We start from the raw sequence: 113,119 nt of genomic DNA, 5'->3' as shown, positions 1-113,119 counted from the left end.
GAGGGCAATTTTGTATAAGCATTAATATAAGAAAAATGATTATTTCTGGAGCAAGCATTGGGCAGGTTTACTTCCAACCCATTGCAGAAAGAGTCAGGTTTCCTAAGCTTCAGGTTCCTGAGCTGTACCACACACACCACGTACAGCATCAACCTGGACTGCTCCACCTGGGACTTGGGAGGCATGAAGACCCAATGTGTGTACGAAGACAATTAATACTTGGCTATGCCAAGTTTTCTTTCTTTCTTTTTTTTTAAGATTTATCTGTTTATTTGAAAGGCAGAGATGCACACAGAGAGAGACATCTTTATTATAGAGATATCTTTCGTCTGCTGGTTCATTCCCCAAATAGCCACAACAGCTAGGGCTGGGCCAGACTGAAGCCAGGAGCCAAGATCATCTTCCAGGTCTCCCACATGGGTGAAGGGGCCCAAGAACTTGGGTCATCTTCCGCTGTTTTCCCAGGCACATTAGCAGGGAGCTGGATCAGAAGTGGAGTAGCCAGGATTCGAACTGGCGCTCATATGGGATGCTAGTATTGTTGCAGTGGCTTAACCTGCTATGCCACAGCACTGGGCCCCAAGTAGTAATGTTCTTAGTCTCTGACCCAAGAGTCTCATATCTTTGGTCACTACCCATGAAACTATGGGAGACTCACTTCTTAGCTTTTATGTAGAGCAAAATTTCAGCCACAGTTATTGCAAACATTTTATGAGTGAAGCAGCAGATGGAACCTTGTTCTGCTGCCTCTCTGTGTGTCTGTCTTGCAAATAATTTTTTAAAAAGGGCCAGTGTTATGGCACAGTGGGATAAGCTGCTGCACCCATACTGGTGCACTAGTTCGAGTTCCTGTTGCTTGGATTCTGATCCAGCTCCCTGCTAATGCGCCTGGGAAGTGCTCAAGTGCATGGGAGCCTGTCACCCACATGGGAGATCCTGGCTCCTGGCTTTGGTCTGGCCCAGCCCTGGCCTTTGTGGTCATTTGTCAAGTGAACCAGCAGATGGAAGATCTCTCTTCTGTCTCCATGCCTGTCCCCTCTCTCTGTCACTCTTTCAAATAAATAGTTTTTTTTTTTTAAATCCCTTCCTTTCTTCAAATAATTAATTCACTGTTTATCATTCTTCAAATTTCCTACTACAAAATGACCCCATAGACTTAGAAACAGTAGGAGACTCCACTGCAGCCAGGGCAGGGGATCCAGACCACCTGCTGTGTCTTCCAGCATATGGAGGTCACTGGAAATGTGTGTTCCTGCACAGCAATGAAGAGAGGAACAGGAAGTAAAAACAGCTTTCATAGACCCACATGTATAGGTCAATCATGCGCCATTTCATTGCAGTTCCCCAAATACTTTTCAATAATAATTTTCAGAAGTGATTTTTAATAGCCGCTAGACTACTTTCATATTAGTACATGAAATTACATTTCCTCTAGTTCTTGTCTTCTTAAATATTTAAAAGTACAATATATTTCACAGCATCTGATGGTTTCCTCACCACAAAGAACTAACCCTCTTCTTTAGTAGTTTCCTTTATGCAAAAATGTTATATATAAAGAATAATGAGCCTTAAGAGGAAGCTTTCATAAAATTCTTCTTCTCTAACTATATTAAGCATAAATTTATCTCAGGGTAGAATTGTAGTTAACATATGCTTATTTTTGTGACTTTCTTAATGTGCAGAAACCCAAACAGAAAATAGTAATAAAAATGTCCAAGTAATTTCTTTTTTACATTTAAAATTTAAAGTACACAAAAACCTAAGGGAAAAATTCACATGCATAGAAAAATATTTATTTCAACTGCTGAGCATCCTTGATTTTTATCTATAGAGCTTAACGATTGCAATTTATGAGGTTCTCAATGACTACTTAATAAAACTATGAAATTAAAGAACACCAGAGAAATAAGAATATATGAATGCATATGAATAGGATTCTACATTTACCCATGTTGCACAAATAGGAAAAATTTTAATTAATTTTTCACAAAGTCATTCTGACACCCTTAAATCACTTATTTTAAATAAAAAAGATTAGAAACATTCTGGTAGCCATGTACAATGTATATATCTGTACATTCTGCTTAACATTCCAAGTAAAGGTATCTTTGAAACTTTACACAGTATTAGTACCACACAAGGAATACAAGAATTCTTCTGCTCAGATTAAAAAATCATGTTCAAACACTATACATATTTTACCTAGAAGGATTTGAAAAATCTTTTAATGATTTCTTAAGTCACTGGACTGATTTAAAAAACTTTAAAAAGGATATTTTAATATATGGCTCATTTAGCAAACAATCCAATTAGCAAACAGGCAAAAGATATAAACAGAAATTTCACAGAAGAGGATAAATAAATGGCAAAAAGATATATGAAAAGATGTTCAATATCATCATATTACAGTAATACAATTAAAACCACAATGAGATATCACTGTCAGATGACTAAAATAAAAGACAGTGACATCAATGCTGGTGAGGAAGTGGAGAAAGTTGACCATCATACACTGCTGCGGAGAAAATGATACAAGCCACTTGGAAAACCAGTTTGGCAGTTTCTTATAAAGATAAGGCTCATTTAAATTGGAGTTCCTGTATCATTTTTTTCCCCCTAAACAACACCGATATCTGTCTAGACACAGCCATTTTATAATAGACTAAATTTAGGAAAGCGTCAAAGGAGGGGAAACAGAGTAGCAGGGAATTTCATAAATAAGTGATTCTGCAGGCTCCTGTCTCCTGTTCCCATTCCTGCATTCCTCCAGGGACAAGCATCTCACCAGAACGTAGAGACAACATAGCCAGTGAATTACAATAGACGCTGGTGCCAAAATATTTATGGCTATGAAGCCCCCAAACTTACAAAAACAACATGATTCTGGATCACCTGTCGGATGTTTTGGCATCACCTATTTTGAATGGTTTGAACAGATGACCTGGCTTTTGCTATTTTGAGATAATTCTGGAACCAAGTAGGTCTCAGAGGTCTGAGGTGGGTTTGGGGTCTTTAACTTCAATGGAGAAACGTGATCCAGGTTTCCCAAAGGGATTCAGAATCCATTATGGTATATTTAAACTGTCTAGGCTGTCTGTAGATGACTCTTGACTCCAAGTCTAAGAATGCCAGGAGATGGCTCTATCTCCCCTCGGAACTATAAAATTGCTGCCAGTTGGGGTTAAAGCTTGGTCTCCCGCATATACGTCCCCCACAGAAGGGGCTCCTTCTGCCTTTTCCTTCCTATAGTACCAGCCTGTTTGGCATCCGGAAGATTCAATCTCTTGTTTGTTACCCACAGTCAAACACATAAACTAAGCGATTTGTGGATGTGTCTCTCTGAGAAATGCACTTGCAGACATATAAACACATGAAAAATTTTTAAATAAGTAACACAAGGATTCTAGCTGTCATAGCAAAGTAGTCCTCAATCAGTCACTGACCTAGTTCACTTCCAACAAACGACCAGGAACGTCAGGAACAAAACGTGTATGCAAACAAAGTTGCACTTACAAAGCAAAAACGGATCCCACAGACAGGAAGGCACAGTGTTTGGTTCTGGGGATGCAGACACGATTTCTGCTTTCAAGGAGCTTCCAGTCTGGTGAGGGTTTATACAGAAGGCAGATGAAAGAGAGTGATCACCCTCTTTATTCCCAGTTAAAAATGAAGTAAAAAAGCAGATCAAGTCAAAGACAATCTGCAGAATACATTAACCCCTAACCCTAACCCTAAACCCTAAATACTATACTGAAGTCATGAACCTACTAAGTAAGATCACAGTTTGCAAAGGTAGGGCTGGGGGTGGGTAGATAAAACATCAGAAGACATAACTGCAACATCAGATTTTTTTTTCCTTATTAACTAGCAAAGCAGAAACCCTATTTATTTTAACATACTGCTACCACCTCTTAAACCATTTCCTAAGGTAAAATAAAACAGAGAAAAAGAATGTGACTCTATATTCACTGTGTCTTCCATTTTCTTCTATCACTGGCTCTCATCTGGGGGTGATCTTGTATCCCAGGGTGGCAATGCTTAGAGGCCTTTTTGGTTATAACTAGGGGGAGCTGGAGGGCAGAGGTCATGGATACTGCTAAACATCCTATAATGCCCTCCAGAACAAAGAATTATTCAACTGAATGTCAGTGCTGAAATTGGAAAATCTTATGTTGGTCAGATAGAAAAGATTTAAAAATCAGTTAAATCTATAGTGCAAACAAAATTTTAGTCCATTTTAAGATGGATTATACAGGAACATTCTCCTCCAGGGTGAGATATCTGGAGACTTCCTAAAACTATCTGATATTTTCATACAGGGAAAATAGAACATGCTAAGAAATATTAGCATACATTGTTTGAAACTTCCAATAGTAGTGCACAAATAAAAAATAAACTTGAAAATGATAAGGATAATTTTTCTCCTTAGCTGATTTTGATTACAATGTTTTCTGGAACCAGAAAAGCAAATGTGATGATGTTTTTGATCATGGTTAAATCTGAAAAAAGGATTTGCTGAACTGTCACTAATATTGGCTAGAAATATTAAAAGTAAAAGATTAGTTTATAGGTTCACAGAAGACAAGAAATTAGCCACAGATTTTTGAGGGGCTGCTTAAGTCCAGTGAGAGACACTCAAAGTTATTTTCTCACACTGTCTGAAAAGTATCTATCAGGGCTAGCGCTGTGGTAGAGTAGGTTAAGCCTCTGCCTGCAGCGCCAACATCCCATATGGGTACCACTTCAAGTACTGGCTGCTCCACTTCTGATCCAGCTCCCTGCTGATGGCCTGGGAAAGCAGTGGAAGATGACCCAAGTGCTTGGGCCCCTGCACCCACGTGGGAGACCTGGAGGAAGTTCCTGGCTCCTGGCTTCGGATCAGCCCAGCTCCAGCCATTACAGCCATCTGGGGAGTGAATCAGCAGATGGAGGAGCTCTCTCTCTGTCTCTCCCTGTCTTTAACTATTCTTCTCAAATAAATATATAAATAAATAAATCTTTTTAAAATAAAGTATTTATCCTTTATGTTGTGGTTATATGTTGAGAAAGAAGAATATGGAAAAGAAATAAACTAGCACACTTTTAGGCACTATCAATGTTATAAATTGGTACATTCTAACAAAAAGAATTTTTCCTATGAAATCACACTCAATGAGAAGCAGAATCTGTAAGAAAGAGCAAAGCAAAAGAGCAGCCTTCATACAATTTTGAAAAGAAAGCCTTTAATTAGTCATTAGTCTTTGCAAAGATGTAAAAAAAACAGAAAGAATGAAAAGAATATTATCTGACTTATCAAATACTCTGATTTAATAAAATAATTCCAAATCTTAATTCATGGGAGTTACTAATACCATACATTTGCTAAAATGCCTCCATCAGAAAAATTCAGTAATTTAAGAAAAGAATTGAGGTTCTCTGAAGTGGAATTTGCAGAAAATTTTACTATTAGTTCTGTCATACTTGTTTGACATTGTCATATATGACAACAACAAAATTCTCTGCAAGAATCCCTCCCTTAGTTACATATTATGTAATAGCTAGTTTCATAACTGTAGAACTTTATGTGATGGCTCTTGACCAAATCTTGACTGCAAATCCAAATAGAACCCATGGCAGATGTAGGGAAGGGAAGAGGGCAGTAGAACACATTGGAAGGTGTCACCCTGCCTTGTGACAACTTCACCCCCAGCCTGGAGCTACTCATAACTCTCGCTTCTCTATGTTATTTCTAGCAAGAGAGCTTGAGGATGTTGGACTGTCCAACAGTCCAACTGTCCAACAGCTAGCTCCCCGCTGTGGATCTCTGGGTGGGCGGCCAGAGGGCAGTCATTAACGTGGACACATTCCCCTCACCTCTCATCTGCTATCCTCTACACACATCTCAGAGAGATGAGCAGACTGAACAACAACAGAAGATACTCAGACAAGTCAAATTCTCCAATGAAGGCAATTCTTAAGTCACTAATAAATTAGGGCACTTTCTTCAAAGTAAGCTCTGTCAGTTAGGCACTTAATAAAAAGGACATTTATGCCAGCATTTTAACGACTAACAATAAGAAAGAAAAAAGACAAGAGGAGACTAAATTTGTGTTAACTACTTACATTCTGTTAAAAAAAAAAAAACAGAATTTTGTGCCTCACAGTTTTTGAAAGAATTAATATTTCAGAAGGAAAATAAGCATATTTTTCTATTCCTTAAGAATCAATAACTAAAATTAGTTTTTTAACATATAAAGAATGCAAAGATTTTGGCTGAACAAGGAAAAATTAAGGCAGTGACTTCAAGTGCAGTAAAGGAAAGCACTGACTGACACATTTATCTGAGAGGGACATGCTGGGCTCATATTTGGATATGACATTAAAAAATTATGGCTTTAAACATAAAATATTAATATTCCAAAATTCTACATTTTCTCAGTTCTTTCTTTTTTTACCTATATGGACTTCAAATAGCCCACTTAATTTTAAATAATTGAAGAAATACTTTTCACATTAATTTCGGAACAAAATGTGAATGGTGCTTGATCCACTGTTCAGAGGGTAAACAATTATGTTTCTATGTACAGTGGCCCCCTTTTCCAAAGTTTTACTTTTCATGGTTTCAGTTACTTGCAGTCAATTATAGTCCAAAAATATAACATGGAAAATTCCAGAAATAAACAATTCTTAAGTTTTAAATTGCGTGCCATTCTGAGTAGCATGATGAAATCCCATACTGTTGTGCCAATCATCCCGTTGTCCGGTGTATCCACACGGTATATGCTACCCGCTTGTCAGTCACTTATTATCTGTCTTGGTTATCACATCACTGTCACTTTACTGCAGATCTTGTGTTCAAGTATTTTACTCAGTAACGGTCCCAACACGCAAGAGCAGTGATGCTGGCCTTTCAGATATACCAAAGAAAAGCTGTAAAATGCTCCTTTAAAGTGGAAAAAAAAAAAAAAAGGTGAAAGTCCTTTGCTTAGGAAAGAACAAAAATAAGGAAAGGAAAAAAACCACATGCTGAGATTGCTAAGATCTATGGTGAGAACAAATCTTCTATCTGGGAAATTGTGAAGGAAAAAGAAATTTGTGCTACTTTTGCTATTGCACTTCAGACTGTAAAGGTCAGAGCCAGGAAGCATAAGTGTGTACTTATTCAGCTCACTTCACCTCATTGCTCGCGCACTGTACATCTCACATCCACACCAACAGGGAGGTCAGTAGTGCACAATGAGATATTTTAGACGAGAGACCTCCCTTATGTAATTTTGTGACAATATATTGTTATATTGTTCTATTTTATTACCAGTGTTAATCCCTTATCACACTTAATTTATTAGCTGAATTTTATCACGTGTGTAGAGGAAAAACCATAGCAATATAGGTTTTGGTGCTATCCATGGTTTCAGCATCCACCAAAGTCTTGGAACACATCCCCCACAGGCAAGGCAAACAAGGAGGAGGACCTATAACTATCAAAATATGGCTGGAAATGGCTAATGTCCTTTGGAATTTGAGAAAAAAAAAATCCGAAGTTTTGAGGTATTGTTGCCATATAATTTTATCAAGCTTTGGATAAAAACAAAAGTTTTTTTGTTTTGTTTTGTTTTGTTTGGAAAGCAATTCTTTTTCCTCTGAAGCTGTGAAGCTTGCTTGGCATCTCTTCCAGGTCACTGTTAATTTCTGGTTATCCCTGAGCTTTGCCTCGTGTGCACAGCATGGATATCAGCCAGCTGCGGTTTCCACAGCATCAGTGGATTACATCTTGTTGTACCAATTCATGGAGCGTTTCACGGCTTTGAGCCAGTTTTCCATATTCATTTCATAGTCTTGCCATTTCTTCTGTGGCTTGAAAACCATTTCACTTTGCCTCAGTTTCTTTAGCTCCTCCTTGTCGGTCCAAAACCCTTTGGATTAAAAAAAAAAAAAAAAGCATTCTCAAATTTTAAGGCAAATAATGAGTCTATAAAGTTTATCCACAGACCTGTGTGAGTGGGTGAAAGTTAACAATTTTTGTTTTAAAATACAGTCCAAAATATTTTGTTGTTTTTGAATTTTAGATGGATCATTCCCAGGAATAAATAAATACACTAAGATTTTAAAATCTCTTGGTTTCTAACTTTCAACTTTATTTCTGAGTCGTAGGCATCAAGTCCCTTTCAGAGCTGCCACATCCTGTCATTACTTAATTTTGTGATTTGCTATTTTTTCAAAAATCCCAAGTATTAGTATATTTTCTTTTTATACAATTTTAATATAAATTAAATTTAAGATAAATTAAGACTCTGTCACATATCTGGAGGTATGTGGCAACTCCCTGGAATATGAATAAAATTCACAGTCTGGGAATTAACATAGTTAATTTGCCTTTAATATAAGGCTATTTGAATTAACAATCACCTTTAATATAAGCTACTTAAATTCCACTTCAAGATAATATTGTAGTTCTAGCACATGCTGTTCTTTGCAAAGAGGATCATGTGACTTATAACAACAGCAAGAGAACACATTTATAACAAGGATCACACGCAGTTTGAAAAGAGGCAGCCATCTTGTTAATAAGCCTGAACCACCTCACCTCGCGGAGCCCAGCTCACCTACTCAGAGGCATCCACAGTCTACAGGTCCCCTCGGAGGGTGATTTCTCTTACCAATGCAGCTGACACACAAAACTCTTTTTCCTGAAATTTCTTATCAGGTCACATTCTTTATATTTACAAAGTCAGCATTTTAGATAATCTATACTTAAAGACATTAATTTATAGAAGTTTTAGAAAGATTAAAAACAGTTTTCACTGGCACTACAATTAGATAAATCCAATGATAAAATAAATGTTTCTTAAAATCTTTCTTTTCATAATTTCTTAATTACATTTTTGGGCATAGGTATCCTCAAAAGTCATTTTATTAAATGTGCATAGGACACTGGCTGGCGCCACAACTCACCTGGCTAATCTTCTCTCTGCCTCCCGGGTTCTAGTCCCGGTTGGGCTGCTGGATTCTGTCCCAGTTGCTCCTCTTCCAGTCCAGCTCTCTACTGTGGCCCCCAGGAAGGCAGTGGAGGATGGCCCAAGTGCTTGGGCCCTACACCTGCATGGGAGACCAGGATACGCACCTGGCTTCAGATCAGCGCAATGTGCTGGCCATAGCGGCCATTTGGGGGGTGAAGCAACGGAAGGAAGACCTTTCTCTCTTTCTCTCTCTCTCTCTCTCTCTCTCTCTCTCACTGTCTAACTCTATCTGTCAAATAAATAAAAAAAATGTGCATAGGACAGACCCAGTGTCTGGGTAAATTTAGGAAATACAGATGATGTACACTGTCTTCAGGTCTCACATTTCTGAGAGAAAAACCAAGATCTGAATTGAGACTTTAGGTATACTGAAGCAGCCAAAATTCATGCCACTGTAGTATGTGCAAGAATTGTTTAAGTATCTGAGAAGATCTTTACTATAGTTCTGAGTTTGTTCATTTGGGCATTTGAAATTAAGAAGAAAATCAGCTAAATTAGATTTATAGGAATTGGAATGTATAAAGCAATCTAAATTTGCAACTAGGCTGATTATTTAAGGAAAAGTTATTTTCTTCTACTTGACTTAATCAAACATCATGAGTGAACAAATAAAGGTGACTGTTTTAATTTTATTTAGAATTATTAAAATTTTAGCAGAAGAAAGTTGTTTGTTTGTTTGTTTGTTTTTTGACAGGCAGAGTGGACAGTGAGAGAGAGAAAGACAGAGAGAAAGGTCTTCCTTTGCCGTTGGTTCACCCTCCAATGGCCGCCGCAGCCAGCATGCTGCGGCCGGCACACCGCGCTGATCCGATGGCAGGAGCCAGGTGCTTCTCCTGGTCTCCCATGGGGTGCAGGGCCAAGCACTTGGGCCATCCTCCACTGCACTCCCTGCCCACAGCAGAGAGCTGGCCTGGAAGAGGGGCAACCGGAACAGAATCCGGCGCCCTGACCGGGACTAGAACCCGGTGTGCCGGCGCCGCAAGGTGGAGGATTAGCCTAGTGAGCCGCGGCGCCGGCCCAGAAGAAAGTTTAAGCTGAATTTTCCAAAGATTTCATATTTTTTGGACCTGTAACTTTAAATTGTAAAAAAAAAAAAAAAAAAAGATTTATTTATTTGAAAGACACAGTTAGAGAGAGGGAGAGATAGAGATCATTTGCTGGTTCATTCCCCAAATAGTTGCAATGGTCAGGACTGGGCTAGACCTGAGCCAGAGCCAGAGCCAGGAACTTCGTCCAGGTCTCCCACAACAGTGGCAGGGGCCCAAGAATATAAACCATCCTCTGCTGCTTTCCAGGCACATTAGCAGGGAGCTGGATTGGCAGTGGAGCAGTCAGGATTCGAACCATTGCCCATATGAGATGCTGGTTTTGCAGGCAGCAGCTTAATCTGCTATGCCACAATGCCAGCCCCTAAATATTAAAAAAAATATTTCAGGGGCTGGCACTGTGGCTTAGTAGGTTAACCCTCTGCCTGTGGTGCCAGCTTCCCATATGGGCAATGATTTGTGTCCTAGAAGATGCTCCTGGCTCCTAGCTTCAGATAGGCCCAGCTCCAGCTGTTTCAGCCATTTGTGGAGTGAAACAGTGGACGGTAGATCTTTCTCTGTTTCTCCCTCTGTCTAACTCTACCTCTCAAATAAATAAGTAAAATCTTTTTTAAAAAATATTTATTTATTTATTTGAAAGTCAGAGTTACACAGAGAGAGGAGAGGCAGAGAGAGAGAGAGAGAGAAGGGTCTTCCATCTGATGGTACACTCTCCAATTGGCCGCAATGGCTGGAGCTGTGCCTATCTGAAGCCAAGAGCCAGGAACTTCTTCCTGGCCTTCCATGCAGGTGCAGGGGCCCAAGGACTTGGGCCATCTTCCACTGCTTTCCCAAGCCATAGCAGAGAGCTGGATTGGAAGTGGGGCAGCTGGATCTCAAACTGATGCCCATATGGGATGCTGGCACTCCAGGCCAGGGCATTAACCTGCTGTGCCACAGCACCAGTCCCATAAAATCTTTAAAAAAAATTACTTGAGAGGCAGAAAGACCACTCCGGTTCACTGATTCACTCCCTAAATGCCTCCAAGGGCCGAGAGGGTAGAATCCAGGTCTCCCACGTGGTTGGCAGGAACCCAATTATTTGAGCCATCACTGCTGCCTCCTAGGCTTTACAGTAACAGGAAGCTGGAGTCGGGGGCCAGGCTAGGGATCAAAGCCAGGCACCCTATGTAGGACCCTGATGTCTCAACTGCTAGGCTAAATGGCTGCTTCCTACCTCACTAACCTGTTCACTAATGATTAAAGTCATCTGTTCAAGTGCAGATCTACCATGTCCCTCCCCTGCTTAAAATTCTTCAGTGCCTTCAGGATCAAATCCAAATTCCTCTTAGGGGTCTACACTACCTACTTAATACTACTGCTGCTCACTGGGCTTGTCACACAAATTTACTAGTCCCTTGACTTACCTGTCTGCTCCCATAAGAGATCAGAAACCATAGATTTTAATCCCTTTTTTTTTCTCAGCAGTGAATAAAGAGGTAGCAGGTGCTCCATAAATACGGATCAATAAGTCAAAGAATGAAGTGGTTTCTAATCTCAAAGACAATCCAACTGACAAAGATTCTCTCCTTGACCAAACACTGCTTTGGCTCCTCTGAACTCTTTTCCAAGTAGGAGTCAACGTTTGGATTTCCACATTTTTCTCTTCATTATCTAGTTTCATCAAGAATCCTGCTCAGTCAGTTTAGCCAGAATTCCCCATCTCCAATCATCCTTGATAGTTCATCTTCTACCATCGCCAGCTGATCACCTCAGCCTGCATTCAGAAAGAATCCTGTTGGGTTGGCTTAGCCAGAATTCCCCTTCACCCCACTGTTGGGGCTCAGAAAATAATGTTTCAAAAGAGGCTGCTTTGGACTTCAATCTGAGAGCACCTGGTGAGCAACAGTTGCAGGGAAGGGCTTTCTCTGGAAGTTTCTCTGTCAACCCTAAAGGCCAGATTCTCCAGAAGATATTCAATTACTGTGAACCTCTGCCCCAGATATTTCATCAGCCAGGAAAGACAGATGCTGAATCTAAGAAGGAAGACTAGAGTTGACACCATACCCAGAGCCAAAAAGAACTTTGTCCTGGGTTATTAACTGTTCTTCAGGCCCATTTGTTGTCCCTAAATATCATTTACTCTCCCTTTAGACTGCCTACCTCCCCTACTTCATCTCCACTATGAAGAGGGTATATAAGCTTTTTTTTTTTTTTTTTTTTTTTTTTTTTTGACAGGCAGAGTGGATAGTAAGAGAGACAGAGAGAAAGGTCTTCCTTTGCTGTTGGTTCACCCTCCAATGGCTGCCACGGCCAGCACGCTGCGGCCGGCGCACCGCGCTGATCCGAACGCAGGAGCCAGGTGCTTCTTCTGGTCTCCTATGGGGTGCAGGGCCCAAGCACTTGGGCCATCCTCCACTGCACTCCCGGGCCACAGCAGAGAGCTGGCCTGGAAGAGGGGCAACCGGGAAAGAATCCGGCGCCCCGACTGGGACTAGAACCCGGTGTGCCGGCGCCACAGGCAGAGGATTAGCCTAGTGAGCCGCGGCGCCGGCCTATATGCTTTTGACTCGCACTGGATTACTGGCAACTCACTATCCTGTGATGCATCCATGCACATAATGAATTTGTATGCCTGTCTTCCTGTTAATCTGTCTGCTGACAGTATTTTTTTTTCAGACTCAAATATCGAACCTCCAAAGGGAAAAGGGAAAGTTCTCTCACTCCTACACCACCTACCAACCTCCTCGTTGGATATAAGTTCCCAACTTTCCTTGTTGCGCTCAAAGTTATGCCTCCCTCCCCACTACATCCCACTGCAGCAGTCCCTCTACTTGTCTTGATAGTCCCCTTGGACAAAGTTCATCTTACCATCCTTTAACAAGCGCCACTGATACTTTTTTTGCTTTAGGACTCCCCAAAGACCCTCCCTCCCTGGACCCCAAAGCAGCTGCAGATTGCTCTTGCCTCGTACTTCTTCTGACTGAAGGAGTGAAGTGAGGCTGGACGAGGAACAACTGGACCAAGCAGCAGAGCAGGCCACAGGATATTTTGTGAGCAGTGTGCATAGGTGTTGGAGCCCAGTGGAGACCTGCAAGAGCCTCTCCACCACTTAGTGATTTATATACATATATAAGAAAGAGTTTGCAGGAAAGCCCTTGTTTTTATAAAATTCAGACATACCAACAGCAAGGCCTGCTAGAGATGCCGCACCTAGGCAGGACATGTCAAAGTGGTCAGGTCTCTCTATGTTCTCATTGATCAAGTCTGAAGTCATCTGCATGACAAAATTGTTCTTACAGACTCCTCCGTCTGCCCTGCAGGGAGCAAGACATGTGAGACAAAAACATCATGAATTCTTCTTAATTGGGTCATATAATTTTCTTAAATATTTGATTTGGCTTTATGTTTAACTTTTTTAAAAGATTTATTTATTTACTTGAGAGGCAGAGTTAGAGAGAGATGGAGAGACAGAGAGAATGGTCTTCCATCTGCTGGTTCACTCCCTAAATGACCGCAATGGCTGGAGTTCCGCCGATCTGAAGCTAGGAGCCAGGACATTCTTCCACGTCTCCTACATGGGTGTCAGGGCCCAAGCACTTGGGCCATCTTCTGTTGCTTTCTCAGGCCATCAGCAGGGAGCTAGATTGGTGTGGAGCAGCCAGGAATTGAATTGGCACCCATGTAGGATGCCGGCATCACAGGCGGATGCTTAACCTACTACACTACAGCACAGGCCCCTATGTTTAACTTTTTAATTGCAAATTATATCCCCTGTCATTGACCTAACTACAGAGGACCCATCTAGGTCATCTAGAATCTGTTTTCCTTATTCCTCCCATTATTTTTCCACCTGTCCTGTTTGTCTTGGTACTAACTTAAAATAGGCTAAGTGTAACAAACTAATCTAACATAAAAGTGCATTTGGACATACAGAAAAGAAAGCCAAGAAATTTAATGTTTCCATGTCAAAAGGATACCTACACACTCAAAAAAGATTTTTATAACACTAATATGGGTACTGAGAGCCTTCCAAATTTCATATTGTGTTTTATTCTCCATAAATCTGAAATTAAATTTCCTTTCTCTTCAAATTCCTTATATGCAAGAATTATATTGCAAAGGAGCTGGGTACAAGTTCTTTTTGAAATTCTGAGTAATTATAATGAGGAAAATATTAATAGCAGCTATCACTTACTTCTTTTTTTATTTTTTTTTATTTAATAAATGTGAATTTACAAAGTGCAACTTTACTGTATTGTTGTGGCTCCCTTCCCCCAACCTCCCTCCCTCCCAAGGCCCTCCCCTCTCCCACACCCTCTCCCATCCCGCCCTTCATCGAGTTTCATTTTCAATTACCTTCGTATACAGAAGATCAACTTAGTATACACTAAGCAAGGATTTCAACAGGCTGTACTCACACAACCTCACAAGGTATATGGCATTGTTCGACTAGTAGTGTTGTCTTTAAGTTTCATAGTAAAACACATTAAGGACAGAGATCCTACGTGGGGAGCATGTACCCAGTGACTCCCGTTGTTGATTTAACAATTGGCACTCTTATTTATGACGTCAGCAATCATCTGAGGCTCTTGCCATGAGCTGTCTAGGCTATGGAAGCCCCTTGAGTTCACCGACTCTGAACTTGTTTGGTCAAGGCCATATCACAGTGGAGGTTCCTTCCTCCCTTCGGAGAAAGGCGCCTCCCTCCTTGATGGCCTGTTCCTTCTGCTGGGGTCTTATTCACCAGGCTCTTTCATTTAGGTTGTTTTTGCCACCGTGTCATGGCTTTCCATGCCTGTATCACTCACTTCTAATTTCTAGTTAAGTCTGGTAGAAATAAAGTTTACATACCGGATTTTTGTTACAGGAATATGAATCTCTTTCTGCATCGTCTCATATAATTGTTTGTTTCTAATTAAGGAACAAGATAGTATTTAGAAGAAATTCATAGCACAATAATCTATTCTAGCCTCAAAATATAAAACTATGCTTTATTTATTTGATATTTATAAAACACATAAAAGAAAATATTAAAGAAATGTATTATACTAACTAGAAAATACCTAGCAATTGCTCAACTATGCAAGAAGCTCAATTCATTGTGATTTTGCTTTCATACAATACAGCATAACTTCTACATCACAACTGAATTTACTCTATTACTATTTTAAAAAAGAAAAATTTAAAGAAAGCACCTACTTAGTAGATAGCTATTAAGATTATATACAATAAACACCTAAGAATATACCAAATATAAAAATTATTTTGTAGTCAGAAAATTGTAAACATTACAAACATTCCATATTCATGAAAACTGCATTCTTAATTTTAATAAGCTATACTTGTCCCATAATTTAAAAAAACACAGAGAAATATATATAAAGAATAATTCTGAAGAATCAATCTTTGGTATAACAGAAGAATTATTGGTTTGAATTATCCTTCATGAATAAAGTCATGAAACCCTTGAAAGTCCAAATTTTGAATTTTTAGGCTTAAGAAATTGGATTTTTTAATGATTCAATTTTCATAAAACAAACTTAAGTGGTTCTTGTACTACATATGAAAAAATAAGAGATAACAAGGACATTAACAACAATAATCAATTATATAATTTACAGTATATAGGAAACCAAAAGTATAAATCTAAAAATTTTAATATTATCACTTTTTTCAATTTTAGTAACAAATTAATAAAGGAAAGAGCAATACAGCGAGGAGGGGCAGTTTGGGGTAGGTTTTGGTACCTGAAAGCTATTGACTCCAATATTGCTCGAACGAGGTGGTATTTACTGGTGGAAGGCTTCAAACCCATGAAGGAGGCACATGCACAGGGGTCGTTCAGTGGAGCCTAGGGAAGAGAGTACAGGAATAGCACAGGTTCTAAAATCCACCTATTTGGGTGGGAGGCAGGGTAGGAGGGGAAATATCACTATGTTCTTAAATCTCTATATATGAAATATGTGAAACTTGTATAACAAATCAATTCTTTAAAAAAAGTTACACCTATTGACTTGAGGAAACATATACCATTAAAACATATATAGCCATGGTAGGAAGAAAAGAATGCTTAGAGTCAAATAATTTAAAAATAAATGGTAGCTCAATGCTGAATATTGGGAAGACTGTCTTTTTTTTTTTTTAAGATTTATTTATTTACTTGAAAGTCAGAATTACAGAGAGGCAGAGGCAGAGAGGGAGGGAGGACATGAGGGAGAGAGGGAGAGATGGGGAGAGAGAGAGGTTCTCCATCCTTTGCTTCACTCCCCAAATGGCCACAATAGCTGGAGCTGGGCTGATCGGAAGCCAGGAGCCAGGAACTTCCTCCAGATCTCCCACGGGGGTGCAGGGGCCCAAGCACTTGGGCCAACTTCCACTGCTTTCCCAGGCCAAAGAGAACATCTGGGACTCGAACTGGTGCCCACATGGGATGCCAGCACTGCAGGCAGCAACTTTACTTGCTACACCATGGTACAGGCCCCAGGAAGAGTTCTCAACAGTGTTTAAACAAGGTTGAATCACAGTTAGAGGTTTAAGCTAGACCTTCTGCTTCAGCTCATACCAAGGAAAGAGACTGCAGCATACAGCCACAAATTATTAAATGCCTAGCTTTATCAATGTGGAAAATGAAGATTACTACAGAAATCATCCTTGCAAATAAAGGGTTTTTTAAAAATTTTTTGCTTTTTTTTTAATTAAAAAGGCAGAGTTACAGAGAGAGAGAGAGAGAGAGAGAGAGAGAGAGAGATCTTCCATCTGCTGGTTCATTCCCCAAATGGCCGCAATGGCTGGGGTTAGGCTAGGTTGAAGCCAGGAGCCAGGACTTTCTTCCAGGTCTCCCATGTGGGTGCAGGGGCCCAAACACCTGAATCATCCTCCACTGCTTCCCCAGCACATTAGCAGGGAGCTGGATCAGAAGTAGAGCAGGCAGGACCCGAAGTGGCACCAAAAGGGAAGCCAGCATCTCAGGCAGCAGCTTTCCCTGCTATGCCACAATGCCAGCCCCCTCATGCAATTTTTATATTCAAACTCTTTACTAGGTAGAGTGGCTGTTTGATGATATAAATTATAGACTTAAGATTTAAAAAATCATAATGCAGAAAATGTGCTTCTCAGTGTGCACAAAATATGCTGTCGGTCATACTGCATTCTTTTATGCTAGCTTAATAGTCTGGCTGTCTGGTACCGGCAATCACTCAGTCTCTATGTGTCCATTGGAAAGGCCAACCTCTTGAGCTGGAAGTGTGTGTTCATCAGATGTAGTTTGTATTCATGTCTGTATTCCCAGAAATGCAAGACTATTCTGGGACAGGAAGATGAGGAACAAACCCCTGCTGGAGCTCACAGTCTCACAAAGACCGGGCAGCAGGATAGATCCGGTCCCGACAGAGGGACACGCTCGTGCTGTCAGGAGACGATGGGCCCCGCCACAAGCACCTCCTTGCTTTGAGACCTTTGCACGTGATAGCTACACCTGGAAGACCTCCCACGCCCTACCCCTGGTTAATTCCACTCTTCCTCAGCTTCCTCAGGGAAGATGCCTGACTCCAGAGACTAGATCAGGTCTCTCATTGCAAGTTTTTATGAAACACTATGATTTCCCATTATACCAGGCCTCAGTGTGCAATCGCATTGGTCTGTACGATTGCTGGTTGACGCTCCATCTTCCCTGCTATACTGCCCAAGGTCTCACAGAAAGAACCCTGTCTGATGTACCTGAGCTGTGTCCCCAGGGTCTAGCCCCACAGGCGGCCTTTATGGGAGATGAATAACCATTTGAAGAATGAAAGAACAATATTTTTCCTAATTGATTAAGAAATTCTACATTCCATCTTCTCTACTATAGCTATGTTTTTCCTCCTACTATGATTTCATTTCGGTAATTCTTTAATTTATTAAAATTTTTTGGTGACTTTAGTAAAAGCTGATTTATGTAGTATATATAAATACTATACTGTAAAACTAAGATTAGTCAAATTCGGCCAGTTCAAATTTATAATGGGAATTTATTATATTTTTCTTGTACAAAAATGACCTATTCTAATATATTACATAAAATCCTGTTACGACTGGCCTTAAGTCACTTTTGTACAAATAGCTATGAACATAATTTACTATTAGCAATAGGTCAATTTGAAGGGAAATAAATTCTATAGAGATTTAAAACTTTCTCTACAAGTTAGAACATTCCTATACTAGAACAAGTGAGTCTCTGTTTCGATGGAATGGTAGAAAAAACTGTGAAGGGTGCCAGCATTGTGGTGCAGAGAGTTAAGTCACGACCTGTGATGCCTAAATCCCATATATACACTAGTTTGAGTCCTGGTTGCTCAACTTCCAATCCAACTCCCTGCTAATGTGCCTGGAACCAGCAGATGGAAGATTTTTCTCTGTCTCTCATTCTCTCTTTCTTTGTAACTATGCCTTTTAAATAAATAAATAAATCCTTTTTTAAGATTTATTACTTTTTTTTTAAAGATTTATTTATTTACTTGAAAGTCAGAGTTACACAGAGAGAGAAGGAGAGGCAGAGAGAGAGGTCTTCCACCTGCTGGCTCACTCTCCAGATGGCCGCACTGGCTGGAGCTGTACCGATCCGAAGCCAGGAGCCAGGAGCTTCTTCCGGGTCTCCCACATGGGTGCATGGACCCAAGGACTTGGGCCATCCTCCACTGCTTTCCCAGGCCGTAGCAGAGAGCTGGATCAGAAGTGGAGCAGCCGGGACTCGAACTGGTGCCCATATGGGATGCCGGCACTGCAAGCGCGACCTTACCCACTACACCACAGCACCAGCCCAAAGATTTATTACTTTTTAAAGATTTATTTATTTATTTATTTGAGAGGCAGAGTTACAGACAGAAAGAGGAAGAGACAGAAAGAGGTCTTCCATCTGCTGGCTCACTCCCCAAATGACCACAACGGCTGGAGTTGGGCTGATCTGAAGCCAGGAGCCAAGAGCTTCTTCTTGGTCTCCCACGTGGGTGCAGGGATCCAAGCACCTTGGCCAACTTCCACTGCTTTCTCAGGCCATAAGCAGAGAGCTGGATCAGAAGTGGGGCAGCCAGGACACTAACCAGTGTCCTGGGATTCTGGTACCAGAGGTGGAGGTTTAACCTACTACACCATAGTGCTGGCTCCAATATGTAAATCTTAAAAAGAAAGAAAAAGATAAGACAAGACTGGGAAGGTCCTTCTAGGGGCCTAGACACACTTCATCAGGCGGATACCTCCAGCCATACCTTCAATGTATCACTGCCTACTCCATTGAGTGAGGTCCTCCCCACCTTGCCCCAAACCATCAACCAAGTTCTGTCTGTGCCTTGGGCAAACGTAGCAATAACCTGCCCAAGGCACAAACTACCTGTCCTGAACCCTTGTCACCATGGAGAACTCAGCCATATCTGAGGAGGATCAGCAGGATGGTTAAGGCCAATGTGCCTCTTGTCTCTGTCAACCTAGACTCTAGATGCAAGCTCCTCAAGCACCACTGTGTATTCCCAGGGCCGTTACATCTTGTGTTGCCTGGGAGGCAGCACAGCAGAGAGGTTAAGGGCCTGGAACCAGGACACCTGGTTGTTTTTTTTTTTTTTTTTTTTTTTTTTTTTTTGACAGGCAGAGTGGACAGTGAGAGAGAGACAGAGAGAAAGGTCTTCCTTTGCCGCTGGCTCACCCTCCAATGGCCTCTGCGGCCGGCGCACCACGCTGATCCGATGGCAGGAGCCGGGTACTTATCCTGGTCTCCCATGGGGTGCAGGGCCCAAGCACTTGGGCCATCCTCCACTGCACTCCTTGGCCACAGCAGGGAGCTGGCCTGGAAGAGGGGCAACCGGGACAGAATCCGGCACCCCGACCGGGACTAGAACCCGGTGTGCCGGCGCTGCAAGGCGGAGGATTAGCCTAGTGAGCTGCGGCGCCAGCCACACCTGGGTTCTAAAACCAGATCTGCCACTCACTAGCCGAGTGAGACCGGGGAAGGGATGTAACAGCGCCAGTCTCCATCTCTTCATCTTCAGAATGTCATGAGAGGAGTTATCTCCTACCTTGCTGAGGTACCAAGAATTAAGTGAGAGAACGCATGTGAAGAACTCAGGACAGCGTCTGACACGCACTCAGAACTCATAGGTTAGTTGCCACTGCCATTTTAACTGTATTATCGCTCCTTACTCAAACCCTTCTCTCTAATCCTGACTTTCTTCACAATCCTTCCACTGTGCCTTCCCAACTCTTTGAGGCAGTTGCGCTCACCCCCTACAGCTGTGGTGGCAGCGGCGGGCTAAGGCCTGGAGCACGGCTGCTGTAGACACCAGAGTCTATGGATTCAAGCAGTTTCCTTACAGGGTGAGGCCAGCAGGTGCTGTGATTGGTATCTCTAGCTCTGTGAGTGACTGGGATGTCTGAATAGTGGAAATGTTAGGGAGATTGGGCAAGATGCTGATGTGAACCTAGAGCAAGCCTGAGGCAGGGAGGTGTCTGCTGAGACTAGAATTACAGCGGCCCAGGGTGGCAGCGTCCCTGTGGTCTCTGGTCTGGGAGCAGGAAAAGCCTCTGCCAAATAGCTCCAACTGAAGCCACTGACCTGGTGGACAGCCAAATTTGCTACAGCAACCACAGCACAAGTGGAGGGATGCCTTGGAAAAAAGTGAAAGGTTAGGGGAGTTTATTTATAATAGAATTAGAGTTGCCATTTCCTGAAGTGCTTGGCCCAGACTTTCCCATTCTCCTCAGAGCTCATCCAGTGTCGCTTTCTCCGCTGGCTCCCCTGAGAAACTGAGACTAGTAGGAGCCTTCGATATGCTGCCTCCCCATTAGCTAAGGCTGTCACGACATTCTGAGATTAAAGGCAGGATCAGACACTTGAGCCTTCCTTCCATTTCCCATCCTCATTCCCTAGTTGCTGACATAGGCAACATATAGGTGATCTTCCCCTTACTTTCCAAATGGCTTAATATCAACTAATTAGTTTCAATTTCTAGTTAACAGTTTCAGGGTTGGCATTGTGGTATAGCAGGTTAGGTCACTGCCTGCAATGCCAACATCCCATATGAGCACCAGTTTGAGTTGCAGCTGCTCCATTTCCCATCCAGGTCCCTGCTAATGCACCTGGGAAAGCAGCAGAAGATGGCCCAAGTGCTTGGGTCCCTGCACTCATGTGGAAGACCTGGAAGAAGCCCCAGGCTCCTGGCTTTCAGTTGGCCCAGCTCTGGCCATTGCAGCTATTTGGGGAGTGAACCAGCAGATGGAAGACCTCTCTCTTTGTCTTCCCCCACCCCCAACTCTGCTTCTCAAAATAAATAAATAAATAAATAAATCTTAAAAAAAAGAGTTTTCATTTCCCACTGGGACCTAAGTGACCTGCAGTCATCTCACACACAATGCTGCCCTCCCAAATGCACCCACTCACACTCATGTAGCAGTCATGGCAGGACAGGAACTTTTTCCAAGATGAAATTAAGAATCAATTCTATGAATCTTTGGTCTAAATCTTTTGGGCTTAGCCACACCTTTTTTCTTCATATACCTTATATCATTTTTAGAGCTATGTGAGATGATGGAGACGTTTAAGATAGAGTTGCCAGGACAAAGTCACTAAGTCCCCACAGCACATTAAAACCTAACCAAACTCGATCTTGGCTAATGATAATTACTTACCTAAAGTTTTCCCTGAAACTTCAATTAGATATTTTTCACCTTCTGACCTGAGAGCTGAATGGTAGTTATCTCATACCCTAAGAGGATGTCATGTAATCTCTATGAGTGTATGATTTATAAACTTTCAGTCCTTTAAGGATAAAGTATGTAGATGGAAAATCTTACATATTGTAAGAATGCTCATTTTTAAATCTAATATTGAAAGTATGGTACTTTAAAACATTTACAACATCTGGCCTGCTTTTTTTTTTTTTTTAAATCAGCTTCTATATTATATTACCCAAACTTTCAAATGTTGAATTTGGAACTGATTGCCTGAATATGGAATAGATTAGAATGAAAATTTTGTTTTTTGAAGGGGAAAATATAGAGAGGAAGATTAAAAGAACAAACATAAGTGTTCTCAGAAAATATTATTTTGTTCACAACAATATACTGGAAAAGATTTTTCAGTGTTTGTAACAATATTCTCAATTTAAAGGCAGTATCATAGTCTTTTCAATTAAGTACAAAGTTAAACACAAAGTTAAATGCTACAAAATCAGCTATTTTACCAGACACACTTTTTGATTAGGCAAAGTAACCAATATTCAACCACAACAAGTTTGAAAAAAAAAAGAAATTTTTAAAAAGTTAATGAGGGTAATGTCAGCCAGATGGCTGACCAGTGCCTGGCACACCTCCCTCCACCACAAAGGACCACAGCAAGGGGAAAACAGCAGCAGCAGCCCTGGGGTGTCTGACACAGAGCACTGGCGTGTGTGTGGGTGTGTGTGTCTGTGGAGGGGGGAAGATGTGGCAAAGCATCAGACACATGATGGCTTTATAAAGAGAACGAAGCACAGCGTCTACCATTTCACTCTCAAAATCAACCTTGAATCAAGAGGGACTCTGCCCTGCGCCCAGCTGGGAGCTGCCAGGTCACCACACTGGTGCATTTCCCTGGAGAACGGTCTTGTCCTCAACCCAGGCTCGCACTGCACAGCGCCATCCTGAGACCCGCCCACCTGGGGAACTGGCCAACTCAGTCCAGGAAACCAGGCAGGTGGCACCGCCCAGCTTCCTACCCCTGAGAAGCAGTCATACAAATGGGTCTACACAAAACCCTCAACCCCACAAAGCAGCTGAGAGCACCCTACCCTGAGCAGCTCAGCCCTGGGCACTGGGAAGCATTGTCCATTCTCCTGCAGTCCCAAGAAGTGGGTGAGTAGCCCAGTAAAAGTTCAACCAACTGAGGCCAGAGAAGCAGTCAAGTAACCCACCCACCCACTCACCTTCAGCCTGGTTATCAGGTGGGCGGCTTGACCTGAGAAAGTTAGTCAAGCGGCCTTTGACATTGACAGGTGCCCCATCTAAAGCCCACTGGTGTAGCCTGTGCCCACGAAGACCTCAGACACTGACAGGTAGCCCACCTGGCTACCATGGGCTGCACAGGTGGTAGCCCACAGGGGTAGCCCCCTCTCACATGATCTGGAGAAACTACCAGGTGCCTCACAGCTAGGTGCACCCATGTGAGAGGAGCCAGTGGAACACTCCCCCTCCACCACTACCTAAGATAGTTAGAGCCCAGGGCACAAAGTAATCTCACAACCCTTGAAGCCTAGGGCACTGACAAATCCACAGATATGACCAGTGTTGTAATCAACAACAAAAGAAGCTACAACAATGCTACATTAAAGCCCTCACCTGGAACCAAAGTCAGTACAGTACATCCAACCAACACCAAAAAGACACAAAAGCCACCCTATAAAACTGGGAGAGGCAAGCAACCATGATCAAGTGGAATTTATCATAGTGATGCAAGAATGGTGTAATATAGGCAAACTAATAAATATCATACACTTCAACCGAATGAAGAGTAAAAACCATATGATCAATTCAATAGATGCAGAAAAAGCATTTGGTGAAATTCAACATCCCTTCCTGATATACACTTAAAAAGCCTAGAGGGGCTGGCACTGTGGCATAGCAGGTAAAACCATCACCTGCAGTGCCAGCATCCCATATGGGTGCTGATTCAAGACCTGGCTGCCCCACTTCCAATCCAGCTCTCTGCTATGGCCTGTGAAATCAAAGGAAGATGGCCCAAGTGCTTGGGCCCCTGTACCCACGTGGGAGACCCAGAAGAAGCTCCTGGCTCCTGGCTCCTGGCTTCGGATCAGCAAAGCTCTGCCCATTGTGGTCATCTGGGGAGTGAACCAGCATATGGAAGACTCTCTCTCTCTCTCTCTCTCTCTGCTTGTGCCTCTCTGTAACTCTGCCTTTCAAATAAAATAAAAATAAAGGGCCTTGAAAAATAAGATCAGAAGGAATGAATCACAACAAAGACTATATATGACAAACCCCCAGCCTATCTGACATTAAGAGGGGGAAGCAGAAATAGTTTCCTCCAAGATTAGGAACAAGACAGGGATACCATGCTTAATGTAGAACCAGGGTCTTAGCTAAAGCAAAGAGGCAAGAGAAAGAAGTAAACAGCATTCGGGGTCAGCTCTGTGGTGCAATGAGTTAAAGCCCTGGCCTGAAGCGCCGGCATCCCATATGGGCGCCAGTTCCAGTCCCGGCTGCTCCCCTTCCAATCCAGCTCTCTGCTATGGCCTGGGAAATTCGTAGAAGATGTCCCAAGTCCTTGCGCCCCTGCACCCACGTGGGAGAAACTCCCTGCATCCACCAGGAAGAAGCTCCTGACTCCTGGCTTTGGATGGGCACAGCTCAGGCCGTTGTGGTCATTTGGGGAGTGAACCAGCAGATGGAAGTCCTCTCTCTCTGCCTCTACCTCTCTCTGTAACTCTGTCTTTCAAATAAATAAATCTTTTTTTTTTTAAAAAGAAGTAAACAGCATTCAAATAAGAAAGGAGGAGGTCAAATTACCCCTCTTTGCAGACAACATGATTTTATATATAGAAAACTAACGATTTCATCCAAAAAACCTGTTAGAATTGATAAATAAATCCAGTAACACTGCAGGACATAAAATCAACATAGAAGCTTTTTCATATATCAACAATGAAATCGGTGAGAAAGAAGTCAAGAAAGCAGTCCCATTCACAATAAATAGAACAAAATATTAAAATACCTAGGGATAAATTTAACAGAAGTGAATGACCTCTACAATGAAAATCATAAAATATTGATGAAAGAAATTGAAGAAATGGAAAAACATCATGTATGTGGGTTAGAAGACTGATACTGTTTAAATGTCTATAAAATTTAAAGAAATTTACAGATTCAACACAGTCCTTACTAAAATTCTAATGGCATTCTCCACAGAAATATAAAAAATACTTCGAAAATTTATATGGAACCACAAAAGACCCCAAATAGCCAAACCAATCCTGAGGAGAAAGCAAAGCTGGGGGCATTACAACACCTGGCTTTAAAAAATACTACAAAGCTACAATAACCAAAATGGTATGGCACTGGCATTAAAAACAGACCCATGGAACAAAACAGAGAACCCAGAAATGAATCCACATAGTTATAGCCAACTGATTTTTTAAAAAGATTTATTTATTAATTTGAAAAGCAAAGCAACACATAGAGGGGCAGAGACAGCTCTGGTCAGGAACTCTCCTGGTCTCCTATATGAGTGGAGGAGGCCAAGCACTTGGGCCATCCTCTGCTGCCTCCCCAGGCACAATCCAGGAGCTGGATTGAAAACAGAGTAGTCAGGACTAGAACCAGCATTCAGATATAGAATATGGCTCATCAAGCAGCAGCTTAGCACGTTGTGCCACAATACCAGCCACCAGTCAACAGACTTTTGATAAAGACAGCAAGAACATACATTGGAGAAAGGACAGTCTCCTGAATCAACAGTGCTGGGAGAACTGGGTATCCACAGGCAGAAGAAAGGAACTAGTTCCTTTATCTCTCATCATGTATGAAAATCAACTCAAAATGGGTCAAAGACTTAAATGTGAGACCTGAAATTATGAAACCATCAATAGAAAACAGAAGAAATACTTTATGACACCGTCTCAGCAATAATTTGGGGGTGGGGCTTATGATCCCCAAAGCACAGGCCACATCGAAGCAAAAATACAAATGAGATTACTTCAGACTAAAATCCTTTTGGACAGGGAAGAAAATAATCAGCCGAATGAACAGACAACCTACAGAATGAGAGAAGCTACTCACAAACTACTCTGCTGACAAGGGATTAATTTCCAGAATATTTAAATAAATATTTAAATATTTAAAGAAAGCAAAACAAAACAAACAAAATAAAGAGAATGTAAAAATCTCCAGCAAGTGTATGAAAAAATGCTCAACATCACTAATCATCAGAGAAATGAAATCCAAACCACAAGGAGATGCCATCTCACCCCAGTTACTATGGCTGTTATCAAAAGAAAATGGATCAGATGCTGCTGAGGATGAAGGGAAAGGGGATCTTTCATATCCTACAGGTGGGAATAATCAGCACAGCCTGTTTGGAAAACAGGACGGCGGCTGTTTGTAAAACTACAAAATAAAACTATTGTAAAATATAGCAATCTCAGTACTGCATATATAAACTAAAGGAACTGAAATTGGTACGCCAAAGACATCTGAACTTGCTGTTAAATGCAGCGCCATTCACACTAGCCAAAATATACAATCAACCTGGGTGTGTATCAACAGCTGAATGGGTAAAGAAAATGTGGTATGTACACATAAGGGAATATCACTTAGCCATAAAAAGAATGAAACTCTATTATTGGGAGCAACGTGGATAAAACTAGAATACATTAAGTGACGTAAGTCAGGCACAGAAAGACAAATACTACATGTTCCCACTTATACACATTTTGAGCTAAAAAGCTGATCCTGAAGAAGTAAAGACTAGAAGAGTGGTTACCAGAGTCTGGAGAGGGTGTGGGGAAGAGGGACGCAGAAAGGATGGCTAACGGGTACAGGGGTGCAGCTGGAACAGGAGTAGTCAAGTCTAATGTCGTATAGCACAGGAGGACAACTGTACTTGTCAACAATTAGTTGAGTATTTCTTTTTGTAAAGAGTTATTTATTTACTTATTTATTTATTTTATAGGCATGGTGACAGAGACAGAGGGGGCAGGAGGAGACAGACAGACATGGGTGGCAGGGGCCCAAGAATATGGGCCATCTCCCATTGCTTTCCCAGGCACATTAGCAGGGAGCTGGATCGGAAGCAAAGCCGCTGGGCCGAGAGCCAGGTCTCAGTATGGGATGCTGTTGTGCCACAATCCTGGCTCCAATTGAAAATTTCGAAATAGCTAGCAGAGAGAATTTTCAGTGCTCCCAACACAAAGAAATGATCTATGCCTGAGGTGATATGCCAGTTACCCTGATCTTATCATTAAACTTTGTAAATAAATATGCATAATTACTAGGAATCAATTAAAAACCAAATTACATTTTTAGAAAGTTAATAGAACTTAAAAAATACATAGCCATGGGGCTGGCGCTGTGACTCAGCGGGCTAAGCCATGGCTTGTGGTACCAGCATCCCCTATGTGCCCCAGTTCGAGTTCTAGCTCCTCCACTTCCAATCCAGCTTCCTGCTAATGTGCCTGGGAAAGCAGTGGAGGATGACTCAGGTACTTGGGCCCCAGCACCCACGTGGAAAATCTGGAGGAGGCTCCTGGTTCCTGGCTTCGGCCTAGCCCAGACCCAGTTATTGCAGCCATTTGGGGAGTGAAACAGCAAATGGAAGACCTCTCTGTCTCTGTTCTCTCTCTGTAACTATGCCTTTCCAACAGATAAAACAAAAATTTAAAAAAATAAAAAGTTAAAAATTTTTAAAAACAGATAGTTGTAAAGTATGCACGTATCATGATGTTATTTCTTCATCTTCTTTTTTAAAAAGATTTATTTATTTATTTGAAAGAGTTACACAGAGAGAGGAGAGGCAAAAAGAGAGAGAGGTATCTTCCATTCACTGGCTTATTCCCCAACTGCCTGCAATGACCGGAGCTGCACTGATCTAAAGCCAGGAACTAGGAGCCAGGAGTTTCTTCCGGGTCTCACACACAGGTGCAGGGGCCCAAAGACTTGGGCCATCTTTACTGCTTTCCTAGGCCATAGCAGAGAGCTGGATCGGAAGTGGAACAGCCGGGAACAGAACCACTGCCCATGTGGGAAGCCGGCACTGCAGGCAGTGGTTTAACCTGCTATGTCACAGCGCAGGCACCCATGTTATTTCTCTAATTCTCAATGGCACACTCCTCAAAGAATGCCAATTTACTGATCTATTTTCCTCACATGGGAAATGGCTATCCTTAGTCATGCTAAAGTAATCCTAGGTCGTATGTCATGGTTCTACGATAAATCTGTCAACTTGTGGACCCCACGGTGATAGAGCTCTAAGCAGAAGCCAGCTGAAGTTTGTCAAAACAGCAGGACACACTCATGGGACCTCTGCTTCCTCTCCAAGTTCATTCCAGGTCAAAGCACCACTTCTCAGCCCTGGGAATGCACCTCTCACCTCAGCTGTGTCCAATGCCTAAACTGCCAGGTAACAGAAAGACAGGTCTATAATTTGGGGTGTGAGAAGAGGAGAAAAATATTTGTCACTGCCATTGACTTTTTTCTTTAATACCTGTAATCCATTAAAAGATGGAACAAAATAAACTCCTTCAGAATCTTCCAAACTTTTGGCCATTTTTTCAGTTTCAGCAGCATCTGTGAAAAGATCTGCAAAAACAAACAACAACAACAACAAAACCCTAAAACAAAATGAAAGGGTTGGGGAAGGAAAATAGAACTATGCCGTATGACTACTATTATCTGCATACACATTTATTACGAATATAACATCAACTGCAACTCAACCAAGGGTTAACACAAAGGCCCTTCTGTTCTGGTATGAAGTCCTCAGACTACAGAGGCTCGCAAGCCCACAGAAGGCCCTGTGAATATGTAGCAGCCGTTATTTTTCCTTTAAAGATATTGGGGCTACATAAAGAATTAATCATATGTATGTTTTGGGGGATTAAGGAATTATTCTCACAAAGATAAGAGTCATCCTACTTTTCTGATGAAAGGACTTGTCATCTTATAACACCCAAGAGAATCAGATGAAAAACCTCTCCATGTTATGAGTTCAGCAAGAGCCAGTAACACATATACTAAAAGTCAATCTTTTAAAAACAAGTAAACAAACAACAACAAGAAGCAATTCATTCATAACTTTTTACTGATGTAAATATTTCAAAATGCATAAGTCCTAAATGTACAGCTGGATGAATTTTCAGTGTGGCTGCACCTGGGTAACTCACCAGGTAACACGCATTTCAAAATGTGAACATCTTTTGCTCAACATTATGCTTATGATGTTCATATCGCTTTTTTAATGATTTGTTTATTTATTTGAAAGACTGAGTTACAGAAAAAGAGGGAGAAACAGAGAGAGAAACCTTCCATCAGCTGGTTTACTTCCCAGATAGCCACATGGCAGGGGCTGCTGGGCCAAGCCCAAACCAGGAGACTGGATCTCCATCTGGACCTCCCACATAGGTGGCAGGGGCCCAAGCACTTGGGCCATCATCTGCTGCTTTCCCAAGAGCATCAGCGGGCAGCTGGATCAGAAGTGGAGCAGCTGGGACTTAAATCGACACTTCTATGGGATACTGGAGTCACAGGCAGTGGCTTACTCCACTGTGCCACAACACCAGCCATGACAACCATTCCTATTGTACATGCGGTTGAACTCCATTCATTCTCACCCTTACACAGAGTTTTGCATTATATGACTCTAATGCTATTTATTAATCTATTCTGCTGATATGCATTTGGGTAGTTTCCAGGGGTTGGCTAATAAAAATAAGCCACGTTGAATATTTGTGTGCATTTTTTTGGTGGACATATGTACTTGTTTCTTTTTTCTTTTTTAATTAATTAATTAATTTAAGAGGCAGAGTTACAGACAGAGAGAAGGAGAGGCAGAGCAGAGAGAGATCTTCCATCCACTGGTTCACTTCCCAAATGGCTGCAACAGCTGGAGCTGTGCCCATCCGAAGCCAGGAGCCAGAAGCTTCTTCCTGGTCTCCCATGTGGGTGCAGGGGCCCAAGCACCTGGGCCATCTTCCACTGCTTTCCCAGGCCACAGCAGAGAGCTGGATCAGAAGAGGATCAGCTGGGACACGAACCAGCACCCATATGGGATGCTGTGCCACAGGTGGAGGCTTAACCTACTATGCCACAGCACTGGCCCCATATTTCTTTATTAATACTGGACAGAATTGCTAGTTGTAATATCTTTTGTTTAAATAAACTTATTATTTCATTCCAGTCTTCCACAACCTTTTAAATTTTATTTTAAAAAAGATTTATTATTTATTTGAAGGCAAGAGACAGAGTGATCTTCCATCCACTCATTCACTCCCCAAATGGCCACCATAGCAGGGTCTGGTCCAGGCTGAAGCTAGGAACCAGAAATTCCATCCAGGTCTCCCATATGGGTGGCAGGGGGCCAAGCACTGGGGCCATCCTCTGCTGCTTCCCCAGGTGCATTAGCAGGGAACTAGATTGGAAGTGGAGCAGCCAGAACTTGAACTGGCACTTTGACTTGGGATGCCAGCATTGCAGGGAGCAGCTTACCCCACTGTGTGTGCTACAATGCCAGCCTCGTAGTTGTAAGGCCTTCGCATTTGTGACTACCTTTAGCAGATACTGCCAAGCAGTTTCCCGAAGTGGCTCCTCTCAGAAGCATAAGAATTCCAGTTCCCCCACATTCTTACCAATGATTGGTGTTGCCTGTGTTTTTCATGTTAGTTATCTGGCAACGTTGCATGCTGATTGGCTTCACTCATCCCTGTTGATAAGTGAAGCTGAATACCCTTTAACTGGCCTTGGGGATATCCTCTCTGTGAAGTGACACCTGAATGAGCATAGCAGGACTGACAGCACCGAGCAGAGAAAAAAGCTCAGGAATGAGTCCTAATATTGCTGACTTTGCAGTGTCTGTTAAGTAGGTTCTATTTCATAATGTGATTTGTTAAACTTATGATAAACAATTGGCTAAAAAATACATTTAAGGAGCAACTACATTAAAACTGAAGTTAATGAGGAGCATTCAACAAGATTACAAATTTTCCTTAAAACCCATACATTTCAAGCATTTGGCAAAAACATCCCAGATAATAAATCAAAATGTCTCTAATGCTTCAAAAAGTAATGTTAAAAAGAAAGCAGTGGTTTTAAAATCTATTCTTAAAAAAAAATCATGTCCAAACATCTACATTTTTAAATTCAGACAAGACATAGAAAAAATACTGGACAGCTGCTTTGAGGAAAGTTTCTGGTAAGAGCCAGAGAAACCAAGAGACAGGGAAAGAGGGACGGATAGAGAGAGTTAGCTTATTCCTGTTCTTCACTGTTTGTTCCTTCCCTTGCGTGAATAATCTCTCACGGAAACAGCTCTCAAATGAGCTTCCTGACAGCAAGCCTTCTGTAGTGAGCACACCGCACATGGCCTCTCCCACTGAAGGCACCAAGAATCCCGGGTGGAATGCGTGGAAAGGCTAGGTGAGGCCTCCTATCCGAGGCCGGCAGGCAGACGGGAGAACGTAAAGTACCACCAAACTGCATTGAGCTTCCTGATGGAGTTTCTCTGCTATCTTCTGGCCTAGACTTACCAGCCTGAGACCCAAAACCTAGGTCTGCGCACTGCGGGGCAAAGATGAAAGCTTTAGCCATAGGAGAAGCCCACTTTTGCTGGTCTGATGAGCAGGACGTGGGACTGCTACAGGACGGAGTGGGCAAACAGGCTGTTTTTTTTTTTTTTAAACAATCTCATTCTTTTTTTAACATATAAACTTTTTTTTAAGATTTATTTTTTTTTATTGAAAGACAGTTACAGAGAGAGGTAGAGACAGAGCGAGGTCTTCCATCCGCTGGTTTACTCTCCAGACGGCTGCAACAGCTGGAGCTGCACCAGTCCGAAGCCAGGGCCAGGAGCTTCTTCCAGGTCTCCCAAATGGGTACTTGGGCCATCTTCTACTGCTTTCCCAGGCCAAAGCAGAGAGCTGGATCAGAAGAGGAGCAGCCAGGACTAGAACCGGCGCCCATGTGGGATGCTGGCACCTCAGGCCAGGGCGTTAACCTGTTGCATCACAGCGCCGAAACAGGCCATTTTTGATGTTTAAATTTTTGCTCCCCATTCTTTCGGGCCGAACTCCTAGGCAATCCCATGGTAGCAGCCGCTGCAGCCCAGCAGCACTGGCATATAAAACTTACAAGAGAGCACAGGGGGCTTGCTTCTCTTTCTTTCTTCTTGTCTCCCTGCCCCAGGCCCCAGGAATTCTGTGCCTAGAGTGACAACAGAGCAGCACAGGCAAGCAAAACTCCAAGGCAAGAGCATTAAGGAAGCTCCTTTTGCTTTCCTTCCTTCCTATCCTCCTCCTTCCCTCCCTCCCCCCTTCCTCCCTTCCTCCCTTCTTCTTTTCCCCTCCATCTCTGTCTCTGTCAACCCTCTTGCTATGTGGCTAGGGAGGTAGCAGTAGTAGCAAAAAGTGTATTCAATATAGTAGAGAAACAGACGTAGCTTTCTAGCCAGAACATCACAGCAAGGCCTGCTCTGAGAGTCAGAAGTGCCACAGAGGTCACGGAGAGAAAGGAGCTCAAGAAAGCTGCCTGATCAAGTTCTTCATGAATTCCTGGTCTTCCTCCTGAGCCGGCCCCAAACAGCACACCAAAGGCTTTAACTGATCTCCAGGTAGACCATTACCCAGACCCGCCACTGGGTGGCGCAAATGAGAAACAGATCCAAAGAGCAAGGCTAAAGTTTTGGAAACTGAACTGACACGGGAACCACAGCCCAAAGAAAGCAGCAACCTCAACATAGCTGAATTTCTTGTCTGTGAGAACAACTGGAAATATCAGGAGTGGGCGTGCGGTCTGCGGTGAAGACTTCAGCTGAGACGTCTGCGTTCCGTAGCAGACGGCCTGGATTCCAGTCCTGGCTCTAGGCCCGATTCCAGCTTCCTGCTTATGCACACTCGCAAGGAAGCAGGTGACGGCTCAAGCCCTTGGGTCCCTGCCACCCTTGTAGGAGACTAAGATTGAGTTCTGGGCTCCTGGCTTACGCCTGGTCCATACCCAGCTGCTGCAGCCATCTGGGGAGTAAGCCAGCAGATGGAAGGGACTTCTCTCTCTCTCTCTCTCTCTTGCTCGGCCTTTCAATTAATAATAAAATTTTTAAAACTGTTAAAAAATTATTTTAAAAATCTGCAAACAACTCTGAATAAATATTATTTGTTGTGCTGGTAAAGGTCTATAAATTCTGAAATTTAGGGGGTCTACGTGTGGCACAGAATGGTTAAGCTGCTGTCTTCGAAGAAGGATCAGAGTGCCAGTTTGGGTCCCAGTTACTGTTTCTGATCCAGGTCGCTGCTCATGTGCCTGGGAAGGCAGTGAAAGATGGTCCAAGTGCTTGGGCCCTACCGTGCATATGGGAGACACAGATGGAGTTCCTGGATCCTGGCTTCGGCCTGGCCCAGACCCATTTGGAGGGTGAACCAGAGGATGGAAGATCTCTTTTTCTCTGTGACTCTCCTCCCTCTCTGCCTTTCAAATAATAAAATAAACCTTAAAAAAGGAAGATAAAAATATAGGACAGGGAAAGACAAGCAAGGGCCCTTTAGAGCTAGATTGCAGTTGAAGGCACAACATAAACTTGGGATTTTTAATAGACTTATACACACATGTACATATCATCTCTACGTCTGTTGAAAGAGCCTGGACACAAGGACACTTCAAGCCACTGCTTTTAACCACTATTTGCCACTAAAATAAATCAGGGCTCAATGGTCAAGGGGCTAATTCCAGAGCAAGAGTAGAGAAAACAAGCTATGTTGAAAACATCTTGGGGTAGAAACTAAGAAAATGTACAAAAAACAATATAGATATTTAAAAGATGTAGAAGCTGGCCAGCGCCACGGCTCACTTGGCTAAAACTCCACCTGTGGAGCTGGCACCCCGGGTTCTAGTCCCAGTTGGGGCGCCTGATTCTGCCTGGTTGCTCCTCTTTCAGTCCAGCTCTCTCTGAGGCCCAGGTGTGCAGTGGAAAATGGCCCAAGTGCTTGGGCCCTATACCACACGGGAGACCAGGAAGAAGCACCTGGCTCCTGGCTTCGGATCAGCGCAGTGCACCAGCTGTAGCGGCCATTTGGGGGGTGAACCAGCGGAAAAGGAAGACCTTTCTCTCTGTCTCTCTCTCTCTCACTGTCTAACTCTGCCTGTCAAAAAAAAAAAAAAAAAAAAAAAAAAGTAGAAGCCAGTTAAAAGGCATTCTCAGTGGTCAAACCTGGGAATGTTTGGTCATGGAGATAAAGAAGAACTACAAAAACCATAATCTGTCAAATAAAATAAAAAGTGAATCTATGTGGATAATAAGTAAACAAATTGAAGATAAGAAAAGCACTTCCTTATACAACAAACACAGTAAATAACGAATCTAGGAAACTGTTTTGTAAATGTAAAGTGACTCAGGCGGGAATCACCAGTGAATGCTGATCTAGCTCATCTCAAAGGATCTGCTCACAAATTATTTATTTCAAAAGGAAAAAAAAAACATAATTACATAACAGAGAAACCAGAAAACATCTTATGCATGTAAACAAAATTAACGGAATGAAAATAGGACTCAGGACAGCTTGCATCTCCAGATACATATTCTGAGATGGAGATGGTATTATCTATATATTATTTCAGCTAAGACTTTGTAATCTGGATCTAGCAATGGGAAACCTGAATTAAGGGACATCCTATAAAATAACTGGCCTGTATTCTTCAAAAATGTCATTGTTACAAAAGACAAAGAATGGCTAAAGGAGCTGTCCCAGACCAAAGGATGCTATATAATAAATGATCTTAGACTGGAAAAAAAAATTCCATGAAGGGTAGCACTGACACACGTGAAGAAATTGGAACATGGTTTAAAAACTTGATAAAAATATTATGTCCAATGTGAACTGTCCTAAAATTAATAACTATACTGTAAATATGTCATAGAATATTCTCATCTTAGGAAATACACAGTGAAATACTACAGCATAAGGGGTAAGATGTGCACAGTTTACTCTTGGAAAACTGGATATTTATCTATCCTCTAACATGGGATGAATAAGTAGAAGACAGATAAATAGATAATAGAACAGGCCAGCGCCGCGGCTCAATAGGCTAATCCTCCGCCTTGCGGCGCTGGCACACCAGGTTCTAGTCCCGGTCGGGGTGCCGGATTCTGTCCCAGTTGCCCCTCTTCCAGGCCAGCTCTCTGCTGTGGCCAGGGAGTGCAGTGGAGGATGGCCCAAGTGCTTGGGCCCTGCACTCACATGGGAGACCAGGAGAAGCATCTGGCTCCTGGCTTGGGATCAGTGCGGTGCACCAGCCGCAGTGCACTAGCCGCAGAGACCATTGGAGGGTGAACCAATGGCAAAGGAAGACCTTTCTCTCTCTCTCTCTCCCTGTCCACTCTGCCTGTCAAAAAAAAAAAAAAAAAAAAAAAATAGAATCATGATAAAATGTTAGAAAGTGTCCAATCTGGGTAAAGGGTCTATAAGAGTTTTTATCCCATTTTTACAACTTTGAGAAACTATTTCAAAATTCAAAGTTAAGGCCGGCGCCGTGGCTCAATAGGCTAATCCTCCGCCTTGAGGCGCCGGCACACTGGGTTCTAGTCCTGGTCGGGGTGCCGGATTCTGTCCCGGTTGCTCCTCTTCCAGGCCAGCTCTCTGCTGTGGCCCGGGAAGGCAGTGGAGGATGGCCCAAGTGCTTGGGCCCTGCACCTGTATGGGAGACCAGGAAAAACACTTGGCTCCTTGCTTCGGATCGGCACAGTGTGCCAGCCGTGGTGGCCACTGAAGGGTGAACCAACGGTAAAGGAAGACCTTTCTCTCTGTCTCTCTCTCTCTCACTGTCCACTCTGCCTGTCAAAAATAAAATAAATTAATTAAAAAAATTCAAAGTTAAAATACTTTTCATTTTCTTCCCTCTCTCACTATATATTAATGTATGCATATACTGAGTGAAAAATACTCAAGGTATCAATCCTCAGGTATTTCAAAAAGAGATTTACTTTATTAATTTTACTTTTTTTATCATTTCTCAGTTCCATGATTTGTACATCTCATCTTTTTTAGCTTGGAAGTTTATTATGCATTCCTTTTTATTCTTATTAACAAGATCCATCGTTTTCTAACCTACTGTTTTTATGGAATTACATCCTTTTTTTCTCCATTTCGTGGAGACTATTAAATTATGTTTCAGTATTTCCCTTGGCCCCCATAATAATTAGGAAAACATAGTTCATATGAATTACTACAGAATTCTTCTCTTACTGTTTAATTCTAACTGTGTTGCATAATAGGCTGAGATAGTCCACCCTTTTTCTTTTCTAAGGCATTGAGAACAGGAACTCTGTGTGTGTGTGCGTGTGTGTGTACACGTGAGCATGTGAGTGCACACACACACGTGTGTTGAAAGATATCTTTACAGACCTAAGAACATAAATTAACAAAAAGAAGAATGAAGGACAGAAAAAATGTATACTCTGTTGTCTATTCCTGACCAACAACTTGCCCCATAAGTCATACCATGAAATTGAAGCATTTATAGGGAGAAAAAAATACTATTTTGAAATAATTAACAGAAACATTGTTTTGTTTTGAACAACAACCATCCTTACACATAAAGTTCTTAAAGCCTGCAAATTTTAGTGTCAAGATAATCTTAGTGGGGCCGGCACTGTGGCATAGTAGGTTAAGCCTCCACCTGTGGCACCAGCATCCCAAATGGGTGCCAGTTCTAGTCCAGGCTGCTCCTATTCCGATCCAGCTCTCTGCTATTGCCTGTGAAGGCAGTGGAGGATGGCTCAAGTCCTTGGGCACTTGTATCTGCTAGGGAGACCTGGAAGAAGCTCCAGGTTCCTGGTTTCAGATCAGCTCAGCTCTAGCTGTTGCAGCCATTTGGGGAGTGAACCAGTGGATGGAAGACCTCTCTTTCTCTCTCTCTCTTTTTTTTTTGACAGGCAGAGGACAGTGAGAGAGAGAGACAGAGAGAAAGGTCTTCCTTTGCTGTTGGTTCACCCTCCAATGGCCGCCGCAGCCGGCGCGCTGCGGCCGGCGCACCGCACTGATCCGATGGCAGGAGCCAGGTGCTTTTCCTGGTCTCCCGTGGGGTGCAGGGCCCAAGCACTTGGGCCATCCTCCACTGCACTCCTGGGCCATAGCAGAGAGCTGGCCTGGAAGAGGGGCAACTGGGACAGAATCCGGCACCCCGACCGGGACTAGAACCCAGTGTGCCGGCGCCGCAAGGTGGAGGATTAGCCTAGTGAGCCGCGGCGCCGGCCCTCTTTCTCTCTTCATCCCTCTCTAATTCTGCTTTCCAAATAGATAAATAGATAGATAGATAAACAAATCTTTTAAAAAAAAATAAAAGATAATCTCAGTCTCTGTAAAGGATATCAAATGTTCTCAGTGTATAGAAATGGTATTTATATTAGTATAAGAAAACTTTTATCAGTTTGGTATATGACTAATTCCAAAACAATAGAACAAACAGAACTATCAGCAAAGTGGGAGGTAGGGTGGGAGAAATCCTTTAAAAAGCTATTTGAAAATCACCTTCTTTGTACACTTCCTACCTGTTGATATCTTTGTCCTATTTCCTTTTGGCTGGAGTATTTGCTGATAATTTTCTCAGAAAGTATATTATGCACTACCAAGAAATGTCCCTTTTTCACTTACTATGAGTATCTTAAGTAGGCACCAGAATACTGACTCACATCTTTTTTGTCTGCATTGTGTAGATATTATTCTGCTTCCCAAATGTTATAATTAACTTCCAGAAGTCCAATTCTTTTTCCTTTATAAATAGACTATACTCTTGTCTTTAAAATTTACTTTATCCTTGGAATTCATACAATTCATTCACATACACGAGAATTTCAAAGAGTTAACAGAAAATGGAATTAAGTGCTAAAAATTAAAAATAGAAGCTTTGTTTCTAAACATAATGTCCTTCAAGTTCAAGACACTTTGTAAGTAAGGACACCAGCCACTTAATCCATCCCTAAATAACTGGGTGTCCTGGCAATTTAACCAGTTCAGTCTTCTTTTACATTATTTACTGAAGAAAAATGGGTGCTCTTACAAGAATTTCAAGTAGATTAGGAAACAAAACAAAGTCAAAAAGAGCCAGATCAGAACTGTAAGATGGATTCTTGGTGATCTTCCATCGAAAGTCTCAAACATTGCCCTCGTTGGATCAGAAGAGGGAAGAGGAGCACTGCTGCAGTGGAGAAGGACTCTCTGGTGAAGCTTCCTGGGAGATTTCCTGCTAACGCTTTGGCTGTCTCAGAACACTCTCCTAGTAAGCACTTGCTATTGTTCTTTGGTTCTCCAGAAAGACAACAAGCAAAAATGTCTTGAGCATTCCAAAGCTATTGCCATGACCTTTGCTATTGACCCAGACCACTTCTACCTCTTTGTAGCCATTGCTTTGATCGTGCTTTGTCTTGAGGAGCTAACTGGTCAGGCTGTTTCAGCTGCTGTTACAATTCTTCATAGAAATGCTTCAGGGTCTTGATCTCACTTAAAGCTCTGTGCTTATCTGCAACTGATCCAGGTGCAACAGTTTTGGTACCCAATGAACAGAAGGCTTGCTCCACTTTAAACTTTCAGTCAGAATTGTGTAAGCCAAACCAAATGAGACATTTATGGTGTTGGCTGTTTTCTTTCTTTTCTTGACAGGCAGTGTTAGACAGTGAGAGAGAGAGACAGAGAGAAAGGTCTTCCTTCCGTTGCTTCACCTCCCAAATGGCCGCTACGGCTGGAGCTATGCCAATCCGAAGCCAGGAGCCAGGTGCTTCCTCCTGGTCTCCCATGCAGGTGCAGTGCACTTGGGCCATCCTCCACTGCCCTCCTGGGCTACAGCAGAGAGCTGGACTGGAAGAGGAGCAACCGGGACTAGAACTGGCGCCCATATGGGATGCCGGTGCCGCAGGTGGAGAATTAACCAAGTGAGCCACAGCGCTGGCCCCCGGCTGTTGTTTCTGCTGTTAATCATTGGCCCTTTTCAACTATGGCATAAAGAAGTTAATGTTTTCCTCACATTTTCATGTGGATAGCCCTCCACTGTGGGCTTCATCTTCAACATTGTGTCATCCCTCTTGAAAAAGAAGTTATTTGGGGGTGAGCATTGTGGTGCAGTGGACTAAGCCACCACTTAGGATGCCTGTATCCCATGGTGGAGAGCCTGGTGGAGTCCTGCTTTGCTTCCAACCCAGCTTCCTGCCAATGTGCCTAAGAATTTTCAGATGATGGCTCAAGTACTTGGGTCCCTGCCACCTATGTGGGACCCCAAATGTAGTTTCTGCCTCCTGGATTTGGTGGGGCCCATATCACTCTGACTTTCAAATAAAAGAAAGAGAATCTTTAGAGAGAAAAAGGAGAGTTTTTCAGGGGTGGGAATTAAGTATAATAGTTAAGACACTGCTTGGGAGGCCTGCATCCCATGCTGGAGTTTCTGAGTTCTAGTTCTGCCTCTGTTCCTGACTGCAGCTTCTTGCTGATGTACATCCCAGGAGGTAGCAGCTGATGGTTCGAGTGGTTGGGACCCTGATACCAAATGAGAGACTTGGATTGAGTTCTTGGCTCCTGGCTTTGGGAAGTGAACCAACCAGCCAATAGAAGACCTCCGTCTGGCTCTGTCTCTCTGCTCTTTAAATAAATAAAACAACTAAATAAAAAACATTTTAAAAATAAGTTACCCATTTGTAAACTGCTGGTTTCTTCTGGGGGCATTGTCCCTATAAACTTTTTTTAAAGGATCAATGATTGCACCATTCTTCTACCCAAGCTTCACCATACATTAGATGTTTGTTTTTGCTTCGATTTTAGCTGCTTTGAGAGAGGCTCTTTCAAAGCAGATGTCTTAATCTTCTTAGTGCCTCAAACTAGATCCTGTTCAGACATGTTATAACCAGTTAGTATGCCTTTATTTTGGTGCCAAAACACTTTGAAATCCATGCCTAATGTTTTCATAATATGCATTTTCCAGGAGCCTTTGGAGGACCCACTTACAAGCTGTCCAGATTTGTGTCAATTTATTTATTTATTTACTTAGCTTAGCTTAGCTTAGTAAACTATTTCAGCCTGAAAACAGGTATCTCTTCAGTTCAAGGGAAGTTTTCTTTCAATCACTATAATTTATTACTTTTCCTCTTTTTGAAAAAGTAGTATTTCATAAAAGAGACTATTATCTACACTTTTTTTCTCCATCCTTTCTCCTATATCCCTTACCTTTAGTTTTATATTTTTTTCCCTTTTTTAATTTAAAATTTATTTGGGAGGCACAGAGACAGAAATAGAAACAGAACTCTCATCTGCTGGTTCACTCCCAAAATGCTTGCAACAGCTGGGACCAGATCCAGGAGCTGGGAATGCAATCCAGTCTCCCATATGAGTGGCAGGAATCCAATTATTCGAGCCATCACCACTGCTTCCCAGGGTTTGTATTGGTGGGAAGCTGGAGTCAGGGGTGGAACTGGAAATTGAACCCACCCTGATACGGGATGCAGGCATCTTAAGTGTTTTAACTACTAGTCAAATGCCCACTTCTTCTTTTTTTTTTTTTAATTCTGATTTATTTATTTTCCTTTTATATTTGAAAGGCACAGAGAGAGACTTCCCATCTACTCCCCTAATGCTCACAACAGCCTGGGCTGGGCCAGATTGAAGCCAGGAGCCAGGAACTCCATCTAGGTCTCTCACATGGGCAACAGGGACCCAGGTAGAGCCATCCTCTGCCCCCTCCCAGGTGCATTAGCAGGAAGCTAGATCAGAAGTGGAGTAGCTGGAACTCAAATCAGGCACTCTGATATAGGATACGGGTGTCCCAAGCAGCAACCTAACCCCCTGAGCTGCAATGCCCACCCCTAGAAGGGACAGTTTTAAAACAGCATTAAAGAGTGGGCATTTGGTGCAGTGGTTAAGAGGCTGATTGTGACTCCTGCATCCCATATCAAAGTACCTGGGTTCAAGTCCCACTCCTCTTTGAATTCTAGTTTCCTCCTAGTACATAGCCTGGGAGGCAGCAGGTGATGGCTCAAATACTTGGGTCTCTCACCAATGCAGAAGATCTGGATGGAGCTTCTTGCTCCTGGCTTCAGTCTGGCACACCCCCAGTGTGGGGAGCAATCAAGACTAGACTAAATTACTGGAACTGCTAGGACTAATTCTATGCATCTGATCTCCCATCATATGGCGCTGAGAGAGAGTAAACAGCTTCTACACAGCTGCCTCACCAATTCGACTGATAAGCTGCAGGAGCTGATCCTGCTCCTGGTTGGAGGAGAGCAGCATGCTCAGTGCGTGGGAAGAGAACGCCAGGAGAGTTGGGATTGGTGGAAGAGGACTATAAAGGAGGAGAGAGACAATATGCACCAAGAACATCTGAGGAACATCTGAGCAACCCCCGAGAGAGCCGGCCGGCGGTGTGCCGCTCCTCCGCGGAAGCAGGGAAAGCGGCGGGGGGTGCCGCCCCTCTGTGGAGGTGGCGGGGGGGCGGGGGGGGGACTGGCAGCAAACCTGGGAAGGGCCGGCAGCAAACCCGGGAAGGGCCGGGGAAAAAGAACAGCACAAGGTCCGGTGTCTTTCCTCCACAAGTGGGGGAGCGACACCCCAGCTGTTGTGGGTATTGGAGAGTGAACCAGCCAATAGGATATCTCTCTCTCTGTGTGTCTTTGCCTTTCAAATAAATAAACAAAATACATATAGAAATTTGTTCAAACAACAACAAAAACCAAACAGCTTTTACCCCTGAGCCTGAATTGTTCAATTCACTAAAAAGACAGAAAAGTCACCATTCAGAGTGGAATAGCCCAGCAGGCCACACATACACCTGAGGCTCAGAGCTGACAGGGTTCCATGTGCTCTGATGTACTGTGCTGCTCCCGAATGAAACATGATTATTTTTTCAATACATGCATTAAAGTGAGTTTTCACAAGGGGATATATTCAAATACATGTCAATGTTTTGTGTGAATTTCACACAAATACTAGTAATATATAACTATGTCAGTGCCTAAAATTTTAAAGTAAAGAACTCAGCTCTGAAGTCTCTCTTCCTCCAGTTACAGCAATGGCCTCCTTTTCCTGCCAGGCATGGGACAGGCCTTCCGGAAGGGCTTGTGCTTCTGTGAGAAATCACATCACTTTTCAGAGTCAAGGCCATCTGGCCCCATTTCCCAGAAGAGTTTTCACCACGTGAGACTCACAATGAATGAGCCTCATCCCACCCAGGTGGTGGGAGTAATTCCGGGGATAACGTGTACCTGGGGGCATGCGAGCTCAGGAATGATCAGGTTTGGAACTGTCAAATGTGAATGAGCTGCTCTGCTTTCTCCCTGCATCTTCTTGAGACACAAAAACAAACTAAGGAGAGGTCTGAGACAGAAGAAACATGGAACTTAAATACAGTTATCTGAAGAAATGTGTCCGGAATACTACAAGTAAAAGAAACACATGAAGAAGGAAGAGTCCTATAAACGATAAAGAACTCTGCAGTAACCTTTTTTAGTTAATAAATAATCTTACACTTCTAATGCAGGTGCAGGCTAAAGGGAAAAGGGAGAAAAAGAAAGAAAGGAAGAAACCGACTGGCTTTCTTCTCCTCAAGTGTTTTCTGCCAGCAGAATTATCTTTGTCTTTAAATCAGCTCAGTTCAGGGGCTGGTGCCATGGCTCACTTGGTTAATCCTCCGCCTGCGGTGCCAGCATCCCATATGAGCGCTGGGTTCTAGTCCCGGCTGCTCCTCTTCCAGTCCAGCTTTCTGTTGTGGCCCAGGAGGGCAGTGGACGATGGCCCAATTGCTTAGGCCCCTGCACCCTCATGGGAGACCAGGAGGAAGCACCTGGCTCCTGGCTTCTGATTGGCATAGCGCCGGCCATAGTGGCCATTTGGGGGCAGAAGGAAGACTTTTCTCTCTGTCTCTCTCTCTGTCTATAACTCTACCTGTTAAATAAATTTTAAAAAATCAGCTCAGTTCAAATAAGCTACATACAAAGTCATAGCCTGCCCCATAATGTAAGCATCAGAGACACCACCGTTAATATTTTGAAATATACCATTTCATACTTTCTTCATTGTTTATAAAAATCAGGATGTTCATTATTCACAACAGCTAAAGAAGCAGAAACATCCCCATGCTCCTTAACTGAATAATGTATTAATTATGGTACATCTATCTAATGGAATATTATACAGCAATAAAAAGGGAAGAGGTACTGACATATACTACACAATGTGTAAACCTTGAAAACATTACGCTGAATAAAAAAGTTTACAAAAATACTTCAGTTGCTTCTAAAAAAAAAGAGAAAACATTATACTGAGTCAAAGAATCATGTCACAAATGACCATATATTATATAATTCTATTCATATGATATGTCTAGAAGAGGCAAAAATCCATAGAGACAGGAAATGGAGTAGGAGCAGAGGGAAGCAAGAAGTCATTGCTAATGTGTACGGATTTTTTTAGTGGGAACAAAAGTATTCTAAAATTAGATTGTACTGATGGATGCTTAACTCTGTGAAAATGTTAAAAGAAAAATTGAAAGAGGTGAATTATATTTCAACAAATAAAGAAAAGGCAAAAAAATTATACAGGTTATTCTGTAATTGCTTCTTCTCATCTTTAATGTATCACAGACAATATTCCCTGTCAGCAAAATATGCAACTGCGTTGTTATTTTTAAGCAATTGTACAATGTTCCATTGTATGAATATACTGATTTTTAATTAATGATTGATTAATAAACAGAACTTACTCCCAGTTGCTATATTGAACCCATGTATGGGCACATATCTTTGTACATCAATCTGGTTGTTTTCATAGAAAATAAAGAACAGAAATGAGGGCAAAGTGTCTAGACTCCATAAAATGATACGTATTGCCTGACTGGCCTCCACAAAGGCCAAATGAACACTCATCCCGGTGGACACAAAACACCATTTTCCTGGGGTGAGCATTTGGTGTGCAGTTAAGATGAAGCTTGGGATGCCTGCATCCCCCTCAGAGGGCCTGAGTTCAAGTCCCAGATCCTCTTCCTATTCCAGCTTCCTGCTGATGTACACCTGGGAAGGCAGGGATGATGGCTCAAGTGTTTGGGTTCCTGCCACCCACACATGAGACCTGAATTGAGTTCTGGGCTCCTGGCTTTGATTTGGCCCAGGCCCAGCTGTTGCAGGCATTTGAGAAGTGAACCTACTTCTCAAATAAGGGGAAAATAAACAATAAAAATTTATTTAAAAAATAATTTTTTCTCTACATTTCCACCAATGCCAAACATCATCAAACTTATTAATTTATGACAACAGGTTGACACGACAATAATGAACAGTATCATTTCTTAAACATGTATTTGATTATTGAAAATAAATGGCATTTCATAAGTCATTTGATTATGAGATGCCTATACTTTTGTCCTTTCTCCCTTTGGTTGTTTTAATTTTTCTTTTTTGGTTGTTTTAATTTTTCTGTCATTTGCTACAAATTATTTTTATTAATGTATCTCAATGTTGCTTATAATATCTCTATACATTCTAATATTTTATATGCTTAAATCTATTACTTTTTCTTTATGATTCCTGGCTTCAATATCTAGCCTTTACCCATCTCGATATCATAAAAATATCCCATGCTTTCTTCTAGTACAAGTTATTTTACTTTAATATTTTATTTGAACAATCCATTTGTTCCCTGCTGATCTGCAATCCTGTTTTGTTTTTACATTACTTAAATGTGGCCTATGACATCTGTTTAAAAGATGACTCACCTAACTGCTGAGCCCACTTTATGGCAATACCAGTGTCTCCTGCATTGCTTTCAGCCAAGCACACAACTTCTTGCCCAATCTTCCACCCAATTAATGGGTAAAATCCTTAAAAAGCAAATAAACAAACAAAAAAAAAAACGTAAGTCACATAATAAAAACATAACTCATCATAGGTTTCTACAATGGAACAATTTTATTAGCTCAAAAGAAAAAGAGCAGAGATCCTCTGAAGTCAGACTGCCTGGGTTCAAACCCAGCCCTCTCACATTTACTAGCTGTGGGTTTACAGGTTTCAAACCTCTTGCCCGCAGTTTCCTTGGCTGTAAAACGACCTGCCTCCTAAAGCTGCCATAGGAATAAATGGATAAATTTAATAATAATTTAATAAATAAATGTTAATAAATATAATTAATAATAAATAGTTAACACATAAAAGGAACTGAGTACAGGGCCTAGCATATAATCTGAAGAATAAATGTTAGCTTTTACTGGTCAGAGGCATGTCTCTATCTCTAGAAATATGGCAGTAAATACTACAATTGAGAAGTAGAAGGTGACCATGAGATTAGCTGGCTAGAGAATTAACTATGCTGCTGAGTTTATCCTTGGTTTCCAAAGATGTCTCCATAGAAATGACTTAATACAGTGATCAATGTTTTCTAGCTTTTAATTTCCCAGTTAGGGGAAAAAGCAGATATTGGGCAGGAAAAGAAGGTAGAAAATGATTTTAAAAAAACCCTGTAGTAACTGACTGAGAGGACCCGAGCTCAAACTCAGAGCCCCAGCCTTCCAGCGTACAGCTCTACAGCCCAAAGTTCTTTGGCTTGCACATTCCAGGATTTCCTCCATTAGGAAGAACACATTCTCAGCAACTGTTATTTAAAAAACAAAAACAAAAACAAAAAGATTTACTTATTTATTTGAAAGTCAGAGGTACACAGAGATAGAAGGAGAGGCGGAGAGGCAGAGAGAGAGAGAGTTTTCCATCCGTTGGTTCATTCCACAATTGGCTGCAATGGCTGGTGCTGTGCCGATCCAAAGCCAGGAGCCAGGAGTTTCCTCAGGGTCTCCCACGTGGGTGCAGGGGCCCAAGGACTTGGGCCATCTTCTATTACTTTCCTAGGCCACAGCAGAGGGCTGAATTGGAAGTGGAGTAGCCGGGGCCTGAACTAGTGCCCATTTGGGATGCTGGTACCCACTATGCCACAGTAAGAGCTCCAGCAACTGTTATTAAAACCCTAAACATGCATGGATTACTATTTAAGAACTATTCCCCTAAAAAATTCGCAAAAGAAGAATTTTCTAACACACACATAATTTTAGAGCCCTAGTAAGACACTGGAAATAAATAATAGCATGTGTCACAGATTAATATTTGGAAAACTGACCAAAATACCTGAATCCTTCTGAATTTTTTCCATAACATCTTTCTTATCTTTTTTTTTAACTTAAAGGGGAAAAAAGGAAATGGAAATTAACTTTAAGAATAATAATAAAAAATATATTAGAAGATATCCTTACCATAAAATGGAAAAACAGTGTATCACAAAAATTAAACAAAAATAGAAGTGTTATTTTATTAATGAACGGGTTAAATTCTAAGTATTTACCTCCCACAGTGTGTTGTAGGTTATTTCCAGTATTAATATCCAAAAAAGTCCCAGTTCCCATGGTTAATTTCACGTCTCCTGTCTGGAAGCAGCATTCTCCAAACATGGCTGACTGCTGGTCGCCGACCTGTGAGAAACGTTCAAGTGTAAGAGCCACTGCCCTTAGCGGTGGTGCCGCTCAGTACTCCCTATTGCTGCATTTAATGAGTTCTCATGGTTAAAAATGATTTTTTCTTTTTTCCTTTTCCCTGAAAAAACCAATCTCAGAGAACAGGGAGCAACAAGTATGGGACAGGACTGACAGCGTGCAGATAACTAATAATTTAGGAATGTTTAATGGGCAACTTGCTTTCCGATCCTGAATTATCACATAAAACATCTCAGGGATGAATGTCACAGAAAAGCCTACACCAAAATAATCAACTAAGATTTCTTATGTTCAACTGACATAGGTTTCATTCATTAGTCAAAATAACTGACCTCACTTTTCTTTAAAAAAAAAAGATTTATTTCTTTATTTGGAAGTCAGAGTTAGAGAGAGAGAGAGAGAGAGATATTCCATCCACTGGTTCACTCCCCAAATGGCCACAATGACTAGGGCTAGGCCAGGCCAAAGCCAGGGGCCAGGAGCTTCTTCTGGGACTCCCATGTGGGTGCAGGGGCCCAGGGACCTGGCCCATCTTCCACTGCCTTCCCAGGCCATTCAGGATCTGAAGTGAAGCAGCCAGGTCTCGATCCAGAGCCCACATGGGATGCTGGCATCGCATGCAGCAGCTTCACTGGCTACATCACAGCACTGGCCCTGACCTCACATATTATTTATTACTAAGAATAATAGGTGTGGGGCCGGCACACAACGGGCCTGTAGCACCAACATCCCATATGGGTGCCAATTCAAGTCCTGGCTGCTCCACTTGCAATCCAGCTCCCTGCTAATAAACCTGGGAAAGCAGCAGAGGACCCCTGCACCCACGTGGGAGACCCAGAAGCTCTTGGCTCCTGACATCGATCAGCTCAGCTCCGTCCATTGCAGTCATCTGAGGACTGAACCAGTGGATGGAAGACCTCTCTCTCTCCACCTCTCTGTCTTTCAAATAAATAATATAAATCTTTTTAAAAATGGAATAATAGGTGCCTGTTTAAGTATAAATAGATATAGGCCAAACTATCCATTTTTCAACCATACAAATTTGTTAGAAGGAAAATTAGAACATTTTGTTAATGTGGTTAATAAGGACCAAATTCACCTCAAAAAGCCTTTCACAAGGGCAGGCCTTTGGCCTAGCCATTAAGCCTCTACTTGGGACACCCACAGGCCATAACAGAGAGCCTAGGTTGGAGTCCTGGCTCTGCTCCTGTTTCCAGCTTTCTGCTAGTGCACACCCCGGAAGGCAGAAGGTGATGACTCAATAGTTGGGTCTCTTCCTCCCATGAAGCAGACTTAGATGAGTCCCCAGCTCCTGGCTTTGGTCCATTCCAGTACCAGTTTTTGCAGGCATTTTGGGAGTGAACCACTTGGGGATGGGAGTGAACATTCTGGGGAGGAAAACTATCTCTCTCTATGAATTTCTGATTTTCAAATAAATAAATAAATAATTGAAAAGAAAACCTTTTCCTGGGGCCAGCACTGTGGAGCAATGGGCTAATGCCCTGGCCTGAAGCGCCCGCATCCCATATGGGCACTGGTTCGAGACCTGGCTGCTCCACTTTCGATCCAGCTCTCTGCTATGGCCTGGGAAAGCAGTAGAGGACGGCTCAATTCTTGGGCCCTTGCACCTGTGTGGGAGTCATGGAGGAAGCTCCTGGCTCCTGGCTTCGGATGGGCGCAGCTCTGGCTGTTGCAGCCAATTAGGGAATGAACCATCAGATGGAAAATCTCTCTGTATCTCTTTCTCTCTCTCTCCCCTCTCTGTGTAATTCTGACTTGCAAATAAATAAATAATATTTTTTTAAAAAAGAAAGAAAACCTTTCCCACTAATCTGTAACTCCTCCAGTCATACCTTAATCTAACACTGAATCTATCCCTAGACTGAATAAGCCTGGACCTCTCTAAATGACCATGAATTTGTAACTTGGGAATTAAATTCTCCTTCCCTTACATGCTGCCCCAGCTATAGTGGAGACTGTCTATCTTGAAAAATCAAAGACAGCCTTTGAGCTTTACAGTTTGTTAATAAAGTAGCTACTTCTTGAGGTTCTCCAACTTCTGACTCACGTGCACCCAGAGAAAAAGTATAATCAAGAAAGGACTCTTAAAACTCAAAAGCAGTGGGGCCAGCAGCATGGCGCAGCGGGTTAAAGCCCTGGCCTGAAGCGCCAGCATCCCATATGGGTGCTGGTTTGAGACTTGGCTGCTCCACTTCCCATCCAGCTCTCTGCTATGGCCTGGGAAAGCAGTAGAAGATGGCCCAAGTCCCTGGGCCCCTGCACCCACGTGGGAGACCTGGAAGAAGCTCCTGGCTCCTGGCTTTGGATGGGCGCAGCTCTGGCCATTGAGGCCAATTAGGGAGTGAACCATCGGATGGAAGACCTCTCTCTCTCTCTCTGCCTCTCTCTTCTATCTCTGTGCAACTCTGACTTCAAATAAATAAATCTTTAAAAAAAAAAAAACCCTCAGAAGAAGCAAATTCTTCATTCTCCCACAAACTTCTGTTCTGGTGGGTACTGGCTAAGGATTAAAAAATGTAAATACAACTTTCTCCTTTAGTTTAAATTGCCCTATTACTATTTATAGTTACACTGTAAAATATAAATCAAACATTGGCTCCATCATTGCTTTTGTTTTTAAAATGCTTATTTATTTAATAGGTAGAGAGGAGGAGAAGGAAGAGGAGGGAGGAAATGAGAGGAAGGGAGTGGAGGGGAGGGGAAGGGAAGAGAAGAGGAGAGAAGAGAAGCAGAGCAAAGAGAAGAGCTCTCATCTACTGGTTTACTCCCCACATGACTGTAACAGTCAAGACTGGGCAAGGTCAAGGCTGGGAATGGACAATACAATCCAGATCTCTCAGTGGGGGACAGGAACCCAACTAACTGAGCATCATCACTGCCTCCCAGGCTTTGCATTGGCGGGAAGCTGAAGTCCGCAGCTGGAGCCAGGAATCAGAATCCAGGTACTCCACTATGGGATGGCAGCATCTTAACTGCCAGGCCAAACGCCTGCTCCCCATCATAGCTTTTTGTCTCAGAGTGTAAAATATCAACCAAAGTTACTCAGAATAGATTACTTTTTAAAAATTGAACACGGTTTCTGAAAAACAATACACAGATAAGTTAGAAAAGGTTATGAAGTGCTTCCATGATATAATACTGGCCCTGTGGTCCCTTTTCCAGAATATAGAGGACACTTCTGGTTATATCCAGGGCCTTTTAGCTTAAAAGGGAAAAAAAAAAACTTTAATTTTATTCTGCCAATGACCTTTTCTGTTGTTACAGAAATCTGAGGTGTGATGACTCCCTTTGTTCAAACAGGCACCAGAGACGGTGGAGGATCAAGCACTTTATTACGCCAGCGGGCTCAGCTGGAATCATTTCCTGAGAACTGAGCAACAATCCCAAGTTTCTTACAGTATTTATAGGTTCATCAGCATCATACCTTAGCTGGTACAGCACTGGGGGGTTTAAATTGCAGCCCATGTGATTTAGGACCACACTTGCAATGGTCGGTGGGCCTGGTATGTTTGTAGAAGAGATATCAGGGACAGATTCATTAGGACAGATATATGACTGGAGCTGACTGAAGCAGAACTTAGGACTTCTTCCCTCCCTAGACAAGATAACAGTGGGCAGCTGCTTCACTAGTTAATTGCAAGCAGCCACTTTTCAAGGTCTGTGTTGGGAGGAGGGGTCCGCTTTTCTTTCTATGTCTCTGGTTGCGGCCGTATTTCCTCTACACTTTCTCATAGAGCTGGTCCTTACTATTCATTTATATTCATTTATTTATATTATACAAAGAGAAACTCTCATGTTTCCTACTTACCAAGGCAACTATTGGTATAGGCACACCAAATATCTCTTTATCCACTGATCCAAAATTGTGGCTTCAAATAAAATTGATTAAAACATTAGTTATATCTCCAGAAATGTTAATTATTAAAAATTCAGTAAACACTTTATAGGCCAAAGAGTTATGCCATGAAAATATAAGCATCTCAGACATGTAATAAATGCTTTCCCCCACCAAAGCCAAGTGAATTCAAGGACAATTCTGTTGGTTCCTCTACGTGATGGTCATTATTACCTCGTGTCCTTCACAGGAGGCAGGAGGGAGAGTGGTATTGAAACCAAGGAGGTAATGAGACTGCTCCAACACATCTAAGTATAAAAATATATCACCAGAATATACATATTTACATATGTCAAACCCATATACATATCTCAAAACATCATGTTGTACATGATAAAATATACACAAGTTTTACGTGACAATTTAATCTTTAAAAATCTGACATAAATTACACAATAATTGCTGATTCAAAAAGAAGAAAAAAAATCTTTACCTTATAGGGATCAAAAAGTCCAGTTGTACTGGCATTTGAAACATCCGTGGCATATTCAGAACCTAAATTTACATTGGAAATAGTACACATATTATCAGGTAGGATAAATCAATATCTATTCCTAGTTTATAAGCTAAACCTTTGTCTACCCTTGAGTTCATTACTAACTGCATTATTTCCATTGTAAAGTCTCCAGAACAATTTCCTACTTAACCTTTGGAAACATATAGCTTACAAAGCACTTTCATACGCATTGTCATTTTATGACCCCCAGCTTAAAGAGGCCCAAAGAGGTTCGGTGATGTCAAACGATCACCTGTAGTTATACTCTCTTGCAACCTGGCAGATTTGGCACTGAACTTAAGTCTTACCCTTCTTGATTAAGACTGTTGGGGCCAGCATTGTAGCTCAACAGGTAAAGCCACCACCTATGACACGGGCATTTCATCTGGGTGTTGGTTTGAGTCCCAGCTTCTCCACTTCCCATCAAGCTCCCTGCTGACACTCCTGGGAAAGCAGCAGATGGTCCAAGTCTTTGGGCCCCTGCACACACATGGGAGACCCAGAAGTAGTTCCTGTTTCCTGGCTTTGTCCTGGCCCAGCCCTGCCACTGCAACTGAGGTCATCTGGGGAGTAAACGAGCAGAAGGGAGATCTCCCTCTGTCTCCCCCTCCTCTGTAACTCTGACTTCCAAATAAATAAATACATCTTTTTAAAAAGCAATTAAGACTGTTACCCAGTGCTTTTTAAAAATATATTATTTATTTATTTATTTGAAAGTCAGAGTTACAGAGAGAGATAGATGAGAGAGAGAGAGGCAGAGGGAGAGAGAACCATCTGCTGGTTCATTCCTCACAACAGCTGGAACTGGACCAGGACAAAGCCAGGAGCCAGAAGCTTCTTCCAGAACTCCCACATGGGTACAAGGTTCCAAGGACTTGGGCCATCTTCCACTGCTTTTCCCGGGCCATTAGCAGGGAGCTGGATTGGAAGTGGAGCAGCTGGAACATGAACGAGTGCCTATACAGGACGCTAGCATCACAGGCAGCAGCTTTACACACCATGCTACAACACTGGTCCCTACCCGGTTCTTATATTTGAGGTTTTATTAAAACTTAAAAATCACTGTCCTCTTCAACAAATCTGAGACACATCTAGCTTTTCTGTAATGTGCAGTTGTTAGGATACCAAAGAGCAGTATGTCTGGGATGCAGGAAGGAAAAAGGGAGCAAAGGGGAACTTCGGTTTTCCTAGGTACATCCTGTCTCTGTCAAGTTTTAACTGAGACAGAGCTATGAGGTCATGCGTACCTTTGGTGAGCTTATGTAATAACCAGGTGTCAATAGTTCCAAAGCAACAATTTCCTTCTTCAGCTGCCTTTTGCACCTTGAAAATGTAACAGCACAAAATCAATTCAAGAAGGCTGAAGCTATTAAGTACCTAATTAAGTGCACAGCATGATATAATATATTCCCATTTTACTAGATATAATATGCTTCCATTACATTAATATACATAGCATAATATACTCCCATGTTGATAAAAATTAATATATACACAAGAAAATAATGCCTAGAATATATTCTAAATGTTTCTATGCAATTATTACAGCATTTCCGATTTAGTGTGGGAGACTTTACTTTTCTGTGTAATATTTCTGAAAAGCGTTAGTTTTTAACTAAGCATATATTACTTTTGTGATTAAAAAAGGCAAAGTATACATATTTTAGTTTAGACATGCAAATACACTAGTATACCTTGCAGCAGGAACAGCACAGTATGGCCCCCGGGCCCAGCCCAGTTCAGTGCCTGTTTTTGTGCAGCAAGGTTAGAGTGGTTTTTAAATTTTTTAATGGCTAAAAAAAATGAAAGAAGAATCTTCTGTGTCAGTGTCCATGAACAAGTATTACTGGAATGCAATGAAACTCATTTGCTCACGGATTACCTGTAGCTGCTTTCCTGCAGCAACGGCAGAACAGTTGTGATAAAAACCTTTCAGTACTGGCCGGCACCACGGCTCACTAGGCTAATCCTCCGCCTGTGGCACCGGCACCCCAGGTTCTAGTCCCGGTCGGGGTGCCGGATTCTGTCCCGGTTGCCCCTCTTCCAGGCCAGCTCTCTGCTATGGCCCGGGAGTGCAGTGGAGGACGGCCCAAGTGCTTGGGCCCTGCACTCACATGGGAGACCAGGAGAAGCGCTTGGCTCCTGGCTTTGGATCAGCACAGCGCCGGCCGTAGCGGCCATTAGGGGAGTGAACCAACAGAAAAAGGAAGACCTTTCTCTCTCTCCCTCACTGTCTATAACTCTACCTGTCAAAAAAACAACAACAACAACAACAAAAAACAAAACAAAACCACCTTACAGTACTAAAATACCACCATCTGGCCTTTATACAACATAAACTGCCAATCCTTAGACCAAAGCATGCCAAGGGAAATAAAAGCATCGAAGCCTGTTTAAGGGGCTGGTGTTGTGGCAAAGTGAGTTCTGGCATACCACTTGGGTGCCGATTCAAATCCTGACTGCTCCACTTCCAATCCAGCTCCCTGCTAATGGCCCGGGAAAAGCAGCAGAAGATGGCTCAAGTGCTTGGGCCTCTATGACCCATATGGGAGACCTTGATGAAGTTTCTGGCTCCTGGCTTCAGTCTTGGCTGTTGTGAGTATCTGGGGAGTAAACCAAGGGATGGGAGATTTTTCTCTCTCTCTATCTTTCTTTCTCTTTCTCTCTCCCCCTTTTCCTCTGTAACTATTTCAAATTAATAAAATAAATCTTTTTAAAAAATTCTTCCATCCCGCGTGGGCAACCTGGAAGAAGCTCCTGGCTCCTGGCTTCAGATCAGCTCAGCTCTGGTCGTTGTGGTCATTTGGGGAGTGAACCAGCGGAATGGAAGACCCCTCTCTCTCTGGCTCTACCTCTCTCTGTAACTCTGTCTTTCAAATAATTATTAAAAAAATTCTGTTGTTATGACTTAGTATGATTTTAAACAGGGGTAGGGAATATCTGGCCCTTGGCCCATATAAGGCCTGTGAAATCATTTGTTCTGTCCTTGCCAAGGCAACTGCAGGTAGGTCTTGAAGTTCAATAAATCTATAGCAGGCTAATTTATAAGTTGATAATTTTGTATGACCTGCAAATGATGTTATAAATATCTAAATGGCCCTTGGCAGAACAAAGGTTACCCACTTATTCTTTAAAACATGGCCCCACGTTTCTTTCATACTCTTTCCATGCGAAGGTCTGACTGATGCTCCTCCTCTTTCAATCCGGCCTCTGTGACTGTATGAATTGAATACCACAGAAGCAGGGGTGGCTATGGGCAGCAGGTTAACCCACCATCTGCAGTGCTGGCATTCCCATTCGAGCTCTGGTTTGAGTCCCAACTGCACCACTACCAATCCAGCTCCCTGATAATGAGCCTGGGAAAGTAGAAGGTGATGGCTCAAGTACTTGGGCCCCTGCCACCCACATGGGAGATCTGGATGGAGTTCTAGGCTCCTGGATTCAGCCTGGCCCAGCTCCACCCATCGTGGCCATTTGAGGAGTAAACCAGCAGATGGGAAATCTTCTCTCTGTAACTCTACCTTTCAAATAAATAAATAAATCTTTAAAAACAAAACAAACAAACAACAAAAAACCTCTTTAAACTAGCTAGTCGTGAAACTGAAATGCTTGTTAGGATGTTACTAACATACTGGAAAACAATTTTATAAAATATATTTACTATCTCTCCAACTCTTATTTTTCCTTCAAGAATAGTGTTTCTTGGCCTCACCCAACTCTGCCTGCTGCCTGCGATCCTCCTGTACTTAATCTACAGAACCTGATGCATATCTTCCATATAGCCATCATTTCACAGTATCATTGCTTCTCTACTAGACCCTAAACTCCTTAGGGGAGGGACAAGATTGTATTCATATGTATAACACCAACACCCGGAAGGGTTCCTGGCATAGAGCAGATCTTCAAACAAAACGCTTGTTAAGCAAATAACTGAGCAGTGGGCATTTGGTGCTGTGGTTAAGAGGATGCTTGGAGCACCTGCATCCTCCATCACAGTGCATCAGTAGAGACTATTTTCCATCCAGCTTCCTGCTGATGTGCACCCTGGGAGGCAGTGGATGTTGGCTCAAGTACTTTGGTCCCTGCCACCTGTGTGGAAGGCCCAGACTGAGTTCTGGGCTCCAGGCTTCACCCTGGCCCAGCCTTGGCTGTCACAGATATTTAGGAAATGAACCAGTAGATGGAAGACTTCTCAATGTCTGTCTCTCTGCCTTTTGAGTTATCAAAAATAAACAACAACAAAATTTTTAAAGTAAATAACTATTTAAATAACAGTAAATAACAGATGTTTAGGGGAGCAGAAGGTAAACATCAAGACTTCCCAAGGTAGAATCAAGGTCAATTGCCCTCATCTTGGAAAGGACTCCAAGAGGCTCTATCCTAAGAATAAGGGTAAACTAGAATGACAGGAAGTACAACTCAGATTTAAATCATCCCAGTTATTAAGATTGAGACAGTCCTGGTGCCTGGTGAAGAAAGCAAACATAATTCCTATCTAGAGCAAAATAGAATTAGGTTAAGATTGTCATAATTTCTAACCACAATTTTGCAAATATGATGTCCAGCTCACACACATACACAGGTTAGTAACCAACTATGAAATGAGAACATGGGAGGAGAGGTGGCAGGAAAAAGAGGAAGCTATACATATTAGAATCATTAATTAACATCCATGGACTTTTAAATAAACAGGTTAATTGGGAGGGTAGAAATTACAGAACTAAAAATTTTAAAAGTTAACAGATAATAGACTTGAAAGGATAGTTTAGGGAAAAAAAAACCACTCAGAATGAAGCCTAGAGACAAAAGGATGCCAAATACTTAAAAAAAGGTAAGAGACCTAGGGAGTTTAATAAGAAGGTCTTAAATATGTGTAGTTTGCCCTTTGTATCTTTAGGTCCTGCATGCGTGAATTCAACCAACCATGGATCAAAATGTTTGAAAAATAAACTGCATCGGGCTTTGTGCTGTGGCTTAGCAGGTAAAGCTGTTGCTTGCAGGGCTGGCATCCCATATGCGCGCCAGTTCAAGTACTGGCTGTATCACTTCCGATTTCAGCTCTCTGCTATGGTCTGGAAAAGCAGTGGAAGATGGTCTAATTCCTTGGGCCCCTGCACCCACATGGGAGACCTGTAAGAAGCTCCAGGCTCCTGGCTTCAGATAAGCCCAGCTACAGCCATTGTGGCCATTTGGGGAGCAAACCAGAGGATGGAAGACCTCTCTCTCTGTCTCTCTCTCTCTCTGCCTCTACCTCTCTGTAACTCTGCCTTTCAAATAAATAAATAAATCTTTTTTTTTAAAAAAAAGTATTAAAAAGAAAAAGTAGTGGCTCCTCAAAGAACTTTTCAAAATCATCAATATGTGCCAAGCAATAAATTCAAGAAACCCTACAAACCCAATTAGGTTACATAAAATACACTACACTTAAATAATAAGTACATAAAATAATGAAATTCTCAGCAAATGAGAAAAGGAAGAGAACTTCCTTACTTTTATAAAAGATCTTTTTAAAAAATCTATTGCAAATTCATAAATAGTGAAATGTTGAGCTTTTCATTCTGAGTTTAAGAATGAGAAAAAGAATTTGGGTTCACTCATTCTAATTAATATGTCATGTAGGTTGGCACCAATGCAAAGAAAAAGAAATGAAAGTGCTGGACCAGTAGAAATAAACATGCAACTATTTGCAAAATAGACACTAGTGTACTCCCTCATACATTCACACAAAATCATCATATAAGTTACTTGAATAACTGAGTTGATGTAAGAATATTTTTTGATCACAGGTAAAATCAGAAAACTTAACCAATTTCTAAATACCAGCCAGAGAAGGCTAGAAAATAAGTAAACAGACTAGATAAAACAGCTATAAACATATCCACTATCTAACAGTGGATCTAATAGAATCTAATTTAAAAATGTATAAGAAACCTACAGAGAAAACTGTGGGACATAATTTAGGTATATTAAAGACTATTGTAAAGGGAAAGATCATGCCATGGATCCAAGGCTCACTAGCATAAAGATGACAATTCCATTGCCTCCCCAACAGAAGTTCCAGCTCTGGCTGGGTTTGTGGTTTTTCAGGAGGGTGTGTTTGTGTGTGTATGTATGTGTGTGCATAAATTGATTAACTCATTCTAAAGTTGGTGTGGAGGCAGAAAGGATCAAGATAAATGTGACAGGAAATTTGATTCTTACTTTATACCAACTACAAAAATCAATTCCAGTTTAATTATTGACTCATGGAAGGTGAAAAGTAAGTATCTTTATGAGCTCAGAATAGGAAATGACCTCCCTAAAAGGACAACAACAAAAAAGAGGTACTAAACATTAAGACTGATAAACTAGACTGCTTTAAAATCAACAACTTATTTTTCGGAAGACGACAGAGGCAAAGGACAATTGGAGAAAATACTTGTAATACATAGCAAACAAAAATATCATCCAGGATTGTAAGAAATATGCAAGGAAAAAAGAAAATTTCTGAACATACAAGATAGAATCGTTTCCGGTCTGCTGTGTAAGAAGTTTGAAGTTGTCACTCCCATCCTTACAAGAAAAAAGCTGAGCAAAGTGAAAAGCAAAACCAGCAAGTCTTCTTACATCTGCCAGAGAGCTGATGCCACAGGACAGGCAGCCCCCAGAAAATCCAAAAGCAGTGAGCACGAGGAGTAGAGCTTACCAGGAACAGAAGCTGCAGCTGGAGCTTGGGAGGAACACGTCAAGAGTGTTGCTGCAGACTAAACTGTGGATTAGATTTGTTGATTAAAAAAAAAAAAAAAAAAAAAACCTGGAGGTCCAGGCTTACAGGAATCCAATACTTTTGTGACTTTAACTCCAGGAGCCTGCCCAGGGTTTCAGGGTGAACACTGGAGAAAAGGCAGAGAAGCACAGAGGTTGTGCTTCAGACAGGTAAAAGGGAAAGTAACAACTGTGAAACAAATCTAGAGTATGCTGTACTCCTTACAAGTGGGCTGCACTTAAGAAAAACTACTTCGTTATAAGGGCAGGGTTATGATCAGTTCCAGCCTCTTCCAACCCTCCTGCCCCATCTAAAAGATAAAAGAGTAAGTGGGGTGGGCATTTGGCACAGAGGTTAAGCTGCAGGTTGCAATGCCCGCATCCTATCATCAGAGTGCCTGGGTTAGATCTTGGCTCTGCTCCCCATTTCAGCTCCCTGCTAATGTGCACATCCTGGGAGACAGAGATGATGGCTCAAGCAATGGGTCTGTGCTACTCACGTGGAAGTCCCACACTGAGTTTACAGCTCCTAGCTTTGGTCCAGCCCAGCCCTGGCGGTTGCAGGCACTATGAGAAGCAAATCAGCAGGTGGGAAGTTCTGTGTGTCTTTCTCTTTACCTCTTAAGTAAATGGATGATAGACTGTTTTGCCTTCCCCCAACCTTCACCACATCAACAGGACTTCTGAATTAATCAGAGATTACAACTGAAAGCATTGCCAGCTTCAGGCTGTATTTAAGAAGTCTCCCGGGAAACCCAGAGATGACACAGGAGATAAAAATAAGGAAATGTGAGGAAATTTATCTCCGACATCACAGCTGCAACTAACAGTAAATACAGCATAACTCCCAGTGAGATCAACATTAAACCTCAGATTAAAAGCCTATTTTGTCTCAGTTCCTTTTACCCACTACATCATGTACAGCTTTGAACAACAACAAATCAGAAGGCAAGAAAACCCAGTCTAAAGGGACAGAGCAAGCAAAGAACCAGAAGCAGACAAGGAATTTAATTAGCAGACAGGGAATTTTAAATGTCTATGGTTAATATGGTAAGGGCTCTAATGAAAGAAAGTGGAAAGAATAGAGAGGTAAGCAGAGGAATGGAAACTCTCAGAAAGAAAAAGGAAATGCTACAAATCAAAAACACTGTAACAGAAATGAAGATAGCGCATAGTGGACTCATCAGTAGACTGGACATAGTAAAAAAAAAAAAAAATCAGTTACCTTGAAGATATAAAGAGATAAAAGACACATCAATAAATCTTCCCGAGCCGGCGCCGTGGCTCAATAGGCTAATCCTCCACCTTGCGGCGCCGGCACACCGGGTTCTAGTCCCGGTTGGGGCTCCGGATTCTGTCCCGGTTGCCCCTCTTCCAGGCCAGCTCTCTGCTATGGCCAGGGAGTGCAGTGGAGGATGGCCCAGGTGCTTGGGCCCTGCACCCCATGGGAGACCAGGAAAAGCACCTGGCTCCTGGCTCCTGCCAGGATCAGCGCGGTGCGCCGGCTGCAGCGGCGGCCATTGGAGGGTGAACCAGCGGCAAAGGAAGACCTTTCTCTCTCTGTCTCTCTCTCACTGTCCACTCTGCCTGTCAAAAAAAAAAATAATAAATAAATAAATAAATAAATAAATCTTCCCAAACTTGTGGCATGGTAGGCTAAGCCATCGCCTGCAACACTGGCATCCCATATAGGCACCAGTTCCAGTCCTGGCTGCTCTACTTCTGATCCAGCTCCATGTTAATGCATCTGGGAAAGCAGTGGAAGATGGCCCAAGTGCTTGGGCCCCTGCACCCACGTGAGAAACATGAATACAGCTCCTGGCTCCTGGCTTCTGGCTTCAGATTGGCCCAGCTCGAGTTGTTGTACCCATTTAGGGAGTGAACTAGTGGATGGAAGATTCTCTCTTTAACTCTTTCAAATAAATAAATTAATTAAAAAAAAAACTTTCCAAACTAAAAAGAAGAAAGCAGGGTGGGGAATAAAAAGAAAGCAATATTAAAACAATATTCATGGGGCCAGTGCTGTGGCATAGTGGGTAAATTGCTGCCCGAAGCTCCGGCATCCCATATGGGTGCCAGTTCTAGTTCTGGTTGCTTCACTTCCGATCCAGCTCTCTGCTATGGCCTGAGAAAGCAGTAAAAGATGGCCCTAGTTCTTGGGCCCCTGCAGTCATGTGGAAGACCTGGAAGAAGCTCCTGGCTCCTGGCTTCGGATCGGCGCAGCTCCTGCCGTTGCGGCCATCTGGGGAGTGAACCAGCAGATGGATGATCTCTCTCTCTCTGCCTCTGCCTCTCTGTAACTGTGCCTTTCAAATAAAATAAATAAATCTTAAAACAAAAAAAAACACAATATTCATGAGCTCTGTGTCAGTGCAAGAAGTATAACGTGTATAGTGGGAGTTATCAGAAGACAACAATGGAACAGAAGAAATATTTTCCATAAAACTTACTGAGCATTTTCCAAAATTAATAACAGATACCAAACCATAGATCCAGGAAGCTCAGAGGATACTAAGCACAAGCATCAACATCAAAAAATCCACACCGGGTGTATTATATTCAAACTGCTGAAAACCAAAGACAGAGAAAATCTTGAAAGAAGCCAGAGAGATAAACATCTTAAATAGGAAAATCTAAACTGCAACTGACAAATTGCTGGAAGCTCTGTACCAACAAGGATGACCAGAGGGGATTTTTAGGGAAGTAAAACTATTGTGTATGAATCTGTAACAGTGAATGCATCTCATTATGTATTTGTGGAGACCCATAGAACGTACAACACAATGGGTGAATCCTAAGGTAAACTATCGATTCTAGTTAGTAAAAGTACATCAAAATTGGTTAATCAATTGTAACAAATAATACTACACTAATGCGATATGTAAGTAATAGGAAACTGGTAGTGGTGGGCATGAAGATGTATGTAGAAACTATTTTCCATTCAGTTTTCTGTAAGCCTAAAATTGACTAAAAATTAGTCTACAAACTAAACATTTTTCAAGTGGGTAAAGGATCTATATAGACACCTCCCCAAAGAAGATATTCAAATGGTAAATAAACATAGGAAAATGTATTCTATATCATATGCCATTAGGGAACTACAATGAGATACCACTACACACCTATTAAAACCTAAGATAATACTACACCCTGTTACAATGAATGACTAAACTCCAACACTAACAACATCAAATGCTGATGAGGATATGAACAATAGGGAATCTCATTCATTGTTGGTGGGAGGGAAAATGCTACAGTCACTTTGGAAGATAATTTGGCAGTTTCATACAAAATTAAATGTAGTCTTACCATACTATCTAGCAATCACATACCCTAGGTATTTACCTAAATGAGCTGAAATTTTATGTCCACATAAAAATCTGCAGACAAAAGTTTATAGGAACTTTATTCATAATTGCCAAAAATTAGAAGCAACCAAGATGTTTTTCAATAGGTAACTGAATTAACAAATGTTGACAACATCCAAATAATGACATATTTCTTAGTGACAAAAAGAAATGATCCATCAAGTCACAAAAAGACATGGAGAAACTTAACCCATTATGTCCCATCATCCTATATAAGGGCAGTCAAAACTAAAAATGAGCAATAAACATACCGTTTATGGTAAGTTTGAAATAAATATTAGGTTGTTGAAATATTTTGAAATTGAAAACTTGGGAGTTAATCGGCTAAAAGTATACTGGTAAGCAGAGTAAGCCAGTGTGAAAAGGCTACAAAATTATATTATTTTAATTATATAATATTCTGAAAAAGGCAAAACTATAGAGACAATAAAAAAATAAATGCCAGGGGTTTGCTAAAAGATTAAAAATAGAAATTACATTGGTAAATAAAATAAAAAGTCCTCTCATCACTGATGGTGGATGTGTAAATTATTAGAACTACTTTAAAAGTGTTTTGACATTATTCACTACAGGTGATGATACACATGCAAATTCATACTCTAAAAGTTCCATCCCTGTATGTAGACCCAGCACTGACATGTACACGGACAAATGTATTATTAATAATAACCCACAACTAAGAAGAACTCAAATGCACATCAACAGAACGGATAAATTATGGTAAAATAACAGTCTAAACAGTAAATATCAAAGAAAAATAATTTATGCACAATATGAATATTTATACACATATATTACAGTATATGTTGACTAAAAGGAATCTGACATAAACCATATATAAACCATAGGATTCCATCTTTTGATTAAAAAATCTTCAGGCAAAATTAAAGTATGAGGTTGAAAAATAAACATACAAATATTAGAAATAAAATGTGATATTAATTATTATAGTGTTCCAGTTTTTGATCCGATTGGCATTACAGAGATGGCTACACAGTGCATCACAGATAGGTACATTTTGTTTTGTTCACCTTTCTAGATGTATTAGGATGTAATAAAAATGTTTAGAAAAAAATGAACCACATAAAGATGCCTTGTCTTCCACTCCAATATATGATAAATACAAGTTTCCCTCAAATAATCAAATCACTATCTTTATTCCTCGAATATTTTCTTCCCCACAGTCTTTACCTTGTTTCTATACACACAATCTCTGCTTACCTCTATTATATTCTGTAATATCCAGGCCAGGCGCAGAGAAGCATGCTGGGTTGTGAAAGTGAACATATTGGCGGCTAGCAGTCGTTTACTTCTAGTGAAAAAGTGAAGCACTCGGCAGGAACTGTGTATTACCTAGTTAGGAAAAAGACATTTTAGGAAAATGCTTTCAATGATGTATGATGTTTCTATATCAATTATTTGCACATATAAACAAACCAAGCAGAAAACAATCATTTAACTACTTGTAAAAGTGTTATCAGCACAAAAGAAAGTCAAGTCCAGCAGTATTATCTTGAGTACACTGCATCCTTTTTTAAAAATTTTATTTATTTGAGAGGTAGAGTTACAAATAGAGAGTGGGAGAGACAGAGAAAAAGGTCTTCCATCTGCTGGTTCACTCCCCAAATGGCTGCAATGGCCAGAGCTGTGCTGATCCGAAGCCAGGAGCCAGGTGCTTCTTCTGGGTCTTCCATGCGAGTATAGGGACCCAAACACTTGGGCCATATTCAGCTGCTTTCTTGGGTCATTATCAGGGAGCTGGATAGGAAGAGGGGTTAGCAGGGACACAGACTGGAACCCATATGGGATGCCAGTGCTGTAGGCAGAGGCTTAGCCTACTGTGCCACAGCGCCGGCCCCCAGACTGTATTCTAACATATGAAAAGCAACACATCTATTTGGAACTCCTCTGACTACACAAATCTTTTAAAAACAACTATTTTCTACCTGTCTACCTCTTTTTAACTATAGAAATGGAAGGAGGGGCCAGCACCGTGTGCAGTAGCTTAGTCCTCCGCCTGTAGTGCCAGCAACCCATATGGGTGCCAGTTTTAGTCCCAGCTGTTCCTCTTCCCATCCAGCTCTCTGCTGTGGCCAGGGAATGCAGTGGAGGATGGCCCAAGTCCTTGGGCCCCTGCACCCGCATGGGAGACCAGGAAGAAGCACCTGGCTCCTGGCTTCCGATTGGCACAACTCCGGCCATTGCGGCCATTTGGGGAGTAACCAATGGAAGGAAGAACTTTCTCTCTGTCTCTCCCTCTCACTGTCTGTAACTCTACCTCTCAAATAAATAAAAATCTTGGAAGGAAGGAAGGGAGGGAGGGAGGGAGGGAGGGAAGGAGGGAGGGAGGGAGGGAGCGAGGGAAGGAGCCAGTCAAGGGAGAAGGCTACCTTTGCAGCATTCTTATTTCATTGAGACATGCCACTTAACTACACTGGCAGCACAGAAGCATCCACTCACTGCTATTAAACAATCATTTGTACGAAATTGTTAGCTAATCTTTGATTTTGAGGGCTCATGTTCCAAATATTTTCATGCTTTCTGTAACCTCATATCTCAACTTCAGATTGCCTCTCTAATCAAAAGCCTGAGTAAACTTAATGCCAGCCAGTGAAGAATGAGCTCCTAATACCTTGTTTTTCCATCAGAAGTCAAGTTAGTAGTAAGGAAATTCCCCTACACATCAAACACTTAAAAATTGGAATGTATGATTTTATTTAACACTATCTATACTTATCTAATGATCAAAGATGAAGCATATACAGTTTCAGATTTACTTTTTTAAAAAAAATTTATTTGAAAGTCAGCATTACAGAGCAAAAGAGAGAGAGAGAGAGAGAGAGAGAGAGAGAGAGAGAGAGATCTTCCATCTTCTGGTTCACTCCCCAAGAGGCCACAACGGCCAGGGCTAATCCAAGCCAATGCGAATAGCCCCATCCAGGTCTCTCACATGGGTCCAGGAGCCCAAGCACTTGGGCCACTTTCCATTACCTTTACAGGCCATTCGCAGGGAGCTGGGTTGGAAGTTGATCAACTGGGACATTGCAAGTGGCAGTGTTACCCACTACACCACAATGCTGGTCTGTGAGATTTACTTCTTAATAAGTAAAATCACTAATTAAAACAAAACACAGTTACACAGAAAACCAGCTTGGAGTTTTAAGGTTTTAAGACATTGAAAAATAAATGGGGCAGGTTTTGTGGTGCAGCTGTTTACCTGCTGCATGGGAGGCCCGCATCCCATACTGGAGGCGAGTGCCGGTTTGAGTCTTGGCAGCTCCACTTCTGATCTGGCTTCTTACACATCCTGGGAGGCAGCAGGTGACAGCTCAAGTACCTGGGTCCCTGCCACACACGTGGGAGACCTGGATGGAGTTCCTGATTCTTTGGCCTGATTTGGCCCTGGCTGTTGTGGACATCTGAGGAGTAAACCAGCAGATGGAAGACACCCTTCTCACTCTTTTGGTCATTCTACCTCTCAAGTAGATGAAAATAAACATTAATAGAATAAAATAAAATAAAAGCTCTTATTCTGCAACATACTACAAGGACACAGATGGACAATTCAACTTACAAAACTGACATGTTGCAAAACACAGTGAACTGCCCACTCCCTTTTGAATTAATCTACTTCTGGTAATCCTAACCTCATTCCCACAAATAAATCTAAAGGCTTTGGTTTGTTTGTGAAAAACAGTAATATAAATCTGTTTTCCTTTCATTTTTAGCTGAAAATAGATCAATTCAGAAAGTCCATAGACTCAGTCCTCTGTACATCTCAGACATGTCTTTTTAACTTTGCATCTTTGTCAATGCTCAAACCTTCTCTATTTATATTTTGCATGCATGTATATTTTTATATTATTCATTAAAGAATAAGACTTGGAAAAAGTATTTAAAGTGACTGTCCATAAGGTTTTAGCTATTATTTTAAGAAATGATCAAAATGGGTTCTTCTTTAAGCACATTATACCTTTAAGTTTGGATTTAGTTTTCTTCAGGGATATTCTGTTAAAATGCAGATATCATGTATGCATAATACACGGAAAGTATTGGCCGGCGCCGTGGCTCACTAGGCTAATCCTCCGCCTACAGCGCCGGCACACCAGGTTCTAGTCCCAGTTGGGGCGCCGAATTCTGTCCCGGTTGCTCCTCTTCCAGTCCAGCTCTCTGCTATGGCCCAGAAGGCAGTGGAAGATGGCCCAAGCACTTGGGCCCTGCACCTGCATGGGAGACCAGGAGAAGCACCTGGCTCCTGGCTTCAGATTGGCGCAGCGTGCCTGCCGTAGCGGCCATTTGCGGGGTGAACCAACAGAAAAGGAAGACCTTTCTCTCTCTCTCTCTCTCTCTCTCTCTCTCTCTCACTGTCTAGCTCTGCCTGTCAAAAAAAATTATTTAAAATGCCACTAAGAAATACATCCTGAGGCTGGCATCATGGTATAGTGGGTTAAGCCACTACCTTTGATGATGCCATCCTGTATCAGAGCGCTGGTCCAAGTTCTGGCTGCTCTGCTTCAGGTCCAGCTCCCTGCTAATGTGCCTGGGAAAGCAGTGGAGGATGGCCCAGGTACAAGGGTCTCTGTCTCCCACCTGGGAGACCTGGATGAAATTCCAGGCTCTTGCCATTGTAGCCATTTGGAGACTGAACCAGTGAATCGAAGATCCATCTCTCCATCTCTCTGTCTCTGTCTCTCTATCTCTCTTGGCTCTCTCTGTTACTCTTTCAAGCAAATAAGTAAATCTTTAAAAAATAAAAAGAAATGTATCCTGATTTCAGAGATGTTTACACATAGAAAAACATGTTTGGTTTTTTTGTTTGTTTGTTTGTTTGTTTGTTTTTGACAAGCAGAGTTAGACTGTGAGAGAGAAAGACAGAGAGAAAGGTCTTCCTTTTTCCGTTGGTTCACCCCCCAAATGGCCGCCATGGCCAGTGCACTGCAGCCAGCATGCTGCGCCAATCCGAAGCCAGGAGCCAGGTGCTTCTCCTGATCTCCCATGCGGGTGCAGGGCCCAAGCACTTGGATCATCCTCCACTGCCTTCCTGGGCCACAGCAGAGAGCTGGACTGGAAGAGGGGCAGCCGGGACAGAATCCGGAAGGAAGACCTTTCTCTCTCTCTCTCTCTCTCTCTCTCTCTCTCTCACTGTCTAACTCTGCCTGTCAAAAACAAAACAAAAAAAACTAACATGCAATTACTGTATGACCTAGCAAATGTACTCTTGGGACATTTATTCCAGAAAAAGTCAAAACTTTTGCTCATAAAAAATTCTGTACAAAAAATGTTCATAGCAGCCTTATCTGTAAGAACCAAAAACTGGGATCAGCAGAAGTTGTTCAACAGGTAAATGGTCCATCCGCACTGAATACAACTCAGAAATAAAAAAGAATGAGCTAGTGTTATACCCAATGACTTCAATGAATCTCCAGGGAATTATACTATATGGGGAAAATAAAGTACCAAAAAGTCAGTTTGTAAAAAAAAATTTTAAAGGTTTATTTTATTTATTTGAAAGGCAGAGAGACAGAGAGAAAGAGATCTTCCACCCATTGGCTCACTCCCCAAATGGCTATTATGGCTAGGCTAGGTGGAAGCCAGGAGCCAAGAACTCCTTCCAGGTCTCCCAATTAGGTGGTAGGGACCCAAAGACTTGGATCCTCTGCTGCTGCCTTCTCAGGCACATTAGCAGGAAGCTGGATTGGAAGTGGAGCAACAGGGACTCAAACCAGCGCTCCAATATGGGATGCAGTGTCATGGGTGGTGGCTTAACCTCCTTTGCCACAATGCCAGCCTCTAAACCTTGTATTTTTAAAAGAGGTATGGCTCTGTGGACTCAGACCTAGGTGGCAGTGACATGTCTAAGCGTACCAAGAAGATCAGAATCATCAGTAAATACAGGACCTGCCTGCCTCCTGCAAAAATGGTGAAAACTAAAATCAACCAGCTCACTGAGTCCACATGCTCCTTCTGTGGCAAAGCCACGATGAAGAGATGAGCAGCGGGGATCTGGCACTGCAGTTCCTGCATGGACACGGGAACTGGTGGGGCCTGGACCCACAGCACCACTTCTGCTTCACAGGAAAGCCCACTATCAGAAGCCAGGAGGGACTGAAAGACCAGGAGAAGCTCCACCATTTCAGACATCACTAGCCTACAGTAACAAAACTGTCTAGATTGTTACTTGTATTAATTAGAAATTCTGATTGCATTGTGTTAATACTGCTTTTTCCAAAGGGACATAATTTGTAATTTCTTAATTTATATTGCAAAAGAATAAGCATACTGAGATTATAATCCAGTCTTTTTTTTAATGGTACTCAAATGAAATGATATGGCATACAAATAGAGGCCTAACAGGTTGGGTATACATCTTGGCTTTTTTTTTTTTTCTGTTCTTGCAAGTTTGACTTTTTTGAGATATATTGGTACAAATTGTGCAAACTTTTCTTTTTAAATCAGTTAATGAACTTTGCTTCTAAAGGTATAAGGTATATTAAAGGATATAAATATATCATCTTTTTTTTTAAACAAAATGGTACGATTCTATGCATATAACATTTCTAAAATTAGAGCATTTTATAGTAGAGGACAGATTCATGGTTGCCAGAGCTAAGGATAGGACATGGTGGGGAGGTATATAGGAGAGAGGGAGATGTAGTCATGAAAAAGCAAAACAAAGGATACTTCTGGTGATGGATTTGTTCAGTATCTTACATGTGGTGTCTGATGCATGAATCTATACAGATGAAAAGATCGTATAGAAATCAGTACACACAAACACATACACGTACACAGTAAATACAAGTGAAACTGGAGAAATCTGAATACAGCTATAGATATTATTAATGTCAAGATCCTGGTTGTGACATTACACTATTGTTCTACAAAATGTTACCATTGGGATGAACTGCAAAATGGACAAGGGATTTCTGTATTATTTTTTGAAACTGCACATGAACCTACAATTAGTTCAATTAAAATTTTAATTTTAAAAATGTATGCCTCAGAATCTTTGAAATTTAGTAAGTGCTATGGAAGCAATAAAGGACAATGTGAGAGTCTGGGTATGGGGAGAGGCCACTTTAAATAGAACGGCAGAGAAATGCTCAAAGGCACATGAGCTGGACCCTAAAGGGCGAGAAGTTTCCAGTCATGATGGCAGAGAGACCACTGCATATAGGAGGGCATTGTGGTGAGAAAGGGCTCCGGGGCTACAAGAACAAAACCAGCCTGGCAAAGATGGAGCCCCACTACTAGCAACTTCAGGAAGAAAAGAGTCTGGGATGTGGTCAGAGTTATACGTGGAACCAAATCAGGTTAATGATTGGGATTTTATGCTAAGAGCAAAGAAGAGCCTTAGCAATCACTGGGAAGAGCAAAACTAACTATGAGAGGAAGTTTCGATGCTTGAGGAGACTGAAGATAGCAAAAGATGACCAACATGCCTCAGACATTTCACCATTCAGCTTGAGGCTAGCCTTGGCTAAACTAACGACTTTCGTGCCAGCTCTGAAAAATACTCCAGAGACCTTTCCGAGAGCCTCAATCAATACACCATTAGTAGTTGGGCAGGACGACTGAAAGGTTGGGTCCCTTTCTTTCTTGGACAGGCCCTGGAATTGTGTGAGCTAAACTGAGAATCTGGGTTGGTCTGCATTTTTCTGGTAAGAAGAACCAAAACTTTGTGCACACGTTCAATATCAGGTAGACAAATTGATTTAGATGCTCAGTTTTAACCTTGAGGCCACAGTTTTGCAACAAGATTTAGATTTTGGGCTTTACTATGGAAATAAAATGTATTTATAAAGTCCCAGTTTATTTTCAAAGGAATGTTTGATGAACTATTAAAAACTAAAATTACACATTAAAGTACATAAATTATATATATATATATATATATTTTTTTTTTTTTTTTGACAGGCAGAGTGGACAGTGAGAGAGAGAGACAGAGAGAAAGGTCTTCCTTTGCCGTTGGTTCGCCCTCCAATGGCCGCCGCGGGCTGGCGCGCTGCGGCCGGCGCACTGAGCTGATCCAATGGCAGGAGCCAGGTACTTATCCTGGTCTCCCATGGGGTGCAGGGCCCAAGCACTTGGGCCATCCTCCACTGCACTCCCTGGCCACAGCAGAGAGCTGGCCTGGAAGAGAGGAAACTGGGACAGAATCTGGTGCCCCGATCGGGACTAGAACCCGGTGTGCCAGTGCCGCAAGGCAGAGGATTAGCCTAGTGAGCCATGGCGCCGGCCCACATAAATTATATTATTATAAATTATACAGTTAAGTTTATAATTCAGGTCCATCTGATTTCTTATGAGCACCTGGAACTCCTCTAATCAGTGTGTGTCTTACCTACAAATAGCAACTTCAATATTCATCCTCACAAATTATTGCAGCAAGGTGCATTTTTATATATTCTTTAAAAGATTTATTTGAAAGGCAGAGTAACAGAGAGGCAGAGTCAGGGAGAGAGAAAGAAATCTTCTACCTACTGGTTCACGCCCTAAATGGCCACAACGGCCAGAGCTGGGCCAATCCAAAGCCAGGAGCCAGGAGCTTCCTCTGGGTTTTTCCATGTGGGTAAAAGAGCCCAAGGACTTGGGCCAACTTCCACTGCTTTCTCAGGCCATAGCAGAGAACCAGATTGGAAGTGGAGAAGCCAGGACTCAAACTGGTGCCCATATGGGATGCCGCACTGCAGACAGCAGCTTTACCCACTACACCACAGTGCTGCCCCAGCATTTTTATATTTTAAGCAAACAAAAAAACCCTATGCAGGTGAGATTATGGAAAAACTGTGCCACTCATGCATTGTTGTTATATTCTGTGAGTACATTCATGTTGTTTTCATACAAAACTATTATGTCTTCAAATGCTTATCAAGGGGTTGGCACTGTGGCAAAGCAGGCTAAGCCTCTGCCTGTGACACCAGGCATCCCATAAGAATGTCAGTTCAAGTCTCAGCTCCTTCACTTCCAAGCCAGCTCCCTAATAATGCTCTTGGGAAAGCAGCGAAGGATGGCCCAACTGTTTCAAATAAATAATAAGAAAATAAATTAAAAAAAGGTAAATCTTTAAAAAATGCTTATCAAGTAAAACTGATACTCCAGACATTCCTCCGTGTACCATCAAGTACCAACCAGTACAATAGCTGAGAAGGCATTAAGTGATACATTAGAAGTATTAAAATAATCAATATAGCATGTTGATTATAACATCAACTACTATAGATTTGATTACATTTGAGGATCTGAAAAGTCATTTTAGAACTCAGTGATCTGGGGCTGGCGCTGTGCCATACAGTGTAAAGCCATGGCCTGCAGTGCTGGTATCCCTTAGGGGTACCGGTTTGAGTCCCAGCTGCTCCACTTCCCCTTTTTTTTTTTTTTTTTACCAGGCAGAGTGGACAGTGAGAGAGAGAGAGACAGAGAGAAAGGTCTTCCTTTGCTGTTGGTTCACCCTCCAATGGCCGCCGCAGGTGGTGCACTGCGGCCAGCGTACCGCGCCGATCCGAAGGCAGGAGCCAGGTGCTTCTCCTGGTCTCCCATGGGGTGCAGGGCCCAAGTACTTGGGCCATCCTCCACTGCACTCCTGGGCCACAGCAGAGAGCTGGCCTGGAAGAGGGGCAACCGGGACAGAATCCAGTGCCCCGACTGGGACTAGAAACCGGTGTGCCGGCGCCGCTAAGCGGAGGATTAGCCTGTTGAGCCGTGGCGCCAGCTGCTCCACTTCCAATCCAGCTCTCTTCTATGGCCTGGGAAAGCAGTGGAAGATGGCCTGAGTCCCTGGGCTCCTTGTACCTGCATGGGAAAGCCCAGAGGAAGCTCCTGGCTCCTGGCTTTGGATCGGCGCAGCTCCGGCCATTGCAGCCATCTGGGGAGTGAACCAGCAGATGGAAGACCTTTCTCTCTGCCTCTCCTTCTCTCTCTGTGTAACTCTGACTTTCAAATAAATAATAAATCTTAAAAAAAAAAAAAAAGAATTCAGTGGTCTCACAGCCAGGAGTGAAGATCTGGAAAAAATGACACCAGAGTGGCTAATGTTCATGCTGTTGCTCTGGTCACTGTCATGATCATTATAAACTGTCATTTGCTGATGGCCTACTATGTGACAAGCATAACATTAAGAGCAGAGGGCAGTCTGCTAGCTAGCTATCTCAATATCCTCTCCCTACTTTTCTAACCTAAGACAATAAAATTTCACCATATCATTCTCTCCAGGCTACATGATTTCCATTTCTCAAGGGCAGAAACATCAGTTCTCACTAACATGTGAAACTGTGGTCCACTCTGACTCCATCCCCCCAGGACTTCTTGTGGTGCAGGTGTTAAGTACTACAGTGTACCATGTATGCTTTTGGGTGACAACTATTCATTTCACTGGTGTGGAGAGTGTGAATGTATGTGCATTCTTTTCTTAATCTCCATTAAGGTCATTTACCAGAGAAAACAACAATATCCAAATCACAGAAGACAAAGTTTACCTTCATTAGAAGAGAACTATTCCAGGATTTTACAAGTTCAATAGCTCTTAGGTCTTGCCAACTAATGAAGTTGTGAAAATGATGTCCTGTTTTCCTATGAAAGATGGAAACAGTTTTGAGACTCAATATAAATCAGAGACTCCATGAAAGATCTGCATACGAGAAAACAACATGAGAGACCAAACTGTAACGTCTAAGTATGACTTAATGATACGGGCTTTCTGAATGATGTCTCTTGGCTTTTATAAACGGAACAAAGTGCATAACAATTAGGAAGTGAGGTACAACACAAAACTTGAAATCAGACATTATCTGTAGAGGCATTCCTTTTGAAACATGACAGTGTGCACAACTCTAAAAACAAACATAACTTATAAGAAGGCCTTTGATGATCTGATCTATAAACTTTTTTTTAAAGATTTATTTATTTATTTGAAAGGCAGAGTTACAGAGAGTGGGGGAGGAAGGTCTTCCATCTGCTGGTTCACTCCCCAAATGGCAGGAGTTGTGCCAATCCAAAGCCAGGAGCCTGGAGCTTCTTCTGAGTCTCCCACATGGGCACAGGGGCCCAAGGATTTGGGTAATCTTCCACTGCTTTCCCAGACCCATTAGCAGAGAGCTGGATTAGAAGTGGAGCAGATGGGGCTCAAACTGGCATTTATATGGGCTGTTGGCACTGCAGGTGGCAGCTTTACCTGCTGTACCACAGTGCCAGCCCTTTGATCTATAAACTTTTAAAGCAAGATAAAAATGCCAATGTTTATCCCCTGCATTGCATTTATGAGACAAACTCCTCTAACGTACAAGGGGCTGAAATATAGCCTGAGCCTTTTCTACACCTCTCAGCTTGAGGGTGGGCTTAGCCATTGGGAGCCTAACATACTTAATAAAATCTCCCTGATAAACAAAATTTTCCTGAAAAACAAAATTTGACCAAGCCTCAGGTCAATACTACAATACTACAGAGCTAAGAAATACAGAAGAAAAAAAATCTGGAATGCAGAGTAATTTATATACTTATATACTGAGGCTAAATTTCTTGAGGATAGGCATTTTAAAAAATTTATTTATTTATTTGAAAGAGTGACAGAGAAAAAGGGAGAGACAGAGAGAAAAAGAAAGAGAGATATTTCCATCTGTTGGTTCATTCCCCAATGTCCACATCAGCAGGGGCTGGGTGAGGCTGAGGTCAGGATCCAGGATCTGAGGTCAGGATTCAGGTCTCCCTTGTGGATGGCAGGAAACCAAGGACTTGACCATCATCATCTGGTGTCTCCCAGGCACACTAGCAACAGGTTGGATGAGAAGGGGAGGCGGGACTCAATCCCAGGCACTCCAATATGGGATGCAGGCAACCCAAGCAGAGTTAACTATACCACGACGTCCACTCTGGGACTGTCATTCTTATTCTTCATCATATTGAGTTTGGCAGCCAGCCCAGCGCCTTACTTCTGCGAGCCCTGAAACAGTTACTGCATGGATCCCAGCTCGTGTGATTCATAGTTGATTTGATATTGCTAATTGCCATTCTCCCTGATCTGGGGTTACTAAGCAGAAGTCTCCTGAAGAGACACAGTAACTAGAAGAAACAAACAGCTTTTAGTTTCTTAGAACAAAAGAAATTTGAAAGAACCAAGATGGAGGAAATATCACTTAGAGTTATTTGAGAAAGCAGGCTAAACACATCAGCAATTAAATATACTGAATAAAAAGAAAACTTAAGGACTGAAAAAAGTTACTATAAAAGTCGTTTCCTGATCAGAGGAGGAGAGGGTTGAGAAACAAGGAGAAAAGCAAAAAGAAAGTTCAAAGTTTAGACCTCTGACAGCAACAAGAAGGAAAATAACATTTCTACAGCCAAGAGGACAGGAATGTACCAAGAGGAAAAAAAAATAAAAACAAATCAGTGAGTTAGGAGGAGGCGGGCTGGCTGGGACTAGAGCAAACAATAGATTTTCCACAGGGCCCAGTCCTTCTCTGGTAAATGGGCAAGAAGTACTTCCTGCTGGCTCTGAGCCGTGCCCACTGCTGTGTTTTGGCTGTTTGTTGGGAAGCTTGTAGAAGCTGCTAGCAACACAGTGGCTCACTGGGGTTCACTGAGCAGAATGCGGCTCCAAGATTTTAAGGCAAAAGAGGCATGAAGCCATGGGAGTTTTTCTGAAAAGTACCTTGCTTTGGTTTCTATAAACAGTGTTTCCAAGACTCATAAAAGAATATGGATATTTCAAAAGAGAAAAAAGGGACAGCCAAGAAGTGAAACTCATAATTAACTGCTTAGGAAGAAATCCTACCCCTTTCAACAACAGCAACACCAGTAAGGGAAGTGAACAGTATCGGAATCTGATTTTTCTACGTCTTCCAAAAGGAAGGTATGGTCCTAGTGTCACACAAAAACCTCACTTCTTAATACTCTGGCCTTCTTGTCATCATTGGTATGGAAGCAGCAGGTCCTGATGAAAGCAACCTCATTTCCAAATCAGCTGCTCCCCTGGGAACACTCTCCTGGCTCCTCTTACAAGACCAGCCACTTCCAGATTTGTCTTAGTCCTGTTTTGTCAGCTTTTTCTTCCCTAACACCCTTTAAACTTAGTAATGAAATGTGGCCTAGAGGTTAAGCTGCCAGTTAGGGCACCCACATCTACATCAGTTCCTGGCTCCAGGCCCTGACTCCAGCTTCCTGCTAATGCAGGGCTCAGAGGTAGCAGGTGATGGCTCAGGTAATTGGGTTCCTGCCACTCACACAGGAGACAGGGATTGAGTTCCCACTTCCCATCCCAGCCCAGTCATGGCAGGCATTTGGGGAATGAACCAGTGCATGGAATCTCTCTCTCTCTCTTCCTCACTCTCTTTCAGTATCTCAAATAAATAAATTTTAAGGATAAAATAGGAGCTAGCATTGTGGTTTAGCAGGTAAAGCCACTGTCTGCAATGCTAGCATTCCACATGGGTGCCGGATTATGTCCCAACTGCTCCGCTTCTAATCCAGCTCCCTGCTGATGGCCTGGGAAATGCAGAGGAGGGTGGCCCAAGTATTTGGGCTCCTGCCACCCATGGGAGGAACCCGGAAGAAGCTTCTGGTTCCTGGCTTTGGCCTGACCCATCCTCTGCCATAGCAGCCATTTGAGGAATGAACCAGCAGATGGAAAATTTCTATGTATCTCTCCCCCTCTCTCTCGCAGTCTGCAATTCTATCTTTCAAATAAATCTTAAAAATAATTTTGGGGAAGACACTCATAGTCCTAATCTTCAACCCAGTGTTCTTTTCTCCAGATAATCTCTGCCAGAGAACACACCTATTTCCCAATGCTTCATCTGCACCAATGGTTCTCAGATAGGGGACATTTGGCAATATCTGGAGACATCTGTGGTTGTCATAATGGTAGGGATGTGCGTGCTACTGGCATCTAGCAGGTAGACGCCAGAGAGGCTATTAAACATGTGCAATGCCACAGGGGAGAGTTCCCGCAACAAAGAATTATCTGGCCCCAAATGTCAATAGCACCATTAATTAGACACCGTGATCTACACAGATAGCTTGAAATAACTCATTTCTTCATCTGACAAGAACATGGGCACATTTTGAGATGTGCCCAAAGTGGGTGGTGCAGGGGAACTGCAGACACAGGCCTCAACCTGAGCTGCACCATGCCCTATAAAACCAGAGCACCCATTTGCAGGTTTCCATGTCTCATTCTACATCAGACCAATGATCTGGAGAACTCTAGGATAACTCCACATCCACATGTCCAAAACTCAACCACTTCAGCAGCTCCCCTTGTACCCACCACCACCACCACCACCACCACCATCACCCACCCCATTCTTTTCTTCTAGTCTCTGTAATTTCATCACGTCTGCCCAAACGTGAAGGGCAGAAACACTGGCAAACTCAAATTTCCTCCTCTTGCCTAATACTGGATGAAAAGCCAAGTCCTTATGAATTCACTGAATATATTCCTAAGACTCTTCCCACGTTTTTTTCTCCACTGCCCAAGCTCAAGATGTCCTTTGCGGTTCAGTGCCTACGAAGACAGATACAACTAACAGTATTGTTTTTTTTAAAAAAAAAGAAAAAAGAAAAAAATCAGGAAACACACGCTGAAGGCAATATGAGGGTAGTGGAAAGAACATGTGCTTCAGAGTCAAAAAGAGAATCTGAAATCTTGGCTCTATGTACTGACTGACCTTGAACAATGTACTTATTTCACTTCAGTTTCTTTCTCTTTTGTAAAAAGAGACATGATACCTAAATAAAAGGTTTTAAGAATAAAGAGGGCCGGCGCCACGGCTCAACAGGCTAATCCTCCACCTAGCGGCGCCGGCACACCAGGTTCTAGTCCCGGTCGGTGTGCTGGATTCTGTCCCGGTTGCCCCTCTTCCAGGCCAGCTCTCTGCTATGGCCTGGGAGTGCAGTGAAGGATGGCCCAAGTGCTTGGGCCCTGCACCCCATGGGAGACCAGGAGAAGCACCTGGCTCCTGCCATCGGATCAGCGCGGTACACCAGCCGCGGCAGCCATTGGAGGGTGAACCAATGGCAAAGGAAGACCTTTCTCTCTGTCTCTCTCTCTTTCACTGTCTACTCTGCCTGTCAAAAAATAAAAAATAAATAAATAAAAAAAGAATAAAGAAACATAGTATCACAGGTAATGACTATGAGGTAGTTACTCTATTATAATCATGTTTATATATACCTCATCTGTTATAAATAATGTATTATTACATTTGAAGTAGACTGAAAATATAAACCATATACATGTATTGTATTTCTAAAATTTATTAGGCTCATGTAACTCTCTTTTGGTATATGCTAATGTTTTAGATCTTCAATCCATGCTTATTTGAAAAGTTAACTATAAAAAAAAAAGGAACAGAGAAGTTAATGACAGCAACAGTTTTTTTAATTGTTATTATTTGATAGAAGCCAAACCCAGATGATAGGCAGGGAACATGCTTTCATCCTTTTTAACCAAGCAAAACTGTTCTCAATTCCCAAATTTAAAACTGCCTGGACAGATTTCTCAGCAGTGTGTCCACACAGCGTGAACTGAGAGTGGACAGCTTGCCACACAACACACTTACTTGTTCCACGTAATGAAAGTTGCTCTCTGTGTTGATATGCCAAGACCAACAACTTGATTCATCTGTATTCCAGCAGCTAGAAGACAAATAGAACGTGTTTAAAAAGCTAGTGAAGTTTTTCATTATAATATTACAGTACAGAAAAAAAATGACTTGATGTCATTTTTTCAGACAAACATGTGGCATCTCCATTTGTAAAAATTTTGATTGACATGTCATAATCACACAAAGGAGGGGACTTCAGGAACTTTGTGGAAAAACTGAATTATAATAAGTTATTTTGGTGAACAAATTTTTGAAATTCATGCATAGGTTTTTCATAATATGCATTTTCAACCAACTTTTTGAAGGATCCCTGTATTTAACTGGCATTTCTTTCTATTACCATTTTTTCTTATTTGGACTCTCTGGGCCCCTCACTACCAGTTCTTCATAAAACATCTAACAGGTGCTTGTGAAGTACACTCACTGTGCTGTGATGCAGAACACTGCAACTCACTCCTCCTATCTGTGTCATGGTTAGCCAACCTGCTTTCCAGCCTTCTCTCCCTTCTCAACTACTAGTAACCACTATTCTATATTCATCTGACTTCTTTTCTTAGCTTCAACATATCTATGCATCTAGCTTATTTCACTTAACACAATGTCCTCTAGTTCCATCATTCCACTGCAACTGACAGGATTTCATTCTTTTTTATTGCTGAATAGTATCCCATTGTTTATATATCCCACATTTTCTTTTTTTTTTTTTTTAAGATTATTTACTTATTTGAGTTACAGAGAGAGGAAGAGATAGAGAATCTTCTAGCCACTGGTTCACTCCCCAAATGGCTGCAATGGTTGGACCCAAAGCCAGAGGTCAGAAGCTTCTTCCAGGTCTCCCACATGGGTGCAGGGGCCCAGGACTTGGGCCATCTTCTACTGCTTTCCCAGCCCATAGCAAAGAGCTGGATTGGAAGAGGAGCAGCCAGGACTTGAACTGGTGCCCATATGGGAGGCCAGCACTGCAGGTTAGAGTCTTAGCCTATTATGCCAAAGCACTGGGCCACCAAACATTTTCTTAATCAATTCATCCATGGGTAGCACCTAGGTTGATTCCAGATCTTAATTATGTGAATAGTGTTCTAATAAACATGTGAGCCCATTTCTTACCTCTCTGTTTTTAATGTGTGTGTGTGTGTGTGTGTGTGTGTGCTGTGTGTGTGTGTGACAGAGACAGAGACAAAGAGAACATATTCTCATTCACTGGTTCACTACTCAAAGGCCCACAATAGCCAGGGTTAGGCCAGGCTGAAGCTGGGAATTGGAAATTCAATCCAGGTCTCCCATGTGGGTGGCAAGAGTCCAATTATGTTAGCCACCTATTGCCTCCCAGGGTCTGAATTAGCAGGAAACTGAAATCAGGAGCCAGAGCCCAAACCAAACCCAAGCACTTAATGTGGAGCAAGGGGATCTTCACCTCTAGGCTAACTATCTACCTCTCTTAGCACTCTGATATGCTGACTTCATTTCCTTTAGATACATACTCATAAGTGGGATAGCTGGATCATATGATAGATCTACTGTTAGTTTTGTTTTTTTTTTTTTTTTGTCTGTTTTTTGTTTTTTGACAGGCAGAGTGGACAGTGAGAGAGAGAGACAGAGAGAAAGGTCTTCCTTTGCCGTTGGTTCACCCTCCAATGGCCGCCGCGGCCGGCGCGCTGCGGCCGGCGCACCGCGCTGATCCGATGGCAGGAGCCAGGAGCCAGGTGCTTTTTTCCTGGTCTCCCATGGGGTGCAGGGCCCAAGCACCTGGGCCATCCTCCACTGCACTCCCAGGCCACAGCAGAGGGCTGGCCTGGAAGAGGGGCAACCGGGACAGAATCCGGCGCCCCGACCGGGACTAGAACCCAGTGTGCCAGCGCCGCTAGGCGGAGGATTAGCCTAGTGAGCCGCGGCGCCGGCCCTCTACTGTTAGTTTTTGAGGATCCTCCATAATGGCTGTATTAATTTATATTTCCACCAACAGTATGTAAAATTCCCTCTGAGAGGCAGGCATTTGGCACAGTAGTTTGGTTGCCACTTGGGATGCCCATATTCCATATCAGAAAGTCTGTTCAGGTACCAGCTACTCCATTTCCAATCCACCTTCCTGCTAATATGCAACCTGGGAGACAGCAGATATTTACTCAAGCAATTGGGTCCCTGCCACCCACACGGGAGATAAATATATTTTTAAAAAGATTTATTTATTTACTTGAAAGGCAGAGTTACAGAGAGGCAAAGATAGAGAGAGAGGCAGAGAGAGAGAGAGAGAGAGAGAGGAAGGGAGGGAGGGAGAGGTATCGATCTTCTATCCACTGGTTCACTCCCCAAATGCCTATAACAACTGGAGCTGGTCTGATCCAAAGCCAGGAGCCAGGAGCTTCTTCAGGGTCTCCCTCATGGGTACAGGGGCCCAAGGACTTGGACCATCTTGTGCTACTCTCCCAGGCACATCAGTAGGTAGCTGGGTTGGAGGTGGAGCAGCTGGGATTCAAACCAGTGTTCAATGTGATGCCAGCACTGCGGGCAGTGGCTTTACCTGATACACCACAGTGCCAGCCCTAAGAAATAAATACAGTTTTTAGCTCGCTTTTTTCTACATCCTCAATAGCATGTAATGTTTTGGATTTTTTATAAAAGTCATTCTAATGGGGGTGAGATGATATCTCATTGTATTTTTGATATGCATTTCCCTGATGAAGAAATGATAGTGAGCATCTATTCATGTATTCATTGGACATTTGTATTTTTTCTTTTGAGAAATATCTATTTAGATCATTGATTCATTTTTACTTGGTTTTTTTGTGCATGTGTTGGTTTTTTTGAATTCTTTATGTATTCTGGACATTAATCCTTTTTCAGACGAATAGTTTGCAAATATTTTCTCCCATTCTGTTAGTTGATTCTTCACTCTATTATTTCCTTTGCTGTGCAGAAGCTTCTGCATTTGTTATAATACCATCTGTCTATTTGTGCATTTGAGGTCTCATCCAGAAAATGACTACCTACCACAATGTTTTTCCCATTTATCTAACTGAGAAGCAGAGAGACAGACAGACAGAAAGACAGGATAAGAAAGCTCCCTTTTGCTGATTCACTGCCTAAATGTTCACAATGGCCAGGACTGGGCTGCACTGAAGCCAAGAACTAGGAACTCAATCCAGGATCCCTACGTGGATGGCAGGAACCCAACCATGAGCCATCACTGCTGTTTCCCTATGTCCCCATTAGCAGGAACCTAGATTCAGGAGCCAGAACCTGGTAGCAAACCCAGGTACTCTGATATGGGACACAGGCATCTTAACCAGTATTTTAACCACTATGTCAAATGCCTGCCTCTTTACCAATGTCTTGAAGTGCTTTCACTATGCTTCTTCTAGTGGTTTCAATAGCTTCAGGTCTTATATTTAGATCTTGGGTTCAGCACTTTAATAAGACAACTGGAGCTAATAAAGCATTACTAAGATGATTTGAAGTATTTTACTTACAGGGGAAAAATGAACATATCTGCACAATAGTAAAATAGTCTTTTTGTTTTAAAAGTTAGAAAAAAAATACTAAGTAAAGTTAGGTTGGGGGCTGGCACTGTGGTGTAGTAGACTAAGCCTCTGCCTGCAGTGCCAGCATCCCATATGGACACTGGTTTGAGTCCCAGCTGCTCTACTTCTGATCCAGCTCCCTGCTAATATGCCTGGGAAAGCAGTGGAAGATGTTCCAAGATGCACCCACGTGGGAGACCCAGAAGAAGTCCTTTCTCCTGGCTTCAGATCAGCCCAGTTCTGGTCGTTGTGGTCACTTGGGGAGTGAACCAGCAGATTGAAGTCTCTCTCTACGTCTATAACTTCACCTCTCAAATAAATAAGTCTTTTCAAAAGGACCTTTTAGGTTGAATTTTTTCCTTGATGATACTGAAAGATTGACTTTTAATTAGGCAGGGGTCAATCTTTTCATTTTCCTAACTTTATAGCCCAAATGCCTAACTACTTCCCATTTTTTTTTTTTTATGTTTTATTTATTTATTTGAGAGATAGAGTTACAAACAGAGAGAGGGAGAGACAGAGACAGAGAGAAAGGTCTTCCAATCACTGATTCACTCCCCAAATAGCCACAACGGCTGGATCTGGGCCCATCCCAAGCCAGGAGCCAGGAGCTTCTTCCAGGTCTCCCACATGGGTGCAGGGGCCCAAGCACGTAGGCTATCTTTCACCACTTTCCCAGGCCATCAGCAGGGAGCTGCATAGGAAGCAGAGCAGCCGAGACTCAAACTGATGTCCATACAGGATACTAGCCCTGCAGGCAGAAGCTTAACCTACTGAGCCACAGAGCTGGCCCTCTTTTCTTTTTCTTTTTTTCTTTTCTTTCTTTCTTTCTTTTTTTTTTTTTGGTGGGGGGGGACAGGCAGAGTTAGACAGTGAGAGAGAAAGAGACAGAGAGAAAGGTCTTCCTTTTTCCGTTGGTTCACCCCCAAATGGCCGCTACAGCCGGTGCACTGCGCTGATCCGAAGCCAGGAGCCAGGTGCTTCCTCCTGGTCTCCCATTCGGGTGCAGGGCCAAAGCACTTGGGCCATCCTCCACTGCCTTCCTGGGCCACAACAGAGAGTTGAACTGGAAGAGGAGCAACCGGGACAGAATCCGGCGCCCCAAATGGGACTAGAACCCGGGGTGCCGGCACCGTAGGTGGAGGATTAGCCTCGTGTGCCACGGCGCCGGCTTTTTTCTTTTCTTTTCTCTTCTCTCCTCTCTTCTCCTTTCCTTCCTTCCTTTTCTTTCTTTTTCTTTCCTTTTTTCCTTTCCTTTCTTTCCTCTCTTTCCAAGATTCATTTATTTATTTGAAAGGCAGAATTTTTTATTTGAAAGGCAGAGTCATAGAGAGGGAGAGGCAAAGGGGATGAGAGAAAGATCTTCCATCTGCTGGTTCATTCCCCAAATGGCTACACTGTCTGAGACTGGGCCAGGATGAAGCCAGGTTCATGGAACTCCATCTGAGTCTCCCACTTGCACCATCCTCTGCTGCTTCCCCAGGCATGTTAGCCGGGAGCTGGATCAGAAGTGAAGCAACCAGGACTTGAACCAGTGCTCATATGGGATGTCAGCATTGAGGGCAGCTACTTAACTTGCTGTGTGACAACACCTCAGTGGGCAACAAAGCTGGTGGATAGCAATTAAAGACCCTCAGGAAAAGAATATAATTATTAAGGTGAAGTCTTATTTTGAACACAAACAAATGTCAAGGCAGCAAATAAAAACAAAGTTTTTGACCCAAGTTTTTTTAATACAGCAACTCAAGTGTGTGTGTGTGTGTGTGTGTGTGGGTGACAGAGAGAGAGAGAGAGAGAGAGAGAGAGAGAGAGATTCTTTTAAAATCAATTTACCCAACACAAGACACCTTTAATTTGAGTTCTGAGGAAAATGTATCACTCCTTATATGAATAATTCCTTCAAAAATGTTTAACCAGAATTTAATCATAGGATACAATCAGACAACCCCAAAGTGAGGTACAGTCTAATAAACTGGCCTGTATCTGTGAAAACTGTCAGTATCATGAAGAACATGCTCCAGATTAAAGGAAACAAGAGACTGACAGCAAAATGGAATACCTCATCTTTGGTTGGATTCTAGATTGTAAAAAGATAAGAGAGAATATTAAAGTCTGAGTACCACAAAATCAATTGCATTAATGTTAAATTTTCTGAGCATGATAACTGTGTTTCGTTTATATAGGAAAATACTCCTTTCCTTTGGAGACAATGTTGCAGTATAGAGGGGTGACAACTAAGCCTTGAATGGTTTGAAAAAAAACAGTTTGTAGAGAACTGAAAACAATGTGAAATATGTTCAGAACTAAGAGAGGGGTCTACAGGTTTCCACTGTATTATTTTTGCAGCTTTTTAATAGGGGTTGAAACACTTCACACTCAAAAGATGAGGAGAAGAAATTCAGACAGAAAGACAAAGTCAAAGAGCTTTTGGAATTTACATTTACAAATCATCACACACCATAGTCTTAAACAAGGCTGCACTGAAAACACTCTTAAACAGGTAAGATTTTATGCCAGGGTACTTTTCCAAGTGGTCACACAGAAAACTAAACAAAAAAAAATTTTTTATAATGAAGGTAACTCAGTTGTAAACCTTATGAGAGTAGGAACTGTGCATAATAACTTTGTTTATAATCATCTGGTACTTTGTACCCAACAGGAAATCAAATCAGCACAAGCTACAACTTGGAACAAAGGAAGGTAAACACTTATTATATTACAGCTACAAAGAGACAAACCAGAGGAGAAAGATGCTGTTACCTTTCTTTGATAAAGTGCCTCACTGTAAACCACAAATTTCACCCTGAAAATTATGGGAAACTATGTCCCCAATAAAATACTGTATGCATATTATAACATAAGAAAACCATAAACTCTTATTATAAACATAATATACTATAGAGATTATTATTTTCATAAATCCAATTACCTTTGACAGCATCTTTTATTACAGCAATAAATTGAACCCAGAGAACATCAGGATCAATTTCAACCCAGCCAGTTTGAGGATAAAGACTTTCCACCTATTTAAGAAAAAAAAAAATTTAGAAAAAACATCATTAAATCGTCAAAAGAATCTGTCATAAGACCGCTGGTTAAAATAATTAACACATGATTTTATTACCTAATTAACTTTGTTGTTAAAAGTATATATTAAATAAAGAGAACTATCTACCAACACAAAAATATCGTAAGCTCATGAGTGTTCATAAGTTTACAAAAGACTTCAGCTTCTTTTATCTTTACCTTTATTTTCCAAATTTTCTACAATGAAAATGTATTTTTATAATAAAAATTAGACTTTCAGAAAATAAGAAACAAACCAAGAAGGATCCAGGTTTCAGTTCAGACTGTGATGGAATAAAAACACTCTATCCTGTGTGTCTCCCTGAATACAAATATAAAATCTGGACAGAGTACAAGGAATAGCTATTTGCATACTCTGAAAAAGTATACACTAGCAGGCAGACTGGGAAGTGACAAGAACTGCAGTGCTATTAACTTAGTGGTGAGTGCCCCAGATTTCTTCTGACATCTCCTGGCTTGGACCCCAGGCTCCCTGAGAACCAGAACTGGGTCTCAAGCATGGACCAGGGGACACTCTAGTGTTTGGCTCAAAGAACAGGAAAGAGAACTCCTAACACTCAGGCTATGGGAGAGATTTCCCCAGTTCGTTCCCCGCTACCTTGGGTCCATGCTTTTGTACCAGCCTATCCCCTCCTTGTAGCCACAGTTGTGGGTTTCAACAAGCACCTAAAATACTGAAACTTCCTGCAAGGTGAACTCCCATGGCTACTTTTTCTCTCTCCCACTACTTGACACCAGTTATACCCAGAAGATTGGGGGGTGGGGGGTAGCCAAAGCCTCAGCTTTCTGGCCAAGGGACCAAAAAGGGATGCTGTGGGAATCAAAAAGTACCAGAAAGATCTCAGAGAGGGAGAAGCTTGGGAAAGAAACCACAGAAAGTTGTAAATGAACTCTCAGGCTCATCCCAAGTTGCACATGGGTGAATGTAATCCTGAACAGCAGACCAAAGATGCTAGGGACAGAATGAAGGGGCCAGCAGTTGTTGCAGTGGGTGAAGCTGCTGCCTGCAATGCCAGTCCCATATCGAGCCATAGTTCCAGTTCTGGCTGTTGTGCTTCTGATCCAGCTCCCTGCTACTGAGCCAGGCCCCTGCCACCCACGTGAGAGACCAGGACGAAGTTCCAGCCTCCTGATTTCAGCTTGGCCCAGCCCTAGCTGTTACAGCCATTTGGGGGGAATTAATCAACAAACAGCAGATCTCTTTCTATCCCTCCCTCTCTGTCACTCTGCTTTTCAAATAAAGAAAAATAAAACTTTAAAAAAAAAAAAAAAAAAAGAAGAGAACTAAGAGGTGGGCTACTGCCCAGGTGCCAGACTGGCCTCCAGGTTGCACACAATCAGGGCAGATCTGAACAGTACTACCCATATTTAGTAAACAGAATTGACACTAAAACTACAGTCACAGACAGCTGGTCAGAATTTGTGGCTTAAGCCCAACTGCAATAATTATCTCCTGAAAGAAAAATATCAATGTAGTTCACAGGAAAAATGTTAACTCACATTGGAAAAGTTAAGAAACAGACAGCAATGCCAAGTTTTCTGCTACAGACTAATTTTTTAAGATTTTTTTTTTATTTGTAAAGCAGAGTGACAGAGAGAGAGAGAGAGAGAGAGAGAGAGAGAGAGAGATATCCTCCATCCTGTGGTTCACTCTCCAAATTCCCACAACAGCCCAGGCAGGACCAGGCCAAAGGCAGGAGCTTGGAATTCAATCTGGGTCTCCCATGTTGGGTGGCAGGTACTAAGTACTTGAGCCATCATCATCTGCTGCCTCCCAGGCACATTAGCAGGAAAGTGGATTGGAAGCAGAGTGGGACTCAGTCCCAGGGACTCTGATATGGGATGCAGTGTCCCAAGCAGTGGCTTAATCCAATGCATCATAATGCCCACCCCAACACAAACTTTAAAGTGTCTATTATGAAAATATTCTTGAAATGAATGGAAAAACAGAAACTCTCAGCAAAGACAACTGTAGGGGGCCAGCGCTGTGGCTCACTTGGTTAATCCTCCGCCTGCAGCCCAGCATCCCATGTGGGCGCCGGGTTCTAGTCCCAGTTCCTCCTCTTCCAGTCCAGCTCTCTACTGTGGCCTGGGAGGGCAGTGGAGGATGGCCCAGGTGCTTGGGCCCCTCCACCCGCTTGGGAGACCAGGAAGAAGCTCCTGGCTCCTGGCTTTGGATTGGCACAGCGCCAGCCGTGGCGGCCATTTGGGGAGTGAACCAACGGAAGGAAGACCTTTCTCTCTGTGTGTCTCTCTCTCACTGTCTATAACTCTACTTGTCAAATAAATTAAAAAAAATTTTTTTAAAGATAATTGTAGTAACCACTTCATTATGTAGATATACACTGAGGCAAATATACCAAAAAGGTAAAAATACCAAAACATCATGTTATACATTTTAAATATAAACACACTTTTCTTAGCAAAATTAATTAATTAATTAATTAAAAACATTGAGAAAAATTAGACTTGAAAATTGATATAATCAAAATTTAAAACTTACTGGATAGGCTTAATGACAAAGAGAAGAGAAGAAAGATCAATGGACATGATCTAATCTGAAGAACGGAAAGAAGATGGGTGGGGCCGGCTCTGTGGCATAGCAAGTAAAGTCGCAACCTGCAGTGCCGGCATCCCAGTTCAAGCCAGTTCGAGTCCCGGCTGCTCCACTTCTGATCCAGCTCCCTACTATGGCGTGGTAAAGCAATAGAAGATGGCCCAGGTCCTTGGGCCCCTCCACCTGCGTGGGGGACCTGGAGGAAGCTCCTGGCTCCTGGCTTTGGATCAGTGCAGCTCCGTCCACTGCGCCCAATTGAAGGGTTAACCAGTGAGTGGAGGACCTCTGTCTTTCTCTATTTCTCTCTCAGCCTCTGTGCCTTTCAAATAAATTAATTAATTTAAAAAGATGAAGATGGGAAAAAAAAGCCTCCGGGATGTATGTGATAATAGCAAATTGTCTAATATTTGTGTAATCAGAATCTCTAAAGAAGAAAAAAAATTGTCAGTGCAGAAAAAAAGTGATGTTAGGAAAGTTATAATGCTAAAAGCTTCCCAAGTTCAGTGAAAGATTTAAAATCTATATATCTGAAAAGCTTGAAAAACCCCTACCAGAATATATCCAAAGGCTTACACACTCAGATACATCATAATTAAAATGCTAAAAACTGGGAGCTGGCGCTGTGAGTAACAGGTTAAGCCTTTGCTGCAACACCAGCATCCCATATGAAAAGACCATCATTTAATAATTCTTTTCTTTTCTTTTCTTTTATTTATTTATTTTTGACAGGCAGAGTGGACAGTGAGAGAGAGAGACAGAGAGAAAGGTCTTCCTTTGCCGTTGGTTCACCCTCCAATGGCCACCGCGGCCAGCGCACTGCGGCCAGCGCACCGCGCTGATCCGATGGCAGGAGCCAGGTACTTATCCTGGTCTCCCATGGGGTGCAGGGCCCAAGCACTTGAGCCATCCTCCACTGCACTCCCTGGCCACAGCAGAGAGCTGGCCTGGAAGACGGGCAACCGGGACAGAATTCGGCACCCTGACCAGAACTAGAACCCGGGGTGCCGGGCCTCAGGCGGAGGATTAGCCTAGTGAGCCGTGGCGCCGGCCATCATTTAATAATTCTAAAAGACAAGACCATCATTCAAGAATTCTATATCAAAATTCTATATCAAAATTCTACATCAAAATTCCAGTAGGATTTTTTTCTAGAAAGACAAAATGATTGTAAAATGCATATGGAAGGGAAAAAATATAAAATAGCAAAAATTAAAGAAGAATCATATTATTCATTTTCATTGTTTACTATAAAGCTACAAGAGCCAGAACAGTGTGCTACTGGCATAAAAACAGGAAAACAGATCACTGAACCAGAATACAGAGTTTACAGTTTACAAACAAACCTGCACAAACATAGACAATTGATTTTTGACAAAAAGACAAAAGCAATTTTATGAGGAAAAGATCGTTTTTTTAAAATAAACATATTGGAAAAATTGGCCATCCATAAGTGAACATATCAACTTTAACATAAACATAGCTTACACAAAGACTAACTTAAAATCAATCAAGATCTAAATGCAGAACACAAAACTGTAAAACACTAGAGAAAACATTTAAAACATGAGAACATTTTTCTGACTTGGGGTTAGGCAAAGAGTTCTTAGGTATGACACCAAAAGTAGAGTAGTATTCATAAAATAAAAAACCGGTAAGCTGGACTTCACAAAGTCAAAAACATTTCTCTGTGAAAGATACTCTTAAAGAAAGATAAATAGAGGCTAACAGAAAATATCTGCAAATCACATAAACCTAGAACAGTATGTAATGTTCAGAATAAATAAAGAAATCTCAAAACTCAACAGTTAAGGAAAAAACTCAATTAAGAAATGGCCAGGGCCGGCAGGCATAGTAGGCTAAGCCTCTGCCTGCAGCACCAGAATCCCAAATGGGCGCTGGTTTTTTGAGTCCCAGCTTTTCTGCTTCTGATCCAGCTCTCTGCTAATGGCCTGGGAAAGCAGCAGCAGATGGCCCAAGTGTTTGGGTCCTTGCACCTGCGTGGGAGACCCGGAAGAAGCTCCTGGCTCCAAGCTTCGGATCAGCTCAGCTCTGGCTGTTGTGGCCATTTGAGGAGTGAACCAGCAGATAAGAGACCTTTCTCTCTGTCTCTCCTTCTCTCTCTAACTCTACCCTTCAAATAAATAATGAAAATCTTAAAAAAAAAAAAAAAGAAAGAAAAAGAAAAAGAAATGGGCAAAAGACTTGAACAGACTTGAACAGACACTTCACTAAAGAAAATACATGGATGGTAAACATGTACATGAAGTATTCAACAGCATTAGCAATTAGGGAAATGTAAATCAAAGCCACAATAAGGGGCCAGAGCTGTGGCACAGCATGTTAAGCCACCATATGCAGTGCCGGCATCCCATATAGGCACCAATTCAAGATCCAGCTGCTCCACTTCCAATCCAGCTTTCTGCTATGGCCTGGGAAAGCCATAGAAGATGGCCCAAGCCCTTGGGCCCCTGCACCCACCTGGGAGACCCAGAAGAAGCTCCTGGCTCCTAGCTTCAGATCAGTGCATCTCTGGCCATTGTGGCCATCTGGGGAGTGAACCACCAACAGATGGAAGACCTCTCTTTCTCTATCTCTCCTTCCCTCTGTGTACCTCTGACTTTCAAATAAATAAATAAATCTTTAAAAAAAGAAAGCCACAATAAGTTGCCACTCATTTGTGGATAACTAAACTAACAAGTACTGATGAGGAGGTGGGACAACTATAACTTTGATACATTGCTGGTAAAGATGCAAAATGGTATAAACATTCAGGAAAAGTCTGGCAATTTCTTACTAAGGTAAATGTTCACTTCCCATACAACCCAAGAATCCTACTTTTGGGTATTTATCCTAGAGAAATGACAATCTATATTCCCATTAAAATCTGCACACAAATATTTATAACTGTGCTATCCATAACCACCAGAACTGAGAAAAAACCAAATGTTAAAAGAAGTAAATGAATATATACATCCATATAATAGACTCAGAAATAAAAAGGAATGAACTATGGATATATTCAACAAACATGAATGAGTCTCAAAGACATAATACTGAAAAAAGGTCTCAAAAGACTACTTATGATATGACACCACTTACATGACATCCTCAAAAACACAAAACCATATCATTGAGAACATGATCAGTGGTTACCAGAAGTTAGATATGGGGGTGGGAGGTATGATTACAAACAGCTGGCACAAGAGAGTTTTTTGGGTTACTCATACACATTTGCTAAAATTTATAGGCCAAAACCATACCCCCAAAAAAGTCCATTTTATTTTGTTAAATTAAAAAAAATTGACAAAAATCATGATTTCAAATTAAAACAATGGCTTGAACACATATATTTATTTCCAATTCTTCTCAAGACTTTACTAAAAGAAAAACATTAAGGGCCAGCAGTGTGGCGTGGTCGGTTAAGGCACCACCTGTGATGCCGGCATCCCATGTGAGCACTAGTTCAATTCCTAGTTGCTCTACTTCCCATCCAGCTCCCTGTTAATGGCCTGGGAAATAAGTAGAAGAAGGCCCAAATGTTTGGGCCCCTGCCACCCAGGTAGGAATCCCAGAATAAGCTCCTGGCTCCTGGATTCAGCCTGGCCCAGTACCAGGCATCGTGGCCACTTGGGGAATGAATCAGTGGATGAAAGATCTCTCTTTCTTCTCTCTGCATAACTCTTTCAAATAAATAAGTAAATCTAAAAAATGTTCAAAGGCACAAAGAAAAAGAGAAAGAGAGCAAACAGGATCAGACTAGATTTTTAACAAATGTCTTTGATATTAACAGTGAGTGCACAGGTGGTACACGGCTTAGAACAGGGAACAAAATGCCAGTACTTCAGTCCCTGCTTGGATTACACTATGCCTCTGCTCAACTCCTGGCCCCATTCACGCAGGGTCAAGCCATTACGCCATTAAAAAAATATAAAAAATATATATATAAGACCAGTCTCCTATTCTTCAGAAGGTGAGAACCCAGAGGGCAGGGAATGTGTCCTTTTTGTTCATTTGTCCTCTAGTGCCTAGGATTTCCTAGATTTTCCATTAAAAAGGCAAGATGTATGAACAAAAATGAAATATATGAGCAAACTCTCAGAGGGAAGAGATTCTAAGGTGGAACCTTGGAAATTAGAAGACCCTCTGAACACTGAAATTCAGCCAGCCGGGGCTGAATAGGGCAGATTCAGTCTTTCTGTGGATGGCCAATTCCTCTTTTCCTGCCAAACCACCACACCTCCCTAACCCGGTAGAACCTAGGAGATCCGCCCTCTGGAGGAGCTGAACCAGAGAAGTTCCACACTGGCAAATTTCAGATATAGCTGTGTTAGGGTAAGGCATGGTATTAAAAAAAAAAAAAAATGAACAGTTAATTAAGCAAGATCACAATGTAGGGGAAATCTCTCACATGTAAGAAATGGGTAAAGCTTAGAAAAAGGAAACTCTGAGGAAACAGTGGCAATGTGGGGAACATAAAGGTGACACAGGGTGACATGGAAAATAAATCTATTATTCCCCAGTGAGCTTATCAGAAACAAAGATGTAATGAAATCTATTCCCTTTCCATCAAATAACATCTATTAAGATTTTATGGCCGGCGCTGCAGCTCACTAGGCTAATCCTCCACCTAGTGGCACCAACACACCGGGTTCTAGTCCCAGTCAGGGTACTGGATTCTGTCCCGGTTGTCCCTCTTCCAGGCCAGCTCTCTGCTGTGGCCCAGAAGTGCAGTGGAGGATGGCCCAAGTGCTTGGGCCCTGCACCCGCATGGGAGACCAGGAGAAGCACCTGGCTCCTGCCATCGGATCAGCGCGGTGCGCCAGCTGCAGCGTGCTGGCCGCAGCGACCATTGGAGGGTGAACCAATGGCAAAAGGAAGACCTTTCTCTCTGTCTCTCTCTCACTGTCCACTCTGCCTGTCAAAAAAAAAAAAAAAAAAAAGATTTTATGACTCTGATGGTAATGCACCAACTATAACAAATACTTCCTTATCCCCAGAAATTCAATGTGGATACCACTGTTTTGGGCCTTTCAGACTTGACAGTGGTCCTTCCAGGTCACTTCCTCCCACTCCACCAACCTGGACAGCTCACAACATCCCATACAAGTTGACACAGTGAGACCTGTTCCTCTACACAGCACCAAAACAAAGCCAGATCAAGGATATTATCAAAGTCAAGAAAGAAGTGTCTTTTGTTGATTAAAAACAAAACGAGAATACTACCCACAGAGGGCACACAGTACTAAAGAGCACCCTGTTCCCTTGGAGGTGGACTCTGTCCTGTTCCTCCAACCAAGATGTTACTTTCTTTTATGGTTTCTCATATTGGCACGATGTTCTATTGGGGGGGGGGGGTGGTTGCCATAAATCTTCTCTCCTCTTAAACATGAAAAAGTGAACGCTATGGAAACAGAGCTGAAATCTTCTGAGACGCCTAGTACAAATCTCCAAATATAAAGGTTCATGCTTGGAATTCTCTGTCTCTCTCTCTCTAAAGATTATTTATTTGAAAGGCAGAGTAATAGAAAGGGAGGAACAAACCCAGAGATAGAAAGAGAGAGAGAGAGAATGAATCTTCCATCTACTGATTCACTGCCTAAATGACAACAGCCAGGGCTTGACCAGGCTGAAGCCAGGAACTCAGAACTCCACTGAGGTCTCCCATAAGGGTAGCAAAGGCCCAAGTACTTGAACCATCATCCTCTGCTTTCTCAGGCACATTAGCAGGGAGCTGGATGGGAAGCAGAGCACCCAGTAGAACTGGGGCTCTAATATAGGCTGCTGGCCAGTGAGCCACAGCTTAACCTGCACCACAAGGACGGCTCCCAGTTGCAATTTATAATAAAAGATCATAGGCCGGCGCTGCAGCTCAATAGGCTAATCCTCCGCCTGCGGCACCAGCACCCCGGGTTCTAGTCCCGGTTGGGGCGCCGGATTCTGTCCCGGTTGCTTCTCTTCCAGGCCAGCTCTCTGCTGTGGCCCGGGAGTGCAGTGGAGGATGGCCCAAGTGCTTGGGCCCTGCACCCCATGGGAGACCAGGAGAAGCACCTGGCTCTGGCTTCAGATCAGTGCGGTGCGCCAGCCACAGCACACCACTGGAGTGGCCATTGGTGGGTGAACCAACGGCCAAAGAAGACCTTTCTCTCTGTCTCTCTCTCTCACTGTCCACTCTGCCTGTCAAAAAAAAAAAAAAAAATCACAGACTATCTTCCTCTTGTTTCTAAAATACGATATATTAGACCGGCGCCGCGGCTCACTAGGCTAATCCTCTGCCTTGCGGCGCCGGTACACCGGGTTCTAGTCCCGGTCGGGCTGCTGGATTCTGTCCTGGTTACCCCTCTTCCAGGCCAGCTCTCTGCTGTGGCCCGGGAGTGCAGTGGAGGATGGCCCAAGTACTTGGGCCCTGCACCCCATGGGAGACCAGGATAAGTACCTGGCTCCTGGCTTCGGATCAGCGCGGTGCGCCGGCCGCAGCGCGCTGGCCACGGCGGCCATTGGAGGGTGAACCAACGGCAAAGGAAGACCTTTCTCTCTGTCTCTCTCTCTCTCACTGTCCACTCTGCCTGTCAAAAAAAAAAAAGTATGATATATTTTCTGTTTTTCATTTTCTCTCTCTTTTGAAGCTGTGTATTTGGCAATATCAGTTAAATCCTTCATGGGAGGTTTTACATTTCTATTATGGTGTTCCTTTCATCAAACATTGGCAAAGGTTTACTTTCACTTGAGAAAAAAAAAAGACAAATTCTGTGTCCAGGTCATAGAATCCCACAAAGTAAACTGAATTCCTAATTCCTGAACGGCAATTCAATATTCTGCACCCATGAGGTTAATACACCAGGTGTTAAGTAGCAATGTAGACCAACAAGACCTTATTCCCAGAGAACTCAAGCTATCTGGATTAAAGGATCAGTTGATGCTTTTTAAATTTAATTTCTATTCATTGTGGGTCAATTTTAAAAATAAATTTCTAAAAGATTTTCCAGAAAGAATGACAAGATGCCAACTATTTTGCTGTTAGAGACATTAGGTATGAAACTGCTCTGCTAAATTGCTACACAAATTTCTAGACAATTAGTTTTATTTCTGTCAACCCCAGTAGTCCCAGAACCACACCTTAGGAAGTTCTGTTGTAAACTTCCACCACAGTTCAAGAGGCATTGCTATACATTCTTTAATCTGAGACAGTGCTTCATCCTTGGAAGGCCAGAATTTTCTATTTGTTCCTGCCACTCATGGGTATCTTGCTTCATGTTTGAGATTCTTAGCTTCATTTCTAAAAAACTAAGGGTTCACTCCAAATTATATAGCAACTGTGAAATTCTGTACTTTCTAATAATTTATTTCACATTTTGGTCCCAAATATTTCAATTTCTTCTATTTAAAAAAAAAATCCTGGCCAGCGCCGCGGCTCACTAGGCTAATCTGCCTGCGGCGCTGGCACACCAGGTTCTAGTCCTGGTTGGGGCGCCGGATTCTGTCCCGGTTGCCCCTCTTCCAGGCCAGCTCTCTGCTGTGGCCCGGGAGTGCAGTGGAGGATGGCCCAAGTGCTTGGGCCCTGCACCCCATGGGAGACCAGGAGAAGCACCTGGCTCCTGGCTTCGGATCAGTGAGGTGCGCCGGCCACAGCGTGCTGCCGGCGTGGCCACTGGGAGGTGAACCAATGGAAAAGGAAGACCTTTCTCTGTCTCTCTGTCTCTCTCTCACTATCCACTCTGTCTGTCAAAAAAAATTTTTTTAATTAAAAAAAAATTCCTGAGGTGGGCATTGTGGCATAGCGGGTAAAGCCACCACCTGTGATGCCAGCATCCCATATGGGTGTCAGTTCAAGAGCTGGTTGCTCCACTTCCAATCTAGCTTCCTGCTTATGTGCCTGGGAAAGCATCAGAGGATGGCCCAAGTGCTTGGGCCCCTGCACCCTTGTGGGAGACCAAGAAGATCCTGGCTCCTGGCTTGGAATCAGCCCAGCTTCGGCCATTGCAGCCATTTGGGGAGTGAATCAGCCACAGATTTCTCTCTCTCCTTCCTCTTTCTCTCTATAACTCTGTCTTCCACATATATAAATAAATCTCTAAAAAATAAATCCCTAAAACAAAAGTACTTTGTGTCTGGAACTGTAAGGGAGATGGTAAAAAGTATCCTTGTGTTTGTGATAAGACTTGCAAAAAGATAAGGAGGGACAGATGTTTGGAGAAGCAGTTAAGACAAAGTTAGGATGTCTGCATGCCACAATAGAGTGCCTGGGATCCAATCCCGACTCCCCCTAAAGATGCCAGTTTCCAGCTAAAGTGTGCCCTGGGAAGCAACAGGTGATGTCTCAAGTAAGGAGTATGCAAGGTAGGGATGGAGAAAGAAGAAAGAAAAAGCAGATAAGATGCACACCATCAGCAGTGTCTGCCTGTCTCGGTGCTTTGAGGCTGGGGGTGGGGAGAGGGTGTGGGGGCAGTGTTCCTGCACAGCTAATCAGGGAAGGGGCGGGCGAGCTGCTGCAGTCTCCACTCACTGTCCTGGCCGCAATCCTGAATGGAAGCTTAGTGTTGACAAATGCTCAAAGCAGTCACTACTTGTACTCCAGCTGGACTTATTCCTGGGATGAGAAAGATCTCCGTGAGGGTGGAAAAAGGCTGCTGGAAATGGTACCTGATGGCTCCTGTCCTCCCTAACACTCCTAACTTAAAAAGATGTTGTGTTGGAAAGAAGAAAAAAAGAGTGGCAGATCCAAAAAGTGTGATTTGCCAATAAGCATTATTCCAATAACACATCATTAAAATAAGAACAAAGAATACCAACTGGCTGGCTGCTGACCAACTTTATCAACAGTTCCAGGCTTTACTAGCAACAACCAACCAAGACTGGTAGGTTTCTCAAAGCAGGAGATATCGACGGGAATTCTCAATGACCACACAGTCCCTACCTCTGATACGCAAGGGGGTCAGCAGGTTGGGTGAACAATCAGTAGTCAGTAATGGTGACCACTGAAGGATAAACAAATTTAAATTATATCAAGACTTGAGCAATGAAAATGTACGTAAAGACGGACTTGGAGGTCTATCAAGGAAATGCAGAAAAAATTCAAGCAAATCACAAACCGCCCTCGGGCTGCAAACGCGCTGCTTGCCCAGTTCTGCCCCGCCAATCACTTCAGTCCCACCCGGGTAAGGACGGGAGGCGAATCCCCCAGGTGACAGGAAGCGAGCGGGCGGTCCCGGGCCCCACGCCGGGCCCCTCGCGCCTCAGCCTGGCTGGAAGGGCGTGCGGGGTTCAGTCCAGCCCGGGGAGGGAGGGCGGGGATCCAAGGACCGAGGGCCCTCCGATGCGGCAGGTGGACGCGTGCAGACCGAGTGAGGCAGACCCGCCGGCTCGCCGCCCGCAGCCCCCATCCCGGGTGCTCCGCGAGCCCCAGGCCCGCGCCCCGACGCCCGCTGCCGGGTCACCTTCTGAGTGCTCGAGCCGCGGATCCGCGCCGCCCGGTCATAGACGTGGCAGCGAATCACAGAGCTGCCCACGTCCAGCCCCAGCACGAAGCCAGCGCGCGGCGCGTCGGGCGCGCTCTGCTCCGGGCCGCCGGGCAGCCCAGACATCCTGATCCTGCACGTCGCTCCGCCGCCGCCGCCGCCGCCGCCTCCCCCGAGCCGGCGCGCTATGAGCGGCCGCACCTCAGGGGCCGAGCGCGCCCTGCCGGGCCGCCGCCCCCGGCCCGCCCCCGACCGCGAGATCCGCGGGCGGCCCCGCCCCTCCGCGGGCCCCGCCTGGCGCCGTGACGTCACGGCCGCGCGCCCGGGGCTGCGTGGGCGGGCGCAGGGCAGAGGGGTGTGGTCGCAGCCTTGAGTCAGAATTCTCTCTGCCTTCCGTGCTGCCCGCGTGGGCTGAGCTGGGCGCTGCCTTAGCCCTTATAATTCTTTCTCTAGTAACTCCTAACACCTTGAAGCCGCCTCTAGTACTAGGAAAAGGAAAGTGACTTCAAACTCGAGGTCCGGCCGAAAGTGTTTATTAATAAACTGCGGGGTCCACCAAGACTTCTCTGAAGACGTGGGAGCGTTTGAACGAATCTCACGCGTCAATAAATACATGGTACACGAAAGACGAGTACGACGCATGGTGCAGGCGGCCCGAGCGCTGGCCGGAGAGGACGGAGGGCCCTGAGGCGCTGGGTGGACACTCACGTCCCGCCCGGGCTCGGTGCAGACGCCCTGCACCTGCCTTCCGCGGGCAGTGGCCGGGTGGTGCAGCCTGCTCCGCCCGCCCTCCATTGCAGCGTCACCTGGGAGTACCTAGGTTTGTCAGAGTGGGATGCATATGTGCTTTCTGTGAAGGTGTGTAACAGTGCAGAGTGATCTCCCGAGAACGGGGGCAGGCTTTGCGGTGCAGCCAGTTAAGCTGCGATGGTGCAGGCATCCCATATCGAAGCCCAGGTTCAATCCGTGGAGCCCCACTTCAGATCCAGCCCCCTACTGAAGCACCTGGAAAAGCACCAGAGGAAGATGGCCCAAGGGCTGGGGGCCCTGCACCCACTTGGGAGACCTGGGTGGAGTGTTTGGCTTCTGGCTTTCTTGTGGCTTTTTGGGGGAGTGAACCAGTTGATGTAAGATTCTCTGCCACTCTGCTTTTCAAATAAATACATCTTTGAGGGTCGGCGCTGTGGCGCAACGGGTTAACGCCCTGGCCTGAAGCGCCGATGTCCCATATGGGTGCCTGTTCGAGACCTGGCTACTCCACTTCCGATCCAGCTGTCTGCTGTGGCCTGGGAGGGCAGTGGAGGATGGCCCAAGTCCTTGGGCCCCTGCACCTTCATGGGAGACCTGGAAGAAGCTCCTGACTCCTGGTTTCGGATCTGCACAGTTCTGGCCATTGCAGCCAATTGGGGAGTGAACCATCAGATGGAAGACCCCTCTCTCTGCCTCTCCTCTCTCTGTGTAACTCTGACTTTCAAATAAATAAAAAAATCTTTTAAAACAAATAATTAAATACATCTTTTAAAAAAAAAGTATCATAAGCCAGTCATTCTGTTGGTCAGGGTGTCCTTGTAACCAACTTGCTTTTTACCAGTTTAACCAGATTGGCGTTTTGGCCTTATAACTTGAAGCTTTATACCCTGTCCTGTAGTACCGATTTGTTCTAAATGGCTTCAGGTCTACTGTTACCAGCACTAACCATTTTGTTCAGGAGTGTGTATGTGTGTGAGAGAGAATTCTCAGTATTGTAATTTGAAATACAGACTAATGAGTCCTGCCCTAGTCAGGGTTCTCCAGATAAATAGAACCAATAAGGCAGAGAAAGAAGGTTTATTTTAAGAAAGTGATTCACGCCATGGTGGGGCCCAGCAAGTCCTGGAAGTCTAAAGGACAGGCTGGCGAGCTGGAAATTCAGGCAGATTGTGATGACGCCCGGTGAGAATTCTTTCTTTGGAAATCTCAGTGCTTGCTCTTAAGGCTTTCAACTGAATGAATGAGGCTTACCCACATTAGGAAAGGTAATTTGCTTTCCTCAATGACCATTGATTTAAGTGTTTTTTAAAAAAGATTTATTTATTTGAAAGAGTTAATGAGAGAGAAGGAGAGACAGAGCGATCGTTCATCCACGGTTCACTCCCCACATAGCTGAAATGGCTGGGGCTGGGCCAGGCCACAGCCAGGAGCTTCTTTCAGGTCTCCCACCTGTGTTGCAGGGGCCCTTGGACTTTAGCAGGGAGCTGGATTGGAAATGGAGCAGCTGGGACTCAAACTGGGCACCCATGTGGGATGCTGGTGCTGCAGGCAGTGGGTTAACCTGCCCACGGGGGTGGGGGGGCTGATTTAAATGCTAATCACACCTAAACAAGCACCTTCATGGCAAAGACTGAGCAACCATGTAGTGTCCAAATAGCCTAAAATAGTTAACACCCAAGATTAATTGCCACAGTTCCCCATTCACAACAGAGAAAACTTTTGCCCTTGTATAGTCTGAAGTTGACATTTAGCATATTTCTCAAAATGATATTTATTGAGTTTCTTGAGCTATGACATTTCATGTTCATTTTTTAGGGATGATCCCTGATTTTTTTTTCCATATTTATGTATTTGAAAGGCATAGTTAGAGACAGAGGCAAAGGGGGAGAGAGAAAAGTCTCCCATCAATATTCAATATTAATACCTACAAAATGAACATAGGGGTTGGTTCTGTGGCATAGTGAGTAAAACCACTGCCTTTAGTGCAGGTATCCCATATGGGTGCTGGTTCAAGTCACAGCTTCTCCACTTCAGATCCAGCTCTCTGCTATGGCCTGGAAAAGCAGTGGAAGATGACCCAAGTTCTTGGGCCCCTGCACCCATGTGGGAGAACCAAAAGAAACTCCTGGCTCCTGGCTTTGGGTCAGCCCCGCTCTGGCCATTGCAGCCATTTGTGGAGTTAGCTAACGAATGGAAGATTCTCTGTTTCTCCTATCTCTGTAACTCTGATTTTCAAATAAATAAACCAATCTTCTTTAAAAAAAAAAATCACTTGGTCAGGTGTTTCTTAAACCATTTCAGTATCTTGAAAAACTCTTGAGACCATGATGAATGCTATCTTCCAAGGAAGATGCTTTCTGCTTGCAAAAGTTTGCAGGTAACTTGCTGGGTGTAGGGTAAACTAAATATGAAGATCTCAGACAAAAAGTTCAGAGCTGATTCCTCTTAAGGGGACTGACTGCTGCTCCTGAGGAAGGGCCTGGGAGAGAGAAAGAAATGCTGTATTCCTTCCATATTCATTGCTCTCTGCTAGCACCCCTCACCCCGCTCTGCCCTTAGGGGAAGAAATATATGGGCTGCAGGGCCCACAAACACTCCTTTCCTAGTGCGTCAGTTCAGTTCATTGTTCTTGACTCAGAGACTACTGCTATTGTGAGCGTTTTCACCTTGTGACCCTGACCTTCATCTTGGACCGGCTGCTTGTGTTCCTCAGATTTTGGCCTTGGCTGCTCTCCCAGGCTCTTTCCCCACCACTGTTGCTTCTTTATCTTCTTAGAGCAGGCCCAGGATTGCAACTCGGTGTACCAGCTTCCCACCCTCTCAGGAAGACTGGATACAGCTCTTGAGTTGCCGAATCAAAAGGTATGTGATAGTCACCATTCCCTGTCACATGCCAAAGGGAAATGAATGGTAGTTCAGGTCTGAGACCTATCCCTTCTATAGAGACCAACTGTCCCAGGTTTCCCATGATTGGGGAGTTTTTTGGAACCCAGGACTTTGAATGCTAAAACCAGGACAGTGCAAACCAGAACAACAGGTCATCCTACTCCTTTAAGAAGTCTCAAGGACAGCAGTGCCCCATCAGGTGCTCCTGGCAATGTCTTGGACCTAATCTTTGTCCCAGCATTCTCTTCACTACTCTTCCGAGGTTCTTGGGGCCTGCAGGTGACTTCCTTTGGGAACTCTGGCCACATCATGTTGAGGTGTAGGTTGCTGCAGTTCAGTAGTGAGCACCTTGAGGGCAAAGATAGGCCTTGGTCTTGTTTTTCCTCTATGCCACAGAAAGTAGGCAAGAAAAGACTGAATGAACAAATGCATTATTGTGTGCAAGTCCCTACCAGACCTCATTGCCTGCTTCACTTGGTCACAAGACACAGAGGCCCTGAGCCTTATCTTTTGCCCTGTGCTAATCTGGCCAGGCCATCGTATGATGAAGACTGTCTGGCCTGTATGTGAGGCCTGGAGTTGGGCTGGCTGCCCTGGATAACCACATGAACAACAAGCCGTCTTTCTCTTAACCCTTGATCTATGAGCCCAACCTATTTTAGGATGATTTTCTGCCTCAGTTTCCTGACTTGACTGTGTCTGGAGCCTTAGCCTGAACCCCTCTGTGGGACCAAGGTAGACGTGCCATGAAGGGAATGAAGCTTGCCCTTCGGCCCCTCACTTGCATGGCCCTACCAAGCCCTTCAGGAGAGCCCTAGCCAATGCTGCACTCTATGACTTACACCATTTACATTTCTGTGTTTGTTTTCCCAGAGTGAACCCATACATTGTACACATTTTAGGTCTCACAACACCTCCATCCTCCTCATCCCCTGAAATGGTCTTCAGAAATTCCTTCCTTCCTAAGACCTGAACTCTGTCTTCTGAGTTCCACTCGGGGGTCCAGAATGCTGCCATGGTATTTCCTGATTCCTGCTAGAGCCCCCCGATTCTGCCATCAGCTGAGACTGAGTCTGTCTTCCCTGGTCAACTCTGTGAGAGTGACAGTTTTATCAGTGGCTTCTCTCCTTGGGACCTGCCCCATCGGCTGGCTGCTTCCTAATGCTCTAGCCCTGCTCCTTCCTCACCACTGCTCCGCTGAAGTCCCAGCCTGCCTGGCTGTTGAACCCATTCACTCCCTGGAGCAGCTGAGTCAGAAAGAATGAGAACGAAGAGCTTCAAATGCTCAGGCCTGATGTCCACTGAGGTCTGGAAGTAAAAGAGAACTTTTAGACAAAAATCAAAGCGAGAACTGAGGAGTGAGGGGTAGGCTCAAGATACAGGAAAACCCTGACTAGAGGAAGTTTTTTCATAGAACTTTGTTTCAGGCTTCCCTAGCAGGCAAGGCACAAAAGGAAATACGAATCTCTTTCTGCCCTCACGGGAAGAAGTATGTGAGCTACAGGGGACAGGGCCCCAAGGCTTCCGAAGGCCCCTTTGCTTGTGGGTCAGGTTGGTTGGTTCTCGATCCAGAGGCTACTGCTGCTGTGAGCTTCATCACATGGTGGCCTTGACCGTCATCTGGACTGGCTGCTGCTTCCCCTCAGATTCTGGGTGTGGCTGCCCTCAGTGGCTCTTTCCCCACTGCTGTCACCCCTTACACTTTGTACTCTTACAGTGGGCCCAGGATTATAGCTCTCTGTGCTGGCCTCCTACTCTCTCAAGAAAGTTGGGCACAGTTCCTGGGCTGGATCAGAAAGTATGTGAAGGTCACTGTTCTATCAGGAAGAAGTCATGTGAGTGTGGGCTGTGCCAGTTGCTGCAACTGTGCTGACATATACAACCCCTAGTGTTCTCACTCTTTTTTTTTTTTTTTGTAAGATTACTTATTTATTTATTTATTTGAGAGGTAGAGTTACAGACAGTGAGAGGGAGAGACAGAGAGAAAGGTCTTCCTTCTGTTGGTTCACCCCCCAAATAGCCACTATGGCAGGCACGCTGCGCCAATCCGAAGCCAGGAGCCAGGTGCTTCTCCTGGTCTCCCATGTGGGTGCAGGGCTCAAGCACTTGGGCCATCCTCCATTGCACTCCTGGGCCACAGCAGAGAGCTGGCCTGGAAGAGGAGCAGCCAGGACTAGAACTGGCGCCCATATGGGATGCTGGTGCCGCAGTCGGAGGATTAACCTACTACACCACAGCGCCGGCCCCAGTGTTCTCTTATTGTTATCCACAGAACCCAGAGGTGGATTTCTGTTGTTCCAGTAAGGATTAACCCCTTGCAGTGTGCACAGCCAAGAACCTGAAGGAAGCGGAATTCTTCCCCCTGGACCGCAGTTCTTTAGAGGGCTGGAAACCCCTTGATTCCAAAGGTAAACATGAACATATTATGCCTTCCAGATGTTTATACAAACCTAACAGCATGGACACCATCCTGTCCTAGGCTGGCTTCTTCAGCCTCCCGTATTAGTGCTGGGTTAGCACTGCCTAACCCTGGGGGAAACCAGGGAACGGTGGCCTCTTTATGGCCAAACTTCAGGGAGACTTAGAAATGATGATCACTGAAGGGCCTGCGTGGTGGCACTGGGGTGAACCTGCTGCTTGCCACCAGAGCTCCAGTTCAAGTCCTGGCTCTTCCACTTCTGATCCAGCTAATGTGCCTGGAAAGCAGCAGATGGTGGCCCCAGTGTTTGGGCCCCTGCCACCCAAATGGGAGCCCCGGATGGAGTTCCTGACTTCTGGTTGCAGCTTGGCACAGCCCTGGCTGTTGCAGCTGCTTGTGGATTGAATCAGTAGAAGAGAATCAGTAGAGAATCTTTCTCCTCTTCCCTCTGTGTTTCTGCCTTCCAAATAAATAAACCAGCAAACAAATCTTTTTTTTTTTTTTTAAATGAAAGCAAGGATTACCATTGAATGGAAGGGAACCAAGTCAGGGTGCCACGCCTGTCGCTCATGTCTGCCCATCCTCATGCCCTGAAGAAACATGCAGAGTCAGAAACTTGAGCAGGCTGGTTCCTCTACCTCTTAAATTCCCCCTCCTGAAGTGTATTAGGTGGCAGGAAATCTCACTCACTCGCTCACTCACTCAGCTGCCTATGTTGTAGGAAGGAGGGAGTAGCATGTCCACCCACTTGTTAGCCTGCTTTTATGTTAATGAGCACCCAGAGCCTGGGAAGTCCTAAAGATAGGCTGTTGCTTAAGAGGAATAGCCAACCTCCCTGCTCCTCTCAATCCTGGTGTTTCACTTGTCAACCCAAGTGACCATCAGAAAGAGATTCTTCCAAAGAATGGTCCCATTTGCTTAGGAACAGCAGGGCTTTTATGATGGGAATACACAAGCCGAGGTAAGCTATGATCATATTCTAAGGGGTAACGGGGCGTTTTTAAAGGCAGATATGAAGAGTATTGTGTAAAATGCCCTAAAACAGTACTCCTTGGCCACAAAGATTAATAATAAAGCTGAGCCAGTCTGAGGTTGAACACACCATTGGTGGGCAAATGTTTTTGCAGAAAAGATGTATTTATTTATTTGAAAGGCAGAGTTACAGAGAGAGGGAGAGACGCAGAGAGCGAGGTCTTCCATCCACTGCTTCCTTTCCCCAGATGGCCATAGCAGTTGGAACTGGGCTGGCCTGAAGCCAGGAGCTTCTTCCCAGTCTTCCTCATGGGTGAAGGAGCCCAAGCACCTGGGCTGGCCTAGGCTGCTTTCCTAGGCCATTAGCAGGAAGCTGGATCAGAAATGGAGTAGCCAGGACTTGAACCGCAGCCCATGTGGGATGCTGGTAGCACAGGCAGCATCTTTACCCGCTATGCTACAACGCCAGCCCCAGAAGTATTTTTGTTTAAGGTTACAATTGCCTTTGTGCAAAGATGTGGTTCTGTTGGAGTCCTTTGTGGTTGTTAGCACCAGGCAACCACACAGGAGAATGTTTCCTTCATAACCTCCTGGTTACATAAATCGTGGTTTATTTATTTTTTCATTATCGTCAACATAAGCAACTCCAGCTTTACTCTTTTGCCAGTGTTTGCGCACTCATGGTCAGAAGATTTCTTTTCAACTAAGGACATTGTGAAAATCTTGTCTGAATTTTATTTGGGTGGAGGAAAGAAAATTTTGACTATGTCTAGGCAATTAAAAATCCAAAAGAAAGAGTGATAATACAGAAGAGATTAAAAAAAAAAAAGCCACATTACTGGATTCAAAGTAAGTTTTCAGTCATAAAGGTTCCTGGCTCAGCCTTTTGCCTGAGTGAACAGGAAGGGCTGCTCGCCCACACACTGCTTAGCCTCTGCTGACATCACTGTCTTCCCAAGTGCCACAAGGTTCCTCTGCTTTGAAAGTCACATTTACTGAGATATACGGTTTGTGGGTTTTGACAGATGTCCACAGCTGTGAACCTAGCACCCTCATCAAGCTAGAGAATATTTCCGTCACCCCAAAAGCTCCCGTTTCCTCGTTACTCCAAAATCTTTATAATGAGCATAAGGTGATGCCATCTGCATATATAACTCAGAATTCTTACACTTAGCAGATTGAGCTCAGTCATTCTAGAAACTTCCATTTCCACACTGACTTTAAATTGGACTCCAAATCCTGATGACACAGGAGCAAGCTGTGTGGCCCTGGAGGCTTTCACTTCAATGACACACACACATAAAACTAAGTACCATGAACTGTTTCATATTATTGTTGGCAATGGGGACCTCTAGTAGGCAGGTTTACAGTTCATTCTGGCATGTAAAAAAGACCTGCCTCAAAATAAATTGAGTAAGACTATTTCTCAAATTGTAGCTCAAAACTATAATGTTTTATTACTATAAAGGAGATTAGAACTTTGAATAAAGCTCAAATTAATTCAAAACGCAAAAGAAAGTAGAAATGAGAATACAGAAACAATGAACACTGGACTTTAGCTGAAAAATAATTCTTCAAAAGAGTTAATTCTCATCATTCAAGGTAGCTGTGCTGCATACAGTCACTATTGACACTGCATTAGCAAATATTGAACCACTTCTCAAGAGGAAGTACAGGAGTTTGGTTCCTGCAAGTGTTTGATTATATTTTTGTCAATTAATACATAACCCTTTTTTATGTTTCCATTTAAAGACACCTGACTGAATATGCACTGTTGATTCATTAACATTTAACCCACAGCCACCGGTGCTCTAACTTAAGTCTCAACAAAGCTGATCTAGCGCATGCATTTCCTCCCCCTAGACAGCCTTCTTATGCTAACAAGCATCCGTGAGCATTTCAGGTCTGCACTTGGGGGCCAGTTTAAACAGCAAAACTGCAGAAAAATGCAAAAAACATAGTTCTAAATAGACAATAGAAGGGACATCCATTTTTAGTGTGAGAGCTGAGGCAAGGAGGCTGAGAGTCGCATTGGTTGAGCTCAGCCAGGAATATGCATGTCCAGTGACTCAAATCGTTCGCTGCTCTACACATGTCTACAAATGACCATGAAAGCACTGCAAGTGGTTTTTAAGTGAAATGCTACACTACAACTATTGATTTGGGCATTACAAATAAATTTTGGCAAGTAGACCGATTCACAAATGTGATAATTAATAATGAGCATCACCTATACTGACATTTTCTCTTTTTTAAAATTTTTTTATTTAATGAATGCATTTTTACATAGATACAACTTTAGGAATACAGGGGTCCTTTCCCCATATTCCTCCCCGCCAGCTCCCATCCCACCTCCCATTCCCTCTCCCATCTCCTTCTTCATTATGGTTCATTTTTAGTAGGACTTTACATACAGAGGACCAACTCTATGCTAATCATAGACTTCAACAATTTGCACCACACCCACACACATCGTATAGAGTACAGTTTGGGAGGAGAATTTGCAGTCGATTCTCATAGTACAATTCATTAGGGACAGAGGTCCTATATGGGGAGCAAGTGCACAGTGACTTCTGTTGTTCCTTTAACAATTAACACTCTTATTTATGATGTCAGTGATCATCTGAGGCTCTTGCCCTGGGCTGCCAAGGCTATGGAAGCCTTTTGTGACCATAGACTCCATTGGTATTTGGACACCGCCATAAGCAAAGTGGATGTTCTCTCCTCCCTTCAGAGAAGAGTGTCTCCTTCTTTGATGACCCTTCCTTTCCTCTGTGCTTTCACAAAGATCCTCCGTGTAGGATATTTTTTTGTCACAGAGTCTTGTCTTTCCATGACTGAAAGGCTCTCGCAGGCCTTTCAGCCTAACCATATACTGATATTTTCATTTTTAACATTTGAGAATTCTGTAATCATTACGTAAATACCCCCTTCCTTCCTTTTTTTTTTTTTTTTCTTTTAAGAAGACTTATTTATTTGTTTGAAAGTCAGAATCACAGAGAGGGAGAGACAGAGAGAGAGAGAGAGATATCTTCCATATACTGTTTCACTCCTCATATGGCCGCAATGGCCAGGACTGAGCCAAGCTGAAGCCAGGAGCGTGGAGCTTCATTCAGTCTCCCACGTGGGTGGCAGGGACTCAAACCTATGGGCCACCATAGGTTTGCAAACCATCAGCAGTAGATGGATTAGAAATAGAGCAGCAGGGACACAAACTGGTGCCCATGTAGGATTCTGGCTTCTCTGGTGGCGGCTTTAACTGTTACGCCCCACCATGCTGGCCCCCGATACCCCCCTTCTTTAGATATATTATCTGTCCTTATATATGATAGGGACAATGCTGGTTGTTAAAATAGAGATAATAAGGGAAAAACATTTTTGGTTGAAGATAAAGAGATACGATTCCATTTATATGCAATTATTTCCTTATTATAATGCCCCAAGGTCACTCATTAATAGTGAGAAATTCACAAGTGGCCATGAGAAAAATTGAACACAAATGACCTGAAATGATTTGGCATGATTCAAATTCAATAGGATAATAAGGATATAAGAAAGTAGTTCATATATTGGGCTTCAGATCATTAGATTACATAAGTTCAAAATTCATTTGTTTTTAAGATGTTGTGTATCTATTTGAGAGGTAGAGTCATGGAGAGAGGGACAGGGAAAGGTCTTCCATCTGCTGGTTCACTCAACAGCAGGAGCTGGGCCAACCCGAAGCCAGGAGCCAGGAACCTCCTCTTTGTCTCCCATGTAGGTACAGGGGCTCTACCACTCAGGCCATCTTCCACTGCCTTCCCAAGCCAAAGCAGGGAGCTGAATCAGACAGAAGAGGAACAGCCAGGCTGGCGCCACGGCTCACTAGGCTAATCCTCCGCCTGCAGCGCCGGCACCCCAGGTTCTAGTCCCAGTTGGGGTGCCGGATTCTATCCCGGTTGCTCCTCTTCCAGTCCAGCTCTCTGCTGTGGCCTAGGAAGGCACTGGAGGATGGCCCAAGTGCTTGGGCCCTGCACCTGCTTGGGAGACCAGGAGGAAGCACCTGGCTCCTGGCTTCAGATCAGCGCAGCACACTGGCCATAGCATCCATCTGGGGGGTGAACCAACGGAAGGAAGACCTTTCTCTCTGTCTCTCTCTCTCTCATTGTCTAACTCTACCTGTTCAAAAAAAAAAAAAAAAAAAAAGGAACAGCCAGGACACAAACCTGCACCCACAAGGGATGCCAGCACCACAGGCAGAGGCCCAGGCCACCACGCCACAGCACTGGCCCCAAAATCCATTTGTTTTAAAAATGGGCTTTATGTTAGTGAAGGAGAACTGTGCTTTCATGAGCTTCCTGTTCATCTAAATAACATCCCCAAATGCTAATAAGCTTTGTGTGGCTCCACTCCTTTCATCAGTCCTGAGAAAAAGTAACATTGAGAGATCTTGGGAAGTTATTGCTCTTAGGTAGGTGGAATAATACCATCCTCCCCACTACCATAAATGTCCATGTCCTGATCTTCAGAACTGGCAATGATACTGCCCTACAGGAAAAAGGGGATCTTGCTGATGTGATTAAATTAAGGGTGTTGAGATGGGGGGATTATCTTGGATGATGTAGATGGCCGGTGTAATCCAAGAGTCATTACAAGGAAGGGGAGAGAGAGGCAGGAGCATCAGAGAAGGAGATGTGATGACAGAGGGAGTCAGACAGAAGTGGGAGTCATGGCATTGTGAGGGGCCATGACCAGGGAATGCAGGCAATCCCTGGAAGCTGGAATAAGTAAGTGTTCGGGTCTTAAGCCTGAGGCTGGCCCCTGACCAGCAGGGGACAGTACAAGCACTCCCCGACAAGGCGAACGGGAGAGGTAAGGTCAACAGGTCAAGCACACCACAGCAAGCACTCGTGAGTTCTGTCGAAGCAGGAACTATATTGAGGAAGTGTACAGGCTTATATAGCTTACGAAAGACATGCGCAGTAGGGGAGCCAATCAGCGAAAAGGTCATGCAGGCATGGGTGGACCACGCACAGGGGCATATAGGGATCATGCACTGCCTACGTGTCCAGAACTAAAGTGGACCTATCCCTGCAGGTGGTCCGATCTCGCGTGGCTTAACCACAGTGGCTGCAAACACGCCTGCCGAACATCTGCCAGGCGCCATGTTGTTAGGGACTATTTTAGGCAATGCCCAATAAGTAAGGGGTGAATTCTACCCTCGGGCCTTGAGAAGGGACACAGCCCTGCCCATACCTTAATTTTACCCCACACGATGCATTTTTCAGACTGACCTCTAGAACTACAAGATGATACATTTGAAGGCACCGACTTTGTGGTAATTTGTTAAAGCAGCAATGGGATACAAACACTTTAACAGAGAAATCTGACTTGGTGTGACAGCTGTGAGGAGCCCCTAGGACCCACCACCCCGTAAAACTGATGAAATTATAAAGAACAACTGTGAAAAGTCTCTGGAAGTTGTCTTAAAGGCAACAGTAGAAGAAGAAACATCTGTTCAAGGAGGTCTATAAAAACTCAATAAGGAAAGAGTCAGAGATCCATGAACCAAGACAGTTTCCTTCATCCCCTGCTCCTGGCTAAATGAGACAGAAACTCCACTGCAGACTGAAGCCAAGAGCACAGGGATCCCCCTCCCCTCAACTCCCACTCCGAGGGCTAAGAGCACAATGTCAGCTTTTCTCACACTCTCTCCAGTGGAGGGATTCAGCTTGACCTAATGTCATAACTGCTGTCTTATCCTTGAGGTAACTCTCAAGGTAAACAAAGTCATGGAGCTAATGTACCAGGCTTTTCCTGCTAGGCCAGAGTCCAGAACGTCCCTTGTCTAATACCTGAAATGTTACTATTTCTCAAGAAAGTTCTGGTGCATTTAGGTTCTCCTTGGACCACCTTGCTCAATACATAAGTCCCTTACTACTGGCTGTAGCCCCAGATCATGCTTCTGTCCATAATTCCCTCAGTCAATTACCCTTTGTGTTATTTTGGCTTTGTCTGCCTTCTTCTTCAGTCCCTTTACAACTTCCACTTTAGGGGGCCAATAGTCATGTTACCCAGTTTTCTGGAAACACTCCAGTGACCTGTTGCTGAGGCTGAGCCCCAGGCGGGTGTAGCTGAGTGAGAGGTGGGTGCTCCCTTCTGTGCAGGTCTGTATTTGGAGCCGAGGCTTTACCTGAGCATGGTACTACAAGTGTCCCGGGGTCCTGATTTTTCTTGTCCTGCTCCTAAGTTGGTTGGCTCCATGTGAGAAGAGGCAAGATGAGAAGATCTTAGGTTACTGTCTCCATTCCCACCCCCAGTCTTGACTCCAATTTCACATTTATATTAATTTAATTAAAATTATATATAGAAACATTACTCATATATGTCTTTTCTTTTTCCCTTTGTTTGGCTTTACTGTTTTTTTCTTTAAGGTTTATTTTATTTATTTGAAAGAGTTACAGAGAGAGGGAGAGACAGAGAGAAAGGTCTTCCATCTGCTGGTTCACTTCTCAAATGGCTTCAACAGCTGTAGCTGGGCCAATGTGATGCCAGGAACCTGGAGCTTCTTCTGGGTCTCCCACATAGGGGCAGGGGCCATTGACCCATCCCCAGATCCAGAGCCCTAACTCAGAGATTTGTATAGCTCCTATAAAGCTTCTAGCTTTATAGAACAGGTAGCTCCTAACCTCTTCCTAAAGGAACTGACTTCACAGAGCTTTCAGAAGTTCTAGTCTAAGGACACTCTCCAGAGCAAAGAAGGTGTGGTAATGCAGAAGGAAAGAGATTGAAGAGACAGGCTTAACTGTAGATCAGCTAATTCGCTAGAGGTAAGCAGACAAAAGAGGTGGAGGAGCGACCTCAGATCCCAACAAGCAGCAAATCCTGACCTCCAGTGCTATCTGCAGTTTCATGCTTTCTCTGGGGTCTTGAAACATATCCCCTATGGATAAGAAGGTACATCATTATGTTTAACGATATAATCATGGGGCCTGCGCTGTGCTGCAGCAGGTTAAAGCCCCGGCCTGTGGTGCCAGCATCCCATATGGGTCCTGGTTTGAGTCCAGGCTGCTCTACACTTCCTATCCAGCTCCCTGCTAATGTGCCTTAGAAGTCAGTGGAGGATGGCTCAAGTTCTTGGGCCCCTGCCCCTATGTGGGAGACCCAGAAGAAGCTCCAGGTTCCTGGCATCACATTGGCCCAGCTACAGCTGTTGAAGCCATTTGGGAAGTGAACCAGCAGATGGAAGACCTTTCTCTCTGTCTCTCCCTCTCTCTGTAACTCTTTCAAATAAATAAAATAAACCTTAAAGAAAAAAACAGTAAAGCCAAACAAAGGGAAAAAGAAAAGACATATATGAGTAATGTTTCTATATATAATTTTAATTAAATTAATATAAATGTGAAATTGGTTCTGGTTAGTCAGAATGTATACAGGAAACCCTAGAGAATATACTAAGCACACGCACACAATATAGTGAAAGAGTAATTAAAGGAATTTAACTACTTTGTTAAAAATGTTCACATAATGCAAAAGAAAGCTGTAAAAGACTAGAAGAACAAAAACACATGAGATCCTTAGGAATAAGTAAAATGGCAGGCATAACTTCACTTGCATCCATAAAAGCACTAAATGTGAATGGACTAAACAATCTAATCAAGGGCAGAGATGGTCAAACTGAGTTAAAAACAAGATCCAACTAAAAATAGATTGAAAATAAAAGAAAAGGCTATATCATGCAAAGAGTCACCACAAGAAGCGGAATGAGTATGCTAATATCAAAAAAGGAGACTTCAAACAAAAACAAAATGTTACCAGAGATAAAAAGAATAAATTCATCAGAGATATATAAAACAGTTATAAGCATATTCTAGCTAACAACAGAGTCCCAAAATACATGAAGCAAAACTAGCAGAATTTAAGGGTGAAATAGACAACTTAGTAATAATTGTTCAGGATTTCAGTATGTCACTTTGAATGATGACTAAAGCAACTAGCTAGAGACCAACAAAGACATGGAAGTCCTGAACAATAACACTACAAGCCAAGTAGACCTAATAGATATCTATGCAACATTCCATCTGACAACTGCAGATTAAACATTCTTCTCAAGTGCACACGGAATACTCTCAGTGTGGAGCACACTCCAGGTCACTAAATGAAAACGCAATAAAATCAGAGGGAGAGTAAGCATCTTTTTTGACCACAATAAATGAATTTAGAAACCAGCAATATAAAAAAAGTTGAAGGGCCAGCGTTGTGGCGTAGCAGGTAAAGCTCCCCCGTCCGCAAAGCCAGCATCCCACATGGGTGCCTGTTTGTGTCCCAGCTGCTCACTTCTGATCCTGCTCCCTGGGATGCACCTGGGAATGCGGCAGAGGATGGCCTGATTCAGTCAAGGTCTGTTGGGTTTTACTCCCTATGTCTCAATGGCAGGAGGGGGTCACCAAGGCGTGCCTTCATTTGTCCCCTGCACTCTGGGGTGGGACTTACATGCCCAGGAGGGAGGTATCTCTTGGTGGATAGGAGGGTGAGGAGGGAGATGGCTGGGGGCACAGGCAAGAGCAGGGAGCAGTGCTGGGTCTCCAGCCAGAGCTGGCTGGAAGCTTTGGGCCCGGTGTCTTTCCCGTTTTCTGCCAGTGAGTGACCAGCTCTCTTTTTGGTGAAGCAAATGTTCTAAGTTCGTAGTGATGATTGCATATATCTGTGATTATGATGAAAACCACTGAAATATATATATACATACACACACACACATATATTTTAAAGATTTTGTTTATTTGAGAGACAGAGAGAAAGGTCTTCCATCTGCTGGTTCACTCCCAAAATGGCTGCAACGGCTACAGCTGGGCCACTCTGAAGCTAGGGGCTTCTTCCAGGTCTCCCACGTGGGTGCAGGAGCCTAGAGACTTGGGCCATCTTCTATTGCTTTCGCAGGCCATAGTAGAGAGCTGAATCAGAAGAGGCGCAGCCAGGATATGAACTGTCATCCATATGGGATGACAGCACTGTGGGCGGAGGCTTAGCCCACTACACCACAGCACTGGCCCCAGGGTTAATTCCCTTTTACTTAGGTTTTATTAATAACAAGTACAATGAGGCTCTTTGATTAGCTGATATCTTTAGTTTTTGAATACCTGAAAATATCATTATTATATCCTCTCTTTCAAACCATTGCTCACCTTGGTTAATAAAATTTGACAGTTATTTCTTGCACTTTGAAAAATATTGTTTTGTTGGCTTCTGGCACCATAATTGCTCATGAGAAATCTGCTACCAACCTAGTGCTCTATCTTTTGTGGGTTCTGTGTTTTCCGTCAGGTAGCTCTAAGATTTTCTTGTCACATTGAATGTCTGGTCTTGCTAGGTGATGTTCTAGTTTTAATTTATCCTGCCTGGGACATGTTGTGATTCAATCAGCCTGAGGACCTTGGCCTTTAATTCTAGAAAATGTCCTATGTTGTACATGTTGCTTCTCCCCATTCTCTCCTTAGAGAACTATTACATATTTGATATTTTAAAAGATTTGTTTAGTCATTTATTGGAAAGGAAGAGAGATAGAGAAAGAGAGAGATTATCTTCCAAATCCCCACAGCCAGGACAGGGCCAGGCTGAAGTCAGGAGACAGGACCATCATCTACTGCCTCGCAGGCTGTTAGGAGGAAGCTGGACTGGAAATATATAGTAGCTGGAATTCAAACCAGCACTCCAATATAGGATGCAGGCATCCCAAGCAGTGGCTTGACCTGCTGAACCACAATGCTGTCCCAATATTTGACTTTAAAAATTATTTTGGCATAATTTTGGAGTTACAGATAAGTTAACACATGGCACAAAGAATTCCAATATAACATGCATTTGTATTCCTCCAAATTAATTAATTACTACATTTATCTTTTTCTATCATCTATCTATATACATCTATTTTTTAAAACCCATTTAAAAGTCAGTTGCAGAAATGATGACCATTTGCTCCTAAATATTTGAGTCCGCATTTTCTACAAGCAAATTTATTCTCTTACATAATCACCACACACAACACTATTAATCTACAGATCTTACTCAGATTTCACCAACTGGCACAGGAGTGTCCCTTACAGGAAAAGGAAATCCTGGATCATGTGTCTCATTCCCCAGGTGCTGCACTCAGTCTTCATGTTTCTTTAGTCTCCATTTACTTGCTTTTACTACATTTACTTGCTTTTTACTACATTTACTATTGCTTGCTGTTTCTGCCTTTAATGACATCAACATTTTGCAGCATGTCCTTCATATTGGGTTTGTCTGAAGTTTTCTCGTGGTTAGATTCAAGCCATGCACTTTTGGTCAGAATAGCCCAGGAGTCACATGGTCCAGGTTAAAGCAAGCAAGATAAATACAGTGCAAAATTTCAGGAAATACTCACAGGTCCGTGCAGGTGTGAGGGCAGCCCTAGATGCCTGGCTTGCCTTGCCCTAGTCCCAGCCCTGCTTCTCAGTACGTCGTATTCGCCAGTGTGTGGCATCCAGCGGCCTCATGAAGTGTCCGCTGGTCACTTGGTTAAATGATGTCAGTCATATTTCTTCATTGTACAGTGACTGATTTATTTTGTTAGTAATAAACACCTTGGCCGGCACCGTGGCTCACTAGGCTAATCCTCTGCCTGCGGCGCCAGCACCCCGGGTTCTAGTCCTGGTTGGGGTGCCGGATTCTGTCCCGGTTGCCCCTCTTCCAGGCCAGCTCTCTGCTGTGGCCAGGGAGTGCAGTGAAGGATGGCCCAAGTGCTTGGGCCCTGCACCCCATGGGAGACCAGGAGAAGCACCTGGCTCCTGGCTTTGGATTGGCACAGCGCCGGCCTTGGTGACCATTTTGGGGGTGAACCAACAGAAGGAAGACCTTTCTCTCTGTCTCTCTCATTGTCTAACTCTGCCTGTCCAAAAAAAGGAAAAAAAAAAGGTAATAAACACCTTGCAAGGAGACACTTTGTGCCGTGCTTTGGCTATAGTTTATCCCCTGGAAGTTCATGTGATGGAGGCTTGGCCCCCAGTGTGATGGTGTTGATGTCGTGGAAACCAAGAGATGGGGCCCAGTGGAAGGTGCTGGATTCGTGGGGGCTCCCTGCTCATAATTAAGGTAATGCTGTGCTCATGGAGTAGGTGGGGTCTC

At 43.2% G+C, this 113,119-nt stretch overlaps 1 protein-coding gene across 3 annotated transcripts; it reads right to left on the bottom strand.

Moving 5' to 3' along the window:
* Positions 1–1,771: 1,771 nt before the first annotated feature.
* GK5 (glycerol kinase 5) lies at positions 1,772–95,212 on the bottom strand. 3 transcript variants are annotated; one of them, XM_008266275.4, is made up of 16 exons: positions 94,948–95,207; positions 82,802–82,895; positions 76,310–76,385; positions 71,231–71,324; positions 61,977–62,108; positions 51,891–51,966; positions 50,581–50,642; positions 50,322–50,395; positions 50,061–50,121; positions 46,084–46,210; positions 44,474–44,578; positions 28,236–28,330; positions 15,772–15,875; positions 14,876–14,935; positions 13,205–13,338; positions 1,772–7,892 (listed from the first exon to the last, which is right to left on the bottom strand). In XM_008266275.4, exons 1-16 carry the CDS (start codon positions 95,092–95,094, stop codon positions 7,744–7,746), a joined length of 1,590 nt encoding a protein of 529 aa, XP_008264497.2. In that variant the 5' UTR covers positions 95,095–95,207; the 3' UTR covers positions 1,772–7,743. The 3 variants fall into 3 exon arrangements, with proteins under 3 accessions (XP_008264497.2, XP_017202305.2, XP_051714970.2); XM_051859010.2 differs by lacking the exon at positions 1,772–7,892 and adding an exon at positions 9,158–10,998 and having other exon boundaries at positions 94,948–95,212; XM_017346816.3 differs by lacking the exon at positions 13,205–13,338 and having other exon boundaries at positions 94,948–95,210.
* Between the last annotated feature and the right edge of the window lie 17,907 nt (positions 95,213–113,119).

Source organism: Oryctolagus cuniculus, chromosome 4 (genome assembly GCF_964237555.1).
Source record: "Oryctolagus cuniculus chromosome 4, mOryCun1.1, whole genome shotgun sequence".
Classification (NCBI taxonomy): domain Eukaryota; kingdom Metazoa; phylum Chordata; class Mammalia; order Lagomorpha; family Leporidae; genus Oryctolagus; species Oryctolagus cuniculus.
The sequence above is the reverse complement of the archived record's forward strand: the minus strand, read 5'-3'. Positions and strand labels throughout refer to the sequence as shown.

Excerpts from the sequence above, each read along its gene's own strand:
- GK5 (XM_051859010.2), bottom strand. The coding sequence starts at position 95,094 with ATGTCTGGGCTGCCCGGCGGCCCGGAGCAGAGCGCGCCCGACGCGCCG. Across the intron at positions 28,331-44,473 it reads AAAGTGGGCTCAGCAGTTAG|ATCTTTTCACAGATGCTGCT; the intron begins GTGAGTCATCTT and ends TTGTTTTTGCAG. Across the intron at positions 15,876-28,235 it reads CATCTTTTAATGGATTACAG|GCTCCACTGAACGACCCCTG; the intron begins GTATTAAAGAAA and ends TCTCTTCCCTAG.